The 105,166-nt window shown below is 49.4% G+C and overlaps 5 protein-coding genes and 1 long non-coding RNA gene across 8 annotated transcripts; 4 read left to right on the plus strand and 2 right to left on the minus strand.

The window, feature by feature from the left end:
• Positions 1-2,412: 2,412 nt before the first annotated feature.
• On the plus strand, positions 2,413-4,725 carry FZD9 (frizzled class receptor 9). Its single transcript, XM_027784775.2, has one exon. It carries the CDS (start codon positions 2,565-2,567, stop codon positions 4,314-4,316), a length of 1,752 nt encoding a protein of 583 aa, XP_027640576.2. The 5' UTR covers positions 2,413-2,564; the 3' UTR covers positions 4,317-4,725.
• A 3,983-nt stretch (positions 4,726-8,708) lies between these two features.
• BAZ1B (bromodomain adjacent to zinc finger domain 1B) lies at positions 8,709-59,266 on the minus strand. Of its 3 annotated transcripts, none has more exons than XM_055794621.1 (19): positions 59,003-59,265; positions 53,018-53,134; positions 50,864-51,008; positions 49,765-49,963; positions 45,406-45,527; positions 44,354-44,551; positions 40,411-42,106; positions 35,483-35,621; positions 34,869-34,999; positions 33,231-33,342; positions 25,698-25,796; positions 25,067-25,244; positions 23,865-24,047; positions 19,383-19,530; positions 17,768-17,915; positions 15,853-15,971; positions 13,330-13,481; positions 11,545-11,648; positions 8,709-10,932 (listed from the first exon to the last, which is right to left on the minus strand). In XM_055794621.1, exons 1-19 carry the CDS (start codon positions 59,113-59,115, stop codon positions 10,566-10,568), a joined length of 4,470 nt encoding a protein of 1,489 aa, XP_055650596.1. In that variant the 5' UTR covers positions 59,116-59,265; the 3' UTR covers positions 8,709-10,565. The 3 variants fall into 3 exon arrangements, with proteins under 3 accessions (XP_055650596.1, XP_055650595.1, XP_055650597.1); XM_055794620.1 differs by having other exon boundaries at positions 11,545-11,666; XM_055794622.1 differs by lacking the exons at positions 8,709-10,932; positions 11,545-11,648; positions 17,768-17,915 and having other exon boundaries at positions 13,342-13,481; positions 59,003-59,266.
• Positions 59,267-59,731: 465 nt separating this feature from the next.
• LOC114011783 (uncharacterized) lies at positions 59,732-73,950 on the plus strand. The gene is made up of 3 exons (XR_003553873.2): positions 59,732-62,643; positions 62,733-62,926; positions 71,476-73,950. It is a non-coding gene; the product is annotated as an uncharacterized LOC114011783 (long non-coding RNA).
• Positions 73,951-83,033: 9,083 nt separating this feature from the next.
• On the plus strand, positions 83,034-83,973 carry LOC101916081 (fibrinogen-like protein 1-like protein). The gene is made up of 2 exons (XM_055795098.1): positions 83,034-83,103; positions 83,136-83,973. Exons 1-2 carry the CDS (start codon positions 83,034-83,036, stop codon positions 83,759-83,761), a joined length of 696 nt encoding a protein of 231 aa, XP_055651073.1. The 3' UTR covers positions 83,762-83,973.
• Positions 83,974-85,689: 1,716 nt separating this feature from the next.
• On the minus strand, positions 85,690-87,554 carry LOC101916250 (fibrinogen-like protein 1-like protein). The gene is made up of 3 exons (XM_027784753.2): positions 87,487-87,554; positions 86,755-86,865; positions 85,690-86,420 (listed from the first exon to the last, which is right to left on the minus strand). The coding sequence occupies exons 1-3, from the start codon at positions 87,488-87,490 to the stop codon at positions 85,786-85,788; spliced, it is 750 nt and encodes a 249-aa protein (XP_027640554.2). The 5' UTR covers positions 87,491-87,554; the 3' UTR covers positions 85,690-85,785.
• A 4,771-nt stretch (positions 87,555-92,325) lies between these two features.
• Positions 92,326-94,734, plus strand: LOC101916417 (fibrinogen-like protein 1-like protein). Its single transcript, XM_027784762.1, has 3 exons — positions 92,326-92,340; positions 93,282-93,344; positions 94,030-94,734. The coding sequence occupies exons 1-3, from the start codon at positions 92,326-92,328 to the stop codon at positions 94,732-94,734; spliced, it is 783 nt and encodes a 260-aa protein (XP_027640563.1).
• The last annotated feature ends 10,432 nt before the right edge of the window (positions 94,735-105,166 follow it).

A 105,166-nucleotide genomic window follows, 5' to 3' on the forward strand; every position in this document is an offset into this window, starting at 1 on the left:
CAGCACCCCACAGGTATCACTGCCATCCCCACCGCGGCAGACACAGCTGTGGCTGCTAGCTCACCTGTGGGTGACAATTTGCCCCCAAACCTGTGTCCACAGCACAAAATACCCCAACCCCACCCAGTTCTTAGAGCACACAAGGAGAAGCATGGCCTTAACGCAGGGCATGAAGCCCCCTGGAGCTGGCTGCTGCTCCGTGTCATCTGGGCACGCAGGATGGTGCTTTCTGGCCCCACACCCCCAGAACTTGTGGCCAGAGCCCCCTCCGGCACCCCAAATCACCCTTTTCCCAGGGTCCCAGTGCCAGGGGAGCAGTTGCCCAGTGCTAGAGGGAAATTCCAGGGTGACAGCTTATCTCCTGCACTGTTACACCAACTGATAAGCGGCTACCCTGGAATTTCCTTATAGTGCTGAACTGGGATGTTTAAATAATGTATGGCCGGGGTGGCAGCAGGGGCGGGTGATTAGGGGCCGCGTTGACAGGTTGTTATGTTGTTACTAAAGAAATTGCAGGGCTGTGAGAATGCTTGGGAACGGCGCGGCGCCTGCCCCCCTGGCCCGTGCCCGTACCCGCCGCCAGCCCCGACAGGCACCGGTGCCGGGTGTCCCAGTGGGGCACCCCAGGGACCTTACCCCAGCTGCCCCGGGACAGCTGAGCCGCTGGTCCCCTCCCTCTGCACATGGGTGCTGGGGATGGCACAGAGCACCTTGTGCCCAGGGCCCGACGGGGGATCGGCAGCTCCCGGACACGGGACGCAGCTGGTGGCATCCTGGGAAGATGGCATGTACAGCAAAGCCCATCCCCGGGGGTGCTGCCACCCCCAGCTGGCCTGAGCGCCCTTGGGTTCTACAGCTGGGCACCCTCAGCTCCCCCTTGCCCCCGGCACAGGTGATCTGTCATCCTGCAGGTGGGACACCGGATTTTGGGGGCTGGCAGCTCCAGCTCGGCCACGCTGACTTGTGTCACCACCCAGGAGCTGCCCTGGCCTCGCACATCACTGGTGCCACCAGGCAATGGGCACAGGGCACTGCCCAGGGACATGGCTCCCCCAGCCCACGTGCCGGGGCTGAGCCACCTCCCACGACACCCACTGTCTCATCACGGCCCCCCAGCCCCATGGGTGCCGGCCCCCTCTCTGCTCCGTGTGGGGTTTCCCAGTTCTCAGCAGCCGGACTAAAGTGGCACTTTCTGTCCCCAGGCTGGGGACCACCCCACCGGACTGCAGGCAGGAGGATTCCCAGGGGCTGCTCCCCCCCCCCTGCCCCGTGGCCTGCCAGACCAGCTGCTGTTGTGCGACATGCCTGGCACATGCACCCCCCAGCCACACACACCGTGTGCACCATGGCCCAAGTGCACACCATGGTCCAAGTGTGCACCATGTTGCCGGTGCTCCCAGAAGTAGGTTCAGCCCGGCAGCACCCTGGTGCGCCTGGGGCGCTGGCAAGGCCACGCGTGTTCCTGTGCCCAGGTGTTGGGGTGTGTGTGCACACGCATGTGCCAGTGCACATGGCTGGCCCCACAGGTGTGCAGGGCCACAATCTGTGCTGTGCCAGGCTGCGGGTGGGTCTGTACGTGTGTGTGTGAGCGCATGTGGGCATGTACATATGTGCGCAGACATGCACATGTATGTGTGCATGTGGGACTGTGGGAGGGCATGTGCAAGTGTGTGTCTGTGCGTATGCATGTGCACATGCATGTGCCCGCTGGGTGTGTGTCAGTGTGTGTGAGGGCATGTGGTGGTGCAGGCGGTGCAGGCGGTGCAGGGGGTGCAGGGGGTGCAGGGGGTGCGGAGCTGGGGTGGGGGGCTGGGGCGGGGTGCGGGTGCAGGCATGGGCTGTGATGGTGCGGGAGGGTCCGGACGTGCGCCCCACAGCCGGGGGGGCTGGGCAGGGGCAAGCCCCGGGGCCCCGTGCTGGGGTGTCCCCCGCGGGTGCCCCGCGCCGAGGTCCTGCAGGTGCTGCGGCTGCGGGTCCCGGTGGGGGTGGGGGTCCCGCTCAGACTGCGCGTCCCGATGCGGGTGCGGGTCTCGGTGGGGTCCCGCTCTGGCTGCGGGTCCCGGTGGGGGTCCCGGTAGGGTCCCGCTGCGGCTGCGCGTCCCCGCTGCGGGTCCCGACGCGGACCCCGGTGCGGAGCCGGGCGCCGGGCTGGGGTGCGTGCCCCGCGCGTGCCTGCGCGCCGGGGCGGGGGCCGGGGGCCGGTCACGCGCGCGGGCCCCGCCCCGGGAGGGGGCGTGGCCGCCGGCACCTCCCCGGGGGCGTGGCCGCGGGGCGTGGCGTGGCCGTCCCGGCCGGCGGGCGCTGCGCGGCGCGGCGCGGCCGGGGCTCGGCGGGCGCGGGGCGGCGCGGGGCGCTCGGCGGGGCCGCCGCCGCATGGCGCGCGGGGCCGGGGCCGCGGGCGGGGGGAGCTGCCCCGGCGCGGCGCCGGCGCCGCAGCAGCAGCAGCGGCGGCAGCGGGAGCGGCGGCGGCAGCGGCGGCGGCGGGCGGCCGGCCCGGGGGCGCGGGGGCGGCGGGGCCGGGCGATGGCGGCGCTGTAGCCGCGGGGCCGGGGCCGGGGCCGGCGATGGCGGCGGTGCGGCTGCGGCTGGCCCTGTCGGTGCTGTGGCAGCTGGCCGCGGCCGGGCGCGGGCTGGAGCTGGGGGGGCTGGAGGGGCCGCGGGGGCGCGCGGCGCGGTGCCAGCCCGTGGACATCCCCATGTGCCGCGGCATCGGGTACAACCTGACCCGCATGCCCAACCTGCTGGGCCACGAGAGCCAGCGCGAGGCCGCCCTGAAGCTGCACGAGTTCGCGCCGCTGGTGGAGTACGGCTGCCACGTCCACCTGCGCTTCTTCCTCTGCTCCCTCTACGCGCCCATGTGCACCGACCAGGTGAGCGCCAGCATACCCGCCTGCCGCCCCATGTGCGAGCAGGCCCGCCACAAGTGCGTCCCCATCATGGAGCAGTTCAATTTCGGCTGGCCCGAGTCGCTTGACTGCGGCAGGCTGCCCACCAAGAACGACCCCAACGCCCTCTGCATGGAGGCCCCCGAGAACGCCTCGGCCACGGAGCCCCACAAGGGTCAAGGCATGCTGCCTGTGGCCCCCCGGCCCTGGCCGCCGGGCGCTGCCGAGGGCCGCGGACCCAACAGCCTGGGGGCCTGTGACAACCCCGAGAAGTTCCAGTACGTGGAGAAGAGCCTCTCCTGCGCGCCCAGGTGCTCCCCCGGTGTGGACGTCTACTGGTCCCGGGAGGACAAGGACTTTGCCTTCATCTGGATGGCCGTCTGGTCCACCCTCTGCTTCGTCTCCACCGCCTTCACCGTCCTCACCTTCCTGCTCGATCCCCACCGCTTCCAGTACCCTGAGAGGCCAATCATCTTCCTCTCCATGTGCTACAATGTCTACTCTGTGGCCTTCATCATCCGCTCGGTGGCAGGGACCGAGAACATTGCCTGCGACCGGGAGAATGGCGAGCTCTACATCATCCAGGAGGGGCTGGAGAGCACGGGCTGTACCATTGTCTTCCTCATCCTCTACTACTTTGGCATGGCCAGCTCGCTCTGGTGGGTCATCCTCACCCTCACCTGGTTCCTGGCCGCTGGGAAGAAGTGGGGACACGAGGCCATTGAGGCCCACAGCAGTTACTTCCACATGGCTGCCTGGGGCATCCCGGCCATGAAGACCATTGTCATCCTCACCATGCGGAAGGTGGCAGGGGATGAGCTCACAGGGCTGTGCTACGTGGGGAGCATGGACGTCAGCGCCCTGACCGGCTTCGTCCTCATCCCCCTCTCCTGCTACCTGGTCATTGGCACCTCCTTCATCCTCACAGGCTTCGTCGCCCTCTTCCACATCCGGAAGATCATGAAGACGGGTGGCACCAACACGGAGAAGCTGGAGAAACTGATGGTGAAGATCGGAGTCTTCTCTATCCTCTACACCGTCCCGGCCACCTGTGTCATCGTCTGCTACTTCTATGAGCGGCTGAACATGGATTACTGGAACCTCAGGGCCCTGGAGCGCGGCTGCCTGCACCTCCCCGGCCGGCGCGCTGCCAACTGCTCCTTGGAGGCCTCGGTGCCCACCGTGGCCGTCTTTATGCTAAAGATTTTCATGTCGCTGGTGGTGGGCATCACCAGTGGCGTGTGGGTGTGGAGCTCCAAGACGCTGCAGACCTGGCAGAGCCTGTGCAACAGAAAGCTGGGCGTGAGGACGAGGGGCAAGCCCTGCAGCGGGGTGAGCTGTGGCGGGGTGCACTGCCACTACAAAGCCCCCACAGTCATGCTGCACATGACCAAGACAGACCCGTATCTGGACAACCCGACGCACGTCTAGAGCGGGGGTTGCCCCCTCCCTGGGGACAGCATGCCGGGGGAAGCCGGCCTCACGGGTAAGGGGCGAGGGGATGCTCATGGAGGTGAGGGCAGAGGCTGAGTGGCGGTGGGAGGGGGCACGCACACTGGTTTGGGGTGGTGAGGCCCGCGGGACCCCCCTGGCACCGCTCGACCCTGACAAGTAGCTGCTTTTTCCTAGAGGTTGTTTTGTTGTTGCTGTTGCCAAATCCAGTGACTCTTCTAATGCTTTCTTTTGGGAGGGGGGCGGGGGGGTGGCGGGGATGGGGCAGGGAGGGGAATAATCCAATTCGTGTTTATTTAATTCTGTAATTTATTTTAGATTATTTTTTTTTTAATCATTAGCTGCGAGGAATGGAAAAAACAATAAACCCCTGGATGTGTTATTTCAACCGAGCCTGGTGCTGTTTGAAGGAGTTCGAGGGGGTCAAGAGCAGCCCCATGGGAGCCCCCCCAGCTCGGCGGGTTGGGGCCGTGGTCCCCATGGCGCGTGTGTGGCGGTCCTGGGGGCTCTCGTGCTGGCAGAAAGGAGCGTGCCGTGCCGGGGTGCCTCCGGTGGGAGCATGGCACCGGGGGAGGCTCCCAGTGTCCAGCTCCCCTGTGGCTTCCCCGAGGCCGGTTCTGGCACCCGCTGCCTCCTGGCCGAGGAGGAGGGTTTTCCTGCGCTGTCACGTAACGAATCATGTTTTCCACTCCACACTCTGTAGGTGATTTGTGTCGGTGCCATCGGCTGCTGGGGCCTCGGTGCCAGGGCGAGGGGGCCTCAGCGCTCCGGCACCGGGGCACGGCACCAGGGCACGGCAGGCCAGGAGCCAGGGTGATGGGCTGGGGACAAGGGACCTCGGGGCACAGAGGGCTCAGCTTTGATGTCCCACACAGAAGCCTGAGGTGCGGGTAATGGAAACTTCTGGGCAGCTTTATTTATCCCCTGCTCCAGTTACAATCCCAGCTTGCCTTCCCCATTGTCCGGAGGGAAATTCAAGCCTCAGCTGGTGTTGCCGGGGCTGGTGGGGGGAGCCAGGACTGTCCTCTCCACGCTGGGCAGCAGCGGTGGGTGTCCCTGGGCTGGGTGGCTCTGCCGGGGGCTCGGCAGTGGGGGCTGCTGCCCACCCTGCCCTGAGACACCTCGGCTCGGGGGAGCCAGCTCGTCCCTGGAGGGTTTGAGGGGCTGGTTTGCCCACTGCCCCACGGGACGTGCAGGGGGCTCCCAGTGCCGGGGAGGAGTGAGAGATGGGCTTTGCCCCACGGTGGGCAGGGCGCTGTAGCAGGGACACAGGCTCAGACTTGTCCATCACCTAATTGCCTGCTAATTAGCCAGCATGCAGGCTGGGACAGTGCTGGGCCCCAGTGAGGGTCTCAGGGGCCCCGTCCCTCTCCACTAGGGAGCAATAAGCCAGCGAGGGACCCACCTTTGATCACCCAAATTAGCACCTGCTGCCTGCCCACACCAACAGCCCTTGGCCCTTGCCCCAGCAAAGCCCTTGTAGCGCAGAGCCCCGTGTCAGGGCTGCAGCCAAAGGAGGTGCAAGACCCCCCCACCCCGAGCCGGAGGTGGCAGCAGGGGCTGGGTGCAGTGGCCCCTCGCCTGCAGCCGCACTGCGCTGGGGCTTTGTGCTGCCATGATTGATGTGAAGCGCCTTTCATCCACCCCCCACGCCCGGGGGTCCGGGATGGTGGGAGAAGTGACTGATCTGAGAAAAGCCTTGGCCTCCCCCCGGAGCCAGCCCGGCAGCTGAGGTGCGAAGGAGCCCACGGTGGTGGCGGTGGGATGCTGTGGGGCTTGCGCCTGATTTGGGGTGCTGGGGGGCAGGCATGGCCCTGGCTGGGCCGGTGGGCACCCAGCCCCTTCCCCAGGCTGGTGGTGGTGCCAGGGCAGGGACCCCACTGGGCTCCCACCGCTGGGGGGGCTGCAGCCACACGGGTTCCCCCCAGCTGCCACGGGAGGATTTGTTTGGGCAGGTAAAAGGGCAGTGACCTGGGGCGAGGGAGTCAATATTGGCTGGGGACGGGCTCCAAAGTCCAGCCCGGGGAGCCGGGCACGGTGCGGCGAGGGGGCTGCCCAGGGAGGGGGTGCAGGGCTGCTCGCTGTGCTGGACCCCCGCCCCGCGGCACTGAGTCCGGAGCCAGCTCAGTGCCCCATCGGCTCGCAGGCCAGAGCCCTGGCGGGGTGGCGGTGCTGGGGCACCCGGTGGGGACCGCCTGCCCTTGAGCACCCCGGCACCTGCCAAGCAGCTCCGGCCTCAAGCGCTCGCCCAGATAACCGGCCCCGCCAGGCCCCAGCTATCGGCTGTGGGGCGGCCGCCGGCGCCGGACCACCACCCACTATCAGCCCCGGCAGCCCGGCTGGCTCCAGCAGAGCCAGCACCGAGCTGCCGGGCATGGCTGGCCCCACTGGGGAGGTGGCTTGTCCACAGCGACTGCCCCAAAGCAGAGCTGCCCTTTGGAAGGGCTCTGTGCCAGGGGACACCAGCTGTCCCCTTGTCACAGCTGCTTTCAACCCTGTGCCGGGAGGCTCAGCCTTCCCCTGTATCCCCCGGCCCCAAGACCATCCCTGCATCCCCTCTCCATCCTACGTGGAGCAGCTCCTAAGGCAGCCAAGCACAGGCTACGGCAGGGCCGGGGCAGCTGTGGAAGCCCCTCTGCAAGGGGCAGGCCGGGCTCAGCATTGTTGTCCCCTCCCTGCAGGAGCAGCCCCCCAGTTCGGGCACCACTGCCACGGCTGCCCATGCCCAGTGCTAGCAGGAGGGGCAGCTAGCGAGGGCCGGCACTGGGCGAGAGCGGGCTCAGAGCACCCCAAGGTCCAGCTGAGCATGGAGAGGTCACGCCTGGTGCCCTCCACACTCACTGAGCTGTGGACATGACCCCCCCCCCCCCCCCGCCCCCACAAAGTTTCCAGCAGCAGCAGAAGGGAAGCTGCTGTACTCTGGGAACATGCTAAAAATCCCAGGCTGTTAATCGGTTAACAATAATTAAGCCTTGAAGAAGCCAAGGGGGGACCAAGCTCAAGGCTCCTCGCCTGCTGCACCCCTGCGCCTCCTCCTGAGGCCATGCTGGAGCCCCAGAGAGCAGGGGTGCCCCACGGGGGCTTGGTGGTGGCCAGCCTCCACGAGCTGGTGGGTACAGCTGGACGGGTGCCTCCCCCTGCCCACAGTGCCAGGGGGCAGCAGGGCCACAGCTGCCTGCCAGCCCCACGCTCGCGCCTGCCAGGTGTGGGGACGGTATTTATAGCCCCTGCCCAGGACACTAATGCCATGCAGGGGCTGCTATAAAAAGCAAGTCTCCAAAAAGGTCTTGGAGCAGACGCTGGTGTGAGGTCTCCACGCTGGGGCCCTGGAAACATCCCAGCCTGAGTCACACTCTGATTCACCCAGGTCCTGCTGCATGCCCAGCAAACCAACCAGCTCTTGCGGATAGGGGATGAGGCTTCTCTAGGGAAAGCAGCATCTGTCGCCAAGAGCTTTGAGCCCTGAAACCCATCAAGGGATTTCCTCTGTCCAGCAGAGCTAGACCTGGCTGGAAGGCTCCCAGCTCAGCTCCTGAGCAAGGAGTATGATGAACGCACCCAAGAAACCATCAACCTCCTCGCAGTGCAGCACTGGTTCACCACCTCCCCAGCCCATCCTGCCTTTGAAGCTCACCATGTCAGAGCACCCAGCACATCCCCGTTAGGCTGCGGGGAGCAGGGTGGTGGGCTGGGAGCTGTGCCTTCAGACGCTGCAGGAACGGTCCTTGCTAATCTCTGAGCTGCAGCCAACAAAGCTGTGGTTGCAAAACACACATTAACAAAACAAGGGAAGCAGTTTTGATGGCTGTTCAGCCAGGCAATGCTGGGGTGAAAAAAAGGAGACATTTCAGCTTCCCCCCCCCCCCAGTATTCCCTTCAGGCGAGCTACCCAGTGCCACCCTCCCCGCTGTAGCAGGAGGACCAGTCAACCCCAGGACTGCTCCTGCATCCTTGGTGACCTCCTCCTGCCCAGGGGCAGAAGAGCACAGCCCCGGGATGGACAGGGCCAGCTCGGAGCACACACGCCCGCACCAGCACGGTGCCTCCTGCCCGGCACAGCTCGGGGAAAGGGCAGCACGGCTGCAGCAGCAAGGCACAACCCAGCTGCCATACTGGGAACAAAGGCAGGCCCAGGGGGTGGTACAGCCAGACCTCAGTAGGAGGCTTAAAAGATGGTTCTTTGGAGTCGTTAGCTGACCTGACCCAGACTCGCTGTTGCCTTTGCCTCGACCCCTTGGCCCTGTGGCTCCATTTCCCTTCAGAAGGCAGCAATGTCATGTCTGACGGGGGCTCTGGGGAAGGCAGAGGCGAGACGTCGCAGACAGTACCACACGAACACTGGGTGCCCACAAAGGACTCGCTGCAAGCCAGTTTTACAAACACAAGTACATAATGTTTATTTTTAACTTTCCAATTTATTACAAGTACAGCCCTTAGCAGAAACCCCCTCCCCCCCAAATGACATTTATTTTAAAAAAACCTTACAGTTCCAAAGGTTTCACCATGTAGGACCTGCAGAAAATGTTCTCTATGAACAGGACAAAACAAAGCCTCTGAAGGGGACGTGCGAAATACAAATGTCAGTGCTATTCTGTGGGGCAGGGGCTGAGGCTGGGGAGAGGTGAAGAGGGAAGTGGCTGGAAACCTGCCTAGTCTCTGCAGCCATCAACAGTCCAGAACTGAAACAAATACCTGTTAAAAAAATCCTAGAAAGTTCATAAAACTAGGCTGCAATTTTTCATCAATAATTCTTTTCTTCTCAAATCACAGGATCTGCAACATTGGCTTTTACTTTTCTGTTACAAAACCAGTATAAAGCAGCCCTGTGGCTGGTTTGTTCCAAATTGGACTTGTATAATAAAAAGTTTGAGCCCTGATTGTATGATCAAAACCTGTCATGACAGAGAGGGAAAGGCGATGAAAAAACACTGACTTTTCTCTAAGAAAAAGGCGTCTCTTGGGCGGCAGGACCTGCTGCTGGGGCTGCGGCAGAGCAGCCTCCCAGCAGGATCAGGCTGGTCAGCCAGTGCAGGACGGTCCTCGCAGTGCTGGGGGAGTGCGAGGGAGGTGAGCTAGGGAAGGTATTACTATAAAACATGGTGAGAGCGTGGCTAGAGAGGGACTGGGAGACCCCCCCCACCAACAATTCCCCCGATGTAACTCCAGCTACTGGTAGGAAAATTAATTTTTAAGAGGGGGAAAATATAAAGCAAACACAATTTCATATAAACTGTACATGTGCCAAAGCAAGACAACAGTATCTTACAGGTGTTCTTTGTACAAGATCACAGCTAGAAACAAGCCACTTTTAACTAGAAAATTAATTTAAAAAGTTACACAGAACATGTTTCTGCTGCTCCCCTTGCCCTGGAGCTCCCTACAGGGTGTGCAGAAAACCACGCTCTCTGGTATGCTTCTGGCACTCGGTTCATCCAAGGGGCTACGTGATTGTGTGCTGTTCAAGGTGAGCAGGGAAGCCATCTGCCTCCTCTTTGCCGTGTACATGTGAAGATCTGAGCTCAGAAGAACCCTCTTTGGAGCGCAACCTCCAGAGATTGCTCGCCGAGAAGAGAGAGAGGGAAAAAGCAAGAGCACCTCGAAGCCAATTGTGTTAGGATGCTGGTGAAAGCTGTATCTCCATAAATGTAAGTGCTTGCTTGCCCTATGCAGCCCTTCAACTGGGGGCTCAAAATTAACACCATATAAATATATACATACAAGAACTAGCAGCCCATTGGCCTGATCACACCCAGCCCTTCGGTGAAGCAATATGATCCCTCCCCGCGCCAGCTCAAGGCTGGTTTCACATCACAGGCCGCAGATGGCAGAGGTGGCAGAGGTCCCACCACGCTCCGGCGCTGGCTGCTTGCAGAGGGGAGGAAGCAGCTCGTCCCAGGGAAGCTGACAGCGCCTGAGCTGGCACAGGCTTTGTGCTCCCCTGCCCAGCCCTGCCCCTTGCCCTCCCACCTTCCCCTCCTAGCAGGACAGGCTCCTGAAGAGCTCTGTGGCCTTTGCAGGAAGCAGCAAGTCATCTCCGCTCACTCAATGGATGACCAAATACTTGAGGAAACTGCAGAAAAATTAAAACTAGGACGGGCCCAAGGGAAAGGCTGGATTAATAGAGAAGTGCCTGCTGCTTCCCAGCTCCCTCCAGACAACCGATCCTGCTGCACGGCAGCACCAGACGGCCTGCTCCAGCTCTGGCTCTCCCCCTAGTCTCCCCATCCCTCATTTCTTCCTTTTCCGACCCCGGGAATGTTCAAGGGGCTCTGACTCACTGTCCCCTTCCTGCTCCTCCAGTCCCTGGCACCTGGCAGAGAGCTTCTGGCATTTCCTGCGTGCATACGTGTAGCCAGGCAGGTGTTTGTGCACCATGTCAATCAAACACTGTTCCGTCTTCTCCAGGCAGGACAGTACGTGACTCCCATTCTGGTTGTAGCGCTCAGCGTTGGAGAACACCTGCTTGATGTCGGAGAGGAACTCCTGCACCGAGCGGTAATTGCCACAAGAGCACTTGCTCTGCATAGTCTGGAAGTCCATAGGGTTGCTGATGACCTCAAAGTAATCTTCAGCTTCCTCCGTGGTCACTGGCTCCCTGCCGAACGAAGAGCCACAAAGACAGGAGGAAAATGACGGCCCCAGCCACACGCAGTGCAGAGCTGTAGAGGAGCAAGAATCACCCCCACCCCCTTCGCTCAAGCAGCAGCCCTGACCCGCACCCCCACGGCGCCATAACAAGCCCAAGCAGCACCTCAACAGTGCTACAGTCACGTCAGCCCTGCGGTGGCCGCGGCATGATGACGGGAAGGACAGCAGCTTGTCCTTCTGCCCAGAGAGCTGGTCCAGGCACGGGGACTGACATGTGGCAGGTATGGCTGCCTCCTCTCAGTCACTAGAGTGCCCTGCAAATCCTGGGGGCTGCAGAAAGCACCCACCCCACCCTCCCCCTCTTCGGTCCAGAGCCTATTGCCCTGTTACACCACCTCAGAAGGGCCCCACGTCTTCAGCCCAGCAGAGGACTGAGAGAGCATGGTGGTTTCTTCTGGAGCAGCTTCACTGCCTTCCTTCCCATCCATAACTTGCTTTTGAAACCCCATTCTTGCAGCCAGCGAGTGGATGCGGCAGGACTGCAGCACGGCCAACCCACACCTACACACTGCCTGCAGACAGTCCTGCGCCCACGGAGAAGGCTGCCACCTGCCCTCACCTGAAGGGCCAGCTAAAGCGGTACTTGATCAGCTTGCTGAGGATTTCCTCACACTTCTGCAACTCAAGGCTTTGGCGACGTGCCGTCTTCTTTGTTTGAAGGACCTGCCCACACAATGGATGCTGTTAAAAAACAGGGAACCACTACGGGCTTTAGTGTTCAGCAAACAGTTTTGAGGCCAAAGCAGCTAGTTCTTAGCAGAGCTTCTTTTCAATCCTCCTGCATACAAGCCAGTGTCTTAACGATTGGGGATATGTCGTACTGCTGCACAAAGTTCTAATCGTTCAAATGCAGTCATCTTCCACAATAATCAAGAGGCAAACCGCTCTGCTGCAGGACCTCTGATGGTAACAGCCAAGACAGACAGTGGCAGCTTGAGTTACAGAACAGGAGCCCCATCCAGAAGCTCTGGTGGGAATAACTCACAAGCAGCCCGTCTTTTCTCTGAGGGCAGCAAGCTTTTTCAAGACAGTTTCAAAGACAATATGGTCAAAACAAGCAGCCAAAGAATAAACGAGTGAATCGGAGAGCATAAATTCCCTCCCCCCCCTCCTTCTCCGAGCCCCCGGCAAACAGCATGCAAGAGGCAGAGGGAGAAAGCACTTGTGCTGCCGTACTGACACTGCAGAGCCAACCGTGCCGTTTTAAATACCAAAGAGCAGCTGATGCCTCGAGCACTGCTGTCCCGTACACAGGCTGAACACAAGGTCAGCCATTTGTCCTGGGATCCGCAGCAGGTCAGCCACCAGTACAGGGACATCCCCTCAGCTCGCAAGGCATCACTGCTTAGGGTACGTCAGATGATGGGAAGGCTCCGCAACACGGGGAACTATTCCTGACCCAGCTTTGCTCTCTTCCCAGGAAAAATGGTAAACGAAAATCTCCTCTTCCCCAAGTCAGTGTTTTGTCAGAGCCCCTGACCCAGTTCCAGTAAGATTTTCTCCACTTGAATATCCCTCTAGGCTGGCTGTGGTAGCCCATGCTTGCTGGTTTGGTTGCCCTCCAATCTGTAACGCAGACCAGCTAAAAGGACACTGCAGATCCACCAGCCAGCCCACCCACAACCAGCATAAGTAGCAGGGAGCCCAAAGATCACAATCAAGACCCCTCAAGAAGAGTGACAGGATATACCAGCACTACTAGTGCCAGTCAGCGGACAGATGGCAGATCTAGCAGAGGCTTGTGACGTGGCCCACAGCGCTAGAGTATCCTCATGTATCCCCTGTGGCGTGTCCCTCCCCAGGACAAACAGCACAGCACACTGCAGCGCCACCCCGCCTAGCGCGCACACATGCACAAAACTGCTCTGTTCAGGAGCATACAGTTTTATTTTTTGAATGTCAAGTGAAACCTAAACCAGCCAAATTATGTCCTGGAGGTTGGGGAGTGACCATACGGACAACAACTGTCAGAAAACAGCCAAGGCTGGGGAGCAAGGGTCCAACATTGCTGGCATTCTCTGACCATCCAGGACCCCCTCAGTCCTCCCACCTCTCTGCAGAGACATATGGATACTATTTAAAACCCTTTAACAAGCTGCAGGCTGCCTGCTACTCAAGGGGGACAATGTGTGAAAGCGGCTGGGGAAAGATGCCTGGCATATCTGCTCCATTTGTACTGGGCCCTTAAGGATATGCCTCCTTTGTTAACCCGCCCCCAGCCCAGCCCGGGTTTCACAATATGATTCAGAGTATTTCTCTGGGAAGGGGAGGGAAGGAAGCATGACACCCGTTTCGTTTATAACTCATGATGTGAGCAGCCTCCGGGGAGCAATTTGGCTCTTACCAGCTCATCAATGTCTGCGCCGTTGACAGGTGCAGCCCGCTGCCGGGGTCCCCTGGCAGGGTGCAGTGACTGCTTCTTCCTTTGGTGCCTTCCCTGCCTCGAGGAGTACATGGCTGTGCTCTGCTTGCCCCGGGCTGCCTTCCTGGGTCTCACTGAAACACATAAATCATGAACTCAGAGGAATGGGTTAACCTGGAAGCAGATCACAAGCCCTTTGCCCAGCCACTACACACCAGGCAGAGACTGGCTCACAGTACAGAGGAGCTAGTGAACCCACGGACGACTGCAACAGCCCAGCTTCGTCAGCCCGTGCTCACTCAACACATGCTCATGTCAGCTGTGCTTGATACCATTTCCAGATGAGATAAGTGGGTAATCGCCTCCCGTCCAAAAAGAGGCCATTGCTGTCTGGCAACAGCCCTCTACTAAAGGGTGGTCACACACACCAGCCAACGGCACTGGCAGATTGTCAGCTCCAAGGGAGACCTAGGAGCTTCCAGCTTCTCTGCCGCAGGTAAGGCTGGCCCAGGGCTGCAACAGCAAGCCACTCTGCCTGCAGGGCCAAGTGCCAAGAGTGATGCATGAAGACTCGAGGGAGGGCAGGGGAAGTAATGCAAGGACAACTGTCTCAAACATAACTGCAACATCCCTTCTGAAAGCACCAGGAGCAGAAACTTGCAGTTTCCCCTGTTTCCGGCTCCTCACTGGTTCGGGGAGGGACGCTTTACCAAGCATTTACAAGTGACCCACAAAGTGGGATAAGCCAGTTGCTAAGCCCCCCCTGAAAAGTGAACCTTGTGCAGGGGAAGTGTCGAGTTACTGCAGTCAGAAGCTGCTCCATGTGCAAGTGGGAAACAATGGAATTTTATTCCTCAGGACCAGGGCTGCTGCATTATATCCCACAGAAAGGCCCCTGCCTGTTTGTTAGTCTGCCTGTCAGACCTTCACACTGATAAAAATGCAAGTGTGCTGACACACTCCCTTGTCTTAAGTTTCTTTCATGACTCCTCTGTATCAGGAGAATGTGTTGGTGTTCCCCAGCCAAGCTCCTTCCATCTGGTCACAAGTGCTTGAGCAAGCCGTATCCAGGGGGCTGTAGCATTTCATCTGTGGCCTCTAATGCAGCCCTGTCCAATAAATCATCTTGCCGGGCCCCCCACATGAGGAACGTGCGTTAGGGCAGTGGGACGTCTGCCTGCTGTCGCTCTGCTTGTGTCTCAAGCGTGTGGCACGTGTTAAATGTCTGACAATCCAACATTCTAGGTTATATGCCTCAGGATAAACACCATGAGGATTAATAGGACTTCTCTATTAAAACAAAAAGTTTTCCACAGTGACCTTTCCATGTTAATGCTCTTTCAAGCCAGGGGTTGCATTTAGCACTTTATTTTTAGTGACTGTAGCCCTCTTTTGCTATTGTTTGGAAACCTTGGCTCAGCTCCTGACTTGGCTGTGCAACATAGGCTGAACACACTCCAAGTGTGGACATGGATACACCGCAGAACAACAAGCAGTGTACATAGCCAGGGTATCAGTGAACATCCCTGAAACCAGAATAAAGCAAGGGAATCAAGACTGATAGATCTGGATGGAAACCCTCGAAAGAACATGGGATAATCCTTTGGGTCTCAGTCTCCAGATTCCACCATCTACCCTGGTTAAGACAAATTGAAGTTAATTTTATGTCAGTCACGGGCATTTTGACAGAAAGCAAATGCTGGCAGTGTGCCATTTCAAGACCGACCTTCAGTGCATCAAGTTGCCCAAATGAGGGAGAGTCGAATTCCCCTAAAAACAAAGTGGATACATACACTAAAAAGTGGTTAAGTGGAGAAGCAGTCAGCGAGGAGTCTAGAAAATGCTCTTTTATTCCACACAGCTGCCCAGGAATGCACCAGTTATGCATCCCAAGTAGTCTCTGTATGCAATCAAAGGGTGCTGGCGGTCCAGGCCACACTACACCTCAAGTACTGTGCCTTACCACAGGAACTGGGCAGAGGAAGCACTGGTCTTGCTATTTGAAAATGCCTCCTTGCCACATCACTAGAAATTCTGCACTTAAGAGGTTGTGAGCTGATGGAAAGGGAAAAAGGAAAGGGGGCTGTGATTAAAGCTCCATAAGCATCTATTAACAGCATCCAGTTTACCAACAAACCCTGTGGGCGCAGAGACCGCCGGTACCAGTAACTGATAATGCTGTTGCCCCGCTGCAGCCTCTGCTGACCACCTCACAGCACTCTTAACAGTCTTGGCAGCGTCCCCAGGGGAGTGACAGGGCAGCAAGTGATAGCTCACTGCAGTTTCAATCTCTGCGAGCACTGACCCCATCACAGAGAGACAAGAGTTCACTCCAGCTCCCCAGGTAATGTACAGCACCACCAGAGCCTTCCCCTGTGACATCTCCCGCTGTTTCCAAGTAAGATCCTGTTCTGTGTGAGGACAAGCACAAGTTCCAAATAGGATGGACACTGAAGGCAAAGTCTTAGTATTTTACTGTACTTTCCTGCACGGTTAAAGCCTTACATTTCAGTCCAGCAACTTCATAATCTTCTTCCTCTTCCTCTTCCTCCTCAGCATCTGGTTCATCAGAAGCTTCCTCGCCTTCTTCATCCTCATCTTCATCAGAATCCTCTGCATAGTTCCTAGAGTAAGGCAGGTGAACACATCTGTTGTACCAGACCCTGGGCCCTCTGTACTGTTTGTTCACAGGCAGAGACCTGCTGACCACCTCAATGTAAAATAAATACCCAGCCTCAGACTGAAGCAGTCTGCAGCATTTCAGAGAGTATCAAGTTGTAGCCACAGCTAAAAGGGCACTTCCCAGGCTACCGTCTGAACATCTGGGCTGAAAATCCCCAACAGCTGAATCTGTGTATTTTTTGCTGTTCTAGGCACCTTGACCACATAACGGATTTTAGGATTGTGACTGCTGTACAATTACTCCTCCCCAAGAGGATATGCTGCTCTTTTACCCAGGTCTGCAGGCCTGGCCTAAGGAGTTGCAGGAGGGGGGCTTTTTTTGTTTCTGCAGGAGTATTTTACCCATTACCTCCTTCCACTGTCATGCCACTTGGATGTGCACTATAGGAAACAGAGCTCATTTAGTATTATTTGTGAGCAGAGCACCAGGCTTCTCATGTGCTGATACCAGAAGCCACAGAGACTCCCTGCCCAGGACAGTTCTGACTTCTCGCATGTGTCTGTTGAAGCATTCAAACCATTACAAAACCAGGAAAACAAAACAGCATGCACAGGCAAAAGGGGACAAAGGCAAAGCTGTTGTGAGAGTCTCAATCCTCTCGAGAAAGAGGATCTTGAGCAGTAAAAGGAGTAAGCTCCCACAGTACAGGCAGGGCAAAAGTGCTTCCAGGCTGAAATTTTTTTCCTACCTCAGCTCGAAAGACAAGAACAGAAAGCAGATAAGACAGGTGTTACCCCACCTGATGGCTCTCGTCCAGGAGCCAAGCAGCTTGCAGGTGACTCTGCCACATCAAAGTAACTATGATCTCAGGCTAGAACAGCTGCATTGAAGCCCTGTCATTTTTGTACAAGCCTGATGAACCCTTATATGGTGCCCAGGGAGTAAGTAATACTTTTAAGGCCATACACCACCTGCACATTACAAGCTAGTACACCTCCTATTGTGCTGCTGCTCTGGAAGGGAGGATCTGTTGATTGCTTATGCTTCAGATGCCATTTGATAGCCTCACCTCGCTGACAAGCGGGTAGACTCAGCACAGAGTCACAATCAACGCTGGACATACATTGTAAAAATAAAAATACATTTCACATACATTTAACTTCCAGCTTGCAATTAAAAAAACCCCAAGCCATAATTCAATCCCTTGTTGTCAGGAGGCAGCTACTAATTTCTGCTGCATAGAACAACTTTTTGGTTCTTCCTCAAATCATGTTCCCTCTGTAGCCCTACAAGGACTCCTGCCTTGTTAAGGTTTATCAGGTCCAGAAAACCACGGAGTGGCATTTTGTAGCCTGATTTGTAGTAGCACAGTAGGGACTGAGTGGCAACCTGGAGTAATGCCTGCTATAACTTGACAAGAGCACAACAGTAATTTAGCCCAGTGAACTACAGAGCTGCAATGCTACCAGCTACACTCCCATGAGAAAGCAACTCAACTAGCTGCTCAGTTAAACAACAGCCCTTAGCACAGCTGATTTTGGTTGATGTTTTGTGCATGTTTTCACTGCCAAACAAGTTATTTATTAAAACTCCTGTTGTCATGGGTCAGCATAACACAGGTGTGCTCGAAGTTACAGCTTGAAAAAACGCTTTTCTATTGTTCCAGTGTCACCGAGTTAACTAAGCTAATTTCAAACCTTTTAAGTGGGCTCTGTTTCAGGCTGTTTTGGTTGTCTTGTGAACGGGCAGCTAGAACTGTCCCTCTGTGGCAACGCAAAGGAAAGGAGGCTCACTCACCGGCCTCGTGAGCTGCGCCTGGCAGTAGAAGGCTGACAGGCTGGGCACTGCCATTCACCATCTGGTATCTCATAGAGTGCCGGTCTCAGACAAAACAGGTGGAAGGCTTTGTTACACTCGTCACACAGGATCAGCTTGTCATCTTCACCTAGGAGAGCACAACTTACTTGTTACAAGTGCCACAGCCTGGCCCAACCTGAGAAGCAGAAGCTGCTGCAGTGCTGGGAGGTCAGGACAAAGCAAAAGAAAGATGCAAAGTACCCTCTGCCAGCAGGGACCCTTCCTTCTTGTTTTCACCACTGCAGTGCACACCAGCAGCATTCAGAAACAAAAAAGTCCCTTGCCCTACAAAGATTTCATTTGTGGCAAAGGTGGAAACCTGCCAAATTGGTTCTACCCAGGCTAAATCAAGCCAAACAAAGGGAAAGAGAAATCTGCTGCAAAGATGCCCGAGAGCCTAGCAAGGAGCTATAAATGCAGCTATTCTTATTCTAGCCTCAGTGTGGTTAACCTGCACAGCATCTTCTTTCTACTTAAGGTAGCAAGCCAAAAAAGGCAATCAGTATGCAGCAGAACTAGTCTCTCTGTGCTTCTCACTGATGCAGGGAAACAGGGAGATAGTCCTGAGCCAGCTATTTCATTACTAAAGAAGAAAAAAAAAAAAGTGCAGAGAGCTTGCCAGCATCTCTTTCTCCAACATACCAGTTCTTAATTTCTGTGGAACAAAAATCTGTTAGTCTCAGGTGAGCACCCTCTTGCATTTGCCTAGAATCCCCCCTCAACAGCAAATAGGACAGGTTTTGCATTGGTTTGGAATATCCCTGAGGCTCTACAGTGAAGGAGAATGTTGTACCATTTCGGCCCTTATTTCTTTGAAGAGGTGGATGGCACAGTCTTTTGGTAAACAAAAAGTAGCCCAGCATTCCCACTGAGGTCTGTCTGCCCTCATTTCCCAGTAGTGTTTCAGCAAATAGAAAGTGAGACAAAAAGCACATGATGAGGCAGAATGTACTACCAAGCTGTTTCCTCCAGGCTTCCATCCAAAAGGAGAGGTTATGGCAGAACAAATACTAGCACTCCACCACTGGTGACAACTCTTACTATCCCCTCCACCTGCAAGACTCTAAAGCCCTTCATACTGTAGTGGATACAGAGAAGGTAGCCCCTTGCCACCTGTTCAGTTACTTCCCCAGCCTTACAAAGGACAGCTACCTCCCCAGCCTCTCCTTGCTTGTTCTTTCTGTAAAAGACGGGATTAACTGACAAGGCTCAGAGGCTCAAAGACCATTCAAACTAAAAAATGAAACAGGGAATGGAGTGGCACAAGTGTTCCCAGAAGGATCTGTAGATGACTTGTGTCTAAGTGCCCTAAATATTCAGGGGACGGCAGCTCTGCAATGTTCTGCAAGACCGTGTATCAGTTTTGTAAGAATGGTTTATTGGAGTTCGGGTCAAACGCTTCTGTGAGATCAGCGCTTCTGATTAAATCCTGATGTTCAAAACTCAAAATACAGCCAAAGACAGAGTGACAGACTACAAGGGCATGTTGCCTAAGCAGGGCATGGAGAGGTGACAGCTTCCAACTGTTGCGCAGACGTGGGGCAGGAATGCATACCTTTCTTGCGACACACTTTGCATCTGGCATTCTCTGCTGACATATCCCACTTGATACAGGCATCCAGCATCCCGAGCAGCACGTGCATACGGGAGAAGGTCTGGGCCTCACGGATTGCTGTCTTCCACTTCTCCATGGCTGAAGCAACCTGCAGACAGACCTAACAGCTTACAACGAAGCACAGGCACAGCTTGCTACAGTCTGAAGATGTTTTTATATCCTTTAGCTGGGGCCCTTAACCAAAGCTCAACTCTATATTTCTTTTCTTCTATACAGCCTCAGCAGTCCTATTTGTGGTTTATCCATAACCAGCCTCACTGGATCAGACAGTTTGTTCATAACAGTAGAGCCCTTTTGCATTTCACGGCCAGGCTGAAATAACCTATGTGAACTCCACTAAATTCCTGCTCTGAAAGTCTAACCCAAATAATCATCAGGCTAAGAAAATAAAAGGCAGAAACCTAGAACTGTAAAACACAGGATGAAAGTTCGGAGACAGCTGGCACCAGCACTGGAGCATGGTGTGCTGGAGCGGCCTGTGCTGCCCTCCAGCGGGTACCGCAGACACCCGAGGCCACCGCAACACTCGGTCCTCCCGGTCCTCCACGCTGCTCAGCTGGCAGAGGGGACCGTGACATCAGCTACAGTCAGATTTGACAGGCAAAGCACCTGGAGCCCCAAATATGAAACCAGCTGTTTTCCTGAGACAAGATGGCCTCAGTGCACGTGAAATCCCCGAGTTAGCTGCAAGTGAGGGTGAAAGCATTAAACCTGAGATTTGCATGAAGGCAACTGCTGGAGTCCGCACATAGCAAGCCTCATGTGAAATCTCAAACTCAGCTCTGGAGGTTTAGAAACAACGTTGTGGCAAATCGGAAATGCACCAGAACAGAGAAGTAATCCAGAGCCACTGCATGTTCAACTCCAACGTTAATCCTTTGCTTTACAACAATGAGGTGATGGCCTAGACATGACAGGGACATAATAGGACTCAAGTTAAATGTTCTTCTACCCCAGGAGAATGAGAAAACAAACAGTGAAGTGTCAGATGGGAAAATTTAAACTCTGCAGCTGACAGCAATTTGGGAGCCAAACAAAACCCAGGATTTTTGCAGAGTTGCACATTCTCCTCTGACTGAATTTGAGGAAGCACAGCATATATTAGATGCTTGGAAAAAAAACACAAGCTATTCTAAAATGCCAGCATCCTTGCTGCCATTGCTAGTGTGGAACCTGGAACCTGAGACATTCAAGACAAACGGAAACCTGCACAGCCTACTGTGGCAGATTACACAGCACTGTGCTATTTCTTTGCAGAACATTGTTGAGGTGCTTCACATACTGTGTAATTGATTTTCCAAGTAACTGTTCCATGGGTTTTGCTGTTAACACACTGGGTAACTGCTGGGCCAAGATAAATCTGCAAAAACTGTTGGCAAGTTTTGCTTAGATCTTTCTCCTCAAGCCTGTGGAATTTAACAGATTTTTAGCCTTGCTTCCCAAGCATCATGAGACTATGGCATTTTAGCAGTACCATTATCAAGGGAGTTCAGACTGCCAACTAGGCAAAACAGGAGACTGAAAGAAGACTGAAAACAAAAATACTGAAGGAGAAGTCCTCAGTCACATTTCAACTTCAGTGACAGAAAATGTCTGCTTTGGTAAAGGTGGACAAACCTCCAGTTTGAAAGACTCCCCAGTTGGTATCCTAAGACGACAGAAATCCCCCTGAACAGCTGAAACTGCAGTTGCTTGGTTGTGAAGCTGGTCTTTGAGGTATTGTCTGCAGGTGAACTGACACCCTAGATTTCTCCCTTGCAAACACCACTGAAAGCCAGTGGCAGTGATGGATAATATACCAGTGTTCTTCACTATGCTCAGGTGGCTGTGCTGCAATCTCATGCTGCCAAGAGGTCACATAGTCCCTGTCCTGTTCTGGGATAGTCCAGAGCGGTACTGCCACTAGAAGTGGCAACATCTGCAGAAACAGAGATACAAGACTAATTTGCAGAAACAGCCATAAGCCAGGTCTACATCGCCGCCCAGCAGTATGCTCTCTAGCTATGTAGCTGAGCCAGCAGGAACCCTCAGTGTAGACAATTATGTCAGCAAACGGGTGCTTATTAAGCCATAACTTGTTTCTCACAGGGAAAATGAGACATAACCATACCACAGGACTGCAAATTCACTTGTATAGTCTGTAAGTATATTAAGTGTGTTTTTCCAGTATGGCTATGCTGTATTTTACCTGCTTTCTCTCTCAGTGCAGTTCTGGCTCTAAAAGACTTCATAATTCTTGACCCATGCAAGAGATTTGTCTTTAAAAGCCTAGTCAGTCAGTTTTTTTTCAATGGATAACTATATCTAAGATCTGGGCTGCTCCTTCAAGGTCACCTATAAGGGTTTTCTGCTTTGGCAAAAAGAAAGCTCATTGTAGATAAACTGAGGCAAAAAAAAACCCCAACCCCCAAAAAACCCCAAAACCACACACCCAAGAAACCAACCCCAAAATCCAACAAAAGTTGAACATTGCTTGTACTACCACAAGTGTCTAGAAAGCTCTAAGCCAGATATAAGAAAGCACTGAACCACTGCACCGCGTTAAATAAATGCTCCAGAGACATCAGCACAGGACAGAAGTTAGTGCTCTGGAGGGACATCTGCATGACTGCATACTCAGACTGGCAATACTTAAATCTGTAGCCATACACCTATAAGGCTCAGTTGTATAGCTAAGTATGCAGTCACATTAGACAAATTAGGTAATATTAGGAAAAAAACCCCAACTTATGATTTAAAGTACAGCAATATTCAGAAATCCTACTGTTCCAGCTGGTTTACAGAGGAGAAAGTACAAATCAGGCAGCTTCAGCCACACAGAGCACTTTGTCTAACTAGGTTGCTGTAGCTGAAAATTCTGCAATTGCTAGAATGAAGCACACTACGCAAGCCTGGCCTTACTGTAACAAACAATGCCTGGTAACCATGTTATTAAGAGAGACAGCAATGGTCTAAGGCAGAATGAAGAAACTAACCAACATTAACGATCAAAATGGCTCAATTTTCAGGCAAATAAAAGCTTGGGTTTGAAACCTGATACAGCTTTAGCAATAGTAGGGAAGTGACCAGGGCTCAAATACAGAGCTCATGCTGCTAAATTACTAACCATTTAGATGTCATAGTAAATCTGATGTTACCCTTAAAGTATGCTTTACAAGTACAACCCTTATGGTTATAGCTATAAGACACATGATAGTAGGGCACGATATGGTATTGCTGTAGATGCAGGAAATGTGATGATCCAAACACTGTCTCAGACAGAACTGATTTTTACAGCTCTGTATTCTGCTGATAGCTTTTAGGATAAGGTAGCCTTCCATTCCCTTTGCACTAAGGACTCAAAGACTCAGAGTTAACAAAGTTGAAACACTCAGGACAACTGGGAAATTGAAAATTTCTAGTGTCTATCCAAATATCTTGCTAACATGGCAATGCCACAGCATAGCAAAGACTTGATGTTCAGCATACAGTGAGATGTTAAAAAAAACCAAACCACCACACAAAAAAACAAAACAAAAACCTAAACCACACCCCAGAAAACCCACACCCAGAACCAGTCAAGCATCTAGGACTTCGGTTTTTAAGTTGGCAATTTCAAATGCTTCTGTTGTTCCAATCCTGATCTTGCTAGTTCTTCTGAAATATCAATCAGGGCAGGGGACTTGGGGGGGGCAGTGGGGAAAGTCTTGTCATGAGGCACTAATGGCTCATTCAACTTAAAGAGCATAGAAACCACCCCTGCACATTATCCCTCTTAGGATGACACACTGGTACAGCTCAACTGCCTGCAGGACCCTACCAAATCCTCCACAGCCCTTCTCCATCCCATCTGAACTTTGATTTGGAAGGCTATGTACTCAGCCCCACAATACCACTTCTCTACTTCAGGCACATATGGTGTGTTTCCTCAGATGTCCAGGCAAGCTGTGTGCAATCCACAGTTTGTCATCTTCTATGGGTGTCTCCATGCATATGATGGCTAGTGTCTCTTCCTGCACAACACTGATATTTACCTGAACTTAACTCCCTTGCAGTCACCAAAACCTCAGCGTGTCTCTCCTTTATGGATCAAAGGCATTAAGCCACCATCAATCCTCTCTTGACAGATACAACTCCTGTTGTGTAAAAATGCTCCATAATATGCTTTTATTAAAGTACCCAATTTATACTTGAAGGAAGTCAAACATTATTTCCTGTCCACAGAAAGAATTACTGTAATTCCTCAGCACGATTTTCATTTTGCCAATACCTTTACTCTTCAATATAGTCAGGGAACACCCGGCCGTAAAAACAACAAACCCACTGCACTCCAAACTTGGAATGAGGAGAAGCTGTTCAGGATTTAGTACCCGATGAAGCTTATTGTCCCTGCTCAAAGAGCTGTACTACGAGACTGAAACAGAGCCCTGAAGTGAGCAATACCTTAGCTTCTTCTGCCATTTTCTTGTCTTCATCTATCTCCTCAGCCTTGGCAATATAGTCCTCTCCTTGGTTCCTTCTCTTCTGCTTGGGGGCCATGAAACCTTGCAGAAACTTCTTAACAACGCCAGCCTGGAGTGCTATCACACACTCTCCAAAATCCTTCAGGCTCTCTAGTGAGTATACCTGTTAGGAAGAGCATACGATCACATAACAGTTGGATGTTACTCTGTGCTGGTTTAGGTGGGTCTGCCCTGCAAATTGATACATATGAACACTGCATTAATTATCACATCTACCGTATTTGGTTATGGAATCAGCATATTGCTGTTGGTTCTGCTAGTTCATACCTAGCTGATGATCATGCATAGCACTGTTCAGAAAAAAACATCACGCCTTCAAAAAAAACAAAGAACCCCACACGAAAAATCCCAAATCCATCATGACCAAGCACTAAACTGTTCTTCCGCTCCTTCAGTGACTTCACTTTTCCCCTCCTCTTAATACTTATGGTCTCATCTACACAGGGAAGTCTCTGCAGTGACTCCGGGTGCAGCTAAACCAGAGCTTTAACCATTCCAAGCCAATGTCACTTGGTAGGGGGAGCATGCGCTAGTCACAAGAGTGTGTACTCTATCCATATGAGGCACATTTATCCCCCCCCTAAAGACACTCAGTGCACCAGTAACACTCATCTGAGTTAGGCTGAACTAGCCAGAGCACTAAAACCGCATATTTTGGTTTACTGCACAGTAACCTCCTTGTGCTCACATACCCATGAACACCCTTTAGGTCCTGGAACAGGGATACAATCATTACCCCGAGCCTAAAGTGGTTTGAATTTATAAAAAAAAAAACCAAAACAACCAAAAATTATCCAACACTCCAAAATGGGAAACTGCTGTCTCAACAAGATATGCTGGCTCTGAAGAAGTTACAAAGAGTTCTGCTGATGCTCCATGAGGAAGTATACCACCAGACGAAGGAAAAGGGACAGTTTAACAGCTGCGCAGGACACCTAGCTCCAACATTATGATACACCTACACTAAAAGGACCTCAAGCCAGCATCTTCATAACATTGAAATACTAGTTTAGAAAGAAAGGACACATGAGAAAATTGTCTGGGGAAAACAAAAGACTCAAGACCTACAGAAAGTATCAGCTTGTGCTTGATTTGCTCAGTACTACATTGCTGATTACTCACTCTTGCTTCATATTCTGGTGTCACATCAACATATCCCAGGCCTCCTTTTTGCAGCCGAGTTGCAACCTCAATTAGATCACTTCGGAGGTAGTTCAGCAGTTCCTGGTTGCCATCACAGGATTTGAGGCCCAGGTTCTGTTTCCGAGCCAAATGGATAGAGTGCACGATGTCCTGATACCTGGAAAATCAAAACCAACCTCTGAATACATGCAGGCCACAGCCCCATGAGCCGTGCAGGCACTGGAGCAACAATGCTATCCATCATGATCTCCATGCTCCACCAGTGCAGAATAGTCCTTGAAAGATGCTTGAAAGCACGTGGCAGTTCTGGCTCTGAGTGAAACAGCACTGCCTTTGTTTCCAGTTGCAAGGAGCTACTCAAAGACTGACAGAACCTCTTCACAGCTTAGAGCATTATTTAACAAGAACCTGCAGTTACTGCCTAAGAAAAACAGCAGTTTCTCATCCTTAATATCCTTCCCTCTTCAGCACAGGCATGATCAAACAAAGCACAGAATGCTGCTCCAGGAATGGAACGGCTTTGTGACAAGGATACGCTTTGACTTTGAGAAGACACACTAAAAAAAAAAAAAAAAAAAAAAAAAAAAAAAAAAAAAAAGAGCAGGCTCACTTTTTCTCCAAACGCTCCTTTAACTGGCTTTCTCTTACTCCTTGTGGGTGCAGGCAACTCAGCAGCTCATCCAAATCCCTCTGACTGTCACAAAGAAACCTGAAAGATACAACATGCACCAACATCAGCTAATGTCTTGCCACAGAGACACAATTCCTTCTTCTAAATAGTTCATTATTATTAGTGGGCAGGGATGACAAGTAACCTATAACCCAACCCCATGGTGCAAGGTGGATCACTTCCAGTAATGCTGGCATAAGCATTCTGACTCAGATTGGCCTTGTTTCAAGGTCCCCAGGTGTAGCCAATTCCAAGGGAAAAAAACCCAAACACACCACAGAACTGATTTATAGGTTTTTCCCCATTAAATTTATTAAAACATTGGCATTTGAATTTAGTCATGTACCCCAGGGATTAGATTCACTAAGTTGCAGTCCGTTTAAGTAATCTGAACGTCATTTTAGATGCACTAGAAAAGATTAACATGCTATGCACTGCATAGCATGGCAATTTAATCACTCCTTCTGCAGAGTCTTCAACTTCTTTCATTAACCCAAGTCGTCCCTAGATTAACAAAGGGTATGTCCTAGCTTGTATCACAACTGCTGATGTAGATTTGTGACTGTGAAGGCTGTATCCTCTGCAAGTGCTGGAGTCTTCCTTTCCAAGCAGCTCACCTTAACTTGAAAGCTGAAATGCAGTATGTGAAAACCATATTCATTAGCTTAATTTAAACCTTTCTGCTCAAAAAGTCCTTCAGGACAGGAATCATAATCAGCAGTTAGCTGAATCTAAAAGAGGAAAAATTTTGCAGAGTTCTCTGCATAAGGAATTCTCTCTGCAGTTCCAGAGTACAATCAAGTTTTAACGCTGAGTTGTAGATTTAAACTGGCTTTAAGACAGCCTGAAATTCTGCTCTTTTCCAACTCTATTCTAGGGTGCCATGGAGCCTCCTCACCTGACGGAGGCAGGGATTCAATTTGAACTTCAGAGCTCATTTACAGAAAATAAAACTAATCACTTATCTTCTAGAAGAGGATTGCTCCTTAGAAGAGGGAAGTGAAAGACTAGCAAAATCAACCTTACATGGAAACAACTGCAAAGGACCACTATGTGATCCTCACCAGCCACAGAGAAGACTCTGTATCTAATTTTTCTTCTTGGGCATAAGCTCAGATGAGCCAAGCAACAACTAGAGAAAGATGCTGTTCTGGCTTCTCTTGGAATAATAGTATCTGCAATGCTTATTTTTCTGGCAGAAATATTTAGTAAAGAACATATCTGAAAAGAAAATATTTCAGAGTTCTAGTATTTTCCTATTAGGGGAACAGCCTCACAATTTGCATTCAGTTAGTAAATTAATTACTCTAATAAAATACAGGATTGATTGTTTAAAAATGGAAGAAAAACAGTTTCTTGCCAGTCACCTGCTTCAGTATACTCCAACCCTGCAGAGCATCCTCACTTTGCATACTGAGATCAGATCTTTTGGCTACCACTATCCTTTGCACACCCTCCCTGAGAGAAACAGGACAGAGCAGCTCCAAATATCCTTCACTCCCTAGAGCCTAGTAAAGGCAATTTAAAAGCAGTAGTGACTAAAGCTTGGTCATGGGTTCCAACAGGCATTCACAAACCTGTTACAATATAACTTGTGTCTTTTTCCTATAGATGCCACTTACAGTGAATAATTAGTATTCCAACATTCACTGGAAGGTCTACAGACAGACTACTGCAAGGACTATCATTTTTAAGTCTACTGGACTTCTGCTAAATAAAATTTCCTCTAGAATATTTGGTATCAAATTGCTTCCAAACCCTTGGGGCAAATTTTGGGATTGGTCCAAAACCGTATTTCATTATGAAGAATCTGTCACAATATGGGAATGGCATAAATTAATCTTCAAAACAGTTGCCCTGCAGAGGACTGTTTCTCAGTCATGTTGAGAAGGCTGCCTAGGTCATGATGAAACATCAGCCACTGCTGGCAATATACCACAGGATCCGGCTGGGAAAAATACCTGAGAAGACCATGCCTGAGCTTTCCTGGCTTTGCCCCATGGCTGCAAATCTAAGGGAGGAAATTCCCTATACATTTGTCTTACTGTAAAAATGAAAGGGCACTGGAAACTGCATATGGCACTTGTATTCTCCAGTGTTACGTGGCTTTGGGAAAGAAAACACAGGCTGCTGGCAAGCGTGAGAAAGCAGGTATTGTCCTTGTAAGAAAGCTAGGGTTAAGCCCTGGCACAACTTTGTTCCTGCTGAAAAAGGAAATGGGACCAGGAAGGGAGAACATCTACAAGAGGTACTTGAGCCTTCCCAATTTGCCCTGAGCAAGAACCAGGATTTCTGGGAGGGGGAACTGTTCTGCATGAGCTTGAACTCAAACATGCAAAATAAAAACACATCAAAGAGGCACCTGTGTTAGTTTGATTGGTGACACCTCGCTGCTCTATGCAGCCACAGCTCCTGGTTCTCAACTCAGCTCCACGCACTTCCTACTACCTGAAGGAACCACCTCCAACTAGGGCTCAACCAGCACAAGGCATGGAGCACAGACATGGTAAGAAAGCGCTGGCATTTTAAACAGGGAGGCAATAGGGCTATGAGCTTGTGGGTCTTGATAAGAGGGAGGGGAAGGCAATTGGCGCCCTCCTTGTGGCCTGACACAGAGCTTAACACCACAATCCAAAGTGATGGGAAAGATGCCTTTGGGAGAGTCAAGACCAGATGGAGGTCTTCAAACTGACCTGAAAGGCAGAAATCCTGACTGGGGTAAGGGCTTCCTGCATCTGTAAATAACAGCCTAGATTTTTTTTCCTTACATTCCTGGCAGCACAAGCCAGCAGAGTGGTCAGCAATAAAACCAGAAAGGACATACGGCACAAGCATCAAGTCAAAAGGAGCTCCCGTATTCACTCAGGCTGAATACTCCTACCTGTTCTCAGGCTACAGGCTGCAAGAGGCAGAGGAAGGTATAAAACCTAGACTGCAGACTAGGGAATGAAGAAATCAAGAGGATAACGTCTAAAGGAGCCCAGGATCAGTACCTGCTCTGGAGGGATGGTGGAAACAGGGGAACTCCCATCTGTAGAATATAGGCGTGAGAATGGAGTCTGTCAGCACCCACTCATGGTTAACTCAAATGGTCTGCTGAGGGGACCCGCCATATCATGGTGTATTCCTAATAGATGAAGAACAATGGGAGTTACTCTGCAGAGATGCCAGTGTTTCCAAAATTCAACTGCTTTCTGACCAGGATGAGTAAGAAGTCTCCTGCGTACTATTATACTGCAAAGGTTGTGATTAACCTGTGGTTCTTGCAGGAAAGACCAGTATGTGTACAGCTCATGAAGCACTATGGTATGGACAAAAGACTTTTTCAGGGACCATGTGCCCAGAAGCTTTAAACAGGGAGATTTTTTTAAATAAGCATCAACATCAGTGAAAGTGGTACACAGTGTTAGAAGTGGGACTGGTCCATCTGTCCAGAGAAGACAGAAATAACCAAGCATTTACAATTCTGAATGAGAACAATGATTCAAACTCTGCACTTTCAGAACAGAACACTACGACCTCTTCTTTTTGTGGACAAAGTACTGAAGGCAGAAACCACTTCTGTGAGATACTGTTTCTATAGCTCTTGGTAGAGGTATGGCATCTATTTTCTTCCCTTATCAACGCCCTACCAGCTCCCATCCTCAAGCAGAAAAGGGGCAGGGCTGTGAAATACATCTATTCACAGAGTTAATTTGGTGCTCATTCCAATGTCTCATCACTCTAGAGTATAAAAGGGTAAAGCTAAAGATGTTCTATGTGCACTGTGAGGCTACTCTCAATCCCATGTTAGATGGTACTACTAGGAAAAAGAGACTAATAGCAGAGTTAAAGAACGCAAAGAAATGAAACTTTCTATGCACTACATACTAACATGAGTTACAGCCGAACAAGTCCTTGTATCCAAACAACAGGGGGTGTAGATAACCCAGGGCTTCAGTGTGGTCTCAGGGTTCCTCAGGGTGTGTAAGGACAATGGGCAAAAAGTAGCCAAGGAGGAGACACTTCCGTAACTGTCTATGCTCATGGGAGTCCTTGAGTTTGGAGAGATCAATGGCAAAGGCCACAAAGGAAAATACAGTAACACAAATATAGATTTCCTTAGAGGGAAGTTCTAGTTACTGGCTGTCCCCTGAAATACAGCTCTCAGGTGGTCAATTCTCTTTTTGTAGAAGGTTACCTGTCAGGTGACAACTGTCAGATAGGTACTTAGCAAACAGGCTCTTTGCAGTTCGAGAGCTTTAAAGGAAAGTCTTTCAGCTGAGGAAGCTTATTGCTTATCTGCAGAAATGGCTTTAGGTGGCCCTGTCAGTTAGGAGAAAGTCATGCAGACAGCACAGAAGAACACTAAGGTAGAAGAGGTTACGTTTTCTCTGAAAAGCTGCCATTGTGCTCCCTGCTTACTTTAAGGGCATGGAGGCCTGCATCTGACTCAGATCTTCCATTTGCATTGCTTTACCTCGACATCCTGACACCGTCAGCCTGCCTGGTGGAACAATGCACACAGGCATGATATTCTCAGAAAAAAAAAAAAAAAAAAAAAAAAAAAAAAAATCAGCAAGTGATAGCAGTCTTTCCTAGCAGGTACCAAAAAGGACAGAAATCAAAAACATAGTGGCCTAAGAGCCAGGCAAGAAAAAAAACCCCAACCAACAAATCACACTCAGTTTAATATCTTATTTCTGAGTGGCAAAAGGGCAGAGCAGGCATGCAGTGACATGTCTTCAACCTGCCTCTACAGATTTTAACATCTGCTGGTTTGAGGACTTCCTTGTATGCCAGGACAAGAACCTTTGTGCTGAACACTCCCCAGTGAACCTCTCTTCCAGCGGTTTGTCTAACTGGTGCTTTGAACAGGTACAAATTTGAAGGTCCACAGCAGCTGGTAGCAGTGAGTTACCTATTATCAGCTGCATGATCCTTAGTAGTACTTTCCTCTCTATTTCAAAACTGCTATTTGCTACTTTTATTTCCCAAACCTTTTTTCTGTATCAAAAGAAAATCCTCTTTCTTTAGGAGATTTCCCCACTGTCCTCTAGCATTACTCTCCATCTCTCTGCTGAACATACAAATTAAAGAGTATTTCTGCGATTTGTTTCCTATTTCTTAGCCAATTATTCACTCATGAGAAGAGCAGCACTCTCACCCTAAGGCAGGCCCTGTAACAACAGATCTTGTGAAGCAAAATTGTTCCCTCAAGGAAAAAAAAAAAAAAATAATTTTTGCCCTTAGTTTGTACTTTGGTTTATCATTTCCTTCATTTAGGCTCCACCACAGTTTGTAAGTAGGCCTTCCTACTTGTAATAGCTTCCTTAATCTGATGTGAACCATACTGAGAATGCTTTGTTACTATCGCTGCCATTTTGTTTCTGAGTTTCCTCAAACCCTTTTTTCAAAGGTAAGAGGCAGCACTTGCTTTGACCATCTAGTATGGAAACTTTAAGGCAACGTCTTTGAAAGCACTTTAGGCTTTTGGCTGCCACTTTAAGCTTTTTTAATTTTAACAAGCTTCTTAATTCTTTTTATTGCGCTTTAAGAAAAAGAAAGAAAAGAAAAAAGAATACTGCATATTATGGTCACTTCATACGAAGCAGCTCTTAATAACAGAATTCAGTCCTGAGAGCGTACAGGACTGGTTCAAAGAGCTGCCTCGCCTGGGCCATGACTAGTTTCTCTGTAAAGCACTCCTGCCTTTGCAACCATCTGATCTCCCTCAGCACGTCTCTGAGTGCTGCCAAACTGATTGAGCAATTCAACACTGTAATATCAAATACTTTTTCAAGTTTGGCTTGGAACAACAAGTTACAGGGACTCTGTGTTACTTAAGTCATCTGTTTTGGCTCAATGTTGTCTTCAGTTCACAGCAATATGCACTACTAATTTAAACTAATGTTTTCCTTATATAAAGTTGTCCTACTGGAAACACATCTTGCCATCTTTGCTAAATGAAGATCAAGTATTAGAAGAGGCAGTTAAAGAGCAGAGAGGACTTTCCTGTGGACCATACTGTCTTCTACAACCTCCTGTTGAGCACCCATTCCCTAGGAAAGCCCAATTGCTTGAATTTTGGCCATATGACAAGATATGCAAAGGCCTACACTGAGAAAGGGGTGGAAATCTGCCGTGGCAATACTGGACAGAGTGGAGGCATGCACAGGAAACTCTGCTGTCTCCTATGACCTGCTAGCAAAGAAAGAGAAGGGGTAGAGCAATACAAAGAAAAGAGTCTGCACTCAGTTCTGCTGGTTCAGATGAATTAAGACATTCACACATTTCAGTCTGACAGTTCCTGGTGGGGGAGCAGGAACATCTTTACTAAAGTAGTTCTAACTTGCAGCGGTGGAACTATGCTTTGGAGCTAAGGTCACAACTGGTGATGTTTATCAAAGACCAAGCAACCCCACTTTGTGGGTCAGCAGTGGAAATTCTGGAGAAAAGTCACTGCTATTAGGGGAGCTGCAAGAGCAAGTATTTTGTGACAGTTGCTTCCCAGGGTTATCTAAAAAATAAAATAAATAAATAAATATGCAGAGTCCTTTGCAATCTGTTTAGTAGGTAAAGCTGTAGCCAGTATTTTCTGGCATGGGGACACTGCTTACCACATAGGGCAACAGCCTACGCAGATTTTCTTTAAAGGTAAAAGACATTGGTAGGGCAAATTATTGGAGCAGGTCACAGTCAAGCATGCTCAAAGGTAGAAATGTTTAGATTTGATTCACTTAGACACATTGGTGGCTAATTCTTGGCATTGGGAATCACTAAAAGGGGTAGCAGTCTGTCAACATGGAAGAACAGTTTGCTAAGCTATAATTATCATTAGCGACGAAAATCAGTTCCATGGTACGGTGCTATAGGAGAACAAATGGACACCACTACAGTCTGCTGTGAAGCCCAGGAAGAAGCCACTGACAAGGAGCTGGGGAATGGCTCTGCATGTCTCACATAGTACAAGAACACACAGGATAGAGGCCTGTCTCCAAAGATCTCAGTGAAAACTTAAATTGCATGTGCTCAAGAACCCCATGTGCCACAATTCAGGTCTGCCAAGATGAACCATGAAAGAAATCCTAGACACGCTTAGCTAGGTCACTGCTTCCCTCTTTTTTTTTTTTTAAAGTAGTGCTTACCAATGCTGAAAAAAGCACACAAATTATTGTAAATTAACAGTTCTTCTGAATATAAAATATTTAAAAAGCAATACAACAAAATATCATTTTACCAGTTTAATTTATAGCGGCTTTTAAGTCTGACATTATAATGGTTCCACTGGCTTTTGGACTGGCTGCCCTATTAGCAATTCACTACCAGTAATTAACCAGTAACAGAGGCCTGGAGACTGCTGAACTAATCAAACTGTTAAGTACCGAAAGAGTAATAGATATATAGTAGGGTTTATCCAAAGAAATCTGTCTATGCCTAGTTTCCTCGACCTCTACGCTTTGAGTACTTTGCAGCTATAAAAACATGTGTTACCATAAGTTCTGTCCCTGCTTGGGTGCAGTGGTCTCTGCAGGAAGGGGTGCAGCACGCACAGACCGGTGAAGCTTGCTGGCTCTGCCATCAGTGGCTGTGCTCCTCCGCTTGTCTGTAAAAGAAAAGCACGAGCTCAAGTGTTTTCTCATTCATCTTCCTCCTCAGTAAGCATTTTTATTTTGCAAAAACTAATCTTTCTCCAGGTGTTTATATTCAGCATTTAGGCCAGCAATACATTTGTCAGGGAAAACTAATCCATTACTAGCTTGCTAAAGCTCACAATACATGCATTTATAGAAATACAAAACCATGTAATGGACTTTTAACAAAATTACTACATCATAAAGCACATACATAAAATTAAGAAAAGCGTTCCCAATATTCAAATACATTAAACTAGTTTCACTTTTTAGCTACATACTGACACAGTACTTTTAGAACTGAATGAGTTTAAATAGTTTGTATTTCTGCATCTTAGACAACAGTCTAACATGAATTTAAACCTTTGCTTATTTAAGCCTTTGCTTGTTAAGTTTCAAAAGGAATCTCCTGAAATCTTGCACACTAGCTGGGTAAACACACAGGCAGCAGTTGAGAAACTAATACAGCTGGAAGCAAGCTGGTGTACAGGAACATGACTGGTCAATATCTGAAAAAGTTCACATAAGAAAATATACCCATTGAGGGCCACTGCATGATACCACCTCCAGCTCAACAGGTCACCATGACACAGATGGCTGGAAAGTTACATTCTGGATGAAGTATCTCACTGTAGGTTTGCCCTGTTCCATTCTTTCACAGATGTCTACTCTGCCCATTGTCTAAAACAAACCACCACCAGGTGGGGGCTCTCTGATCATAGCCTCACACCGAGCATTGCTGTAGGCAAGGTGCAGCGCCAGCCTACGACGTTTCAGAAGCAAGAAAATACGACATTTCAGAAGCAAGAAAAGATCAGGACTGACACTGCAACCACAGTCAGATGATAGCATGCTCTTCTGTACCAAGAGCTATTTCCACATAGAAGTATTTCCTTCCCCACAGCCTGATTTTTGTGTATGTGCAAGTTCTGCCTGCAAGGCTCCACCATCCAGGCTCCAAGTCAACCAGGCAAAACTACAGAGGAAGCACTAGAACTTCAGCTAGCTGTTGCACCTCACCTGCCTATTCAGTACAAGGTGAATGGCAAGCTCGGAGGACGTGCCGAAACGGCCTCAATCAGCAAAGCTATAGGTATCAAGACTGTCCTGCTTGATACTATTTCACAGGTTAATCTGAGAGTCTTGCCACTGGTGGAAGCATGATGGATACCCTCACTCTGCAGCACACAACTACTTGTCCAAGAAATGTGGCACGCTGCAGCTTGGCAGGTTCAGAGTCAGCCAGAGAGGTATTAGCCCACAACTGACATGATGCAGTACACTGCAGGCAGTCTGACATCCTGCAGCAGCAGGAAGGAGATCACCATGAGCAGACATCTACTGTGTGCAGGTTTCTAGAGCTTACAGAAGACTTAAATCAAGAGCATCCTCATGAAAACACTCAAGACTAGACAGTTTCTCTCTCACAGTCACAAATCCATTCTAACAATCACACAGCAACAAAGGAAATACCCACAATGAAACAGGCTGATCATACCTCCTGGGTTGTAGTCCCTTCTAAAATCTTCTTTTTTCTGATGGGGAAGGACGAATCTGTAGTCTATACTGTCATGTACCCAGCCTTTCTCAATGAACAAGCCAGGAACCTCATCTGAAAACAGCCAGTACCTGTAGGAAACACACATGTTAACACGTACCTGTCTCCTCTTCTGCCTAGTTACATACTCCCACTTTTATTTGCATAGAGCAGAGAAGCATCTGTGTGCTTGACTCAAAAACCTGAAAGTATGTATATCTTTATATTAGCAGTTGAGAAATAGGAAAAGCTTTTACTAGAATCCATTCTAAGAGCATTCCTGTGCAACAAACATGAAAAAAAATTAGGTTCTTGAGCACTGGATGCAAGAACTTGAAGCTCCACTGGCTAGTGGATTCTGACCTCCACAAGAAGGCCTCAAAAAGCCAGCCATGTAAACCCAGTGAAGGCCATCACACTCTACCTACACAAGCTTCTCCTCCGCTTTCCTCTACAGTTCAATACACAGGGAGTCCTCAGCACTCTCCACATCAATCACTTTTTGGGGGCTGCTGTCTGAATAAAGCTCCACCCAGAGGAAAGAGCTGGCAGCCCAGGATCATTTCCTTTCCCACCTGTTATGATTACGATCAGTGCCAACTGGGGTCCTGCGCATCACCAGCTTCGCTTTGGCAATTCCATCCTGGAAAGTTTTCTCAGCTGCAGCTTTATGCTTCCGGATTCTTTCTTCCTCTGCTTCTTTCTCCATCTTCACTGTCAGAATTAGCACAGAGAAGTATTACCTTTCTTTTATTGAACCCACGCATTAATACTCTCTTATTTCACTACACAGTGGAGTTAAAAGTGTTAACCAAAGTCACCAAAACCTTTTTTCTTTTTTTTTTTTTTTTTTTTTTTTAAGCACAGCCACCCACCTTTCAGCTTGCTTTCCACCCACCATTCTTGAAAAAAAAACTCGAAAATTATTAAGTCGTCAAGGATGAACTGCACTGAGGAAAGAGTAAAGTCTGGATAAAAATTGTCTGGAGAAATTAGTCCTCATTACTATTTTTCATTTTAGATAACAAAGTGGCATCCATTGCTGTGCAATTCCATATAACAACAGGGTCAAAGATTTAGATCTTTGCACAATATATGACAAGGACTTCTGTTCTGGCTTTCCAAGTGTTGGGAGCCGTCCAGCTGTGACGGCACTGAGGTCAGCTAATGGACACCAATATTTCCATAACTGCAGGTAAGGGGAATGCTCCCCCACAACGTTACCTACCGAAAAAACAGACTGGCACAATGGAGGCCTCTTTCAGGCACAACTGTTTCACAACAGTGACCCAGGCACATACCCTAACACCTCACAGGTGATCCCCCTTCTCTACTCCACTCTGGTGAGGGTGCAGTGCTGTGTCCAGTGCTGGGCTGCCCCTTTCCAGAGAGACTGGGAACTGCTCGGAAAGAGCCCAGCAGAGGCTACAAAGATGGTGAGGGGACTGGAGCATCTCCCTCACGAGGAAAGGCCGGGAGAGCTGGGCCTATTCAGCCTGGAGAACAGCAGACTGAGGAGGTCTTATCAATGTCCACAAACAGCTTAAGGGCAAGTGTCAGGAGGACGGGGCCAGGCTCTTTCCAGCAGTGTCCAGCGACAGGGCAAGGGGCAACGGGCACAAACTGCAACACGAGAAGTTCCATCTGAACGTGAGGAAGAGCTTCTTCACCTTGAGGGTGACAGAGCCCTGGCACAGGCTGCCCGGAGAGGCTGTGGGGTCTCCTTCCCTGGAGACAGTCACAACCTGCCTGGACATGACTCTGTGCGACCTGCTCTAGGAGAACCTGCTGTAGCAGGGCTTGGACTAGCTCATCTCCAGCAGCCCCTGCCAACCCCCACCAGTCTGATATATGCTATGATGTGGAAGAGCATTAAAATAGAAACTTCAAGTTTCCCACTCATGACAGAAGTATTCTGGAGTTTCAGTAGCTCTCAATATCCATAGCTGTTGACAAAAAGGAGGGGAAAGAAAAATACGAAGTGGCTTAAATCCTGGCATCACAGGTTCCTTGGCAAGGGTCTTAAAGAACAGAGCATGTAATTTCACATACCTAGGTAAGAAGCAAGGCAACTTCTGACAGGAGACAACATTTAACATCAACAAGATTTATGCTTCTCATGTCTGTTCAAGAGCCTCTATTTTTGCCCGTCTCTGAAGAACAGGTGTACTTTCACCAAGAACCGCCTGAACAAAAAGGAACAAGACCTCATACTGACTCACACTGGCTCTTCAGAGCCTGATCTCAATCTGACAAACACATCACCCCTTCACAACTTCCACAAATGGCTATGGGCAACATTTTTCTGTACCCTGAGAAAACTTGAGGGAAACAATAAAAAGCATGAAGAAATGAAGACTTAACTTTGCATCACAAAGGTAGGTTTGAAACAGATGGAATGAGACCATATGGAAGGGGTGAGGTGGAGTGGGGCAGGCAAAAGCGAGCATATAGTGGTCATAGGCTGGCTGCTGTCCCAGGGAGAAAGCTAACATCTTGCTAGGACTTGCCAGGGCTACTACCTACTCTTTCTCTTGCAACTACTTTCTGTATCAAGATAGGTTTGATAACAGTTGCTTAGTAAATACTCGGTAAGTCTCTGAAGTCCTGCCAATGTAATCAATCCTCACTGATTAGAGGAGACATGCTGAAGAACATACTCCTTGTGTTTGTTACACCAACACACTATATCAGCTTTTGTATAATATACCAACTTACAGTAATTGCAGCATGGCAAAATTGTTCTGTTGAAGCCATACCTGCCAGATACAAGCAGCTACACAATCCCTACCTTACAACCTGTCCTTATGTCAAAACACCGAAATCCGAACAAGTAGCAACAGCCAGTCTCACAGTACCAAATGCCTCATGTCACCCAAATCTGACTCTTGCAAACCACAACAGCAGATGTGTACTACTGGAGGTATGCTCCTCACCTTCCACTAGGAGACAGAGGTAATATGATTCCCCCCGAATTTCTCTCCTTGACACCTTCTCAAGACTTGCTGCCATCACCTCATGGTATCACCACAAGGTACACTTCCCTCCTACTCAGCACCCTCCCCTCAAGAGCCAAGACTCCAACCAAACCAAGCCAAACTGGCAGTAAACTTCAATGCTTACAACATGGAATACCATGGGCACTCATGAGACAGGTATTTTTTCTGTCCAACTGTAAACACCAGATTAATTGCCAGAATAAGGAATAGGCAAGGAAAGAACAAAAACTGAAATTTACTCATATGCCAAAAATGTTCAAACAGGGAACAAAGACACCGAACTGAAGGGTTCCTTCCTGCATGCCATCTTCCGTTGCAATGGCAAGCTAGTCTCACTCTCCTCTCTAGCAGGCTCTGTTAGCTGTATAAGCTTCCAGCTCTCCATTCTTCTCCAGCACACTGGGGGCTATTGCTTCATGGCGCGATGAGGCAAAGAACAATTAGTAAGTGCTGCAGCAACATGGAAATGGAAGCAGCCAGACTTCTACAACTATGAAAATACAGATATTAATCATGTTACCTCAACAGGAAGTTCAGCATTGACTGCTTTTGAAGCCAAGAAAGACGAAGAACAACAAAATATTATGCTTTCTTACACTGGCCTCTTTTTTGAGCTGAGACTAGTTTGGTAGCACTGGCTGCAATTTTGATAGGCTTAACTTGAAAGAGGTTAGTTCTCCCAGTGTTACAGATGTTTCTAGAGTGGTGAAAAAAACCTGTGACTGTGAGATACATATCTCTATATATGTAAAGGAGTAGTTGCTGACAGAACACCTACTGTGCAGTGGTTCAATATTCATATATATATACACATTAAAATCACTGCACAATAGGTGTTCTGTCAGCAACTACTCTCTTACTTCCTCCAGAGATATCAACATTACAAAAAGCAAATGCAACTGAAGTGGCATGAAAGCCAGCATGCCGAAAAAGCTGGTGTGATGGCAGGAGCACACTGGTGCAGTTCTCATTGTGGCTATCCAGAACTATTTTTCCACTGCCTGAGACCACACCAGCCCCTGAGTCTGAAGTCCTGAACAGATTAGCCCTGAGCTGCCAACCCTGCAGCCCTAACTACTGCACTATCAACATTAACCCGGATCTTTGGTAATCTGAGGGTACCTTCATGCCTGGTAGCAATCGCTTAACAGGTAAAAGCAGCCCTGGATGCCTGAAATGTTGGTGTTTGTTATGTTGAAAGGAAGCAATAGGAATTCGAACCCTTAATGAAAGGCTTTATTCTTCCTTCCCTGCCAGAGACCTAGTTTTTCTTGTGGAGTCCAAAAGAATGAATTAAACTTTCTCAGCATGCAAGCAAGTAAGGGTTCTTACCTCCATCAATGTAATATTGCTTTTCTTCATATGTAACTACCACAAACTATCAAGTGAGAACAACAAGAAGTATCCCAAGGAATAGTGTCCAAACTGTAATTTTGCACTAAAATCTTACCATGAACTTGAACTTGCTGTCAAATAACTGGAACACTACAAGAATTGGGGCTAACACGCCATGCAGCTGTAGCACATTAGATATTTGGTATTTTGTTATTCTGAAGAATTAGGACAGCACTCCAGATCTTCAGCAGTTTATTGGTACTTCTGAGACTCACAGTTCTTAACAGAAGATCTGAAAAATCTATTTACTTTCAACATGAGGCATGGTTGTACCCAATCTACTTCATTAGGAGCCCCAGGGTATCCCACATGATCTACCTATTCTTGGTCTCTTTGAACACACACTTCCAGATCCGAGCCAAGGTGTGTAAGCCAGGCTCCTTGCAGGATGCTTGTCCCTCAACTGTTTCAGCAGGTAAGTAACAACCTAGATGAGCTATCCTGCCTGCTTCCATCTGCCCAGTACCCACATTTACAAGGAAAAAAAAAAAATCCCTGAAGTGTAATTCCAAAGTATTTTTCCTTTTTTATTCCATACTCCTTAGCAAAAAGCACTACTTACACAGAGGCATACAAAGTTTGATATTGAAACTCATTATTTATAAGAGGTTTGAGTGGACACTTTAACTAATTCTTTAAAGTGAGAAAATGTAAACTGAAATTTATTGCCCAAGTCCTTATCTGAAAAAAGGGCTGCTAGCATTGCTGGCCTTGCTGCCATGCATTGGCAGGTCAGCAGCAGCTGTAGGAACTAGCTTTTAGGCAGGAAATATCTGTGTACGTAACAGCCAGAAGATGTTCGGGCATAGTCAAGTTGGTTTTTTTTGTTTTGTGTCCCCAAAACTTATTTTTTGTTCTCCAACCTTCCTGGGCATGGCAGAGTTAGAAAGGTACTCAACAAAAAGATGCCAACAGATAAAAATCTAGAAGCAGTTACTGCTTTTTCTTAGCATTTCAGATTTTCAGCTGCCACAGGAACCACAGCAGCTGAATTAAACTTCTCCAGTAAGTAAATCCCACGTCATGCTTTGAAAATAAGCTGTCAGATTTGCCATTAAGTTATTCCTCTCCACAACACACACACACTACTCTTCTGGTATTGTTCTCACCTCTCATTTGTATTTCTTGTTGCTCCCTCTCTTTCTTGGCTTGGATGGCATGAAGGCGCCTGCTCTTCACAGCACTGATCATATCATCAGCTTCTATTTCTAGCCGGTGCTCTATTTTCATCATATCATTTTTTTTCTTTTCATTTCTTGCCATCAAATTCTCGTCTTTCCCATTCTCCTTGTTCTTGGCCACCATTTCTTTTCGTTTCTGTTTTTCTGCTCTTTTCTTGTCATTTTCTTCCTTCAAGATAGCCAGGCGCTCCTTCCACAGCTCAGCTGATGTCTGCTGCTTGGCCTCCACATGGTCCTGCACCGAGTACGTCATTAGAATCCGGTGGCACAGTGCTCCAAGTATCCGCAATTTCTCTTCAGGAGTCAACTCAAAGAACTCTGATGTCTCCAGTTTCTCCAGAAACTCATCCTGTACTTCATTATCCTCAAAAGTTGCTGAATCCTTGCTTTCATCTACATTATCTGAGACCTCACTTTCCTCTTGCACATCTGACTTGCGTAGGCACAGGCGAACCAACTCAGAAGCAGAATGCAAAGTAAGTGGTATTTCAGAAAGCTTCATGCCCAGCTCAGCGTAATCTTCAGCAATTTCATCCTGCAGCAGGGTCTGCAAAAGAATGACCAGTACTCGGTTCAAATAAAGGAAGCCTCCCTTTTCTGCACAAAGCGCTTCCATCAGGGAAACTGCTGTAATGGGATACTGAGCATCTGGCATCAATAACCCTGAGTAACAGCTCAGGAACTCCACCACCATGGCAACGTCCCCAAAGAGCGTATTAGGAAGTCCTTCTGGAGTATCAACCAGTTTAAAAGTAGGCAAGGTCTTCCCTTTAAGATCTTGGTCCTCATATCTTTTCTGCTTTTCCATTTTTTCCTTCATCTCCTTCTCCTTCCGCTCCTTGGCTCTTTCCTTCAGTTTCTCTTTCAGCTTCTCCCTTTTCTTCTTCATGTACTCCTTTCGCTGCTCCTCTGTCATGGTGGCCCATTTCTTCCTGTGCTCTAGAAGCTCATAACGTTTCTGTACTAACCCTCGCAAATCCTCAGGGAGACGGGCACGATCCTCATTTGAGAGTAACCTAGCTGTTTTGGAGATGATGCAAGAAAGAGCACTTTTTTTGTCTTCCCGGTCTTTATTTTCTTTGTAATAGGCAATGAGATGGAGTGCTGCAGGAGGAAGATGCTTCTGGGGTTTGCTGGAAGACCTAGGGGTGCCTCCAGAATTCCTGGAAGCCCTGGACACCTTAGCAGTACCTTTAGCCATGTCCAGTAGCGTCATTTGTTTCATTTTCATCTTAGGGGTCTTCAAGCCTTTCCTAGGAGACTTTGATTTCCCTGATGACTTCTGCCCATTCAGAACCCTTTTGCCTCTTTGCTTTTTGTCCAAGGATTTGTTGCTGCCCTTTCCCAGTTGGCTCCTCTTTGGAATGTGAAAGTTAGAACCAAGTTTAGCAGGTGACACAATTTTCATCACTTCTTCCAGCTCCTCTTTAGGACATTTTGAATTCTTAGAGTTTTTCACCTTCAGTGGCGAGCCAACAATAGATTTCTCCAAATGCACATGGCACCACAGAGTAGGGCTCAGTTGCTGGCCCAGGGATGATCCATCAGCTTTGGATTTCTTAGAAGGCTTTCTATCAGGTGATCGAGAGCTCTTCCTCTTGGTTGCAGGGTTGAGAGTCATGTACTGAAATCAAAGAAAGAATGCTTTTATGTTAATATTTAAAGGTAAAAGTTATTAGATCCTTTTCTGTCAATTATTTTTGCCTGGTTTTGATGTATTTTTCCAATGAACAAGGACTACTCAGTATGTTAAGGGTAACGGGCTCCTGCAACAGCTTCCAATATTCTGCACTGTAGTCACTACATTGGTTATGAGGTCATTAGCTCATTCCTGAAAGTTCACATTTAACTTTATAAAATTAAACACCACAAAGAATTTTAAAAGTTTCCAACTACATTACACAAAACCACTTTGCTTCTACTTCAAATGTTGTGGGGAGGGGGTTTACCTGGAAAGTACTGACATTAATTTCAACTATTCCTCTGCCTACAGATTTCTTAGTGAATCAGGTAGGTTTCAGTCCTGGACCCCACCCACCTCACCACCCAGAAGAAAACTGAAGGAGCACAGAGAGATGGGTGACAGGAGTTCAGAGTCTGACTTCTGAACTGCCTGAAAGCATCTAGAATGAAGGCGAGACAGGAGTCAGTTCTGAACTAGTGTGACTGAGTATCTGATTGTTTTTAAGCTACTGAAATAAGCCGACAGCACACTTTTAGCACAGGACAGCTTAACCCAGAGCCAAAGAGAATTATTTCAGGACTATCTCAGCATCCCAAATTCAGTGTCAGGATGTACCCAGAATAGTAATGTATTTCAAAAAGTAAAAAATAAAATGCAAGGATATAAACTTTAGGTTATGGGTAAAATCACCAGAAATCAGGGGGTGAAAATTTCAGATTCCTTAGCAATAAAAAACTGCACAGTGGTAAGCACAGCAAAAGGTGCAAGCAGAACAGACATACACAAATGTCATCAAGTTAAGACTGCCATAGGAAAATGCAGATCTTCTGGCCCATGGACATTCCCTCTTGAACATTTTAGTTTAAAGAGGCTTCACTAGTAAAAACAGAAGTTTTTACTGAAGATTGCACAATCACCAATCCAGTACCTACATAACTTCATTTCAAAAAAATTCTGTGTTGAAATCTTTGCTGAAGAGAATTACCTAAGCAAAAAACATCCAGCATTGATATGAATCATAATAATTACAAATTCACAAATGTTAGATCTACAATTTATATTGTATAATCCAACTTATACAAAGTTATTTTGCCAGAACACTAATTCTGAATTAATAAATTATCTGGCCACATATCAAAATTTAAAACATCAACATAAAGTTTAATCACTGTGCCAAGTGGGAAACAGACTACAGAAAGTGTTACCCCAAACTCAAAGCTAAGCACTTCTGAGAGTCAAACCAAAGACGTTAGTTGTGCATTTTTCTTATACTAAGGGCATACATCCATCAGTATGCTGAATAAAAGAACGGTATACACCACCAGCAAATACTTTAATTTCTGTCAAGGCAGTGGCCCTAAACATTACAACAAGGGTGAACACAGCTCAAATATGAAGAATTTATTTTTCCCTTTAAGCAAATTTACAAGCATCCAGAAGAGTCCATAGAAGCCTGCTAGAAAAGTGTTCTCCTCCTGATGAGGAAAAAGAGATAGAGCTAACATATATCTTCTAGTTTTAGAAGAACACTTGACAAAGACCAAGTCCATGAAAAAAAGTGAGTTTTGGTAAGTGAACAAAATAGTGCTTTCTACGCAAAGATGGATTTTGAGACAGCAGATTTCATGATATGGCATTTACTCAGTTGACAGTATATTTGGCTGGTCATTACAAAGGGCTGGGTGGGAAAAAAACCCCAAACACAACATCCCTGTGACTTGGAGTATTTCGTACAAAATTTGTGTTATCTGCCATCACTCAATCCAATGCCATAAAAGAACCAATCATCATGAAGTCAAATACACTCAGCTCTTGCATTGTAACCATGAAAAGGGCCCAATAACTGACATTACCAGGTAAGGACCATAGCTCTGCCATTTGTCTGACACCAGGAAACCACATCTTTACTTGTAGACAAGTAATACAAGCTAGTGGGGGTGGGGGGAGGGGGAAATCAAGAAAAGGCAGTTACACCTCAGATTTTCAAAGCAGACCACTGTTTCAGATTCAAGCTATGTCACCTCTCAAAGGGTCAATCTTCAAAAGAGTGGGCCTTCCTGTTCTGCATCGATGTTGATGTAAGCTTGGGTGCACCAAAACCTAACTGGCACACCGAAGCCTCTGCCAAGACTTGTTAGGGGGGGGGAACGGATGGGAATGCAAAGAGGCACTTACAGGAACTCTTACCTTATGTGGGTCAAGCAAGAAGTCACTAAATTTACTGGGGAGAGAGTATTTCTTCACTAACTCATCCTCCACTACCCATGGGGCATTCTCACATGTGCCAGCCCGTAGTGCATTGTGACGGATGAAGTATCTCAGGATCTCTTTGTTGGGAGGACGCTCTGTACGGGCTAAGCTATCTGCTGGTACGTTGCTGATGATCTTGGAGATAACAAACAGACTGTTAATACTTAACTTCTAACCACATTAAAAATACATATCATATGGCTAAAAGTAGCAAGAATCATTGTACTGCTTCACATCCACAAACTCTTCTTTTCCAAAGCTCTGTTGTGAAGACTCAGAACAAACGAAACAGAACTTGCAGAACTGAGGCGCACAGAGATCAGTAGGAGATTCAGTTAGCCAGAAAAGTAAAACACATTATGTTGCAGATTTCTTGCCAAAGCCATTGCTTTACCTCTGACCTTCCTCCAGCTTGTACTTGCTACTAATTTAAAAGCTTTTACATATTGATGTTTATTTTGTTTTGATTTTTTTTCCTTGAGACCAGAGGAGTAACTCTACAAGCAGTACTCATTAAATTGAGGTCAGCACCGCCTCCCTTGTCAAATTAGAAAACAGATGACAAAAAGCATGCAGTGGTACTGCAGCTACACAGAGCCTCCTGAAGCACAGCTACCTATGACTCTCAGAAGCTCAGTTAGAAAAACAGCAACTTCCACTCATGATTTAACTAGCCTACCTCTGACCAAGTCTCATTAACTGCCTGACCAGAGATTAGCTAGTAACAGCAACCGCTTTAAAGCTACTGCAGCACTGTAACTCAGCATGTGGTACCAGGGAACCGTCAGGTGTTCCCACACACAAAACCCAATTATACACAGAAACCACCAGCCCAGTCAGCCTCACCGTCAGCTACAGCCACCCTGCTTCCAGTACTATGACTCCAGCAGGAAGTACCACATTGTGCTGTATAGACACACCAATAGCGATCATTTAATTAAACTTGCATATTCCTGTTCTAATAAAAAGGATTCAAGCAAAAAAATTACCTTATCTTCATTTTTCAGCTTGACATCATATTTGTGTGGCAGGAATTTAGGCGGAACCCACTTCCTTTCTTCCTTCTTCAAAGATGTGGGAAGCTTCCGAGGAGACCTACGTGCTCGATCGTCTGATAAAGCAAAGTAAGACATTAAGTGCCTTAGTATTAGAGTCCAAAAAATAATATTTAAAGAATCCAGACTATCACTGGACTGGAAACCTCACCCCTTGCCATCTCTATAGTGTTTGGTTAAACTAGAACATCATGAAAAAATCCCCGATCAGGTTTTACAAATATCCTGAAGATGCAGGCTGGGAACAGAGTCCCTACACTGTTCTGAAGTAAGAGGTAACACTTATCTTCAAGGAGTATAAAGGACCACTTGCAGTATTTAAACCCATCTCTTTACAGATGGTAAGCTGCACTACCTATGCAAAGGGAGAAAATGTCTATAAAATTTGTGCAAGGGAGACAGTAACCTGCTTAGGGTGCTTCTGCCGAGAGCCCTAGCTGTTTCTGCCATGCCATACTTGAAATAATTCTACTGCAGAAATTACGGACTCTAAATTAATGTAACTTTTAAGATCATTTAACTTTGGTGGTCGTTAAGCATTTTACAGTTATGAGCCCTACGTGTATGGGCTGGTTTAGCTGGAGATTTTAAGCATACTTATACAACCAGTCTTTTTATTCTCAAGAGTGATGTAACGGAAGGAGTAGAAAGGCATCATATCTTCTTGCCAGCTGGTGTTGAGACTGTTATTTCTAGATTAACATTTGCAAACTGAGTAATTTAAGACAAAATCCAGGCTTACTGAAGAGATTCCCCCAATGTTTTTGTTTGTGGCTATGACTCAAAGAAAACACTAAAGTAAGCATGATAGGTGAGAATAATTATCTAAGTACAGGCAGAATACAAGTAGATCCTAGACCTAAGTCAGACTTTAAAATATATAGATATTTTTTTAAATTATCATATTGTAATCCCTATAGCATTTAAACTTCAGCAGCATTACAGCTTACATGGTAGAAAACCAAGTTCTGCCCCACACCTCCCCAGCCTTCCAAAATCAGCCACCTAGGGAGCAGATCACAGATGCTACAAGCTCACTGTACCGTATTTCTAAGTGAGCAGCTACTGACCACATTTCAGACAATGCAATGTAGAATCCTCTGCTCCAAGCATCACACATTATAGAAGTTTTTCTTCAAAATAAAACCCCCTGAATTTTTTAACAATGATAGCACGCATGAAAGGAGACGAACTCTCTCATTGCAAGTCAGGCCGAGACATAACTTTTGCCAGCTTTGGTTCCACATTTGTATTAAAAAAATCTTGGTAAGTTCACAAATACTGAACTACATTTTTCTGCTCAACAGCACAACTGAAGTCACATACAAGACATTTCAAGCTCTGTAAAAGATCTGCCTCAATGTCCTTCAAGCAGCTGAATGTTGTCTTTTCTGGATCTACATACAAACACAGCAAGTTTGTATGTAAAAAATAACAATGTGTTGCTTACTCCCAGCTCTGACTTTAAAGGACTCTGTTACACTGCTGCCTCTGCAACAAGCCTGTAACCACTCCCCTTTGCGATTTACTTTCTAGATTCTAGAAATAGGGATGACTACATTGAATTTTATCAAACAGCACCTGGATACTTGGGGGCAGGGAAAGAAACTATACATTCCTTCCTAAAGTTATTTTACAAAAAGCATGCTTCTTGGTTGTTGCATTGCACTGTAATAAAACTTACATTCACTACGCTACTGGAACCTCATGAAGCAGCTGTGCTGTTGTTGTCTCCTCCTCTTCACCACTTACTGTGGATTTTCCAAAACAGTATTAGTTCCAAGTACGGCTCAAGCTGTAGAACCTACCTGCAGCAGTTCACCACCCATTTGCAGGAAAAACTAGCCCTTCCTCACCTCTGCAGATTTCCCAGAGTTCGCTCCCTAAGCAACTAAGAATACAAGGGCACTTCAGACTGCAAATACGATGCAACAAAACTGGGTATAAAGCCTTATTTTTAGCTTTTGAAGCACAGCAGACTCCTAACCAGAGAGACCAAAGCTCACTCTCTACCCCTTCTTTCCTCCAACGAAATCAGCAAGTTTTGACATAAGTATTAGTAAAAATGCAAAGGTTAACTCTGCCCCCTCGTGTGTGCAGAAAGGTACAGCTCTTACGTCACACACTGCTCTGCAAAGCCCCTGACTGTTTCTAAACGCTCACTCTTGCATAGTGACCTCAACCCACATTACCAGTGGTCAAGTATGCAAAGTAAGTGTTGCCGAGTACCTCCAGATACTCTACAGTCTCCTGCACGTGCAATTCAGGGCCTGAACTTATTAAATGAAAGCAAGCCTTCACTAATGCTGTGGTATGCTGCATCAACACAACAAATTTTAATGGACTCTGGAATATAGATTCACTAATGAGTTTACTATAAAGCTATGTTCTATTATAACTTGGAATATAAAAGCATTAGCAATAACATCTTTTTAATAAATACACATGTACAAGGAAAAAAAGAGTAACTGAGTAACTGCTTATTGCTTTTACTGATTACGTTACGACTGCTAGCATCTTTGATTGAAAGTGTTGAGTTTCATCTTCTACAGAAAGGGTAAGACAGTCCTAGTTTACAGAGGCAACTGAACACAGGCCAGGTAACCAGCTGAGTCAGACACTGGAAAAGGTGCAGGAATCCCCAGTCCTGCAGTATCTTCCAATCTCAGAGTGCTATACCCACAATGTCAGTAAGCGCAGCTGAACACAGCTGGTTAGAATACTGCACACCAATAAATTAAATATTATGGTAGATTTTATAAATACCCAAGCCCAAAAATGCTACTGTAAATTTGGTAAATGAACATTTTTAAAGTAAAAGGTACTTCCCATGCCCTTTATGAGGTAGTTTGAGAGGACTACCATTGATTAACAAAACAAATTAAGAAACCCACTAAAAACCAACCAAACAAAAAAGGCATCATACATTAGTTCCTCTCAAGTCTCCAAGCACTGCTACTGTTTCAAAGGGTGAGTATAAAGCCAGATTGTTTCTACAACACTTTTTTCCTTCCTGGTTATACAGAGCACCACCTTGAAATCAAAACAGCTCATAACTTTTCCCAGTGCCAATCAGAAACAGCTGACAACTACTAAGCTTGGGGCTAGCCAGGACTAGAGCTTGGTAAGACTTGTTTTCCTCTCCTGACTTCGCTAATCACTTGCTGGGCTGTTTTCTGATTTTCCTCTTCCCCATGTTAGAGGAGGTTATATATACACCTTCCCCAGATGTCGGAGCGGCTATTTACAAATGTGATCAATGATTACATTTATGTGCCTTTAAAATTAAGCTATCCAGATTAGAGCTATGCTGTGGGGTTGGGGTTTTTTTTGTTTGCTTGAAAACACTTTTTGAAATATCTTGCAAAGACTCCTCTAATTCCATTTTTAAGAAGTTACACAGGACACTAAACCAATTTTTTTTTTTTCTTTTCTCTCTTTTAACAGTACCTTCTCAGAGTCAAGAAAAGCCCTGGACATCCACTGTTTAGTTCTGCAGCAAGGGAGAACAGATATGAAAGAGGGAACAATGTTTCAAAGCATACTTTATTTTGAACCCTTAGAAAAAAATTTGTATGTATTTTTCTGCACTAATTTTGTCTTGGCACTTGAAAATTGGAAAGGGGATAAACCAAAATTAAAAAAAAAAAAAACACCTTAGTTTTTATGTCAGCTGGGCATATGAAAGAATTAAGAGCTTGTCTCTGACTGCAGAGCAACAGGATTTAGAACCAGAGATATTTGTTCTGAGGATGAATGCCACATTAGAACTTTATGATTCTGTATGAGGCTTTGCTGTTCCCCCCTCCTCTTTTTTTTCTAAATATACTTGTTATACCTTTTGAAGCTTATAAGTTTCATGCATAGCTTTTGGTATTACACCTTAGAACAGGGGTCCTCAAACTTTTTGAACAGGAGGTCAGCGCCCGGATGAAGTGGCAGGCAGTCATCTGCGGCTGCTTGGTTTCCCCCCCAACCCCTGGCAGGGGGTTCTGTAAATAAGGGGGCCCGGATTGAGGACCCTGGAGGGCTGTATCCGGCCCACTGGCCGTAGTTTGAGGACCCCTGTCTTAGAATGACAGCAGGTTTTCTGCTTTAAACCAGGCAAGAATAGTTGAATGCCAACAGCACTGATGCCAGAGCTGCACCACTAACGATGACCATTTCAGAATTTTTGCTACGTAACGCTGTTTAAACAACACATACAATACTGACAGCCCAGGCCCAAGACATACGTAGGTTCAAACACTCACTTCCAGGTGCTACCTACTGGCATGCTGTCCTACTACTTACTTATACATTCCCTCCTGTTTTCATCCTCCTTCAGGATAGCTTCCTTCTGATTGTCCTGGGCTGCCTGGCCGGAGTTCTCCTTGTCACTCGATGGGGAATCACAGGCTCCATCAGATTTCTTTTCTGATGCCTCTTCATCAACTTTCTCCAGGGGATGTATTTTCACAACTTTCACAGGCAACACTTTCTCCTTACCAACCTGCATGGAAGTATCAATGAAAACTGAACCCGAGCAAGTGATGTGAACTAATGAGCTTTAACACTAAGAGGAAGGAAAACAAAGCAGCTGATGACCTACTAACCACAATGTGGCAAAACACTTAATTGACATCCTCCTTCAGAGAGGCTCATGATCCCTCTCTCATGAAACAGTTACACGATTTCTTTCTACTACTCCTACCTAGAAGTTCTATGCAAATTGCTAAGGAAGAGAGAACTGCCAGTCCACAAATTTTTCCAGCGTTTAATAATGCTGCTTTCTTAGACTAAGGGAAGAATGTGCATGCAAGGTGCAAGCATGCTCTCTCAGCAGCCCCAGCTGAGAGAGTATGTCCTAAACAGATTGCTAACAGAGGACATTTAAAAATTTTCCATTATTTTTAATAAGTTTAGGTTTTCTTCATTATTCCCAGTTCTGCATAGAATTTTCTCATTATTAGAGCATTGTTAGAGATTTGTAAGCAGTTGACTTCAAGCTACATTAGTTTAAGACTACTTTCCCCTGGGAAAACCTTAGGTGAAAAGATTACGAGAGATAATTTTTAACTTATTTTAACTAAATATGTATTTTTATATATTTAAATATATACATAGACCACGACACATTTAAGCAGTAAAACAAGTATCTCTACTTCCCCATGCACACAAACAGATCAGTAATTTTTCTGTTGCTATCGGTATGGGTCATCCATGTGCCTCTGCTTACAGAACCATTTTGCATTCAAAAGCAAGTGCTGTCACTGAGATTCTAAAGAAAATAAATTCTCACCATCTTGCTGATAATGTAAGTGGCTAATCTATTCTTCCCATCTCCTACCTTTACATACCCAAAATTAACTCTGTGCAAAAGCACAGGATAAAATGGAAAACAGATCCTTACCTCAAAGTCACACTCTTCTCCCACTGCAAATTTGGTCATGATCTCCAGCCAAGCTGCATCCACCAACTTTTCCAAAGATACAGTGTTGTGGTGGACTATTTCCAGTACCAGTTTCTCATACCAGATGGGGAACTCCTCCTTCAAGCTGAACAAGCATGTAAGAAGTTTTCAATATTCAGGGAATAAAAGCCAAAATGCAAAGTAGCCTCCCATTTCACAATTCTGGGAACATTTAACAGCCAGAACAATGTTTGAGGCAGATGCCACATTAGCATGCAAACATCCAAGGGCTTTTTGCTGCCCATCCCCCCAACTTCCCCCCCCCCCCCCCCCCCCCCCAAGTGTTAATTGGCATGACAATATAAATTGTACTTGTCCTTCCCAGAAGGAACACTATAAAGCATTCTGGAAGAGCAGCACTGATGGTGACCCCTTTCTTGCTGGTTATTACTGCCTCTCTATTAGATGTTAAATATATACCAAGACCATGCCATTATTCTGGGGCTTGTTACTTCAAGATTTGTGCTTCCAACAATAACACTACGCTGATGAACATTTAGCATTTCTTTCTCCCCAAACAGACTGCTAACACAGTAAAGAAGACAGCAGCAGGTTTGCACAATCAAATTATCTTTCTAGACCAAAATATTTTGTATGTTTCACCATATCATGATCTTCAAACTTTTTCATTCAAGGAAGAGAAAGGACTGTTACAAATTTACCTGACCAGTTTCCTAAAAGATCAGGTCAGTTAGCTGACAGGAGTACTAAGAAATATATTGCACAAAGGTTTCTGACTAAAAAGTAAAGTTCTTTTCCAGTTACTCTAAGGAGGAACAAAATACTCCATTTTTCCAGAACAGCCTGGGAAACTTTTAATCCCATTTCAAAGAAACAAGCCCAAAACCTCATTTCACAGTCTTCCCCCCCCCCCCCCCCCCATTTAGAGAGACTATAGCTAAACTTACTATTGAGAAATCTTGCATTTATATTTCATTTACATTTCTTAATGTTTTCAGAAGCAGTCAACTAACATAACATTTTTAACCAGAAGCAAGTGGCACTAGACCAGTGGTTTTTGAAACAGGATTATCAGTTTATGAAGCTGGCTCTGCACCCTCTGCTCAAACAACAACACTAGAGAAGAAAGATTGAAGACAGTAGTACTTCAGCCTCATAGAAATTAGGACTACTAGCAAATACGTTCATTATTTGTTGCCTTTAAGGATGTGATGAATTTCTCCTTAGGCTAAGGCTATTAAGTCCTGTCAATGAACCAGAAATGTGGATTCTTCATGAAAGAAAGGCAGCAGAAAACTGCACCTCTTAGGCAGTACTGCTGACAATCTCCCCAGTTTAAACCCAGGGAAAAAAAAACCCAGTCACAGAAGTCCAAGTCATCAGTTCACAGAACAGAAACATGCCATTTGTTTGGCATAATTCCCACATTTTGGTAATCACAAAGTTAGTTATATATGCTGGTTGAGCCAAGGACTTGCACCTTTGCAGAAAATTCACTTCTATGGCACGGGTCATGCTGGATCTCAACCAAGGATTCAGGGCCCGTGCCATGTGCCAGAGGGGAGGTCAGGGAAATGGCAGCCCAGAGGAACACTGGTGGTCTGAAAAGAGTAACGACTCTTGCTTGTTTCCCTTTATTCTTTGTTGTTTCAAGTAGAGCAGATCCCCAGAATCTCCCTCCAAAGTGTTGGTGGTTTTTTTTAGTATAACAATCTATTCCAGTGCAGATCTGGAAAAAATAATTACAGCTGTGGACCTGGGTTGATGTGAAACACTTCCAACGGACCCTTTTTACTGTATTTTTACTTTAGCCCCTTCAAGATTTATTTTTTTTCCCCTCTCTGAAAAACTCCCATTATTTAAGGGGCTTTAAAATATGCCAAGTACCATATGCTGAACTATTCTGTTCAAGTAATACCAAGATTCAGCACTAAAGTACATTATTCAACTGCACTAGTGATGGCATCAAATTTGGACTTTGTTTTGAACTCCAGAATCCCCAGATCTACTTAGAGCCAGTAAAAAGCTACTTACCTCGCCTCATAAACTAGCAATCGCATATCATTCCCAAGTCCATTCTTCTGCCCCAATGCCTAAAGACAGACACATAGCAATTTCTTCACTGGTACTCACAGCTCAGCAACTTCCTGCTCCTCCTCCCAAGCCTCTTTGTGCGTCAGCTGGCTGCTTCCTGTGCTTTTGCACGTCCATATTCGTTCGCTGTACCTCTCTAAACGTGCTTCATACTCTCTGTAGAAGTGGCAGCTCAGGAAAACAGGATTTATGCAGTGAAAAGCATAACCACAGTAGCAGAAGACAAATTCAATTAAACCCTTACTAGTGGAGTGCTCAAAGGCTGAAGATCACTACAGTACAGTTTGACCCTGTGTCTACCGTGAAGAAGCTGTGTTAAATCCGATCGGTTTTCAGACCAGGATGCACTGGAGCTTTCTGCAGCTTAAGTGCCCATCCTGTCCAGCACGGGCATACAGAAGGTGCCACACCACCATCAGCTGAACTGCACACAAGGAATACATACGGCTGAACATTTTGTGGCAGTGCTAAGTTACTTTTCAGCTTTTCCACTCTGATTCATTGGAAAACAGCACAAAATATCACAGGCACACGCAGGAAACACAGCATGGACTGCCACTAAATGCTCGACAATAACTGTTGGGAAACTACTAGTACTAATGCCTTAGGGTGGTATAAAACATTAGGTGCAAATTACCAATCTACCCAATATCCCTAATCTTTTGAGCAAAAAAACCCCAAAAGCTTTGAAACTGAAATCACTAGAAAGGCCAGTAGCTTTCCTTTGGCTTCCAACAAGAGCAACCTCCTGCATTAGCACAACATGAGGATCTTTCTCACCAGCTGCATCACCTGCTTCCCATATCACAATCAGCCTCAAGGTTAAGTTATTCTGGCCATTAGGATTAACGGGTGCACAGGCAAGTCACGGCAGTACAGACAGCATTATGAATTAGAGCATTAGCTACTCTGTTGTAAGCATCTGGGGCTGTGCTCTACCCATTCTGCCTAGGCAGTAATTAACTGTCAGTGTAAACAGATATAAGCTACTTCATACTTTCTATAGATAAAACACGTACAGGCACAATTACTAGAAAAGCTAGCACAGTGTAAACCCATACCAAATTACCCCACTGCAGCCTGCTTAAGTTGCCATATGCTTATTGATGGTAATTTAAGTGGAGAAATTATGAAAGAGGCAGGAAAAGCATCCTTCCCTTTTCCCGCAGCACACTCTCCAGCAGAAAAGTAGAGAACACAAAGCATACTTGCAACAACTACAACAGCTCAGCCCGCTACAGCACAAGTGCTAATTAGAAGAGTCTCTGTGGGAACAAGTAGATTCTCCACACTCCTGCAAAGGCAGAACCACCAGCCACAGCAAATTGCTCATCATATCCTGCATATGCTTTGTCTTTCAAGACAATTTTAGTGCAATTTTTTTTTTTTTAATTTCTATTAGGAAGCCAAATTAACACTCCAGCAAAGTTTTCTTGGACATTTCTTCACAGTCCCAAGGTAAAGCGCAACAAGGTACAGAAGCTGCACTGTGGATGTTGATATACAAGTATCTTACAGCCACAGCAACTGCTGCCATGCAAGAACATAAGCCAAGAACAGAGCCATCTCCAGACAAGGCTACCACTAAGGACAGAATTCCCTCTGCCTGGAGCAGGCCTTAAAACCCAAAAAGAGAAATCCTGTGGTTCCCCAGGTTGCCCTGCTTGTGGAGTCTCGTGCTCATCAGACTGCTCATCTGCTGCAAAGCCATCACCCAACTAAGTTTTGAGCCCTCTGGCCAATTCTTACCCCTCCTTGAGGTTTCAAAGATGCTTAAGTTTCCACAGAAACAAGTAGGGCTAGAGGGCAGAGGCAGGTGAGGCAGTGGCAAGGAGCAACCACAGCCTGCGGAGGAACTCATCTGCACAGCACCGCTGACCAGACCAGAAGTACTTTTTTAACAAATTTTTGTAGCAATACTGAGCTGGGAGGAATCAAACAAGAAACCTGGAGTCCTCCTTGAATTTACAGCAATTAACCACTTTAATAATGACTAAATTGCAACCATAATACTATGCCTTCCTATGCGTTTCCCACAAAAACAAGAGTTAAAACCAAATTCAGTTCTCACAGACAGGAGCCTAAACATATGAGCAACAGCAGCCTTCAGCTTCATTCAGCAGCCCCAGCTTCACTACCCACTAGGCCTTCCCTCTGCACATCCAGGGACATCACCTACATACAAAGGACTCACAGCTGCCACAACACAAGTGCTAAAGGAAAGACACACTTCTTATAGTTGGACTGTATGTCCTGAACCCTTAAACAAATATTTGAGATATGGCTGGGAAATAAACTATGGTCTACTTCACTCCTACATTTATCAACTTTCTTTTCTCTCTGTGTGTGAGAACCTCCCTTTCCTTCCAGCCAGGACAACGCGTAAATGCCTGTCTCCAGTTGAAAAATAATTGAAAGATAAGCCTTCTTCCCAACACCATTTCCCATGCTGACAGGAAGATCCATGAGAATTTTCGCTGATAATTTCCCCCTCCTTGTACACACCTATGAGAACAAGCTTAATCGCACCATATCAGGACACATTTTTCAGATCAACAGCAAACATAAAAGCAGCAGGTATAGCTATTTCCCTGTCCAGCTCCACTCTGCCTCTCAATTGCAATTTAGTTCCGATTACAGCTAGTCAGTTCATCTAACATTGACCCCTAGACACATTCCTTAACCAGTGCTTGAGACTCATGCCTACAGTGCCCACCCTGCCTTTTGTGCTCTGCCACAAGCTCCTAAGCCAGGTTCTGCATTGAAATCCTGGAGCCAGCACAAAGTCAAAATAAAGGAGGATGTTTTTGCAAAGTTTACTATAGCTCAAACTTTCCACTACCCATACGCTATTTGTCCTTTCCACTCAGACTGGAAACTAACCCAAGAAATCTCAGACTGTTCAGCAGGTCTGATTCAGGACTACAAGTGAGGGCTTACTGGTATGCCACAACCAACCCTTCTCTCTACACAGCTAGAGCTGCCATTGCCACAAATTCCCAACACAATAATAAATAACAAACCCTGCATACCAGTTACTTGTGAATAATCCCCAAAAAGCCATGAATAACACACAAATTAAGCAGCTGACTACCCACTGTGTGACAGTTAATACATCACATTTGTTTGCATCACACTGAAGATCACTTAATGCTGAAAGGCAGAATACTAAGTTACAATAAAAGCAAGGGACCCTTCTAAAGAAAAATGTTTAAAAGTAAACAAGCTAACTACTGCACAAGACTACTATTAAGTAGTAATACAAAACCATACAAAACCACTAACTAGAGACAGACAGCAAGCTTTTATATGGGCAGGACAGCAACACAGCTTCCCAAAACCATACACTGATGGTTGCAGGAAAGCTTTGGCTGAAAGAGTCCCCTCCTTGCCAGCCCAGACTGGTCAGTTCTCTGAACCGAGCATCTCTCTTGAGCTGTTAGTGCCGTTTTCCAAACCACAGCCGGCACGGCCCAGCACATGCTGCCACAGTCCCACACACTAACGGAAGAGATTATCTGCTCACCAGGAAACAAATCCAGTGCTTGCTAGACATCAAATGCTCAGTACATGTGCCACAGACCAGGCACAGAGATGACACCAATCAGGCAAAGACCATACCACATGTGAAGCATTTCCCTGACATCTCACACATAGCAGGTCCTACAGGGCTCCTGCAAGAACGACTCTACCTCCAACTGCCCAGCGATCCACCCATCCCCATACCCACCCAATTAGCAAGGCTCACTCTGAAGCAGACACAAGAAGCCCAAGGCTTTGCCAGGATGCAACGGGCTCTACACGGCATGGTTTCTCTTAAAAGGTTTTGGGGGGATTTGGCAGACAAAGGAAACCATGTAAAACTACAAAGAAATATCACACCCAAAGAAACACCTGAGCTCTGATGACGTGTCTATCCATCTGTCTACTGCCGCCAGACTTTCATAGTACATGCCCATGGGGCAGACATCTCTCCTCATATACAGTATCCCAATCTCCAGCTGCAAATCTTCACACACACATAAAAGAGAAAAAAAAAAAAAAAAAAAAAGACTTAAGAACATTTTCTGTCTTTCAAACACCTCATTTGTAGCTGTGCAGTATAAAAATCTGAATACTCTTTAGGGGAAGAGCTGATCAACAGTTTTTCAAGGTGGAAAAAGAAAAGTTCAGGGGATCATATTCTGCAAGGCCTTGGCATAAACAACATAAAGTACTGCTCTGGGTGAAGACTCCGGTACCTCCTGACACACACCCTCTGTTGGCTGTTCCCACCCACAAAAGCCATTCCTCTGCACTATGCAAGACAAACTGCAGTGACCAAAAAAAACTCAAGTCTTCCTTCAGTAACATCTCCCTTCGACGTACTGACTCATTTGCAATTTTCTGTTCCACTTTTTGCCTAGCTTATACACAGTCAACAAAGCAAGACAGAAACCCAGCATTACTTAGTTTCTCTTTTTAGCTTCATACCATCTTATCTGCCAAGATGAACTTTCTAGAACATGTTAGGCTGAACACCTCCCACAGCACCCCATGAAGTACTTTCTCCAAAAGAAGAGCATCTCTCTAGAACCTCAGTGCTTGCATTGGTTGCCTCTTTCCTTCTGACCCTGCAGCTAAGTCTCCTCTGGGGATGAAAAACCATTCATTTTCTCCCTTAAATGTTAATATCATCCAAGTGTCTGCAGAAACATGCCCTCCCATCTACTCAGGGATCCACAAGAACCATACTAACAGACTGGTACTCTCAGAAGCTGTTCCATAACTCCTCTCTGCTGTTCCTAGAAGGCAGATGAACCTTACAGCCACATCCTCTTTTACAAAAGTAGTAACTAGGCTACTCTGCCTTTGATCACCGATTGCTCCTCACAGGAAAGGCAGAACAGGTCTCTGCCTGATCAGATGGATGACTGAGCTACTTTCAGTTTGCACACACCACAACAGCAGGTTTTTGAGTGCTGGATTAAATGCTTCGATTTAAAATACTGTTAAAAAGCAAGTAGCTAGCACTCTACCCAATCTCATTTTATTGGCCTAAATACATCAGCAATGCCTATCTGCACTCAGATAGCATTCAAAGAGGAATAAGTGCCCACCTAACCATTCCTAAAGCCTTTCAGTGGCTGTTCTTCATGCTGAAGTAACAGGACACTCTCCAATATCGGGGTCCGTGTAAGTTCTGGAGTCCCTTTGTCCTGTGCATCACCTGGATCTCTGAGGTACATTCATTTCCATCTCATACATTCATTTCCATCTCACTTGCAGTCCTTAATTCCCCAGATTTTGATCATTATAACACAGACAACAAACCAGCCTCCTGCAGCAGCAGTTTGCAGGTACAGGCGCAGTCCTGCCCCTCCAGCCCCTGCGGCCGCACACCCCGTGCCTCTGCCCGCCTGGCCTGTCGCTTCCTGCAGCCCCGGGGCTGTCACACGCCGACTCTCGTGGAATCACTTTTTTTTTTTTTTTAAGTGGTTTTCATGCGAAAGCAGCCCAGAACATACACCCAGAACGAAACCCCTGGTTCTCCACAAGAGCCTGCTTCTGTCGCTGTTCTGTCCTCCCGGTGGGAGCCCCCCGTCCCAACGCCCCCCTCCCCGCCGGGCACACCCCGCCAGCGGGCGCCGCACCCCGCAGAACCGGTCCTGCGCTCCCCGGCCGACACCGGCCCGTGCCCGCGGCGCCCGGCAGCCCCGACGGGACCCGCTTCCCCGGCCGCGCTCCCCTCGACCGGAACCGCCTTTTAAACCACGCCAGGCCCCCGCCAGGCACTAAGCGGCGCCGGGGCCGAGCCCGGCGGCAGCTGAGCCGGGCCCCCCGCCGGAAGCCGGCGCCAGGGCGGCCGAGCGGCCCCGGTCGCCGCGCTTTGTTCCGCCCCGCCGCCCCCCGGGAGGGCCGGGGCTGCTGCAGGGGCCAGTATCGCGGCAGGGCGCTCGGCCCGGGGCCGGCGGCCGCGGCGGGTGACAGCGGCCCCACCAGAGCCCTCCCCTCCGGCGCCCCGTCCCCAGGCCAGGCGGATACTCGCGGGTGCGGAAGGCCTCCTGCGTGTGGGGGATGACGAACCGCTCCCCCGGCTCCCCCGGCGGCAGCGGCTTGGCCAGTGGGAAGGGCTTGCGGCCCAGCAGCGGCGCCATGCCGAGACGAGACGGGTTCCCGGCCGGAGCCGGCAGATCCGCACGACGACCCCGGCGGGGACCCGGGCAGGAGGATTGAAAAATGGCGGGAGATTCCCCTCCCCCTCCCGGGCGGGCGGCGAGCCCAGCCGCGCCGCGCGCACCCCAACCTGCCTCCCGCCCCGCAGCGCCCGCCCCCGACGCCCCGGCATCCTACTGGCTGTCGCCGACACTGCCGGCTCCCGATTGGCTATGCCGCCCGCCCATCGCGCCGCCTCGCCCCGCCCGCCGGCGCATCAAGCTGACTTGCACCGCGCGCGAGGTGAAAGGTCACGTTATGTAAGTGGCGGGGAGCGAAGCGCCATTTTGTGGCCCCGTTACCCGCCCGCCCCCGCCCTGCGGCGGCCAATCGCGGCGCGGCCCTACCTCCCCGCCCATCCGGGTACCGCGGCGGCGCCGCGCGCCGGGCTTTGTCCTCGCGCTCCGTTCGTGCCGCCCACTGCACCTTAAAGGGGCAGGGGCGCGCGGGGCATTGTGGGGCTGTGGGGGGCTCGCGGCTGCCCGTCCCCCCTGCCCTCCCCTCGGCGAGCGCCCGGTCCGCTCGGTGCCCCCGCCGCGGTGGCTGACCCGGCCCGCCCCCCCCCTCGGCCTGGGGCTGCCCTGCGTGCCGCGGGGAGGCGAAGCGGCGGCTCCGGCGGCTAGGCCTGGGGCGGGTGAGGGGGGGTGTGCCGCGGCCGCCTGTGCGACCCGGGCCTGTCCCCGCGGCTCCGGCCCGCAGTGGACCGACGGCAGCCGGCACGGGGCCGGGGAGGGCGCCGGGGGACCGGCGTGGGCTCCGGGGGACCGGCGCGGAGGCGGCTGGGGACACCTCCTGATCCCATGAGCGCGGCAGGCGCCGGGCCTGCTGCCGGTGGCGGGCGTGACGCCCGGCGTGCTGCAGCCCCAGGAGGAGAGGCCAAGCACGGAGAGTTGCTGCTTTGGTGTTTTTGGCTCTGTGTGTAGGGGATCCGTTGGGGTTTTTATAAGGAACGGTGTATACAGAGTTTTTGTGTCGTTAGTGTTTACCAGGGATTGGAGAGGCAGTAGCTCAGGCACTGCTTGCCAAAAGCAGTCAGAGCAAAAATCCAAGCGCAGCAGTGCTGCCTCCAACCCGTTCCTCAGTGACGTGGAAAGCAGATTTGTGTATTGGAGTACCCTACTGATCTGCTTTTGTGGCACTTGGGAATAGTTCTGCTTTGTATAGCCCTGCTGTGGCTGCTTTAGGGTGGAAAGAAGCAGCTGTGACAACTACTTGGAGCTGTGTGGGATAAATTCAAGTCCTCAAACTACCCATAAAGTTAGGTACAGCCGTTGTACAAGCTGGAGTATAAAAGTTACATCCTCCCATTAAGAATCGCCACTGAAAAAGTATGACTGCATAAAATGTCAATGTAGGAATTACTAGTTTACCCCAAAGGCTTCATCTAGGACTGAAGAGAGCAGGTAATAACAGCAAATGTCCCCCCTCTACCCTGCCAGCCATTGGTGAAAGCACACAGAGATGTACCTGCTCCTAGGAATTCACTAGCAGCTGGAGCTCTACCAAGCTCTGAAGTGTGGAACCTCTCAGTCTCCTCCAGCCGATAAAGTCTTAGTCTCTATGGCTTGGTGTTGGGCCACCTGGCTAGCCAAGCTGCTTTCTCTTAAGCATGTGGGAAAATAGGGAAAATGCATGAAAAATGTGGTAAAGTGGGGTGCAGCTTCAGTGAAGGATAATCTAATTCTTTTCAAAAGTCACCTAACTTCCAGAGCAGTATGTATGAATGATGAGGTAGGTAAGAGTCTCACTACATAGAAGATGACAATTTATCAGAGGGGAAGTCAGGGTGGAGAAAAGTTCAGAAGGAACTGGTTTTAAACAACTTAACTCTGTTCACATAGTGTACAAGGTTGGGAGAGGCTGCGACTACAGAGAAGGGTCAGGTACAGGACAGTTGGGGGGGAATTTCATTCAGAAGAAAAAACAGTGCAGAGTACAAACTTGTGTACTGAAGAAGTTTCTAAGCTGAAAGTTCCTTAGCTGGAAATGCCAGGAGGAGGAAAGTCCGTGTCGCCTCTGCAGGATGACGGCACAGCTAGGGGCCATTAATGTGATCTGGCCATTACAAAGCCAAATACAGGCTGGAGATATTGGTGCAGCATTTCTGTATGGCGGTACGTGCTGCACTGCTGCTTTTGTCTCCAGAGCCCTGTTCTTGCTGCCAGGCCCGTGAGCAATGCGGTCGGGCTGGGCTGGGTACAGAGAGTAGTTCAGAGGAGCAAGAAGCCAACCTGACAGGAGGAAACTAAAACAGCGGGGCTGGAAGTTTGCCAAATGCTGCAGCATTTAGGTATGGTCAGAGGTTATGAAAGTCCCAGCCTAGGTGACCCTACCTATGTTTAAATCCAGAGGTCACACAGCTGAACACCCGAGCAGCTCCCCTGTATAATTCAGCCAAGATAACACCATCCTAGTTATCTGCACGGTTCCTCCTGCCGCAGCTGCCTGCCGAGTGCAGCAGGCGAGTGCCGCAGCCCTTGCTTGCCGCTATCATCTCTGCCTGGTCCTGCTGTCGGCTGGCTTCCTTCCTGCTGCTGTAGCTGTTGCACCGTGGCTGCCACTGCTGCACCTACTCCCTCCGTGCGCAGCAGTGGTTTTGCCCCTGATGGGTGCTGTATTTTCTCTCTGTGACCCGCTCCTGGACTGTAGCATAGGGGCTGACGAGCGTCCTGCCTGAGGACGGTTCCACGCAGAGCGCGAGGCATTACAGGCCTGAGAGCTGATCTGGAGAGAAGCCTCAGGGATTCCCCTGGAGACAAAGTGCCTGCTTCCTAACACTGCCAATTGCTTTAAAAAGAGCTGAAGCTGGGCCAAGAGAAAAATAAGTGAATTCTAAGACCTAAAAAGAGCTTTTGCTTTTTCCATTTATCTTAAATGACACAAGGACAGACTCTATATCCCTGGCTTTCAGTCCAACAGAGGCATTCCATTCTTGCATGATTTCTGCTTCTGAAGTCCTCATTTCCAAGCAGGTTACTAGAAAGAGGAGTCCTTTCCTCAGGAGGAGTGGGCAGACTTGACGTGCAGGGCAAACGCATCGCTCAGCTGTGAGCAGCTACTCTCTCTTCTGCTGTATAGGGTTGATAGCTCAGCAACTGTCATATATCAGGTACACACAGAGCACGTCCACTTGCCAGCACATCTGTGCTGCCGGAGTGGTGCAGTTAATGTTGGGTTTAAAATGTCAGGCTCCTTATCTTTTGTTTATTTAACATGCTGAGCCAGAGCTGCAATGTGATCTCACTGCCGCAGCACACGGGCTGTGGACGTTGTTGGCCTGAATGGATTTAGGAAGGTGTTTCTACACAGCTGCTGCTCTAAGATTGACTTTGGTTCTGGTTTTCCTGTCTTGTTTGGCAGCGACCCTGCGAGTCCCCCAGGAATGGGAGTGCTGGTGACTGCTGCTCTCAGCCTGCAAAGCCTGGTTTCTAATTGAAAGCTGGTTTCCATCTCAGCCAGTTTTTCAGTAGGTAAGTGTTTATCTCCAACACTTCATGTTCCAGCTGGCAGAAAATATATGATAAATACACATATGTATTCCAGACATTTTCTTCCCTAGACTTCTGCACTCTGGCCCAGCCTGGAGCCTTAACTAACCCACTGCAGTTTTCCAGAGCACCTTCCACTGGAGGCTGAGCTCCTTCCTCTGTGCTGAAGAAACGATGCTGTGCCCTGCAACACACTTTCAGGCAGAAAAGGAAATGCAGCGTGCTGAAGGGCTGTGCCCTGCTGACTCACAAGCACATCTCCTGGGTATGTATGTGCTCAGCCTCTCAGCTCAAGCAGTAAAGTTTATTTTGGGCCCATTTCCTTTCTGAGAGCAATTTCAAATTTCATAAGGCCATCAAGCCAAGTGTCCTCTCCTTTTCAAGGACAACACCACCTTGCACACATCTGTACAATAAAGCGGTGGATGGCATCTGTGCAGGGTTCAAGGAACAGCCACCCCCTCAAAGGAGCTTCAAAACCCTTGTGTTGGTAGATGTTATCACATCTCTAAGAGCCTGTGACACGTTTGCAGTCTTCTAGGTGCAAGAGCGCACCCAGCCGTTTTGCTGCATTGCAGTCTTCCCAGTTTCTGTTGCTGTAAAACAGTTGTTCTTCTCCTGATCCCTGCAGTGCCAGTTCCCTGCTTCCACCGCTGAAATGAAGATACACCATTTCCTGTGTGTACTCCACAGGGTATGCTTAGCAGGTGTTTTAGCTCCTCACTCACTCGAAAAAGCTTTGAAATTGCATTTTATTCCCATGTGAAATCACACTGACAGTTCTCCTGTATTTTTGGTGCACTCTGCGAAGTGACCTTCCTCAACCTCTTCACATCCCTGAAGCCAAGGCACAAGCAGAGCTTGTGGTTGTTCTTTTTCTATATTTGAGTAACCTACCAAAACACCCATTTCTTTCAAAATTTTGCTCAGTAAAATGATTCTTAGTAATCAAGAAGTTTCCTTTTCCAGTTGAAGCCCTTTCACATGTACTTTCCAAGGTTACAAAACTCAAACTGTCCTCTAGGATGGTGTTTGAAATCTCTGACCCTTCTCTTAGGACAAAGGCTTATTCCTGTTATCGCAGCAGGGAGAAGAAGTCTTCTACCTGTCCACAACTTCAGTAATTCCACCGTTGCTTCTAAAATCAGCTGTGGTGGCAGAAAACCTTTTGGAGACCAGAGCCAGGAGCCCTGTAATCCTGCTGTATTGACCCAGGTATATGGGAGCTGGTACAAATTCAGACCCTACTGGCTCCAGGTCTCTGGATAACAGACTCTGCTGCTGCACCTTCCCCTGTGCCTTCTCAGCCCCAAAACTTGTGGTGCAGCGCTGCTGCTTATGCTGCTGTACTGCCACAGACAGCAATTTGCAGCATTAGTCAGGCAGAGCCCTGAGGAGCAGGGGGATCTTTGCCAGCCCTCCACTCCAACCTGGTAATGATGGGGTCCAGGCAGACACTTCAAGGAAGGAGAAGAACCCTGTCACCTGAATCCTGTCCCTCCAAGGCAGCATCAAAGTGAGTCAGTAGAATGGGGACTTGGGGGACCCGTTGCTATTTATGAGCTTCTATAAATGATGTTACATGCTTCTCAGCTCAGAAGAAAGCCTTTGATAGGCAAGAAACTATTCCTACTGGTGTAACAGCTGGCAAGGGAGGGCAGAAGCCACGTGCAGCCCAGAGAATCCTTCAGCTAAAGGTATTTGGAGGCTCAGAAGTTCTCATGGAAATTATAACATCTCATTGCCCTGTTCTTGTGCTTCTCTAGAGATTCAGGGCAGCTATCACAGAGGTGGTGCTGGGCTAAACAGACCCTTGATCTGATTTAGTTCAGCTGTTCTTATGTCTGAAGGGGCCAGGCAATGACTTAAGGGAAGTGCCCTTCATTAGTAGTGTATATACACCCTCTGCCTTCCAGCTGTGCAAAAGACCCAGTGCTAGAGTGAGAGTGGACTGCTGTCTTGTGCCCATCTTCCCTTCTCTTCCCCCGTTATTCCCTCATGATCCATACTCCGCTGCACACCCCAGATGCATTGGGGTCTTCCAACTCTTCCTATCCTTCTCCACACCTGGATGCTTCTGCTTTAGCACTTACAATGCTTGCCAGACAGCTTTCACGATGGCCGTTTTCCCCTGTGAGTGGCCAGGATCAAGGATCTCCACCCCCAGATCCACCTTCCTCACGCCCACCTTCTCTGGCAAGCCCTGCTTGCTGCTCTCTTTGCTCCTCTCCCAGGGCTGCTCAGAGGCGACACCCTGAAGCAGGGTTCTGCACCAGCCTCCAGGCATCTGCTTCCCTTCTGGGCTGTATGATGGCATCCTCTGAGGCAGCAGGGGCTTGGTGGCTGTACTTCACTTCTTTCAAGACCTTTCACAGCTCAGCCTGCCTGTCCTGGCAAGAGGCTTGGCACAGGAAGAAGATGGGTTTGGAAATGAGAAGATACCATAGGCAAACCAAGGGCATGAAGTCTGAAGGTGAAGAAAAAGGCATCTTGTCCTCGGCACAGACCTGGGTGGCTGTCTGTGGTGGGCAGCAGCTGTGCCTGGACTCTGCTGAGGACCAGTGCCATGGAAATGGCACTAGGTTGCCATTCTTGGCCTGACAAAAGCCAAAAAGTTTTACTCTGGTCATTCACAGGAGGGCCACGTGGGAAACAGCACACCATGGCAGGTTCATATTTCATGCAGAAGTGACCCCGAACCTGTGAAATCCAAGAGCAGTTCTTAATACACATAGAGACAGACCTACACCTCCAGTTACTGCTTCAGCTTTTGCATCATCTAACCTTAGTGTGCCCTAAGTTGTGTTATAAAGAAGTGAAGGAAGATCCATCCAGTATGTGTCCTTTGGCAGCAAGTGGGCCAGGCAGTTCCAACAGTCCTGCTCCTGGGGAGGACAGAGAAGGGAATCCAGGATTTCGGAAAAGGACTGTGAGTTAAGACAGCTGAGCATTATATGTTCTGCAGCGACATGGGATTTGTTATCTGAGGGTCACAAAGCCCATAGTGAGAGTATATCCTGAAGAGGCCCACATTTTGGTGTGCTAAAAATCCACGTGCCTTACTGGAAAAAGTGGCACCTGCTGGGTGATGTGGGTTCTCCTCTTTTGGTCAGAGATAGCTTTACACCAGCTCAGCTATGTCACCTGCAAGCTAGCGGGGAGAGGTTGCAAGGCTTAATATGCAGAAGCATATTTAGGGCTGTCGGTGACGTGCATTCTGGTTCTCAACTCCTGTGGACCCTGAGCAGACTTGTTCTGGTGTCCTTCCTGAGTGACAACCCTGCATCGCTGGTTTTCTCCTGCCAGAGCCTCAGGGCTTTGGGAGGTACCAACTGCTGCGTGGCAGGAATTGCACTTTGCTACAACCCTGCTGTAGCTAAAACTTGACCGTGAGTGGGAAAAAAGCAGGTTTTGTGCTGTTTGTACTATCACTTCCCAGGGGAGGTGCCCTACAGCCCCTGCGAGCTCACTGCATTTCTCTTCCTGTTCCCCAACTCCACGGTGCAGCAATGCTGGCTGGAAGTGGCCAGCACCCGTTACACACTGGGCAGCTTGGGCTGGTACTTTTTCTGAGCTTTGGCATTTTTCTGTGGATGTGCTGGGAAGCTCCCCTGGCACATCACCTGGCAGACAGGCGCGTTTCTTACCCAGCTCTTCTTGCTCCCTGCCAGTCTTCAGCATGGCAGGGCTGGCTTGTACTGCTGATGCTCTGCAGTTTTGCAGCCAGCACCATTAATCTGCAGGTCTCCAAGCCCTTGACAGCTATTGAGTTAATTAAAATTTGCACTCTCCCTTTGGACAGAATGAACTAAAACCCATTTCAGTTTGATGGAGATCTCTTCAGTGGTGCTCACTTACAGCCCAGTTCTCAGGAACACAAAGGCCTTTTCCCATCACTTTAACAGATGAAAGGACCCTAGAGTGTATGTAACCTTCCCTGGCTGTAATGCAGAAGATGATTAATCAGATATATTACTGTTTTAAACTGCTGTGGGCACTCCCTCATTGAGTTTTCCCATCTCTTTTCTCATGCTGTGCCCCTAGGCCTCAGCTGTAACCCAAGATATCGTAAGATGCCAATTTTATATTCCTACAACATATATTCCTACAACATATATACAACATGTATAACAGAAAACTTTTATGAGTCCTTAAACATAAATATGCAAATTTTGTGTTTGCTGAGTCTTCATATTTCTGTGGAAAGTTTGGTATTTTCATGGTTTTCCCAGTCACTTGTGGTCCTCAGTGATCCCTTTTATCTATAAATTGTGTATTGTTTAAATCCTGAAGCTGTTCCGAAATGGGGTTGAAGCTTATTAAGAAATATAATTTACTTCAATATAATTTAGAACAGCTCATAAGAGCCATCCCGAAGTGTCCCATCTCCAGCTCTGGGAGCTATGGTCCACTTTTGTCCACGTCACTCTTCCAGCCCCTGTCCCTCTGCTCTTTGGCCTTTTCCACTTGCTGTCTGCAAGGCACATGTACATTCGTAATATCCGCTTGCACCAGGTGCTGTGTGCCCAGGGGGGGTTGGCACAAGTGGATTTACAAACTGGAACCAGTTCTGCTCCTGGGTGACAGAGCCAATGGTGTCATTCATTTCTGTAGCAAACATAAGAGTATCTCAATCTTGCCTTTACTATTTACCAGATTGTAGATGTGATTACTAGATTATTATCAGATATTTACCAGATTGCTTTATTAGAAGAAGGAACACATCATTTCTGCTGAGAGTAATAAAAGCATGTAACTTCACAGGGCATTTGTTTGAGTTGTTTGTAATCTTGGAAGCAGAGAGGTTTGTGCTTTGAGTATCTCTGTGATGCAGCAGTTAGCACACAGAACATGGTGTCTGTTGGCATACGGAAATCAACTGTATTTTCCGCAGCATTTTAAATGACTGCTTAACAGGCAAGAGATAATGCTAATACCATAACATAAGGATAAAGTTAATTAACAGAGTAAGAGTGCCTACCAATGGATGCAGCTACAAATGCACCCCTCTCTCTCCATATGAGGCAGTGTATGGATCCAACAGTACGCTTAGAGAGAAGAGAAGATATTTTCCTGATAACAGAAATCAGCTGCACCCTGAATGCTTCTTCCAAGGTGCTGGGAAGAGCTGGGGTGTTTGGGTGACTGCCAGACCTTCCTTGACCATGGGTGTTGAGGAGCACAAAGCTCATCTCACGTTATTTTCCTGTGCAAGTGCCATGTTGTACAGCAAGGAATGACTTCACAGGGTCACATAATAGGAGAAATGCAGTCACAGAGTGGGTATGGAACTGGCTTCTCTGACATTCTCTACAGGGCTGCTAGACACAGTCTCTCTTTCCACTGCATTGCTACACTTGGTATCTTTAACTTGGCTTCTTCGTTTGAACTCGATTTGGGCTTGTCCTTCCTACATGAAAAGGCACATCAGTGTCCTGCTGTGCTTGGCTTAGTCTTAGCCCAGTCACCTCCAGGACTGTTCACACAATGAGAGCCTCCTTGTCTGCTCCTGTGGTGCATCCTCTGCTTGGCTGTGTCCCAGCAAATGCCCTTCCTTGACCCTCACTTCTCAGGCAGTTCCTGCATCCCGCCGTGGTGCTGCCAGAAACACGTGCCCCTCCTGCCTGCTGCATGGCAGGGGCAGCACCCACCTGGTTCCTGCTGTCACCCCACCCTGCTGGGCAAGCAGGGATGCTGGGGAGCACGCGGCGGTTCCAAACATGTCTCCATAGTTCTTCTACTTCAAGTAAGTGTCTTCTCCTAATTTCTGCACACATATATAGCTCACAAAATTAACGCTGATGTTTCTAAAGCTCTGTTATGGTCACACTCATTCTTATTTACTGCTGCTAGCAGAACGGAGATTTAATGCTATAAATCTCGTGGTGAGTTTAAGAATGGCTGTTGAGGATTTCCATTACTTCTGCAAGGTGCTATAGGAGTCATTTTCAAAGTACAGACAGTTCACAGCGAATGAAAAAGGATTGCCTGGTGCTTCCCATAAAGCTTGGCTTCATTACGTGTCATTGTGTCATACCCTAAACTGCTTGGGCTGAAGTTCCCCGTAGTTTATGCCTGCCTCTCTGGGCTGTGGGGGAAGGTGGGGAGGAGGCGCAAAACTGGAGTGTGATGAAACAAGAAGGGATTTGGGATTTTGGGGGGCAGGTGCAGATCTGGGGAGCAGAATAATCTGGGGAAGAAGTGCTTGGCTGAAAGGCAGAGGTGCGTCACTGTGGCCCCGCTGCGGGCTCAGACACTGTGGGCAGCTGGGGAGTGACAGCAGGCAGGGGGCCAGCAGCATGAGGCCAGTGCTTGGGCAGGGGTTAGCACCAGGGGAGCCAGAGGCAGGGCAGGGGGCTGAGGGAGCAGGACGCATGGGGAGGGATGGGAGGATGAGCCGCCTGTGTCCCCTGCATCCAGCACGGGGCCATGTGCATGTTCCTTAGTGGCAAAGCGCTGGGCTCGCCGCGGGGCTCTGAGGCACAGCGACCCTCTGGTCTCGGTGCAGGGTCGTCTGGTGAAAATCTGGTTTCACCCATATTTTTCAGGCTGTGAAAGGGTGTGCAAGAAACTGCACCAAAGGAACCGTGAGGTGGTGAAAGGTGTCTGTTCAGGTCCAGTTGGCTCTCTAGGGACTTGCAGTACACGAAAGCTTGCTAAGTCGTGCATTAGAGCAAGAAGACTTGATTGAGTGGTGGGAACCGTGCTCTGCTTAGTGCATGGGTTAAACACATGCTGCCCACAGAGCTGTTAATTGACCCTGGAGCTCATACTGCAGCTGCTTTTGAGGTACCCAAAGGTTGGGTTCCTCTTCATGGGCAGTACCTGCCACTGCAGCAGCCGCTCAGCCACGTGGCCTGAGTTATTTATTCCAGGATGGTTTTCTGGGGCTGTTGCACACCGAGTTTCCCAGCTGTCCAGGAGATGGCAGTCCTGCATTTGGACCAGAGATTTCTGGAAGGGTGGTTTGAGGCTTGCAAGGAAACCCAAGTCACAGGCTGTATGTTTGGCTCCGTTGTGGAACGAGCAGGCTACATTTGCAGGGACTGACGATCTGTCCTGTTCTGTGAGGTACCAAAACTGGGGTGGTGAGCCATCAGCGATGAGGGCAGTCTGTGCTCAGCAGGCAAATGTTCCTGGGTATGTATTAATGGTGCAAACCTCAGCAATGGGATGGTGTCACTGTCAAGGAATTATTACCACAGATGACCTAGAGATGCGAGGTCCATGTGGCTTCAACTCCTCCAGTTTTGAAGGCCTTAATCACAGCCAGATGGAAGCGTCCTTGGGAGGATCAAGCCCCCTGTAATGGAGCTGACCATTGGCTGCCTCTTCTCAACGGAGCCATGGCTGGCACCTTTAGCATTCAAGCATGGGGTCCATGATGGGAACAAATATCTCTGCCAACCCCTGTTCCTACCAGAAGCCCCATCTGTCCCCTTGCTCTCCACTTATAACCCTCAGCTGCTGTTGTTCTTCCCCTTGGTCCCCGTCCTCCTTCACCTTCAAAAGCATCCCCAAGTCACCCTTGTTCTGCCCAGGGCTCTCTGTCCTCTTTCCAGCCCAGCTCAGGGGCTGTACCCTCTCCACCTCCTGTCCCACGCTCACTCACCTTCCTTGCCCTTCGGTCTGTGAGAGGTGACACTCCCAGTGAGGCAGTTTTCTGCTCAAAGGAGGGATGGCAGAGCGGAGCGAGGGACACAGTTGCTGGAAGGGTGCTAGGAGACATCCTCGATGCACAGCCCTTCACAGAAGCTGCTGGAGATGACCAGCAACAACCTGGGATCAAATTCTGGGTTACTGCAAACTTGTCTTTACTACTACCGATCAGGAGGCACTTAAAATGATTTTTACATGAAGTGATGGCAAATGATCTGTTTGCTAATTAAAATGTTGAACTCATTGAAGAAATCCATCGTTGAACCTATCTCTGTTCTCTTTCGACGAGGGACGAACACCAAGCGCACCAGGCAATGCTGCCTCCCTGGGCACAAGCTGATGTGCCTCACCTCCCAGAGCAGCTTCAAAATTCTTCTTCCCTTTATTGTTCTCCTAAAATGATGGTCATCAGTGTTGGTGTTAGTGATGTGGCATGCACAGAGTACCTGCACAGAGACTTCAGATCACAAAGGCACTGCAAATAGAGTTTCTAAGTCTGGAAACAGCTGGGCCCAAAGGGAGTCAAGATCCCTGGCATGAGAAACCAGCTAGAGAAAGGTCTGACTTTCAAAGCAAGAAAGAAAACTTCTTAGGATTATTTTTAGGGTAGAAACAGAACTTTGTAGTAGAAAGTGCTGTCACAACGCTCCGCTCAGCACTCCAAAAAAAAGATGGTTGCAGTCATGTTGCAGAGCCATAAACTCCTTTGGGAAATGAAGCCTCTTCATCCCTTTTCTCTTTAAAATCACATAAGCAATTCTAAAAATCCCCCTATTGAAATTCTGTTCTTTAGTAAATGCTTTGTAGTCTTTATTCTTTAAACTTTGCAAATGTTTATGGTTATATAATACTGTACTGAAGTTGTCAGCTCTGTCTTGGTCACTTTTCTACTTAAAGATGGAAAACTTTGTTGTTCTTCAAATGTTTGCAACCCTAAGAGCTTCTTTTCAAATGTTTCTTTCTGAATGTTGAGGACCGGTGCCTGTATATCATAGCTGCCAGATGCCATCTCAGTGTGAACAGGGAAATAAATCCATGTACAAATTCACACCCAAAAACCTCCTCAGACTGGATTCTGTAGAAAGCCCTTTCAGCCTGAAACACTCACATTACTTGGGGAATTAATCTGTTATCTCATGATTCTTTTGCAAACAGGACAAGGAGGCAGCCTGCTCTCCTGACCAGCCAGTTCTTCCTTTGATGCCCATCTCAGGCTGAAGGCTGTTTAAGAAATAGTGGTACTTTAAAAGGCTGTTTTGAAGTTGAAAGATGAACATATAAGAAATAGAAATGTTTGGACTCATTCAAAACAAACTTCCACTCGTGTTGAGCCCTGGTGGAACTAAGGGGATTTATCTGAGACAATGAGTTGAATACAGGGAGGAGATGAAGCTGTGTCTCTGGAGATGTTCTCAGATTTTCCCTCTTCAGAGACAAAAGCAGAAGATTTACAAGTCTGGTACATGCGTGTTTGGAGATCGAGCTTGAGAAGCTGGTGACCTAGAGGAGCAAGAAGCTGGTGAGCAGTTGGAGAGGTGACACGTGGGTCTCACCGGGCTGGCTGTACTACTGGTCCAGCTCACAGCCAGGCAGTGCAGAACTGGTGCTCACGCCTGCCTGGCCTGAGGGCAGCTGGGCAGGTGCTGCACCAGTGATGTTTCCAGCATCTTCCAAACATGCACTTTCACTCAGAGATGTTTGACTTGCGGGTCTGCAAAGCCCTTCTTTGGGTCACTGACTCGCTCCCTCGATGGACTTTTAGTTACACAGGATCCCTGGATGCAGCATGCTCCGGAGCTGTTGGCTATTCTTGGGAATCTGTGCTTGAAAACTATTTCCTCTTTTGTTCCTACACCTTGAGCAATGATGTTCCTTAGCTCCCCCATCCCTCCCATGACGATTCAGACCTCCCAGTCACCACATCCTGCTCTTCCAGGCTGGTGCCAGCCCTGTGACAGCAAGGCTGGTCATGCTTTGCTGCCGCCAGCTTCCTGGGCAGCTGCAGCTTGGCCTGAGGACCCTGGCCCAGCCTGGAGCCTGTGGGCACCTTGCCGCTGGAGCCCTCCATGCTTGCACCAAAACTGCAGGCTGCAGCAGAAAACCCTGCTGGGCCACGAGTCTTCACTTGCAAATGGCTGTTGCAGCTTGCTGAGACAGGGGTTTGAGGCAATGAGACGGGTGCACAGGAGTAGGGGGAGTGTGAGGACCCCGTCAGCTCTGCTGATGGCAAGTCCTGCACCTGCTTTCAGAGCTTGTCTCTGTGCAGGGCTTTGCTTAACTGGTGTAAAACAGGGTTGTCTTTGGTTCATGCCTCAGCTGCACAAAATCAGAGGACTTTGGGTCCGTCCGGGCCCACGTGGCCTGCTGTCCCCCAAGGCGCAGGCAGCTGAGGTTGCTGTAGGTTTCCTTCAGAAGGGCATTTCAATCCTTCTCTGTGAGTCTCTTTTTTTTTCTCCTCCTTTCTCCTGCCCTGTGACTCTCTGCAAGGAAGACTTTTGGTTTTGGGGATGATTCATAGACTAGCAGAAGTCAGCCCTGCCCCAAAGGCTCAGAAGTCAGGATGAACCTGAGTTATGATCCTAAATGTGACTTTGGCCGTGTGGGTCATGACGTGCTTCTCCCCTGTGCCCTGGGTAGCTGCCAGGAACCCAAATCAGGGCTCACCCTGCACCCCAGTGCCTGCTGGACCACACAGTGCCAGGACGAACACCGTCTCCCTGGCATCGTGCAGGCAGGAGACTCCATAAATAAAGCAGGACCCGAGAGCAGGACACAGCCTGGGGGCAGATGGCCGAGGCTGCCACTGTGCTGTCCCCACCGATGCTCCCTGGAGGGTAACATGGGCTTCCGTGGTGCTTTGCATTCAGAGCTGCAGGCATCCACTGGTCTCATGTCTTTCAGATGAAAAGAAGAGAGCTGATTAATCCCGGAGCTAGAAAAGCCACAAAGAGGGAACTTCAGGGAGGATTTAGTTAGCAGTGGCCCAGATACATCAAACTGTCTCCTGCATAAAGCGATATCCCATTAGCACTCCTCTTCATGCAACACAGCTTACGTTACTTATCCTATTAGATGACTGACGCTGCTTTGATATATTCCAAGGACACTGTGCTAAACTTTCTGTCACAGTTTTCCCTGTCTGATTTCAGACAGTCATGTCCAATGGAGATGGCCGCCTGCCTGGTGGTGCCACCATGTCCCTGCCAGGCAGGCAGGATCCTGATGGAGTGGGCACAGCAGCGCCTGATGAGCTCGCAACTCCTGGGAATTGCTTCAGGCCCACCAGGAACCAGAGCCTCTCCCAGGCCACCTCTCGCCACCACAGGGTCATGGGGCTGGACCACGGCACTGCTGAAACCATCCTGAGGCTGGCCTGGAGAGGACGTGAAATGTCAGAAACAGGACAGGGCAGTAATTACTGCAGTTAGGGCTTGGCTGAGCCCTGCCAAGCCTGTAGCCATAGTCAAAATATTAGGACAGGGCAGAAAGAAAAGTCACTTTGTTGCCTAATACCTGGTAAGGTATTTCATGAGACAAGTAGCCTTGACCAAAATATTTCCTGTCTATGAGCAGAGGGAAGAGGATGCTGTAATCGGGTGTTGTAGCGCTGTAAAGCAAATGATGTTCTGCTGAACTAATAAAACCTGGCATCCACGTCGCTGTGGGGCTGCACATGCTGTGACTGCATATGAAAATTCACTGGCTTGAAAGTAAAAGGGTGTTAGAAATGCCTCTTTGGTGGATAGCCCCGGGATGATATGAAGACATCTGTATCATCTTATTTCTTTCATCCTTGGGTTTGGAATATGAAGGATTCATCTGGAGAGCTGGATTTTACCAATAATGCTGGCAAACACAAATATCCTCGTGTTTCATACATGTGACCCCGTCTCCCCACAGTGACCTTGTGCAAGCTGTGCCAAGGGGCAATGCTCATGAGCCTGGCCAAGGGGATGGCTTGGCCCCTGTGCGGGGACAGCGCAGCTACGTGCAGGCATTGAGGACACCAGGAATGTACCAAAGCTCAACACAACTGTTATATACAGATATCAATAAGGGAGAAAAAAGGATATAATTGGAGAATTTGACTAACATTTTTAATTTTAACTCCAATAAAATTCCCCTGAACAGCTCTTGTCACACTTAGTCCAGTGCCAGCGCTACCTTTCAAAAGCCATGTTCAAACCCATCTCTGCTAAAGGCTGTCTACGATATCTGTCTCTACACACTGCAGACTCCTCGAGCCCGTTTTCTCTGAGGATGTGCAGTACTTGCAGTGCACAAAGTGATGATGAGATCAGCAGCGACCTACCCTACCTGCAAGGTGGATCCTGACAATCAAAGCCATACCCCAGGCTGAAATTTCATGGATGCTGAGTCCACATGGCAGACCAGGGACTCTCCTACCCCATCAGGGAAGATCAAGTGTTAAATCATCACAGTGGTTTAAATGAACAGTGCAGCAGTACCACCATAAAAACACTTAATTTCATCCTTGGCTTGCTAATCAGTTCATCGGTGGCGATAATGTCCAGGTTTTGGAAGGTGAGAAGTAGTGAGCAGCATGCCCCTCCACCCCTGAACCCACTGCAGCTGTTTGCAGAGTGGGCTCCCGAGTTTCAGCTTGCCAGTGGCTGGAGGCAGCAGATGGCATCACTGCACAACACGTCTGCTGCTCACCAGCAGCCATGAAGCCATTCAGAGGATTATATTTCTTGGTCCACGTTTTCTAGCCATTAAATTCCTCCTTTTTAAGCAATTTCTTTCTCAATGACAAGGTTACACTGTGGTCCACTGCTTGCACCTGTTTTCCTTTTTTACTCCTGTGCCAGTTAATGGTCCCATTGTGTCTTGAGTGTTTAGGAGCAAATCGGGACATTGCAGGCAGGTGACATGGTTATATTGTACCTGTGGTGTCTCATGTTGTCCACTGGGCTCACAGGAGAGCAGAAGACTTGCTCTCAAGTGGGGGAGAGGAGCTACCCAGATGTGGGAAGGTGCCATGCTGGGTTCCCAGGGGAGTGAGACACCAGCCCTGGAGGTCCCCTGGCCACAGACAGCCATGGGGAAGGGGCTCTGCCTGCTGACAACCATGAGATGTTTCAGCCTCATGGTTCAGATCAGGAGAACCTCACACAAGGTGTCTCATCCATTCATGTCCCCAGCTGTCACTGGGGCTGCAGGGTTGAGTTTTCTGCCACGTGGGTGTCAGCATAGCTCCCCATGGCATCTCCTGATCACCTCTGGGTGCCTCTTCCCCCCCTGCAGAGCACCATGGTTACAACAAGGATGGGTGGGATGTGCTGCAGGAGCCCTGTTTACTTGATGAGACTTAAACCATAACCGCATGGGACAGTGCAGGGGCTAGTGGTGACTTTGGATTTTCAGTAGGGGAAGAGTCCAGCGTTTATAGAGTCCTGGTTTAGTGGCCAGATGCAAGTCCGGGATTTCTGTGTGGAAGCAGAAAGTCCACACAGGCTGGGAAAAGAAAGGCTGGGAGTGTCCCTGACCATCTTTGCTTTGTACATGGTGGATTTTAATTAACAGCACATTTCAGAGGACCAACTTATCACTGGCAGGAGTCAGGAAGATCCTTTTCACTTGCTCCATCCCCTCTGCATGCAGATTTGGGGTCAGGGGCAGTTTCCCAGGCCAGGTGGTGGTTATCAGCTTGCTCTGCTCAGCAGCAAATGTCACCCCAGGTGCTGGCTGCTGCTGGAGGGATGCAGGAGAGCATCAGTGTCCCTCTGCTCACTCTGCCCCACACCAGTGGTCTGTCACCTTGACAGTCTTATTTATGCTGATGTGGGGATGGCCCCTGCTCGGGTGACCTCTCTGGGGTAAAGCTGTGCCTGTGTGGGTCCCGGCAAGGTGGGAAGGGGGACACCATCAGCCACTGGCTCGATCTTACATGGGAAGGGGAAAGCAAAATCCTTGAAACAGGCCTGGATAAAGGCAAATGGAAGCAGATCGGCCAGTGTGTTACCCCGAGAGGCAGGGGCCACCCTTTCACTGCTCAAAACTGTGGAAGAGCCTCAAATTCCCCTGCAATGCTGAAGGAAAGGATGAGTGAGCTGGAGCTCCTGCATGAGCACAGGCAGTGACCGGGACAGAGCAAACTGGCCAAGCAGCAAAAGGAAAGGGTGGTGGCTGGAGGGAACTCCACAACACTTGTGCAAAACCAAAGTCAAGTACACTGGGAAGGCCTTGGCTTCTCAGCCAGGGTTCAGAAGCTGTTCGGAACCAGGGTTTGGAAAGCAGCAAAGTTATTCAGAAACAGTGCTTTTTGGTATCTTCACTGGTAGGCATTGAAGCCATTGAAACTGTGGCGAATGAAGAGGCGGGACGCAGCTTGATGCAAGCAAATGTCCATTTATTGTACAGAAGCACGAGTTTTTATACACTTTCAGAAGCTGCGCGTTTTAAACAGATTGGTTCTTGAAGCTAAGCATTGCATCCTAGGCAATCCCTGACTGGTAGTTAACTGCCATCAATTAACAGCAAGGTGTTAACTTTCCTTGGCGCCATCCATCCCCCACTCCCTATGCTCTGTATCATGTTAATTGTTGTCTAGACAAGCTTGAGCACATTCCTTTCAGCTAACTGATTGCCACTTTATGGTCCTGATTTCCAGGCCCCCTCCTGCATGAAACCAAAGAGGAAGAGGAAGTTGCTCTGTCAATGAGATGGGAACCCAAGGCCCCTTGCTCTTGGTGAATATGGAGATAGACTTTATCAGCTACGACAATAATTTTTTTCTTGCCCATACTCAGATGATATAGAATCATAGAACCATTCAGGTTGGACAAGTCCAGCCATTAACCTAATGGTGCCAAGCACACCACTAACCATGTCCCGAAGCACCATGTCTACATGTCTTTTAAACGCCTCCAGGGATGGTGACTCCACCACCTCCCTCGGCAGCCTGTTCCAGGGCCTGACCACCCTTTCGGTGAAGAAATTGTTCCTAATACCCAACCTAAACCTCTCCTGGCCCAACTTGAGGCCATGTCCTCTTGTTCTGTCACTTGTTACTTCAGGGAAGAGACTGACCCCACCTCACTGCACTCTCCTTTCAGGTAGTTGTAGAGAGTGATAAGGTCCCCCTGAGCCCCCTCCTCTACAGGCTGAACACCCCCAGATCCCTCAGCCGCTCCTCATAGGACTTGTGCTCCAGCCCCTTCCCCAGCCCCGATGCCCGGCTCTGGACAAGCTCCAGCACCTCAATGTCCCTCTTGCAGTGAGGGGCCCAAAACTGAACCCAACATTTGAGGTGCAGCCTCACCAGTGCCAAGCACAAGGGGACAGTCACTGCCCTGGTCCTGCTGGCCACGCTGTTTCAGATCCAAGCCAGGATGCTCTTGGTCTTGGCCACCTGGGCACACGGGGGCTCATGCTCAGCCGGCCATTAACCAGACCGCCAGGCCCTTTCCCGCTGGGCAGTTCCCAGCCCCCTGCCCCCAGCCCGCAGCTGCCTGGGGCTGCTGTGACCCATGGGCAGGACCCAGCGCGGAGCCCTGTTGAACCTGATACAACTGACCTCAGCCCACCAGCCCAGCCTGCCCAGACCCCTCTGCAGAGCCCCCTGCCCCCCAGCAGGTCAGCACTTCCCCCAGGTTGGTGTCACCTGCAAAGTGACTGAGGGTGGCTCAGCCCCCTCCCCCAGATCTTCGATGAAGACATTAAACAGGGCTGGCCCCAGCACTGAGCCCTGGGGACATCCCGTGTCCCTGGCACCAGTGGGACCTAACTCCGCTCACCACCATGCTTTGGGGTCTGGCCAGCCAGCCAGCTTTTTGCCCAGCAGAGTCCACCCGTCCAAGCCACAGGCAGCCAGTTTTTCCAGGAGAATGCCATGGGAGACAGTGTCAAAGTCCAGGTGAACACAATGTACAGCCCTTCCCTCATCCACATATTAGATCTTTAAGTTCAATCTTCCCGACACATTAATATTTCCTTTACACAAACTTAATCTTAGTTTATAACGCTGGAAATAGGCACCAAAAGTGATGCATTCATCGCAGTAAAATTTTATGTGTGTGCACAGGTATGTGACAGCATAGATATTAGTGTTTTCTTTACTCAGGATGTGCTTTGACATTTCTTCTGGGAAGAGAAAACACCACTCACACCTCACAGCTGGGAGACAACATTTCCCATCTTGCAGATGCTCCAGAGGCCAATAAGGAAAAAATCAAGGAGGGTGAGGTAGAACAAACGTCCATAAACCTGATGGAGAGCAGCTCGCTAGCAGCATGCGACGGCTGTCCCATAACCCAGCCGACACCAGGGCATCCCTGCGGTGGGGGAGCTGCCTCCTGCATGCTGGCTGCCCAGGGCAGCCCCTGTGCCAGGTAAGTGCCCCAGCAGGGCCGGGGGGGCTGTGGCTGCTTTTTATCAGCATTGGGGCAGCCCCACACAGCCATGAAGCTGCTTCAATGTCACCTGGGTGGGCTCTGCAGCCAGGAGGTGAGGGGAGGTCTGCACGGGCAGGTCTGCCCTGGCAGTGATCGGCAGCCCCGGGTCCGTGGTGTCTGCCCAGAGCTCCGAAGGAGTGTCATCCACCTGGTGATACTCCACCTGGCAGGTAGAAACTCCAACTTCTCAGACAGGACTTCTTTGAGCTTGGCATGGCTTCGGGGCCTTCCTTGTGGCCGCAGTTGTGGCTGACTTCAGGCATTTACATGGACCTGTCATGAAACAGAAATGCTGGGAATGGGATAACATCCCACCCCTCCCAAGGTAATGGCCCAAGCACCACATCTATGCAGAAGTGAGTTATGAGAGAAAATGTTTTTGAAACATCATGTACCAGGCAGAGTGCATGGGGAAAAAAAATCTGCTTCCTCAGTTCACTTGTTAACTTTTTTGGAAATCCTGTTTACTTCCCTGTTTGCTCTGTTCCAGTGGCTGAGCTGCAAGTTAGTGCCCAAGAGTAACTCTGGACGTACCTTGGGCTAAGCTGGACTCCTCCATGCAAGCAGCACAATTTGTGTTTCACCTTCACAGTCATCTCAGCATTGCTGGGGAAAGCCTTTTCTGTCTGAAACTCTTTCTCCCTCAGCAGATGAGATTTTTGCAGCCTCTGGCATTATTCAGTTATTTTTCATTTGTAAGACTTTGGAAATTTTTTTTATCAGTATTTTTTTCAAAATCATAGCTCAAAGCTCACTTGGGTGAAAGGTGGCATTTGTCACCATAGGTTGTACCTGCACGGTGATGGCTAGAGGCACATGTCTGCCCCACGCAGAGGACATGCAGTGAACCACACAGTTCCTGCCCCAGGAGCTGGAAGAGGCAGGAGATATTGCAGGTGCTCCCTGGAGAGACACCTGCTTTCACCTGAGGCTTGGTCCAGTCCCTTTAGCTCTGCTTCTGACATGAGCCCCAGACATGACAAGCTGGATGTTTCCCCCATTCTCCTTCCTGCCTATGAATGCTACTGATCCACACAGTGTGTTTGCTCCAGAAGAAGGCAGGGATGTCCCTGCTGCCTTCCATGGTGCTGGTTTGCTGCATTCAGCTCCTGTGCAGCCCGGCACGGACCTGGCAGAGGGACCCCTGGCCCTGCTCAGCTGTGTGTTGAGTGGGGCTGCACCTCCAGGCTTGTGCCCTGCCAAGGATCAGCGAATGCCACCAAACACCCATTGCCGATATACCCGGGAAAAACCCTGCTTGACACAAGGGACGTGCAAGGATGCTTTTGCGGCTTCCGGGCTGTATTTGCTCAGATTCCGATAAGGGCTCTTATCAGAGCAGGTGAATACCCCTGGCTGGGGGCCAGGTCACCACTCCATCATCGACAGCTCAGTAACACATCCCGAGACAGGGACGGATCAGGACTAGCAGCAGTGTCACCCCACTCCTCCCCTGCACTGTGCAGCTATAAATCTTGTGACTCAATGCAATTCTACAGTAACTTTCTGGACTTGTAAGTGTGCAGGTGTCCCTGTAGAGTCGGCATGGGTGAGTGTGAGCGTGGGGCAGCAGGGCGGGGGGGGTCCCTGGCTCGTGGACCCTCACAAGTGGTGCTGGTGGAGGCGGTGGTGTTGAGAGTCTCCCCCCTGGCAGAGCCATCTGTGTGCCCCTATGGATGAAGGACTTACCACAGAGGCAGAAGATGACACAGGGCACAGAGCAGGGCAGACTCAAGGTCCGTGTTGCTTCTTCCAGGGCAAGGGAGAAGGTTTGAGAGGGACTTGCAAGTCCCTAGGTCTGCCCTCAGCCCAGCCCAGCAGCTCCCCAGGCAGCATCAGGGCAGGGGAGAGCTCAGGAGGGCTTGGACCAGGGAAGAGGGAACCTGCATGCTCCCCTGTCCCAGAGAGCAGGAGCAGAGGAGGGTCAGACCAGCTGTGTGTCATACTCAAGGGGTGCAGACCTGCTGGCCGTCCTGCAGGTGCAGTCACCATGCTGCTCTGGCTGGAGCTTTAGATGGGGGCTGTCCACACCTCGCATCACTGTGAGAGCATCAGGAAGAGCTTCAGTGAGGCTCGGAGTCCAGGTGCAGCGAGGGCAGGTGTCTGCAAATGGGTCTGCCCCGGCTGCTGGAATAAGGGCTGTGCTCAGGAGCAGGAGGGCAAAATCTATGGAGGGAAGGTCACAGTGGCCTTTCCCCATGCAGATGGGTCAGTGGGGACAGAGAAGATGTTGAACAAAGAAAAAAATCGCAGCAACTCACCTCCTCGCAGTATCCCTCCATTCCAGCAGAGCAGGGGCAGGTTCAGAGAAAAGGACGGGTTCAAGTCTAGCAGATAGTCACTGTGCTTTAGTTCTCGCCCAGCAGAGTCATAAATCTAAGTGTAAATGTGTTAAAAATGTAAGATTGTAGGTAGTGGTGTATGAAAAGCCTAGGTTTCCAATTACTATCAAGGGTCTATCACTATGTGGGGTGTCCAAAATGGAGGCACCACTGGAAAAGTTCTCCCTTTCCAGATGTTTCACAATCCAATGCTGCTGTAACCCCCAGAGGTGCAGCTGTGATGCCATCTTTAAATGAATGTTCAGATTTTAATCTTGGCATAATTATTATTATAATTAAGGTTAATAACATTATTATTTTTGAGTAAATCTGGGGGGGGGTATTTGAATTTTCCAGAGTGTAGTAGAAAGCTTGAGGAGGTACTTTCTAGCTGTTTAGTGAGCTGGAGGTGCAGAAAATATTCTGCAAAGTTTTTGTTAAGGTTTGTGCTTAAAGATAAACACATTGGTCAAGTTTCATGTGATCTGCAGAGGACTCTCTTACAATTGCTTGATTTTGCTCCCCAAATTTCCTGGGCACCTTGGGCTCTGGCATGAAGCCTGGGGACAAGAAAGAGTCTGGCTGCAAGGTCCATGTCAGAGAGGTAACCTCATGCTGTCCTTGCAGGTTCGGGGTGACTTGCATCTGTTTCACCTCTGGGCAGCTGGTTCCCCATTGCATGTTTTACTTCGACAGTGGGATGCTCTGTTTGACTCTCATCTTGTCTCTTCCTCCTCCAGTTGTCCAGTGTGCTCCGCTCCTGCTCCTCGCCTGTGTGTTGGCCCTGCCTGCCCCACATCTCACCAGGAGCATCCAAAGCCTGTCACTCTTCAATCAGTCTGTCTTGAATAATGCTGTGTCTGCTCTGAACACTTTAGTGAAGGGTAGGTACATGGGAGGTCTCCATCTGTGCCAGAAGGACATGGGGTAGAAGCACACCAGAGCAGGCTGTCGGGGAGGGCCTCTTTCAACCTGGTGCTCCCTGGTTGCACCAGACAATCCTCAAATGTCTGGTGCGGGCAGACACGGGACCTTGCAGTCACAGGCCTTTCTGCTCATGTATAGGTGTGGAGAAGCCCAGAGGGTTTGCTGTGATCCCCCCCTGAAGCCAAAGCTGCCTCTTCCCACACACCCCCTGCCCTGTGGAGGATGGTAGGGACAGTCAGTGGGAAGGATGCAGAAGAAAGGGAGGGTTCTCGTGCCACCAGCATCCTCAGCTGTTTTGCTTGTCCCATGGCTAAAAACTAGAAAAGTGGTCATCTCCTGTGAAATAGCCTTGTCTGAGGATACTTCACCAGGGTGCACCATTCCCTGTCTCACCCTCAGCCTTGCTCCTGGGGAACTCATAGCCCCAGGAGAGCGAAACGCAGCTCCTTCAGTGGTGGGAGAAGATGGCCACTTGGCTGAGGGAACACAGGGCAAACCCATGCCCAGTCTCTGGGTCCACAACACACCAAAAATAGTTGGAAATGGAGACTAAGTCTCCTTCCCCAGCCAGGAGCAAGATCAGAGGTGTAGAGGCCCCACATCTTACTGCCTGGACTCCACTTCTTCAGCCAGAATGTACCTCCTAATCTGGGATTCAGCTTGCTTTGGTGTTGTCCCCCCATTTCCAAATCTCCTCCTTACTGTTGTTTTCCGTGTTCCAGGTCAGGTCCAGCTGGTGAATGGCTCCAACCAGTGCTCCGGACGGGTGGAGGTTTGGTACCACAATGAGTGGGGAACAGTGTGTGATGACGGCTGGGACATGAGAGATGCCTCTGTGGTGTGTAGGCAGCTTGGCTGTGGAGAGGCACTATCAGCCCCAAGTAATGCTTATTTTGGGAGCGGATTGGGGACTATCTGGCTGGACAGCGTTAACTGCAATGGGGATGAGGAGCGCCTCACTGAGTGCTCGCTGCAGGCTTGGGGAGAGCACAACTGCAGGCACAGCGAGGATGCAGGTGTTGTGTGCTCAGGTGAGGATGGCATTTGCATGATCCCTGCTCCTCAGGCACTCCAGGTCTCATTAACATCTTCGTCTTCCAGCCACAGGAATGCACAGGGTCTTGTTAAATTGCCCTCTCTCCTGCCCCAGGTTCGCCCAAGGACTGCAGTGAGATCCCTGCTGGCAGCCCCAGCGGCATCTACGTCATCCAGCCCCCAGGGCTGCACCCCATCGTGGTGTACTGCGAAATGAACGCAACGGACGGGGGCTGGACGGTCATCCAGAGGAACCGGCAGAGCACGGAGATCACCTGGGCTGAGTCCTGGAGCACCTACAAGTACGGCTTTGGGAACGTGCACAGTGAGTTCTGGCTGGGCACTGAGTACATCTATCAGATCGCCAAGCAGAAGGTCTACCGGGTCAGGTTTGTCATCTGGGATGCCGCAAATGACACAAAGTTTGCAGACTACAACATTTTCAGCCTGGAAGATGAGTCCCACGGCTACCGGCTGAGGCTGGGAACATACTCGGGGACAGCAGGGGATGCCATGGCCACAAGCAGTGCTTCCACCGTGCATGACAACATGAAGTTCTCCACCAAAGATCTGGATCAGGACACTTACAGTGGGAACTGTGCCTCCAGCTACGGGGGCGGGTGGTGGTACTCGGCGTGTTACTCTGCCCGGTTGAACGTCAAGGGGGCCCTAACGTGGGGCAGCCTGTGCAGTGGGAACTGCAAAGCTTCTGCCATCCTCATCAAACCCCTTACCTGCTAGGGCTTCGCTGCTGCCTGCCTGCATCAGGCACGTGGCCAGACCAGTGCCCTGCCGGGCCTCTCTTTGCTGGGGGCAGCGGGGCGGGTGGCAGCAGGGCATCCTGGGCTGCCGGCAGGTTTTTCTTGCACCTCTTTTGCAAGGCTCCTCCACCTCCCTTGCTGGGTTCTTCCCCTTTGAGCTGTTATTTTAATTGCATTATAATCAGACTAACACATTGCAAGCCCTGTTCTTGTCAAACATACCTGCTCTGGAGAATAAAATGTGCTTTAGAAACATAACATCTGGATGAGCGTCATGGGAATATATCCTTATTCTTAGCTGGATAAATAATCAGTCTTTTTCTTTCCAGGGTTTCTGTCACCCCCTCATTAGCTGGGGTGGGGCAAGGGTGAGGATTCCTTATTTCCTAGTAAATCTGAATTAACCCCACTTGCTGAAGATGTGGCCTTGACACCTACACCTGGAGAGGTGTTTTCACCCATGCTGGCTCTCAGTTCAGCAGTTCTTAAAACCTCTGGTAAAATCCTGTCTAAAACAACACCTACAACGTGCAAATACCTACTTCGTACTTCCAGTATGTTTGTACAGGCTGGTATGGAGTGAGCAGCTGTGCTAGGGCAGTGCCAGGCTTCTTGTGAAAAAATACATGGGATTGCAGGGAAAATATCAAATAGAGAATTAATTTTAATAAAACACAGTGGTTTTATTTAAATAAAGATTTAAACAAAGAATCTGCATTCAAATAAAGAAACTGCAAGTTTTTGATGCTGGAGAAGCTCCAGGGAAGGATGTATGGCTCTGGGGGCTCTGCAGGGCACTGCCAGCCCCAGGGGGGACACACTGTTGGGGGACCCCTGCCCTGCCCAGGCAGGGGGTGCCGGTGCAGGGCATTGCTGTGTGCCCACTCCCGCGTGCCTGCCCTGCAGCTTCGCGCCGCAGCACACCTGCGCCAGCACCATGGGATGGGTGCTGCAGACACACGTCAGGCTCGCTGGGGAGGGGGTGCTGCCCCACATGCTCGCTGGCCTCTGGCCAAAATTCAGATGTGGGTGGCCCATGGCTAGCCGCATGTTGGCGTGTCCTGGCCACCCAATGTCACCCGCTCCGGGGTGGGAAAGCAGTGTCCATGATGCAGTGCGCTGCCACCCCTCGGAGCCTTGCTGGCTACAGAGAGCCCAGGCCGAGCACTGCGGGGCTGCCCCAAGACCTCCGCTCACCCCAGGGCTCCCCAGCCCCCTGTGGCCTCAAAGCATCACCCCCCAGCACCCAGCCCTGGGCTGCTGAGGGACCCTGGGCACCACCCCAGTGATGGACCCCCCATGGCATGAACCCCCCCTCCTGGTGACTTGACACCCCTCGGGGCACCCCGACCCCCCTCAGCCCTTGCTGCAGGATGGGGCTGGGACTCCAGCTCCCCCAGCCATGGCACAGAGCTGAGCAGGGAGGGAGTGAGACTCAGGCAATGCAGGAAATGGGAAACTCCCCTGCCATGAACACAGTGCCCCCCAGCACCCTCCACTGCCCCAGGACCTCGACTGCCCCTGTGCGTGTGTGTGCAGCATCACCACCGCAGGCAGACACAAGGCAGCGAAGTCTGGCTCCAGGGTTTATTGCAGCTGATTTCTCCCAGCGTGGGTAGCAGAGCTGTGGGGTGTACAGGGGAGGGAGCAGGGCCTGAGCAAAGCAGGGATACACCGATCGCACAGGAAAGGGAACTTGCACAGTCTCCCCCTCCCCAGGACAGGAGCAGGTGCACCCACCCCAAACTCGTTTCTGCGTCCCAGCACCAGCCAGCACCACGGTACTGGGTGAAGCTGCCTGTGTGCCCAGGGCTCCGGATGGTTGCCTCTGAGCCCCAGAGCTGCTGTGCTTCAGTGGGTGACAGGGCAGGACAGGACACTGCGGGCAGCACAGGACATGTACCGGGGCTGGCACGGGGCGGTTGGCAGGCACAGGAACGGGGCACCGAGCTGGGGACAGTGGCACTCCCCCAAACTCCTGGGAGGCTGGGAGCTGCGGCACGGTCAGCACACATCTGTGGGTTTGACCAGGATGAGGGAGGATGCACAGTCACCACTTGAGCAGGTTCCTGGCCAGAAGATGTACCCCTTGCCATTGAGCAGGACATTCTGACACTTGTCATACCACCAGCCCCCATAGCTGCTGGCGCAGTTCCCACTATGCTGGTCCTGGTCCCTGTCAGTCGTGCTGAACTTCATGTTGTCATGTATGCCCCCATACGTCGAGTGGTAGCTGGTCAGATAGTCATCCCCATCACCAGAAAACCGGCCCAGCCTCAGCGGGTACCCACTAGCCTCACTCTCCACGCTGAAGATGTCGTACTCGGCGTAATGGGTGATGTTGGCTTTATTCCGCACGATGAAGCGGACCTTGTAGGTGCCCTGCTGCGTCAGCAGGTGCAGGTACTCCGTGCCCAGCCAGTGATCGCCCTGCACGTTCCCAAAGCCGTACTTGTAGGTGGTCCAGGACTCTTTCCATGTGATTTCGGTGTTGTAAGTGTTTCTCTGGACAACAGTCCAGCCCTTGCCTTCGGTGTCCATGTCGCACCACACCACGACTGGGGGAGACCTTGCTGGCTGGATGACATACACCCCGCTGGGGCTGGTCTCACGGAGACGGCTGCAGTCTGCGGGGAACCCTGCAGCAGCAGATCAAGCAAGACACGAGGGACATTTACTGGAGGGCAGTTTATTGTGGGGCAGCTGCAGCGATGCTGCTGATGCTGGATCTCTCTGGGTGCTCCACAACCAGTAGAACATTTTGGGAGTGCCTCTTATCTACTGGTGATGAGAGGCAAGAATTGTCCTGCTTTGCAGCTTAGGTTTGAATAGAGGCTGGCTTTCTCTGTGTGGCTGCAGGCATGGGGACACTTAAACCCAGCACCTTGGAGCCTGACTGTGCTCAACGAAGGGCAGCACGGCTGCTCCCAAACTTGTCAGCTTGTCAGCTGTGTCCCCTGCACCCATACTCACTGTGGTGGGAACTGGCCACGCACGCTGGGCTTGTACAGAGGAGAAGCATCCCCACCAGGGTGGGCAGGAGGATGAGTTCCCCGTGGAGCTGGTGTGTCCCAGCCTGGAGCCCTGGGGATGAAAGTGCCCATCACTGACGGGATCCCTGGGCAGCCCCCCAGCCCCTGGGGAGCTCGGACCAGGGAGGTCATAGCCACGGAGTGCAGGCAGGAGCAGAGGGCTCCCAGGGTGGTAAAAGCCGCAGCTTCAGTGGAGGCTCAGCCCCTGCAAGGTGAGAAAGGGCTGTGTCACCCTCCTGATCAGCCCTTTCCTTGCACCACACAGAAACCTGCAGTCACATTTTCTCATATTTCTCCTCAATGTAGCTTGGAGGTTTTTTCCTACGGGTCTAGAGGCAAAAGGGTATTTTGATAGGGAAGAAGGAAATCTGTGTTAAGGGCATTGAGAGGAAACAGTTCAGAGCACTACAGCTGAGTTTGGTGTATAAAATATGGTGCTCCAGCTGCAGAGCATGCAGTTCACAGGGATATAGGAAAGAGCCCAGCAGCAGCAGCAGCAGCAGCGAGCTAGAAAAAAAGGGCTGGGTGGAAAGGGGAGGAGTGGGATGGAGACACTGGACACTCATCAGTTCCTGCTCCTGTAGTCCCTTGCTGCTGTCACATAACTTGGCTTTCTATTTGCATTCCCTGGAGCTGCGAGCACTGCAGAAAAGGAGCCATGAGGAAAACTCACCCATTGCCGTGGTGCTGCTGAGCAGATGCTGGGAGCGTGAGCAGTCAGTTCCACTCAGCCCCAGTGTGGCCTCTGCCCCTTTATATCTGGGTCTCTGCCCCTTTATGTCTGGGTCTCTGCCTATACGCACCTCCTGTGTGATGATCTCAGTCCCTTGTTTGCATGGACCAAGTTAATCATTGTGTGCCCATCTGGTGGCTTATCTTTGATCAAGATTTCACAAACAGGCCCTAAGATGTCTTTTTTCCTGCGAAAAAATAAAGTACTCCAGTCCTTCCAGCTGTTGGGGAGTTTATAAACTGCAATATACTGGACCTGCCCAGGAGTTAAATCTTTCTGGGGATCTACCAACTGCTGCAGAGCGATAAAAGTGCTAAAGGAGAGAGGAAAGGCAAACAGAAGGGAAGGAGTGTGAACACCAAGGGCACAGGGGAGGTTGGTATCATCTGGAGATCAAAGAGAATAAAACCTATGGGCAATGGCTTGTCAGCAGTTACCAGCTCCCAGATGTCACGACAGTTCTGTGATGGCTGGAGGTCTGCCTCGGCTTCCTTCCCTGCAGAAAGCTGCCAAGCAATCAGCCTCCGAGCTGGGCTGCGAACACTGATGCCTTCTCTGCCCGCTGTCGGTAGAGACTGAGGGTGGAAGGCAGCAGCCTTTCCCGGGGGCCATCCCTCACCCCGAATTGCTTGTGGCAGCTCTGAGCAAAACTAGGCTGAGGGGGTGTCTGTGCAGTACCGCTTCCCCTGCGCTTCCCTTCCTCAGCCCATAAGTCTTCGTGAGAAGAAACAGGCTTAGCAAGTCTCTGCTGACCTCCTGCTCTTCCCCACTGCACATGGGGTGGGCATGGGCCTGGCAGCCTGGTCCAGGGTGGATGCTGTCTGGTAGAGCATCTTAAATGTGCTCGTGGCCAGCTCATCGAGCAGCAGCTACAGCTGTTGGGCCCACATCTGTCAGGGGAGGTTTAACTTGTTTCACGCATTACTGCAGGGTGTTTGGGCAGACCTGTGGGGCTGGGTTGGAGTCTCCTCCTTGTTCCCCTCTTCTTTCAATCCCCCTTTTCATACAGTGCCTTGGGAGGCATCGGCAGGTCCTCACCCATCACCTGCCAGCTGACTCTGCTGTGGTCCCGCTGGGCAGTTTGTACTTCTCCTCCGTGTCACTGGCAGCGGGTCTTTGGCTGCAGGACACTCCGTCTTCCAGAAGGCAATGCTTCCAGGGGCAGCGGGTCCCACAGGCAGAGTGAGGGGCAGGGAGGAGCAAGGGGTCTGTTCCCATCTGCATGGGAGCTTCAGTCCCTCCTCTGCCTGCTCTCCCTCACTCCATAGTTCGGCTCCACTTGCCACCTCTGTGCACCCCGGCTGGGCTCCCTGCCCTGGGGATGCCCGTGCCCCCTCCAGCTCCTCCCAGGGGGGCTCAGCGTGGGTCCCTGCTGCAGGGACCTCCTGTACAGATGCTGAGTGGGGGGCAGGGGGCAGCGCAGGGTGACAGCAGGCGGCAGTGCCCAGGGCACGTGTGCAGTCACAAATGGAGGTGCCAGCCATGGCTTGGCACCTTGGCTTTGGTGCTGGCACTCGGTGTGCTGGTGGGTGTGGGGACCTGGCCCCACTCCTGCCCGGCATAGGGGGCTGGCTGAGAGACCTTTTCCACCTTCTTGAAATCTGGATGCCAGAAAGGTGTCAAAGACAAATGCTACAGGCCCAGGTTATCTATCAAGGGACTTTGGGCTCTTGTCAAAAGAGAAGTGCTTCGTTAAAAGGAAACTGCTGAGCAGCAGTCTTGGGTCAGGTTTAAGATATTCATGGCTCTCCAGCAGCATGATGGATATTATTGCAATGTGCAGCTGGCAAGAATCCTTCCTTCTGTGGCTACATGTGTAATTTTGGAGCTGGTAACTTCACAAGGGGCTGGTGTAGGGCACAGCACAGTGTGTCCCTTGGTGAAAAAGGTCCTCGTTGTTTAGTCTTGGAGTCACCCGGAACAGCGGCTGGGCAGGGGTGTGCTGGTGCTGATGCCTTCACCACCACCTGCTGGGCTCCTGGAGGAAGCAGAGGTGGCAATGCTACCTGGGGATGAAGGCAGCGTGGTAGGACCAGCCTATGGTGCAAAGCATTCCAGGGCCAGTGCAGGGACACACGCCAGTGGTCAGCACTTACTGGTGTCAAACCATCAATAAATACATCACTGTGATTCTATTTTGGTCTCACTGAGCTATCAGCCAGTGCTTCTGGGCTATGCCACTGCCCTTCTTAACACTCCCCTCCAATTCCCGTGGTATTTGCAAGGCTGGCTTCAGCCTGGACTACTCAAAGTCCACTAAGCATTTATTACACTTAACCCACAGCCACCTCATTAACTGAGTCTGCAACCAGGTCTGTGCTGAGGGCCTCTGCCCAGGTTACCCAGAGCTGTGAAGTCAGAGCGAAACCCTGCAGCAGACCCTTGGCTTCAGCACCAGTACCAGACCCCTTGGGAGGGCTGTGGGACCAGCCTTGCACGGGTACCGGGGCAGTGGCACCTCAGCACATGTACCTGCCCCATGGGATGGGCTCACTGCTGGGGGGCTGGCACCAAGCCAAGTAATTGCATCACTGTAGAGGGGGGTCAGGGCTGGGGATGAGGCCCCTTTGCTGCCCTGGTGTGCGTGGGACAGCGTGCAGTGTCAGAGAGCATGGCTCCCTCCCCAGCAGTGCACCATGCTAGGGTAGGCAGACCCTAAAAGGGTGCTGAATGGAGATCTCCGGCACAGCCCAGGTCATAGGGTATCCCCACAGGGTCTGGCATCAAACCCCATAAGTAATGACAACCTCAAGAAAAATCCTTATCAGGAGCATTTGTGGGTTTGGTGGAATTTCTTGTAAACATCATGTGCTGTTTGCTGAGGGTCATCTGGAAACTCATCCCAGAAGCACAACAGCTGGTGTGTGAGCAGAGGCCATTAAGGATGACAGCAAACAAACCATAAGTTTCCAGCCCTGATGACAACCAAAGGGTGAGCATTGCAGTTTGGCTCTGCCAGCCCCACCTCACCTGCTGAGCCCTATATAACGGCCGTGCTGGCCACCCTGCTGCCAGGCCAAACCTGCGAGGCTTCCTGCTGCGCAGGGCCCCCGTGGAGACGGCATGGGTGAGTGTGGGATGGGACATGGGAATGGGAGGGGATGGCACTGCTGCCGTGGCTGGGCATCCCCGCATCCTCTGCCTGCCTCTGCGCTTCTGCTGCCCACACTGCAGCTCTGCTTTTCTCACAGACTGCTTCTGGCCTCGGGATGGTGGGATAACCCTATGCTTGCTGTACACTGTGCCCCCCGCCAAGGCAGGGGGAGCTCCCTTGGGGGCTGTGAGCCTCCTGGTCCTCACTCTTTCTCTTCCAGTCCTGACCACAGGCTGTCACAGCACTCTCCAAACTATCAAGCTGCAACAAGGTCTTTTACTATCTCATACCAACATACTCTTCATGCCAGTCCCTCTGCTGCCTTCTCCTATTCTCTCCTCATCCAGAGCATGCATTCTCTCCCTCTTCTCTGTGCTTCTTCCTCAGCTGCTCTCCCTTCATTGGCTGCCCAACCTCTTAACAGAAGCAGCCACAGCTGCACCTTATCTACATCAGCCAACCCACCACCCCGAAGCCAACCACAGCTGTATATTATCAATGCTAATTAACCCAGCTTCATTCCTCTACAACAGGCAAAACCCTCCTGCTCTGGGTGGTGTTGTAAAGGCAATGTTTATTTAAGTTATATTTGTGCCAGAATCCAAAGCACCCCATAAAAGAAAAAATAACTGGAATGGAAGCTAATTAATGCATTAATCACCCATCCTCCTCATAAGTCCTTCAGGGTACTGAAGCTGGGTGCGCAAGCTGTAGACACAAACCTATGGAGCTGGCCATGAACAAACTGTTGGGGAATGTCCTGATCTGGTACGGCCACAGAGGTCAAATCGCTCGGGTTTTCAGACACCAGCAGGAGCTATCCTTTGAAGTGTAGCACATCCTGGCCCTGGTGTCAGCTGGGAAGCACTGACCCTTCACATGTCCATGCAGAAGCCTCAGTTATGACTTGTAGCAGGGGTACATCAACGCTGCTGGCTCCCTGCAGGATGCTCTTCTCCTGGCATTTTCATGCAGTGGGCAGCTTCCAGTCTCTGTGCCATGCCCTGGTGGGAGGGGGATTTCTGGGACAAGTGAGGCCCCTGACTCTCAGATTACCATCAGCATTGTGGCCACAACAGCTCCTTTCTTTCCAAGATCTCAGGTCCCTGCACCTACTTTATCACTCCTGTAGTAGCTCCTGACTGTCTTCAGGTAACAGCAGTACCAAATCAGCATGCTGTCCTGCATTACTAGGAGATGTTTTTCTCAGGACATGCACGCTGATGCTGGCTTAACATCTCAGTTCTGGGCCCACAGTGCATTACTTTGGCCCTGACCACAGTCGAAGAGGATGACATCGCTCTTGGAAGCTGAAAATTTAGACCTGTAGGTTGTAGTCAAATAAATTGTTTCTTTCTGGGGATGTATGCCTTTGCAGAATGCTTGGTTTTTTTATTTGTTCTTTATACTTCTGCTGCTCATAAAAGCAAAAGCACAATTAATGTTGTGGATTTGCCTGCTCTGTAAGTTTGTTTTAACTTCTGCTGAATTTAGTTAGCCAATTCTCTTTCAGAGGGTTTGCATTTCCAGATTCACTGTGTGTCTTCTTTCTCCAGCTGCTCCTTGCTCCAGTGTTCTGTTCTTCACCTCTGTGCTGGCCCTGCTAGCCCCTCTTCTTGCTCTGGACATTGAAAACCTGGGGAGACTGAAAGCAAATCTAAATGAAATCATTAATCTCCATTCAGATGGGCCCCATCATGGTATGTGTTTTCTCTCTTACATCCCTAAACTCTGTTAATCCAAACACCAGGACCCCTGTCCTCTCTGCACAGAGAGGGAGATGTGGAAAATAATCTTGAGGAAGGGCAGTCACACCCCGATATAAAAGGCACCTGATCAAATCTTCCTCCAATTTCAGATCTTAACCAAACATAGTAAGATTTGGTACTTCAATCTTCTTTCTTATTGACAAGACCGTACGTGGCAGCTTTTTCTAGAGAGCTGTAGATGTTAAAAGGAAGACCTTTTCTCTTGCTATCCTTAGCCCATCTGTAGCCCTGAAACTTCAGAGGAATTTTGTATGTGACCAACCAAAATGCTTTCTGAAGCTTGCACATGGCTAAATGATACAAAAATCTCATCACACCACTGCTAGAGGTCACACCACCAGAGGCTCTTGGGGAATGCTGTCTTACAAAGATGAGTGCTGTGGTTTCTCTTCAAAGAGAGCATTGCTATCTCATGTCCTTTGAGCTGCTCTTCTTTCTGAAGGTTTTTGAAGCTCCTTATGAACTGAACAAACCCATGAATCCCCTCAGCCACCACTGAAAAACAGTGCAGGTTTACAGCAACATCACTCAACAGTTTAATCTTGGTCTGAAACCACACAGTCTAATTCCCTCTCAGTCCTTCTCTAGCAGTCTCTTGGCTATGCAGTCCGCCCCATGCAACTCCGCAAAGCCTCAGTGCTGAGTAGACCAAATAGGCAGCTGCTCAATGACTGCAGTGTTACCCTTCCTAGTATCTTATCCCTTTAAAGAATTTACAACCCAAAACTGCCATGCAAGAAGAAAAATGAGCCCAATGGCATTGCTGAAGTACCCTGCAAAAAACTCAGTGCTGGCAATAACAGCCTGTGGAGTTACTGCTGTGCTCTGGGACAGGGCTGCTCATCTCACTCTTTCTGTTTTCCCTAATGCAGATGGAGATGGACAGAACATGCAACAGAGAGGAGTCCGTGCCCTTGAGGAGGCTGAGCACGACAGTAAGCATCCCCTGCCACCCCGCAGGGAGCAGGGAGAGGTGTAGGCAATGGGTGTCCAACAGCAGTGGGTGGGCAATGTCCTGTGGGGCAAGTCTCGATGTGCTTCTCCACGTGTGTGCCAAGGCCACTCGGATGTCACTCGTTACTAATGATAGCTTCATGCTGACCGGTGCCTTACAAGATCCCAAAAGACTTCACAGCCATTACTTCCATGCCACAAGTCCTCTCCTCTGCTGTGAAGCTCTGCACAGGGCAAGCAGAGGATGTGCCTCCCTGGCAATGCTTGCTGGGGTTCCGCAGCTGGCCGTGGGGTCCAAGCCAAGGGGATGAGGATTTCTCCTTCCCCACCCCAGGGATGCAGCAGATGCCAGGGCTGCAGGCACAGCTCACCTGCTCAATTAAGCTTCTGCATAACTATGTAGTAAGAGCCCTCACCAAGCCAGGCTTGGACCCCTGTATCATCATGAGGGAGGAGAAATGTCTGAACATTAGGAAAGGCTGAGGAAACAAGAGCCTGAGCCAGAAGGAGAAGCAAATTCTATGGTTATACCTTCAAAATGTATGTGTATTCTCTTAATCAGAACATTTACCTTACAGAGGTTTTCTGCTTTTACACTTGCAGTAAGAAACACAGCAGCAGACTTTTCACCACCCTGGCAAAATCCCACAGGTGCCCATTCTCTAGAAATCCCATTCATGGGGCCAGACAAGCAGACTGGGGTGCTGCTGTGCTTGTTGGTCCTCCCTGTTCTCTCCTGCCCCAGGTTGGCCCAAGGACTGCAGTGAGGTCTATGGCAGCCCCAGCGGCATCTACGTCATCCAGCCCCCAGGGCTGCACCCCATCGTGGTGTACTGCGAAATGAACGCAACGGACGGGGGCTGGACGGTCATCCAGAGGAACCGGCAGAGCACGGAGATCACCTGGGCCGAGTCCTGGAGCACCTACAAGTATGGCTTTGGGAACGTGCACAGTGAGTTCTGGCTGGGCACTGAGTACATCTATCAGATCGCCAAGCAGACGGTCTACCGGGTCAGGTTTGTCATCTGGGATGCCACAAATGACACAAAGTTTGCAGACTACAACTTCTTCAGCCTGGAAGGTGAGTCCCACGGCTACCGGCTGAGGCTGGGAACGTACTCGGGGACAGCAGGGGATGCCATGGCCACAAGCAGTGCTTCCACCGTGCATGACAACATGAAGTTCTCCACCAAAGATCTGGATCAGGACACTTACAGTGGGAACTGTGCCTCCAGCTACGGGGGCGGGTGGTGGTACTCGGCGTGTTACTCTGCCCGGTTGAACGTCAAGGGAGCCATAACGTGGGGCAGCCTGTGCAGTGGGAACTGCAAAGCTTCTGCCATCCTCATCAAACCAGCTCCTTACTGCTAGTTGTATTTTTGTTTCCTTTCTGTCCAACCTGAGGCTAATTCCTGCTCTGCAAAGAGATGGAAAAAGGCAAAAAATGCCATGGCCAAACCTAGTGTCCCAGAGGGACTTTGCTCAGGTTGGTCATATCCTAGCTACTGAAGAAAGTACGGCATTTTCCACTTCTTCTCCCTCCTGCTGATTCCCTCTACTTCTCAGCTATGCCTTTATTCTTTGGTTCAGTCAGATCATTTTAATTATGTTAATAATCAGAACAGCCTCTTTCAAAATCTGGAGTTTCCAGATCTGTAGTGTATTTCATATAAATGTGAAATGGCCAATCCAGAGGACCTTTATGGCTTTATAAGTTATTTTACATCCTTAACTTCATGCAAACTACCTAATTTTCACTTGCTGAAGATCTTGCTCAAAATATTAATGTGCACATTCAAATTCCCACTCTGCACCTTCCACAGTTCAGGCTTGACGGTTCTTAAATATTCAAATAAACCTGTATTTAAAAACTGTCTCAGTAGTAAAAGTCTATTTCAAATCTTTGAAGTGCTTACAGAGGTTAATGTGTTAGGAGGTTTCCACTGCTGAAGCTCAGCTTTCCTGTAGGACAGGCATTTGGGACTGCTGGGCGAAAGCACTGAGTAAATAAAACTTGAAATACTGCATGCAGACTTTGGCATTTGCACACAGCAGTTTTGTATAAGCATAGGAAATGTCAGAACATTTTCACTTTTCTCAGCAGCAGTGAGCTCTGGGTTTTGTTGTCCCTGCAACTCACATGGCTGAGTGCCGCAGGGAGCCCATCTCCCAAGCTACAGCCGCGATGACTTCTAAGGTGACAGCACAGAGGGCAGGCAGCATCCCGCCTTTGCTGTTTGGAAACAGAAATTTCCAAGTGCTGTAAAATTTCCTTGTGGAAAGACCTCCCGGCTCCTGCTGTCCATCCCTCTGGCAGGCAGGGGATTTTGCTGCTGGATCAGCCATGTCGCAGTTTGCAGGCAGGTGCTGCTCTCCATGGCTAAGGGCAAAGTAACTGCCCCAGCCAGCAGCGGCAGAGCAGGGGGCAGGGGGAGTCCACTGGGGCCCCAGTGTTGCCCTGGCGGGGGCTGTGACCTAGCAGCCCTCCAGCCCAAGGTGCACCGGGGAAGCAGCCTGCCCTCAGAAATGTCCTATGCCCCCTCCTCGCTCCTGCGCTGGGCTCCAACAGCACGCCCAAACACTGCCTGGTCTTTCAAAGACCAGCTGCAGACATCCACAGGCTTAACAGAGAAAGGCTGCAGGCTTCGCACTGTGCACGTACACCTAACACACCCCAGGAAAGGTGATACATGTGAGGTATTTTATGTCTTTAGGGGTGTTAAGACAGAGGTCGTATTTGGGAAGGTGGGAGTCAGCCCTGAACTGGCAGGAAAGAGCAAAGCAAGGGAGCATAGGAAGGGCTCCGAAGAGCTCTGGTGTAAGGTAGCAGCAGGTAAGTGAACAGACCAGCGTTTGCATTGATTTATGTCAGGACTTAAAATTACAGCTCAGAAATTGCAGAAGTCTTCAAGCAGGATCTATCATTTCTGCCAGGGTCAAGCCTACGTGTACCATGAATCCATCATTTAGACCATTGACCACCAATGCAAAGCAGCATTTCCCACAAAAATCATGGCTTTACATTTTTCCCAAAAGGACTGAGATGTTCTTTTCTCTGAGGGAAGCAGCACATTAGCAGATGCCATTCATTTCAGCAACCCGCCACTGTGGCATCAATGTGCTGAAAATGCCTACAAGGGCATGTGAGTTCTGGAGTGTCTTTGGCTCAGTGAGATGAGAGCTGTCTTCCTCATAGATAAAGAAACATGGCATAGCAAATAAAAATTGGTGAAAACAAATCTTTTATTATCTTGTGCTTGTGGGGGATTTTTTCACCCTGTGATTTTACTGGGTCTGCATGTCTGCCTTTTAAAGCAGCATTTCTCTCCCTGCCTCCTACCACCTCCTGTTCAGGCCTCTTTGCAGTGAGTCATGAGGTGCATGACAGGCAAGAGGAGGCAGCTGCCAGCTCAGAATAAAGACTACACTCAATGTAGGAGATAAAAATAACATGTTCTCCGCTGTCAAACTTGGGAATTTCTTGTTGCATTTAGAAATCTTTTTTTGGCTAACTCTCTTGCCTCGAGATAGATGTGAAGGCATGTGATTAAAGTGACCCTTCCCCTTCAGGACCCAACGGTTGTGTACCTGCCGTGCACCACTGGCATGGGGGAAGGCAGCAAAGAGGCAGCAGCACCCACTGTGTTCTGTCAGCATGGTCCCCTTCCACCATGGGAGGGACAATGCCATCGGCTTTCCCATCCTCGCGGGGTACCTCCTTAGCTAGATGCAGAAAAGTCTTTTTGGTACCATGTCCTCTTGTCATCCCTAAATGTTGTGACTTCTGGCCAGTGATACCTTGCTTCTTCTACAAACTCTAGAGTTGCTGTGTCCCCTCAGGTCTCTTCTGCTCCCTCCAGAGAGGCTCAGACAGCTTGTCCTGTAGTAATGGCGACACGGTGTAGCAAGCTAGCTCTCTCCAGCAGGGTCTTCTTTCTGGGCAAACAAGCTAGCACCTATCATCACAAAATGCACTTAACATGCAAAGTCATCGTGAAAAGAAGTGATCTGAGAAACATGGCATTTCATTGCTTACATTTCTCCTGGTCCCCAGAGGGTGCTCTCATCCCAGGGTTTACCAGGCAGCTTCCAGTGTGGAGGGGAAGTCTTGCATCAAGGGAAGCCCAGAAATATTGTCTAATATTGCCTGTAGGCTGCAATTTTCTCTTCCCTGTTCCTTGTTCTGTCCTACTGCTGCAAGGAGTGCTGAGAGCCCGCCAGCACAGGCTGCACGTGCTGTGAGCAGAGCTGTCTGAGGCAGAAAGCACCAAGACTCTCATTGCATGGATGTACAGCAGAAAATCTATTTCCAGGTAGAGGGAATACAAGCAGCTCTCTCTGAACTAGGGTTTCCCACCCTCTTCTAAAGGATTCAATTATTCAGGATCTCTTTTGGAGAAGAAATTGATTGTACCTTCCCCCAAAAGCTTTTGCTACTCGGCCTTAGCTATTACCTTGTGATCTGACCCACCTCCCCTCCCTGCGAGCACATCCTTGGTCCTGGTTCCTCCCGAGGCCACATCAGGTGATGCCTGTGCAAAAACTGGCTCTTGGTGCCCAGCCAAGCAGGGGGAGGCACAGCACAGTGTGATGCAGATGTTTCATGCCATGCGTCTGCCATGGTGCTCTTGCACACAGGGACTCCGTCCCCAGGGTCTCCCTGTTGTGAGAATTTTGTGGGAATACGCAGCTCCCTGCCATGGCTGAAGTGCCTGCTCAGTTTTCTTTGTGCCTGTCTGCCTTCTGGGGAATGCAGCTGTGTTTCCAGTTCCTAAATTTGCCTTTTGTGGGTTGTCTTTCTGCTTTATTTCACAGCAACCTGGTCCAGTCCTGCCCAGATCAGTAAATCTAGCTCCATGGGCACCCACAGGCTCAGGGCAAGCCGAGGTTGGCCCCGTTTACAGGCGGAGAAAGCACAGGAGAGACCCACTGTAGGCACGATAGGGCAGCACCGCTGCAATTGGGACTGTCACAGCTGTGACAAGTGGTGGTCCTCCCAGCTGGCCTCCCTTGGAGAGGAGAGTGTGCTCTCAGTAGCAGAGAGGGACAGAAGCAGGGCCACATTCCCATGGTGAGTCACACATGACATTTTAAGAGCAAAAGCTACCAGTGATTCTAACAAAGCCTTCGCCTGCTAGCTCTCATTGAGGACATATTACCCTTTCACTGGTCGTAATTATGAGCTCTATGTTTCTAGCAGGAATGCTGTGCTTTATCTGGACCCTGTAGCCATGCGTTTCCCAAGCAGTTCCCACAGCCCTTTCTGGTGACTGCAAAGATCATGTGAGGTGACCTTCTCACATACGTGGTGCTTGGCCACCTCAAGAGAGCTTGCCTTGGCACCTGGAGCCTTCAGTGGCTTTGGAGTGTGTCATAGGATTAAAGCCTTAAATCTGACCCCTGTAACAGCACCAAGGCAACAGGCTGCAGCACAGATGGTAAAACTGCACCAGTACCTCCTGCTTCCACCTCCTCCAATCTTTACTAATTGAGCTCTGGGACGATAATGGCTTCTGGGATAGTTGACATTTTTTTTGATTACACAAAAACCTAAGAAACAGGCAACAACAGGCACGTTGTATCTGGTTCTGAGCTGTTTGGGGTGTGCATTGTTTCTGCTGCAGCAATTTGGAGATCCAGCCTTCCCAAAGGACCGAGACTGGGAATGACCATACATATCATCATGACACTAGAGCTTGCCATCACTTAGGGGTCCTCAGCCTCCGAGGTGGGGCTGCATCTCAGCAACACCTTTGTCAAGATTTCCCTCCTGCCACCACCTTGACCTCACATGGCAGCACTGAGGAGGACTTGGATGTCCCCAGAAATTAAGGGATGGCCATGCCGGCTCCTGTTGAAGAGCCTCAGCTGTGGAGGGAAGTGGGTACAGTGAGCCCATGAGAAGAGACTTCAGGGTCTTCCACCATTCTTCAACTGCCTTGATGAAGAAGAGCCAGTGACTCCATAGGAAATCATCACAAGCGTGGCACCATCTCCTTCACACATCCCTGCAATGCAAGAACCACTGCAGGCACTGCTAGTTGGGCTGCATCCATGTTTCACATGCCAGTATCCTGCAGTCCAATCTCTTAGCTTTAATCCAGTCCTCTCTTTTGGTCACCATTTGGTGTCTGGGATGGAATTTCACCTGCTTCCTGATGGAAAATGTGGGTCTCAGAATCGTCTTCAAGGAAATGTGGTGAGCTTGCACAAGCAGGGGTGTTTGGGTTCAGGAATACAGATCCTAGGCTATCTTCTGCTACTGCTGCATGGGGAGGGGAGAGGACAGGGAGGAGCAGGTTGCTGGCGGGGAGAGTCAGCATGACAGCAGTCAAAGCAGAGGGTGGAAGAGTGCCCTGCTGCCTGTCCCAGGCATCCACCTCTCCTTGGTGAGGCAGCAGAAGGTGGGAGAAGCTCTGAAGGACCACAGCCTCTACCACATTGTTATTTATTCATGTCCTGGGTGAGACAGAGGACAGGTTGCATATCTTCTGCAGGGAAAAGGGGAATGATAGAAAGATCTAATTTGCTTTTTTGCAGATCTTTTATGCATCTGCAGCCAAAGAAGGAAAGTGCAAAGACTTTCTCTGCAGATTCTTGCATGGGCCTGTGGAAGAGATCTTCGTGGTCAGTACAGATGGTTATGACAAGCTGGAGATGCCTCACCCTGGGTTTGGAAGGTCTCATTCTGCGCTTACTGACTCCTGTCCATGCAACAGGAGGCTGAGGATGAGCTTGTACCTGCGTCATTAGTTCCCATGAGTCAGTTTTCCTTTGTACATGCGGAGTACGTGGACCATGAATTTTAATAGTTCCAGTTCTCCATCAGTTTATGTAACTCTTTGTTGAGTCCATTTAGACTTCTGGTTTCACAATGTCCTGAGATGAACTTGCCAACGATCCCTTGGCCTGGAGCCCCTACATCTTGTGCTGTGAAAAGTGCTGAATAACCATTCTCTAACCACTGTATTCCTGTTTCATCGGTGTCTACATCCTTAGTGCTTACAACCTCATCCATCCCTTTTCTAACACAGTGCTGATCTATCCAGCCTTTTCTTGCAGGGATGCCATTCCTACTTCTGGTCACTCGGTTTCCTCACCTCTGTGACCTTTTCCAGTTCTACATTTTTTCTGAGCCAGGTACCAAAACTGCACACAGCTGTGAGCACCCTCTGGTTTATACAATGGCAAGTGATGTTTTCTGCTGAAAGCCCATTCCCTTGCTTGCAGTTTCTGAAGCCTTTTTACTTTTTAGTTGCTCCTGAACTTTCAGGTGATGTTTTCAGAGAATTGGTAGAATTCTAGAATGAGTTACATTGGAAGGGACTTTCAGAAATCATCCAGTCCAACCCCCTCACCATGGGCAGGAACATCTCCCACCAGAGCAGGTTGCCCAAAGCCCCAACCTACCTGGCCCTGACCCCTGCCAGGGATGGGGCATCCACAGCTGCTTGAGGCAGCCTGTGCCCGTGTCACCACCCTCACAGCACAGAATTCCTTCCTAAGAGGTGATGTAAATCTCCCCTCTTTTAGTTTAAAACCATTAACCCCTGTACCTACAGGCCTTACTAAAAAGCCTGTCCCCAAGTTTCTCAGTATTTGTATTGAATTTTGAAATTCAGTATTGAATTTGAAACACAGTATTGAAAGTCTGTGTCCTGGTTCCAGCTGGGACAGAGTTGATTTTCTTCTTAGCAGCTGGTGCAGTGCTGTGTTTTGGATCTGGGGTGAGGACCATGCTGAGGGCACGCTGATGGTTCGGGTTGTTGCTGGGTGATGTTTACACTTGGTGCAGGATTTCTCTGTTCCTTGGGCCCTGCCAGCGAGAGGGCTGGGGGGGCACGGGGAATTGGGAGGGGACACAGCCGGGACAGCTCACCCAAGCTAGCTGAAGGGATATTCTGTACCATAGAACATCGTGCTCAGTATATAAACTGGGGGAAGAGGAAGGAAGGGGGGACATTTGGCATCATGGTGTTTGCCTTCCCGAGTCCCCGTTATGTGTGACGGAGCCCGGCTGTCCTGGCGAAGGCTGAGCCCCAGCCTGCCCACTGGAAGCAGTGAAGGCATTCCTTGCTTTGCTTTGCTTGCAAGGTCTCCGGCTTTTGCTTTACCAATTAAACTGCCTTTATCTCAGCTCACGACTTTTCTCACCTTTACCCTTCTGATCCTCTCCCCCAAGTGAGCGATGGCCTGGGGCCTAGTCCTGGCCCGGGTTAACCCCGACAGGCTGCTCCAGGGTCTCCCCTGAGCTGCCTCTTCTCCAGGCTGAACAACCCCAACTCCCTCAGCCTGTCTGCACAGCAGGGGGGCTCCAGCCCTCAGACCATCTCCGTGGCCTCCTCTGGGCTCACTCCAACAGGTCCGTGTCCTTCTTATGCTGGGCCCAGAGCGGACGCAACGCTGCCAGGGGGTCTCACCAGAGCAGAGCAGAGGGGCAGAGCCCCCTCCCTCGTGCTGCTGGCCACGCTGCTGGGATGCAGCCCAGGATTTGGTTGGCTGCAAATGCATGTTGTTGGGCCATGCTGAGCTTCTCATCCACCAGCATCCTCAAGTCCTTCTCCATAGGGCTGCCCTCAGTCCATTCTCTGCCCAGCCTGTATTGATGCGGGGGATTGCCCCAGCCCAGATGCAGCACCCTGCACTTGGCCTTGTTGAACTCCATGAGGTTCGCACAGGCCAACCTCTCAAGCCTGTCAGGGTCCCTCTGGATGGCATCCCTTCCCTCCAGCTTGTCATACACCACTCAGCTTGGTGTTGTCAGCAGACTTGCTGAGGGTGCACTCAAAAAAGTGTCCGTGTCACCTACAAAGATGTTGAACAGCCCTGAGCCCGGTACGGAGCCCTGAGGAAGGCCACTCAGTGTTGGTCTCCACTTGGAAATCAAGCTGTTGACTGCAACTCTTTGAGTGTGACCAAAGAAAATTGCCTATAATTACTCTCAGATCTGCCTCTTGAATGGTAGCAGCTAATTTAGACACCACTGCTCTGTACAGTTAGGGATGTACTTCACTTTATCCTTACCAATACTAAACATCATTTGCCAGTTTATCACCCACTCCCTCCGCAGCCTGAAATCCTCCTGCAGCTTTCTCCGGCCACCTTTAGATGTGACTGTTCTGAACTATTTTCTCCACCAGAAAATGCTGTCACCGTGCTGTTCACTGCCTTTTCTCCAACACTTACGAATATGCTGAAAAATCTAGCCCCAGTAGAGATACTTGTAGCATCCTATAGGCAATGTCTCCACATTGTGAAAATTTACCAATTAGTCTTACCTTTGCTTCCCAGCCTTGCAAGCTATTGATCTGTTATAGCTGAGTGTCTTTGAAAACTCTACCATAGACCTTCTTAAAAGCTTTTTTGGATTACATTATATTGATCAGATCACTGCTGCCCACATACACATCTCCTCCCCACAACTGCAACAGATTTCTGAGATACGACTTTCCTCTAAAGAGCTATATTGACTCTTCCTCAAGTTATTGTATTTATCCATGAGTTCCCACAAATTCCATGTTTATTAAAATTTCTACCACTTCACAAGGTGCAGAAATGAGACCTCAAACTCTGGAGATACTTAAATGAGTGACTGAGCCTTTCAGAAACAGAGGCTGCCTGTGCCACCTCCATTCCCTTGGTAGACAAGTAACAGGTCACAGCCCCCTGTCAGCAGATCTGAAATGTCCTGGTGGAGTTTGGCAAGAGCTCCTGGGCAGTGGGCTCTGGTCCTGGAGGTCTGGGGCTATTCATCTGGTGGATGAGGTCAGCAACTTCTTTGCGCTGACTTCTCAATTTTGACTCCTGCCACCAGCCCCACAAGGGCACAGAGGTGGAAACCCTTGGCACCACTGCTCCTGTGGCACAGCAGCCTTGGCAAGGCAAGCTCCCCACTGCCAGCACTGCTGCAAATTCGCACAGTGCTCCTCCTCCCCTCCCTGCCCTCAGCATCCCTCATGCATCTTCTAGAGAGCCTACAGATGCTCTGGCAGGTTTTCCACTTCTGATAGCTGTGAACAAGGTTTTAATGTTAGGTTTTATCTTTTTCAGTTTGCTTGGTAAAATTAGTTTTGGTATGCTTTTTGCTGAAATTCATAATGTTTTCTATTTTTCTTGTTCTTTGAAGGTGATTTCCACCTTCTGAATGGCATCCGATAGTCTATTCTGTTTGGAGTCCCTGCTGACTCTTCTGACCCTCTCAGTGTCTAGCTGTGATTAAATTGATTATATTTATTCCAAACTTTCACCATAGTGTCTGTAAACACCTTCCCTACACTTCACCCTTTTGCATGCTCCTTTTAACCTGCTTTTAACAAGCTCTCAGTTTCCAACTCTTTCTACCCTTACAGTTTCTCTGGTCTCCCTGAATATGACATATTCAGGCCACCAACTTTGCTGCTTGGTTGATCATAAAGTTTTCACAATATATTTCTCCTCTCTACCTTATTCCTGGTAGCAATTCTAGCAGTTTCAGTCCTAGTCTTTTTTTTTAGGATTTTGAATTTCTAGGACTTCATAGGCTCCCCATCTTGATGGACTAAAATGGAACCTGTTTGTTCCTTTGCATCTGCTGAATATCCTCCAGGTCTGAGTCCAACCCATCCCCATCCATCACTGTTGTGACTGCACATCCTGGCTCTGGCTGAGTCACATGGACATCTCCACGCCTGGCACATTTTCAGACACCTTTGGGACATCCATCTTGCATTGCACTCAGAACCACAACTGCCTTGCTACACTCTCTGACACTGTGTTGCATCCATATGGCTGTACCTGGCCTTGCATGTTTCCAAATCCAAACAGCCAGGTACAAACCCCCTCAGCACTGCAGCCTGCCTGTTCATGTGTGGGAGCACTGCTCTGGTCCACTGTCTGCTGGGGAAGGTTCCTCTGCAGGATCCGTCACCCGCTTCCCCAGGCTGGGTGCCCTTTGCCCATGAGATTTCTCTCCTCTGCAGCACAAGAGCTGCTAGACCAGGGATGAAGGAGTTACGATGTCCCTAAAAGCCTCAGTGATGTATTTCTCTCCTTCCCTCAGACATACATTGTCCCAGAGGACCGGAGCCTGCCTGCAGCCGGTGAACAGATGGCAAATGATCCTGGGCAAACACCTGGAAAATCCCTTTTGTGCAGCATAGCCCTGCACAGAGGAGTGCTCCCAGAAAGCCTGCGTATCTCTGATATCTTTGTTTCTCTTGTGGCTTGCCTAATTCTTAGTTTCCCAGGACACCCACATGTCCACTATTGCCTTAAAATTTCTGCAGACAGCACTTCTAAAATTACTTCTCTTCAGCATCTTGACAGGCATCTTGGGACAGACTAACACAGTCGTAACGAAACACAGATGGGGAAGAGAGCGCTACAGAGCAACACAAATCTGGCTGAAAAACTGAGAAATTGCTCCTTAGTGAAGTTTGCACCAACTAGTGGAAAAACTATTCAAAACAGCTATTTGTACATATTCTTCTTCCAGCTCTGAAAAACACTCTGGACAGCTGCTCACTCCTCTGGACCACCAGCAGGACCCACCTGTGTGGTATGAAGGGTGCTCTACTCCACCTGCAAGCTGGATTAAAGTTCAGATGCCTGTGGCCATCGATGTTAGCTTCATGCCACCATCTATACCATGTTTTCATCAGAAGAGCCTAAAAGCTGTGCCTGGGTGCTCTCCAGGCATGTGTGCTTGTGCCAGGTTGTGGAGCTGGGGAAGAAGTTGCAAGAAACTAGAGAGAAAAAATGTGATTAAAGCCTGAAATTATATCCACTCTGTCCCTCTGCAGCTCTGGTCAGCCAGGAGGTGCTC

The sequence above is a fragment of the Falco peregrinus genome, chromosome 2, assembly GCF_023634155.1.
Source record: "Falco peregrinus isolate bFalPer1 chromosome 2, bFalPer1.pri, whole genome shotgun sequence".
Classification (NCBI taxonomy): domain Eukaryota; kingdom Metazoa; phylum Chordata; class Aves; order Falconiformes; family Falconidae; genus Falco; species Falco peregrinus.

What these genes read in the sequence shown, in the direction of transcription:
- LOC101916250 (XM_027784753.2), bottom strand. An exon ending in CGTGGCCAGTTCCCACCACA is followed by an intron (nt 86,421 to 86,754) that starts GTGAGTATGGGT and finishes CTGCTGCTGCAG; the next exon opens with GGTTCCCCGCAGACTGCAGC.
- LOC101916417 (XM_027784762.1), top strand. An exon ending in TGAGGAGGCTGAGCACGACA is followed by an intron (nt 93,345 to 94,029) that starts GTAAGCATCCCC and finishes CCCATTCTCTAG; the next exon opens with AAATCCCATTCATGGGGCCA.
- LOC101916081 (XM_055795098.1), top strand. Translation starts at nt 83,034, where the DNA reads ATGATCCCTGCTCCTCAGGCACTCCAGGTCTCATTAACATCTTCGTCT. An exon ending in CAGCCACAGGAATGCACAGG is followed by an intron (nt 83,104 to 83,135) that starts GTCTTGTTAAAT and finishes CTCCTGCCCCAG; the next exon opens with GTTCGCCCAAGGACTGCAGT.
- BAZ1B (XM_055794620.1), bottom strand. Translation starts at nt 59,115, where the DNA reads ATGGCGCCGCTGCTGGGCCGCAAGCCCTTCCCACTGGCCAAGCCGCTG. An exon ending in GAGGCCTTCCGCACCCGCGA is followed by an intron (nt 53,135 to 59,002) that starts GTATCCGCCTGG and finishes CCACTTCTACAG; the next exon opens with AGAGTATGAAGCACGTTTAG. An exon ending in ACAAGAAATACAAATGAGAG is followed by an intron (nt 35,622 to 40,410) that starts GTGAGAACAATA and finishes TAATTCTGACAG; the next exon opens with TGAAGATGGAGAAAGAAGCA.
- FZD9 (XM_027784775.2), top strand. Translation starts at nt 2,565, where the DNA reads ATGGCGGCGGTGCGGCTGCGGCTGGCCCTGTCGGTGCTGTGGCAGCTG.